This window comes from Eurosta solidaginis, chromosome 5, assembly GCF_040869045.1.
Source record: "Eurosta solidaginis isolate ZX-2024a chromosome 5, ASM4086904v1, whole genome shotgun sequence".
NCBI classification, from domain to species: Eukaryota; Metazoa; Arthropoda; class Insecta; order Diptera; family Tephritidae; genus Eurosta; species Eurosta solidaginis.
In genome coordinates, this window is record NC_090323.1 from 137,550,586 (window position 1) to 137,694,764 (window position 144,179).

Consider the following 144,179-nt stretch of genomic DNA (forward strand, 5'->3'; position numbering starts at 1 on the left):
CTGACGATGCCGTTATTCGACATTTCAAAGAATCTCGTGACATTTTCATCGTTTAAAATTTTAGGCTTTTTTGTAGGCCCACGTTCACCATCTTTACTTAAAGACGATGAAGATGCCATTTTGGTGTTTCTTTTTCGTGTCCCAACGGACACTCTATCTTTAAATTTACCCAGGAGTGAGCTTTGGAGCTGCACTCTAGGGTTGAAATTTATTTATCTTTTCTAGAATTTAACAATTTAGCCACTTCACTTACCCAGAGTTTTTATTATGCTTGTCCGCGTTTAAAAATTGTCCTTTTTGTTTGAAGCACTAACGCGTAGTTTATTTACAAAACATATTAAAGCACTTTCGTGCATATAAACGCACTACATACGTTTTCAAGACTTTATTTTATCTATTTTGTCTCAATTTGCGACACATAAAACAATTGCGAATACAAAAACAATAAAATTTATCACTTAGTGTGCAAAGAGGAACTGTACTTCACAATTTATAAGTTTCACTTTAAAATTTAGTTAAAACATCCACACTCGCTAAAGGTTGCACTCGGAATGTATTTATTTAGTTAAACATTTTTACTTTGCACTTATGCTTTGGCATATACGAAAAAGAAGTTATTTTTACTTGCCGTGGCGCGTCCGATTCACTATTCAACTTCATATGAACCATGATACAAAAAAGAAGGTAGTTCCACTCAAAAAATTTTGACGTATTTGGGGACTTTTGAAGTTTCATAATGTTTGTTGTTTTGCTAGAAGCGTTGCCATACCGTTACTATTTAAGGCGAAATTGTGGATTTTCGGGATGGAAATTTCCTTCAGTATGAAAACGCAACGGTCATCTGAGGCAATAATAATATGGCTTTAGCACGATTTATCTGGATATATATATATATTGAAAATGCTGTGAAACATGTAATTTTACTTAGAAAAAAAAAATGGATAATGACTCATAAATATGTTTTGTATACTTACTTTCATGGCAGCCTGACCCTAAATTTGAAAAAAAAAAAATGTATGTACTCGTATGTGCGTCTTTATGACCTTTTTATTCAATAAATTAAATACTTGACAAAGATACCATCAAGTTGTGATTTTTCTCATTTTGCTATTTCCATAATAAATTTTAGTTTCTTTTAGATGTAAACTTAAATGGCGAAGACGAAAAGAGGTTCTCCCTAAAAAAACCCGTTTAACAATTACGTGCAGCTCATGTATAATTAGATTAAGAGTACTTGCTGCCATGTTCATATCAAAATTATAAAATATTGGCTGCTTCCAATTTCCACGTAAAGACGGCACCATAGCGACCTGAACCTTTCGCGATGGGGGCAAAATTACGTTATTTTTTCGATCAAAAGCCCATTCTTCCCGGACTTTCATCTCGTCAAATGACAAGAAACATAGCTTTTCTTCGGATGGTATATCACATAACTTCATATGCGATAGTATTTGAAGTTGCAACCCCGGTTCTACACATAACTTCGATGCCCACCTGCGCAAAGTTGATGTAGATGATAAGGGAAGAGTTTCTTTCTTTCTTAAAAGTCGATAACAGCGAGGACCTGCAGAATACATTCATATTGCTGATGAGATCTGCTCCAAGTTGTAGCGCGGACATTTTGAATTGTTTTCAAGACTTTTCTCTACATTCATAGTGGACTTGCATTTACTGCGGAGCTAGCTATAAATAAGTATATATATATACATTTCATATTTTTAGAGGCAAGTTCATATATGAGCCGTTTATTTTGAAAGTAGTATAAATCATTTCCAACTCACGGTCTTAAATGCATTGTTATTTCTGAAAGAACGCATATATAGATCGTTCTACTATTATAAACTAATAATAAGAATTGCATCTTTTGGCTATTGTACTTTAACAAACAGGAAGCGAGCAGAGATACAATCAATTACCCCTGAACTTAACCGACATGAAATGAATTATGCCACTTTCAAAATAAACGGCTCGTATGACTGTGACATCATATCTAGGGTCAAAATAACACGAGATTTCTAAAAAAGGACAAAGCAATGTACTCGTAGTATATAAAAATATTATCATACCCTGTTTGTGTGCTGATAGAGGTATTATATTTCCCCTTAACCTTCCATGAGATCCCATTTGTTGCATCGCATGTTGTTGTCTTGTTTTGTCTTGAAATAATAATGCACATGTGTATGTATATAATTGAAACTGATCAAAGACTAACCCTTCCATAAATTCAATATACTCATCTAAATATTCTTCCTGTTCGAAAACTTCGCCACAGTCTTGACTGGAAAAGAATGTACACATTATTTATTACTTAACATTTCAAACCACAAAGGAATGTTTTCCGTACCGTTCATTTCGCGGTACTGCACTTTTTAAAAGAACAATTTTATTCCCACTATTACTTATGTCCGTTGGAGCAAAATGTTCGGACCAAACGTAAGGACATTTGGGAAAGGTTTCTTCCCTTACTTCGCATGCTTCGAGCCATTGTTGTTTTATAAACGGAATTTTTGGTAACATGAAAAACGAAAATAATAATTCAAATATTTGACTAGTATATGTTGATTTCAAATCCATCAAAATCACAAAAAATTATAACATTTTTCAATCTGGTAACTAGACTTTTATGAAATTGTCACGGTCACCGCAAAAGTCAAGTGGCTAATGTCACACGAAATGGAACTACCTCCATTTTTTGTATCATGATATGAACTGTCCTCAAGCAAACTATTGCGGCAGTTATGCGGCAGTTAGAGCCTTCCGCGATTTACAACCAGATTGACTGAATTTTGTGTGTGTTAGTGCAGTCGGGTGGCTTCGTGACACACGTATTTGTTGTCGGCTACACGTTGATGAAAATCAAAAATTTTTGATTTTTTCATTTGACGCTAGCTTATTTGATAGTCGCGGGGTGTGATTGACAAAACGCAGTGTTGTATTTAGTTTGTGTCGACATTCAAAGTGAACAAGTGCGCGGAAGAACAGCAAATCATATTAAAATTTATTGAAAATTATCAATGTTTAGCAGCTTTATGGAATGTAAAGCTTTTATTATTATTTAATAAAATGTTTATTAATTTTGTTATTATTTAATAAAACTGCTGTAGTTGCAAGTAAAAAAAAGTCATCATCCGATGACGGCATTTTCACGTCCGAACGCTACGGTTTCTCAATGCAAGTGTTGATTGATGACTTTTTATTTGATAGTCGCGGGGCAAGCGTCAAATACCCGACACGCACACATACAAAAATTCAGTCAATCTGGTTGTAAATCGCAGAAGGCTTTTACCCACCGACGTGTGCCGTACGTACGGACGTTTGTCGTACGAAGCACGTTTGACCAAACTCTCAAGCCCGTAGGAATCAATGTGTGCGGCTGTGTGCATGTACATAACATATTTGTGTGTGTATTGTTTACAGATAAGCACTGTTGCCATTGACCATTTTACATGCATGCTTATGCAAACATTAACTTTTTCCAATTTAATTTTTGATATTGTAAAAGGCCGGAATAAATATTAAATAAGTATAAATAGATTACATATTTATAATCTGCACTTTTACATAATTATTTCGAATTATTTTCACAATTTTTAAAACTTTAATTAGGTGTTTTTGCATGAAACTGCAAACGGTCAAAAATTAGCGCACAAAAGTTGACTAGGCAAGTCTAGTGAGAGAGCGATCAGCTGACACGTTCTTACGGAAAAAATCAAAATTGTTTTGATTTCTACGTTCCGGGCTACGTACGTACGGGCGTTGCACGTCGGTGAGTTTTCGTTTACATTGCACACTCATAAGATAGGCCGTGTCAGCTGACACTTTTTTGGGCGAAAGTATACCCACACCGGCAGAGAGGTTACAATCGCTTAGGTGCTCCTCCCATTTCGCCCGCTTGTGTTCATCCACTAGCAATCTGATGCGTTGGTTTATATCCCATATTTGGGGGTCGCCGGGATCGAGCTGTCTTATAAGGTCACGTTCTCTCGCTAAACTTGCGGCCTCCGCCGGGAAGTGGGCCGAATTTCGGGAATTTTACCGGCGGGAATGAAACGAGCCGAGGCGGATTCAATAACCTTGCAGAAAGCACGCTCCCCTTGGCGGGCATCAGTCGGGATAGGGAAGGCAGCAAAGCGGTTGTCTGTAAAGGATTTTTAATCGTCCTATGAGGTGGGTTTGGTCAAAGGCTGAGGTATGCTCAAGTCGATCCAGAGTCGGAGGAGGTCCCAGTTCCCCCACCTAAATAAATACACAGTAAATTAGTGTTTTGACTTCGAACACACACACACGCAACTCTCAGGCTAAAATATCCACAACCTTGAATCCAGGAGAGAGAGAGAGAGAGATGTTCCCTAGGTAGTGTCGCTGAGAAGATATAATCCAAGGACGACGGCTCTCCACAGAGAGATGTATAGTGCTAGCTAGCGGTGGCTCAGATGGTGAAGACGACGGTGAATGACGGTGGCTCTCGCCAAGGGTGATAACGGCGGTAGGGATGATCTCGCCCGAAGAGAGAATATTGAATGACGGTAGTTCTCACCAAATAGCTATGACGACGGTGGTGGCTAGACTTCGGGATGGGATGTCGAAGGATCGTGATGATGATGATGTTGTACCTAAGGCGAAGTGTGTCGATTAGTGAGAGTTTACTGACTAATTGGACTAACTACATTACCCTTCCTCTGAGTAATAGGGGGGTGAGCCCCGAATAAAAATTCCCAAGCATTGTGCGCTCACCATCGCTGGCTTGCCTTGTGCTTGCGCGATGATTGTTGGGCCAATATGTATGTATATGTATGTCGGTACATACAATACTAGGGGTGGGCGCTAAATGGGAAGTAGTCGATCAGCGGAGACGGCGGACCATATCCTCCTGGAGGGTGACGCAATCTCAAGACGAAGAGCTAGGTTTATGGGCTCACCATGGCCAGAGCATTCTCACCTTAAATCCCTCAAGCCAGGTGAACTGCTAGTGTTCATCAGATATGTGGGCTTGGATGGGGTGCTGACGCCACAATAGACCAATGGTTGCAGTGCGATCCTCAATTAATTATCTATTATCTATCTATCTGGCCGGACCATCTCAATAGTTAACTAATGTTTATCTGAAAAGTGGCACAATCTCGGTTATCAATTCATTAAATTTTATTTTTAAACTAAGAAAACATAGCGAAATGTTCCTCTTGGAAAATCATTTTAGAGGTGATTTCTGCACCTCAAAATCTTCAGAATTCCGTTACCTTAATTCCTTGTTATTGTTGTTGTTGTAGCAATGCTTCGCCCCATCCTATAGGTGCCATCGATCACAAATTGTTGTTGTTGTTGTAGCAGTGCTTCGCCCATCCAATAGGTGGTTCGACCGATCACAAATTGGCATCAATATCCTCTAACGGGAGTCCAAGGAAACTTGCTGTTTCAACAGTGGTAGACCATAATGTGAGGGGTGTTAGAGGCGTTGGTTCCACATTACAATTAAAGAGATGGTTGGTGTCATGTGGGGATACATTGCAAGCAGGGCATACATTTTGTATGTCGGGGTTGATTCTGGAAAGGTAAGAGTTTAACCTGTTACAGTATCCAGATCGAAATTGAGCTAGATTGACTCGCGTTTCCCTGGGGAGTGTGCGTTCCTCTTCCGCAAGCTTTGGGTACTGTTCTTTGAGTACTGGATTCACCAGGCAATTCCTGGCAAAAAGGTACGACGCCTGTTTGTGGAGTTCACTGAGGACCTGCTTGTGTTTTTTTGCTTCATACGACTGTGTTCTCAGGTGCCGTATATCCTCATAATGCTTACGGAGATTATCCCTTAAGCCCCTGGGCGGTCAATCAGATGTCTATTGGGATGCCCAGGTTTCTGGGTATTCAACAGAAACTGTTTGGTTACCATTTCATTTCTCTCCCTAATGGGGATTATTCTCGCCTCATTTTGTAGGTGGTGTTCTAGGGACATAGAAGACAGTCCGCAGCGGTTCTGCGGGCAGTATTTTGGCAGGCCTGTATTTTATTCCACTTAGTAACCCTTAGGTTTGGCGACGAAATTCGGGGACGTAGCATGCAATCGGCCGGCCAATTGCTTTGTAAGTAGTAATGAGCATTTCTTTGAGATTTGAAGATTTTATTATAGCTCTGGATTTTAGGTACAATTGCGGTTGCATGCTCTCCAAAATATAGATTTTCATAAAACGTCACACCCAAGATTTTTGGGTGTAAGACAGTCGGTAGCGTAGGGCATCGACGTGGATGTTCAATATGGTCGACATTTGGCGCGTCCATGTTGTGACAATGTTAGGTTTCGCGAGGCGAAAAAACTGGAAAGATCGGGGAGAGAGCTGTTAGCAGAAGTGGAGATATGACACCACCCTGTGGCACCCCTTGTTTAATTCTTCTTGGTTTGGATGTAACGTTCCTGAATTGCACCGATGACAGATAATTGGCGGTCCACCTTTTGAGACTTGGGGAAGGGAGGACCCTTCCAGGTCTTGCAGTAACGTGCCGTGGTTGACCGTATCAAGTTCTTTTGAAAGGTCTAGCGCAACGAGTACTGTCCTATGGTGGGTGTTTTGATTTAATCCGCAATTTATTTGCGTGTTAAAGGCGTTTAGCCCGGTGGTAGTGCTATGTAGTTTTCGAAAGCCCTGCTGATGATTGGCAAGACGTAAATTTGCAGTGAAATAGGGAAGCAGAATGGCTACAAGTGTCTTGACTACCGGTGATTGGAGAGATATCGGACGATAAGAATCTCCTATGTTAGCCGGTTTCCCAGGCTTTAATAGCGGAACCACGCTGGCCATTTTCCATTTTTCGGGTATGACGAAGGTGGACAGGGACAGGTTGAAGACATGCGCTAGATAATTAAATCCCTCTTTGCCTGGTTGTTTAAGCATCGGCAGGACATTCATTAAGCATGTCGATGCTAGTTCTGGACAAGTAAGAGTTGAACTTGGTACAGTATCCAGAACGAAGTTGGGCTAGGGTGTCTCGTGTCTCCCTTGGTAGTGCGCTTTCTTCTTCCGCAAGAGCAGGATGTTGTAAATTGATGACAAGGCTCACCTCAAGGACAAAACAGAAGTGGGGCCAGTGCTAAACGACACATAGGTCGAACCTGTTTGGGTCTTTTGCGGCACTAGTAATTCACATCTAGCGACAGCAACACTAAATTAAATTGTATGATGCTGTATCAAATAGTTGAAAAGGTTTTGCCTCCTGTCAAGTGCTTCATCAATACCGGATTCATCTCCTTCATCCTCAGTAGTGAATAGGGTGTATGTACTTTGTTCGTTCATGTCATACAAGTCGTGAAAAGAAATGCAAATATTATGCAAAACGCATACGCTGACTACTATGTTAGTTATCATCTTAAGGTCAGCTTGCTCTGTAAATATCAAAAGCCTCCGAAATCTGCCTTTCAACAAACTAAATGCGTTTTCAACTACCATCCGTGTAGATGAATGTATTTCGTTGAACTTTCTTTGCGCATCATTTAAATTTCCATAGTTTTTGAACGGTGATACTCTCCACTTGTTCGAAGGATACGTGGAATCTCCTATGATGAAATGCGAATTTGGAAACATTTCCGCATAATGACTTTCTGCGTCTTCAAAGAGTTTGCATCGTCTTAGTACCCTATAATCGTGAAGCGATCCTGGTTCACCACAGGTAATATCAATAAATTTTTTGTTACAATCGACTTCGGCTTGAACCACTGCTGTATGGTTTCTTCCTATTAAAGTACATTTCCTTACAATTCTTTGGTCCCTTAATGCCAATGTGTGTACAATCGATTGCCCCAATTACACCCGGAATACGTTTCCTTTCACAAAATTTTTCTGAATTTTCATGCAAATAAGCCCCTTGTGGCCACTTTATGTGTTCATCGGCTATGGACACCAAAAAAGTAGCAACTCGCTGCACTACTGACCACGCTGCCGACTTAGCCACCCCAAACAAATTACCTAGTTGTCTGAAGGTCACTGTGTTGCTCAAGTACCAAATATACATATATACAGACTTTTTGGCCGTAACTGGTGGCCTTCCACCGCTATATGGATCAGGGGCATAATTGGATTGCGAATATCTCACTAAGAGGAAAAATAATTTAAGTAATTTAGTATTTACAAACGTATATGAATAATTTATTGGATATTAGTAATAAGGTATTCCACAGTTTCTCGTTTCAGTCTAATGTGCATCTTAAAATCTTTCTGATTCATCGCATTAAGAGGCGCTTAACATGATCTTTGTTTTCGGTATCAGAGTCCTGAGAGGAGCTGGAACTTGCGAGAACAACATCCAAGATTTCGTTGACACCTTTCTGCCAACGGGCACGCAATTCACTCTGGTCATCCAAGAGAAGAGATTCAATCTGAAAGATTACTACACCTTATTTCTTTCTAATTTCTTTAATTAATTAGTAATTTAGGAAATAGTTTTCGGGAGCACTCGTTTTGCTTTTTTTATCAGTATTTTGCTCTTATTTATTGCCAGTAAGTTTTCAAAAATATTGTATTGCAAATATCACGAGTTTTACAACGAAAATATAAAAAAAGCGCCAAGATAGGTGTTAAAAACACAACAAATATTGATAATTTACAAAAATGTTTTAATTTTCGCGCTTAAACAAAAACGTCAATAATAAACAACAGATGATTTTGACAGCTGAAATGTTACCAGTGTTGTTAAATACATACAGGGATATTTTAACCGAGTTTGGCGTTCTTTTCGTACTCGCTTAGAATAGAACGCGGCTACTATAGTATTGTAACGACTTTACGGAAATTCCTCTTATTTGCAACCTTCTGCTAACGTTCGAATCACTAAAATGTTGAATAAATAACTCCACTATTCAATAATGCAAAATGGCCTTTATTAAATACTTCACAATAACACTTCTATTGCTCGCCAGATAGCGGCTTACATCAAACTGATTGTCGTGCCTATACTGTTGCTGCCTTTTATACTCTGTGATTTCTCGTTCGCATACTTCTAGGCGCTTCCATTTCTAGAATTTACTAGTTAGTTATCTGCTATAAAATTATAACTACAGATGCACGTGTATAGCTTCTCATATGCGCGTGTATATATGTGAGCGATACTTGCACAAACCATTGCCTACTTTTGGGAGGATCTCAGATATATGCATGTGTTTGTGCGTTTTCTCTCCGCAACTTGTATGGACATATAGGTAGACATAATGATTTATTTGTTGATGTGCATACAAGTCACTGCTTAGTATCGGCTTAGAGATGACAGACAAATTTCCTGATCTAAATGCCGCTAGCATCTCCAAATGTACCACTCTTTTATTTCGTGGTTTCCCAATGGTTTGTATGTGGTAGATGGTATCACTGATCTTCACAACTTTGTACGGGCCTTCCCAACTGCACCGAAATTTGGCTGGAACACCTTTCTGCCGGTGAGGGTTGTATAACAGTACCAAATCTCCCTCCAAGAAACCTTCCGAATTATTGTTCTCATCGTACTACTCATTATCCTGGATCGTTCCCTCGCACTCTGTTGTTTGGCCAATGAAGAACTACTTCGCAGAGCTCTGGACACCAAAAAAGTAGCAACTCGCTGCACTACGCTGCCGACTGAGCCACCCCAAACAAATTACCTAGTTGTCTGAAGGTCACTGTGTTGCTCACGTACCAAATATACATATGTACAGACTTTTTGGCCGTGACTGGTGGCCTTCCACCGCTAGATGGATCAGGGGCATAATTGGATTGCGAATATCTCACTAAGAGGAAAAATAATTTAAGTGATTTAGTATTTAAAAACGTATATGAATAATTTATTGGATAGGTATTCCACAGTTTCACGTTTCAGTCTCATGTGCATCTTAAAATCTTTCTGATTCATCGCATCAAGAGGCGCTTTGAAATTTTCACACTTTACATGATCTTCGTTTTCGGTGTCAGAGTTCTGAGAGGAGCTGGAACTTGCGAGAACAACATCCAAGATTTCTTTGCCACCTTCTTTCTGCCTACGGGCACGCAATTCACTCTGGTCATCCAAGAGAAGAGATTCAATCTGAAAGATTACTACACCTTATTCCTTTCTAATTTCTTTAATTAATTAGTAATTTAGGAAATAGTTTTCGGGAGCAATCGTTTTGCTTTTTTTATCAGTATTTTGCTCTTATTTATTGCCAGTAAGTTTTTAAAAATATTGTATTGTAAAAAAGCGCCAAGATAGGTGTTCAAAACACAACAAATATTTATAATTTACAAAAATGTTTTAATTTTCACGCTTAAACAAAAACGTCATTAATAAACAACAGATGATTTTTACAGCTGAAATGTTACCAGTGGTGTTAAATACATACAGGGAAATTTTAACCGAGTTTGGCGTTCTTTTCGTGCTCGCTTAGAATAGAATGCAGCTACTATAGTATTGTAACGAATTTACGGAAATTCCTCTTATTTGCAACCTTCTGCTAACGTTCGTATCACTAAAATGTTGAATAAATAACTTCACTATTCAATAATGCAAAATGGCCTTTATTAAATACTTCACAATAACACTTCTATTGCTCGCCAGATAGCGGCTTACATCAAACTGATTGTCGTGCCTATACTGTTGCTGCCTTTTATACTCTGTGATTTCTCGTTCGCATACTTCTAGGCGCTTCCATTTCTAGAATTTACTAGTTAGTTATCTGCTATAAAATTATAACTACAGATGCACGTGTATAGCTTCTCATATGCGCGTGTATATATGTGAGCGATACTTGCACAAACCATTGCCTACTTTTGAGAGCATCTCAGATATATGCATGTGTTTGTGCGTTTTCTCTCCGCGGCTTGTATGGACATATAGGTAGACATAATGATTTATTTGTTGATGTGCATACAAGTCACTGCTTAGTATCGGCTTAGAGATGACAGTACCCTGTTGCTAATATTCGTCACACTGCCCTCCACCTAAGTATAATCGTCCCGGTCAGACAAATTTCCTGATCTAAACGCCGCTAGCATCTCCAAATGTACCACTCTTCTATTTCGTGGTTTCCCAATGGTTTGTATGCGGTAGATGGTATCACTGATCTTCTTCACAACTTTGTACGGGCCTTCCCAACTGCACCGAAATTTGGCTGGAACACCTTTCTGCTGGTGAGGGTTGTATAACAGTACCAAATCTCCCTCCAAGAAACCTTCCGAATTATTGTTCTCATCGTACTACTCATTATCCTGGATCGTTCCCTCGCACTCTGTTGTTTGGACAATGAAGAACTACTTCGCAGAGCTTGATCTTGACGGATTGACTTTGCATAATCAGTATCGTTCCTACGTTTCACGACAGTAGTGCGCCCTGGCTTGAAACTACCCTGCATTCCTTCTAGGAAATTCTTTCCTTCGTTTTTGTGCATCCATTTGTTTTTGTCAATGCCAGTGTTTCCCTCGCAGGTACCTTTGATTTCGCCTTATTTGGCCCATTCGGTCCATCAACCTTTACATTTGACTTTCGTGGTCTTTGTCGAGTATTCTCCACCAGCACTCGACTACTGCTGAACCCTTTCTCCAAACTGAAGTTAAGTGGCAAATCCTTGTTTTTATAACGCATATTCTTTCTCCGCATGTCGATCCTTATGTCATGGTCAACTAAGAAGTCTACTCCCAATATGACTTCATCAACAATCTCCGCCAAAATGAGTTTGTGTAGAACCATCACCTTCCCAATTAAGACTTCACATATCACTTCTCCCTGGTCTTGGTTATACTCGCCTGTGACCGTACGCAAGCTTGCTCCAGGTAACGGTTTTACTCTCCTGTTGACCAAGTCAGATCGGATTAAGGAATGAGATGCGCCCGTATCTACAGTCAGTACACGCCCCTTGCCATCGACATTCCCTCTGACGGTAAGACTGCTTGATTTCCTTCCAATTTGCGACACAGAAATCACAGGACATTCAATAGCTGGAGATAGCTCTCGGTCTCTACATCTTACTCGCTCTTGCTCATCCCCTCCAGCTTTGTTATTAGGACCACCCATGCTGTTGAAACCACTAGGATCAAGATCGCAGTGACGTGCAATGTGACCGGGCTTTCCGCATTTGATAACTCTTTCACTCCGCTTTTGCGATCCTTTCAGCGCGTCCAATATTGTGTTCACCCAGTCTGGCCTTTCCACCTCCACACGACGTGCTTTGAACGCTCGCCTACACAGAAGCGATGCTTTTTCCTGAATCAGAGCATGTGATACCGCCTCTGCGAATGTTGGCTTTGGGTTCGCGTATGTAGCTCGCTTTGTTTCGAAGTCACGTATACCATTTATAAAGCTCTGAATCTTTACCCTTTCAGTGTATTCCACGGGTGCGTCCGCATTCGCTAAATGTGCCAGCCTTTCAACATCCGACGCAATCTCATGAACAGTGCAGCACCTTTATCTTCAGCATTCTAGTTGTTCACTGTTGCGGTCTTATCAAACTGGAGCTTAAATACCTGGAAAGGTACAGAGCCGTCAAAAGATGGAGCTTTTACCTTCGTATTGCTTGCTGAAACAACTGAGCGATTTAGTTGCAGCTCCTGTATACGACCTTTTAAAGCATCTACCTCAGCCTCGATTTTGTTCTCAAACTGCATTATTCTTTCGTCCATACGGGCTTCTAGTTGTGCAGAGATCTGCGATGATACCTGTGCTGAAATTTGTCCCGACACTTCGGATATACGTACCTCCTGTGCTTCAATCCTGGATGCTATTTCTGACGACATTTCGGATATACGTGCCTCCTGTGTTTCAATCCTGGATGTTATTTGTGACGACATTTCGGATATACGTGTCTCCTGTGAGTCCATCTTAGATGTTTAACGTGTCTCTTGCGATTCCAGTTGAGATGTTATGCGTGTCTCCTGCGACTCCAGATGAGAAGTCATATACGTCTTCTGTTCTGCCAGTTGAGATGACACTGTCGATGTTTGAGCAGATATTGCAGCCAAAATCATTGTGGAGATTGAAACCACGTTTTAAACTTTAAACTATATTTTATTAATACGCTTAAATGTATGCGTCTATTTTATTTTTTATTTTTCACAATAATGAAAATTTTTGAAAATTGAAAAATCAATATTGAAACTTAAAATATTGATAATACATTTAAAAATTACACAGTTCAAAGTAACTAAAATACAAAGTTAAATAAAAATAATAAGAACCCTACATTACTCCCCCTTCAAGAAAATTTATCATTATCTTTTTATGTAAATTCTTGGTATTGTTTGTGTCTGTTGTTTCAATTATTGCAGGTTTTAATCTATCAATAGGAATAGTTTCAATATTTTTATCTATTTCAAGTTTAAAACATTTTTGGCCTTTTCCCATAATTTTGTAAGGTCCTTCATATGGTTGTTGTAATGAATGTTTATTAGTGACTCGAACAAATTCAAATTTACAAGTTTGAAGATCTTTTGGAACGTTAATTCCAGTATCAGAATCTTTATGATGACTTAAATTTGATCTAACATTTCGAAAATGTTCACGCAAATTACTTAAAATTTCAGTTAATGAGAAATTTTTAGCTGATGGCACAACAAGTTCCCCTGGCAAACATAAATTTTGACCGAAAACCATTTCCGCTGGTGTAGCCGAAATATCCTCTTTGTAAATAGATCGCAAACCAATTAATATGACAGGTAACTCGTCATACCAATTATTTGTGTCCTCTCTAGCTATTATAGTAGTGTTTAATTGTCTATGAAACCTTTCAACCATACCATTTCCTTGAGGGTGATATGCGGATGTTGTAATTTGGTGACTACCAAGTAATTTAGTTAACTTTGAAAACAATTTCGATGTAAATTGGCTACCTTGATCAGTAGTTATCTTTAACGGAACTCCAAACCGAGAAGTATATTCTCTAAAAAACTTATTTGCAATTGTAGTTGCTGAAATATCCTTTAATGCATATGCCTCAGGCCAACGGGTAAATCTTTCAATAATCGTTTAAATATAGCGATGTCCTTTTGAAATAGGTAATGGTCCAACTATATCTAAATGGATCTGTTCAAATCTATTCTTGGGAATTTGAATTTTGACAACAGGGGATATTGTATGACGATAAACTTTAGACTTTTGACAATTAAGACACTCTTTTGACCAAATATTAATATTCTTATTCATACTAGGCCAATAATATTTTTTACTATGAGCCGTCGTGTAGCTCTTGTGCCCGGATGTGCTATTCCATGTAAAATATCAAATACTATCTTTCGCAAATTACTCGGTACAAATGGCCTAGGAGTTTCTCCTGAAATTTCACACCAAATATTAAAATTTAAAATGGGAATACTAATTAGTTTTAAATTTAGATATTGAGAATCAGATACAAGTTGATTTAAGTTACCATCTTTTTGTTGTTCAGTTTGTAAAATTTTAAAATTTAGTTCTGTATATATATTGCATTAACCTCAAAAGCTCTAGATAGCGTATCTGCTACAACATTGGATTCTCCTTTAATGTATTGTATGTCATCAGTAAATTGTGCTATAAATTCCAAGTGTCTCGTTTGTCTAGGACTTCGTTCTGTTTTTGAATTTAAAGCAGTGGTCAAAGGTTTATGGTCCGTATAAACTGTAAATTGTCGTCCTTCCAAAAGATATCTAAAATGTTTTATATTTAAGTAAATCGCCAATAACTCCCTATCAAAAGCACTATATTTAATTTCAGTTGGAGAAAGTTTTTTAGAAAAGAATGCAATGGGTTCAATTTTACCATTGTAATTTTGTTGTATAACGCCCCCAATCGCTGTGTTAGATGTATCTACTCTTAAAGATAATTTAGCATTTTTGTTAAAATGATTTAACAATATCGTATGCAAATTTATCTTTAATGCATTCAAAAGCTTCATTCGAATTTTCGTCCCATACCAAAGATTTGTTTACTTTGTTAATTAGATCATAAATTTTGTTTGTAAATTCTGCTACTTTTGGAATGTATCTATGATAATAATTTACCATACCAATAAATTTCTGTGCCTGCTTAACTGATTTTGGACGTTCGAAATTGCGAATAGCTGATACCTTTTCATCGGAAGGTCGAATACCTGTTCCAGAAATGTTATGTCCTAAAAAAGCTATATTTGTTACACCAAAACTACATTTACTTGGTTTAATGTTTAAACCGTACTCTGTAAGGCGTTGAAAAAGGATACGTAAATCTTTTAAATGTTGTTCTTCGTCTTTACTTGCAATAAGTAAGTCATCGATGTAAGCATATACAAAATCTAAGTCACCTACTACCTCATTTATGAATCTTTGAAAGGTTTGTGCAGAATTTCTAAGTCCGAAAGGCATTCTCATGAATTCAAACATACCGAAAGGAGTTGTAATAGCAGTTTTATAAATATCTTCTTCAGCCATAGGAATTTGGTGCTATGCCCTAACTAAATCTAATTTTGAAAATATATTTTTATTATGAAGGTTCATATTAAAATCTTGAATGTGAGGTAAGGGATAACGATCGGGAACAGTTACAATATTCAATATTCTAAAATCACCACATGGACGCCAATCATTCAACTCTTTTTTAGGTACAAGGTGAAGTGGTGATGCTACTGTGAGTGTCTTTCTATCAACATTTTTTTAAGTTCAGTAAATTTGTTATTAATGGGGGGATTTTGGATAAAATCCAAAATAGTTATTATCACTCCCTGCGGAAGTGCTGTAATGATGTGTTCGTATTTAGTGTTTTCTTGTGTAATGTTTTTAGTACTAAATTGTGTTTCGGCATGAATAAACCTTGCTTCCGGACAATTAGTCCAAAATTGTGGAAGTTTTACTGAAACTGACAAAATTTCATTTTGAGTAACATTTGCATATCGAGAGTTAACTAACAGAACAGTAAAATAAACCAGTAATTCTAAAAAGAGAGTTTTTACAATAATAATAATAATATACCTATATATTAGTATACATACATAAACACATATAAATATAACTGTTCACCAAAATACTTGTTGTGAATATGCAGTTTGTTGCTGTTAATGCAGTGGCTTTTGATGTTTTAGCTGCTCAATCAGGGAACTCATAAATAACAGTTGTGTTTATGCAATGGCTTTGTTGAGATTGCGTGTCCTCAATATAGTTGGAAGATACAATATTGATGAGTTACGTTGTTAATTTTTGTTGTTGTTGTTACTTAACATCGCATTTAATGATAAATGGTACAATTATACACATCTAAGAACAACAGAAGTAGTGATTTGGATCAGCTTGAAAAACTGCACATTATTCTACAAATTCATTTTGATACACGTTCAATCCGGATATACGGTCTTGAAAGGAGTTCGTACGATGTAACAAATCTTTGTACTGAGTTGAAATTAATGAAACTTCTTGACGAATCTGACTGTCTGCATTAGATATTGGTTCTATATGAGGTAAACGTTCGGGTAACGATATACGAAATTCGTTTCGTATTGATTGTAATATTTTCTTGGATGCTATGGCTATATCGCGTATGTTTTTTTTATATACCTCGTAAATATATTTTCAATAGTTTGGCCAGCTGCGGCGAGCAAAACTGTGATGCAATGGCAGATAATGGCGTAATTGTTCCGTTGTACGTGTCCGAGTGTTTCACCAAAATGTTCATATTTTGTTGATTAAATATTTGTTGTTGGTTTTGCTTTTGTTTAAGCTATTTCCAGTTCGGCGTGTATGCTTTTTGACCGATGTAAACAGGAATGAATGTCTGTTATTTTGTTAATTAATTCCAAATATCCATCAACATGTCATCCCAACTGGAATCGCAAGAGACATGTTTAACATCCCAACTGGAATCACAGGAGACACGTATTACATCCAAGATGGAAACTCAACTGGAAGAACAGAAGACATATATAGCATCCCAACTGGAATCACAGGAGGCACGTATTTCAGAAATGACGTCGCAAGTGTCATCTCAACTGGAAGACCAAAAGACATATATGGTATCTCAATTGGAAGCGCAAGAGGCACATATATCTGGAATATCGGCAGAAATTTTGGAACAGGTGTCATCAAAACTGGAAGCGCAGGATGAAAAAATGGCGCAATTTCAGGCAGAAGTAGATGATATGAAAGGTGGTATGGAGCAGTTACAATTAATTCACCCAGCTGTTTCAGCAAGCAATCCGAAGGTAAAAACACCATCCTTTGACGGTTCTGTTCCTTTCAAGGTCTTCAAGCTACAGTTTGAGAAGACCGCAGCAGTGAACAACTGGAATGCGGAAGGTAAAGTTGCTGCACTGTTCGTGGCATTGAAGGGGCCAGCAGCCGAAATCCTACAGGCGATTCCCGTAGGAGAGCGGAACAACTATGAAGCATTGATGGCTGCTATAGAACGACGTTATGGAAGCGAGCATAGAAAACAGATATTCCAAATTGAGTTGCAATGCCGCTACCAAAGAAATTGCAGGAGTTTGCTTCAGATATTGGCTCATCTTGCAAATGCGGACGCACCCGTGGAATACACTGAAAGGGTAAAAATCCAGAGTTTCATAAATGGCATACGAGATGTGGAAACGAAGCGGGCTACATATGCGAATCCAAAACTAACATTTGTTGAAACGGTATCGCATGCACTGACTCAGGAAACAGCAGCTGCATCACGCTGGAACCCGCTTTGAAAAAATCCAAATTTTTTTTGCGATTTCTATAACTACAAACGATGCAATTGATTGTAGTGAAGTTAATTTTTTTGTAGTTCTTATAGTTACTCCGAAAATATAATACATTGTGCGGAAACCAAGCAATTTAAGCAAATTTGGTTTTTTTCTTTTTGAAATACGTTTTAAATCGTTTGTAGTTTTTCATACGAAAAATAAATTTTTTTTTGGTCCACAGGTTTCGGAGATATCGCTAACGCATCTCAAAAAAACCAAGAACGCAGCAATTTGGAAGCACTAAAAGTACTTTTCCTATAACTACAAACGATGAAATTGATTGTAGTGAAATTCATTTTTTTGTAGTTTTTATAGTTACTCCGAAAATATAATACATTGTGCGGAAACCAAGCAATTTAAGGAAATTTGGGTTTTTTCTTTTTGAAATACGTTTTAAATCGTTTGTAGTTTTTCATACGAAAAAAAATTTTTTTTTGGTCGACAGGTTTCGGAGATATCGCTAACGCATCTCAAAAAAACCAAGAACGCAGCAATTTGGAAGCACTAAAAGTACTTTTCCTATAACTACAAACGATGAAATTGATTGTAGTAAAATTCATTTTTTTGTAGTTCTTATAGTTACTCCGAAAATATAATACATTGTGCGGAAACCAAGCAATTTAAGTAAATTTGGTTTTTTTGTTTTTGAAATACGTTTTAAATCGTTTGTAGTTTTTCATAGGAAAAAAAATTTTTTTTTTGGTCCATGGGTTTCGGAGATATCGCTAACGCATCTCAAAAAAACCAAGAACGCAGCAATTTGGAAGCACTAAAAGTACTTTTCCTATAACTACAAACGATGAAATTGATTGTAGTGAAATTAATTTTTTTGTAGTTCTTATAGTTACTCCGAAAATATAATACATTGTGCGGAAACCAAGCAATTTAAGTAAATTTGGTTTTTTTGTTTTTGAAATACGTTTTAAATCGTTTGTAGTTTTTCATACGAAAAAAAATTTTTTTTTTGGTCCACAGGTTTCGGAGATATCGCTAACGCATCTCAAAAAAACCAAGAACGCAGCAATTTGGAAGCACTAAAAGTACTTTTCCTATAACTACAAACGATGAAATTGATTGTAGTGAAATTCATTTTTTTGTAGTTTTTATAGTTACTCCGAAAATATAATACATTGTGCGGAAACCAAGCAATTTAAGCAAATTTGGCTTTTTTCTTTCTGAAATACGTTTTAAATCATTTGTAGTTTTTCATAGGAAAAAATGGACCAAAAAAAAAATTTTTTTTCGTATGAAAAACTACAAACGATTTAAAACGTATTTCAAAAACAAAAAAACCAAATTTACTTAAATTGCTTGGTTTCCGCACAATGTATTATATTTTCGGAGTAACTATAAGAACTACAAAAAAATTAATTTCACTACAATCAATTTCATCGTTTGTAGTTATAGGAAAAGTACTTTTAGTGCTTCCAAATTACTGCGTTCTTGGTTTTTTTGAGATGCGTTAGCGATATCTCCGAAACCTATGGACCAAAAAAAAAATTTTTTTTCCTATGAAAAACTACAAACGATTTAAAACGTATTTCAAAAACAAAAAAACCAAATTTACTTAAATTGCTTGGTTTCCGCACAATGTATTATATTTTCGGAGTAACTATAAGAACTACAAAAAAATGAATTTTACTACAATCAATTTCATCGTTTGTAGTTATAGGAAAAGTACTTTTAGTGCTTCCAAATTGCTGCGTTCTTGGTTTTTTTGAGATGCGTTAGCGATATCTCCGAAACCTGTCGACCAAAAAAAAAATTTTTTTTTCGTATGAAAAACTACAAACGATTTAAAACGTATTTCAAAAAGAAAAAACCCAAATTTCCTTAAATTGCTTGGTTTCCGCACAATGTATTATATTTTCGGAGTAACTATAAAAACTACAAAAAAATGAATTTCACTACAATCAATTTCATCGTTTGTAGTTATAGGAGAAGTACTTTTAGTGCTTCCAAATTGCTGCGTTCTTGGTTTTTTTGAGATGCGTTAGCGATATCTCCGAAACCTGTGGACCAAAAAAAAATTTATTTTTCGTATGAAAAACTACAAACGATTTAAAACGTATTTCAAAAAGAAAAAAACCAAATTTGCTTAAATTGCTTGGTTTCCGCACAATGTATTATATTTTCGGAGTAACTATAAGAACTACAAAAAAATGAATTTCACTACAATCAATTGCATCGTTTGTAGTTATAGAAATCACAAAAAAAAATTGGATTTTTTCAAAGCGGGTTCGAGCGTGATGCAGCTGGAAACAGCCTCACTTTTGAGTAAGCCAGCGTACAAAGCTCATCGCGTGGAAATGGAAAGGCCAGACAGGTTAGACGCAATTTTGGAAGCATTGAAGGGTACGTAGCAAAAGATTGATGATGCAGTCAAATGCTTTAGGTTTGGAAAGCCAGGGCATATTGCGCGTTATTGCAACACCAACCCTAACAGTTCCAACAATGTGGGTGGTCGTAAACGCAGAGCACAAGGAGATGAGCAAATCTGCAGGACCACTCAATCGTTAAACTAAATCGAGTCAGCCGCAAGGGGCGACAGCTGGCTCCCGCAATTGAATGCCCCATAATCTCTATCTCGCAGATTGGAAGAAGATCGAGCAATCTTACTGTTGGAGAACATGTGGATGGAAAGGAACGTTTACTGACTGTAGATACGTGTGCATCTCATTCCATCATTCGAGCGAATTTAGTCAACAAAAAGATAAGACCATTGCTTGGAGCAAGATTACGTACAGCCACGGGAGAGGACACCCAGGCAATTGGGAACGTCACGGTACTACACAATTTTATAGTGGCAGATATTGTTGATGAAATCATAATTGGAGTGGATTTCTTAATCAACCAAGGCATCAAGATCGATATGCAAAGCAAGACGATGCGATATAAGAACATGGATGTGTTGCTTAATTTCGGCTACGAGAGAGGCTACAGCAGTAAACGAGTGCTGGTGGGAGAGAGTCAGCAAATACCACCAAAATTCGAGGCAGTCATCTGGGCAAAGGTTGATGGAGATTGCGGGACACACAAGTTGTGGGTTGTCGAAGCAGCAAACAAATCAGCACTGAACATACTTGTAGGAAAAACCCTGGCTATGACAAAACAAGATGGACGTATTCCGGTAAGATTACTAAATGAGTTCAAGTCACCATTCAATTTGACCAAAGTAGCTATTTTGGGAAGATGCCAAGAGGCTGAAGTAGTTATTAACTGTGAACAGCTCCAGGAACACGTTTCATCTAGTAACACTGATCTTTCAAATGACATCACGGCATGAACGCAGGGGCTAGAGGAAGCCTATCAGAGTAAGGCAAAACAACTGCTCCTGAAGTACGCGAACATATTTTACCAGCATGGTTCCAAACCAGGCCGTACCAATGTTGTGAAACATCAAATTGACACTGGAGACGCGAGGTCGATACGTCAAGCTCCTCGTAGTGTTCCACTGGCGAAACGGGAAGTTGTGAGTCAAATCGTACAAGAAATGAGCGACAGCGGCGTCATCGAACCATCAGCTAGTCCATGGAGCTCACCGGTAGTACTTGTAAAGAAGAATGATGGAAAAATAAGGTATTGCGTAGACTTCCGGAAGTTGAATGACGTTACGAAAAAGGATATCTACCTATTGCCAAGAATTGACGACAGTATGGACTCGCATCTACTGTGCATCTACTGTTAAAGATAATTTAGCATTTTTGTTAAAATGATTTAACAATATCGTAGATGCAAATTTATCTTTAATGCATTCAAAAGCTTCATTCGAATTCTCGTCCCATACCAAAGTTTTGACACGTTTCTTACTTACTTTGTTAATTAGATCATAAATGTATCTATGATAATAATTTACCATACCAATAAGTTTCTGTGCCTGCTTAACTGATTTTGGACGTTTGAAATTGCGAATAGCTGATACCTTTTCATCGGAGGGTCGAATACCTGTTCCAGAAATGTTATGTCCTAAAAAATCTATATTTGTTACACCAAAAGTACATTTACTTGGTTTAATGTTTAAACCGTACTCTGTAAGGCGTTGAAAAAGGATACGTAAATCTTTTAAATGTTGTTCTTCGTCTTTACTTGCAATAAGTAAGTCGTCGATGTAAGCATATTCAAAATCTTAGTCACCTACTACCTCATTTATGAATCTTTGAAAGTTTTGTGCAGAATTTCTAAGTCCGAAAGGCATTCTCATGAATTCAAACATACCGAAAGGAGTTGTAATATCAGTTTTATAAATATCTTCTTCAGCCATAGGAATTTGGTGATATGCCCTAACTAAATCTAATTTTGAAAATATATTTTTATTATGAAGGTTCATATTAAAATCTTGAATGTGAGGTAACGGATAACGATCGGGAACAGTTACAATATTCAATCTTCCAAAATCACCACATGGACGCCAATCATACAACTCTTGTGAAATCATAATTGGAGTGGACATCTTAATCAACCAACTCATCAAGATCGATATGCAAAGCAAGACGATGCGATATAAGAACATGGATGTGCCGCTTAATTTCGGCTACGAGAGAGGCTACAGCAGTAAACGAGTGCTGGTGGAAGAGAGTCGGCAAATACCACCAAAATTCGAGGCAGTAATCTGGGCAAAGGTTGATGGAGATTGCGGGACAAACAAATTGTGGGTTGTCGAAGCAGAAAACAAATCAGCACTGAACATACTTGTAGAAAAAACCCTGGTTATGACAAAACAAGATGGACGTATTCCGGTAAGATTACTCAATGAGTTCAAGTCATCATTCAATTTGACCAAAGGAGCTATTTTGGGAAGATGCCAAGAGGCTGAAGTAGTTATTAACTGTGAACAGCTCCAAGAACACGTTTCATCTAGTACCACTGATCTTTCAAATGACATCACGGCATGAACGCAGGGGCTAGAGGAAGCCTGTCAGAGTAAGGCAAAACAACTGCTCCTAAAGTACGCGAACATATTTGACCAGGATGGTTCCAAACCAGGCCGCACCAATGTTGTGAAACATCAAATTGACACTAGAGACGCAAGGCCGATACGTCAAACTCCTCGTAGTGTTCCACTGGCGAAACGGGAAGTTGTGAGTCAAATCGTACAAGAAATGAGCGACAGCGGCGTCATCGAACCATCAGCTAGTCCATGGAGCTCACCGGTAGTACTTGTAAAGAAGAAGGATGGAAAAATAAGGTTTTGCGTGGACTTCCGGAAGTTGAATGACCTTACGAAAAAGGATAGCTACCCATTACCAAGAATTGACGATAGTATGGACTCGCTATCTGGTACGAAATGGTTTTCCACACTGGACTGGAAAAGCGGCTACTGGCAAGTTGAGGTGAAGGAGGAAGATATAGAGAAAACAGCCTTCAGTGTCGGTGATGGTTTTTGGCAATTTACAGTGATGCTTTTTGGACTTTGTAATGCACCAGCTACTTTTGAGAGACTCATGGACCAGGTACTGAACGGTCTACATTAGAAAACATGCTTGGTGTACCTGGACGACATTATCGTATTGGGCAAGAATTTTGATGAACATCTTAAGAACTTGGAGGAAGTTTTCCAGAGAATAGCTGGCGGTGGTCTGAAGTTAAGTCCCAAAAAGTGTGCGCTGTTTAAAAAGGAAGTAAATTATTTGGGTCACAAGGTAGCGACAGAGGGCATCTGCACTGCAAACGAAAAGATAGGCTGTAAAGGATTGGCCAAGACCACAGAACCTACATAAATTGAAAAGTTTCCTTGGGCTGTGCACATATTACCGCCGGGTTGTAGCAAATTTTTCCAGTGTAGCCCATAGCCTACATGAGCTTACAAGAAAAAATAAAGCTTTTGAATGGAAGAAGCAGCAAGAAGTGGCTTTCCAGACATTGAAAGAGCGTTTGTGTACTGCCCCAATGTTGGCATATCCGATTCCAGGAGCAACATTTATTCTATTTACAGATGCGAGTGGATATGCTATAGGAGGCGTTCTATCACAACTGGTCGATGGACAGGAGAAGGTAGTTGCTTATTACCGCCGTTCGATTGGAAAACCAGAGAGGAACTACTGCGTTACGCGGGAGAGCTGTTGGCATTGGTAGAGTGCATTAAACATTTTCACAAATACCTCTACGGCCAGCGATTCCGTGTCAGGACAGATCACGCAGCCTTAAAATAGCTTCTGCAGTTCCGTAACCTGGAAGGACAATGGGCACGGTGGATCGAGCGACTACAAAGCTATGACTTTTCCATTGAACATCGAAAAGGTAGTACCCATGGAAATGCCGATGAATTGTCACGAAGACCATGTAGTTTGGAATGCAAGCACTGTTCAAAGGCCGAGGCTAAAGAAGACATTATACATGTCCGGCTAATGACTATAACGTGTACGGATGAATGGGACAAGGAACAACTAAGAAAGTGTCAGCTAGAATATACAGATCTGTCACATGTTATGCAAGGGCTCTAATGAAACGAAAGACCAAACAGAGAAGAGATGTTAGCAGAGAGTCCCATTGTGTATTGGGCACAGTGGAATAGTTTAGAATTGATATCCGGTTGCTTGCATCGAGTATGGGAGAGTGAGGATGGTCAAAGAAAAAAGAAACTGATAGTTTTTCCCAGAAAGAGGATTCCTGACGTGCTCAGCGAGCTGCATAATGGTCCAAGCGGATGTCACCTTGGAATCACGAAGACGCTCGAGAAGATTAAGCAGAGATTCTATTGGGTTGGTTGCCGTCAGTCGGTCACTGAGTGGATTGCGAACTGCGAGGTTTGCAGCAGAGCGAAAGGGCCCAAAACCCGAAGTCATGGCCAGATGAAGCAATATATTTCAGGTGCGCCATTTGAAAGGATCGCTGTGGATGTCGCCGGTCCATTTCCTACTAGCAACGGCGGAAATAAATATGTACTGGTAGTTATGGATTATTTCAGCAAATGGCCAGAGGTAAACCCAATCCCAAATCAAGAAGCGGAAACAGTAGCAGAAGTGTTTATAAAAAATTGGGTTGCAAGGTATGGTACAATGGATTTACATTCTGACCAAGGCAGGAATTTCAAATCAGCTGTGTTCCAGGAAATGTGTAAATCACTGGGCATTCGAAAAACACGGACAACTGGATTGCATCCTCAATCCGATGGTATGGTAGAACGATTCAATAGAACATTGAAGGAGCACTTAAGGAAAGTAGTAAACAATTACCATAAAGAGTGGGATACCCGAATACCATTATTCTTGATGGCTTACTGATCAGCAGTGCATGAGACAACGGGTCAAACCCCTGCAAAAGTAATTCTTGGCAATTACCTTAGACTGCCAGCTGATTTTAAGTTTGGTATAGATGACGAGATTTGGTGCTGTTATACAACCCACAACGTAAAAAAGGTTTGCCCCAAAAATTGCAGTGTAATTGGGAAGGCCTAATCAAAGTTGTAAAACGGATCAACGATGTAGTGTACCGCATACAAACCATCGGTAAACCCCGAACCAAAATGAAAGTGGTCCATTTGGAAAGGCTGGCAACGTTTAGATCTAGAGATTTGTCTGATCGGGACGATCAGACTTAGGTGCAAGGCAGTGTTACGAATGTTAGCCGATGCTAAGCAGTGACGTGAATGCACATCAATAATTAAATCATTTTGTCTACACCTATGTACGTACACGCAGCGGAGAAGAAATGCACAAACACATGCAGATATCTTATCTGAGATGCTCCTAAAGGTATGCAGTTATAATTGTGGATGTGTCGCTCACACATACAAGCGCATGGGGTATGAGAGAAGCTATAAAAATTATACATCTGTAGTTGTAGCTGAGAAATTTATAACTAACTAGTAAGTTCTGGAATAAGAAAAGCCTTAGAAATATGGAACGAGGAAATCAGACAGTATAAGAAGGCGACAACAGTAGAGGCGAGAATCAGTTTCATTTAAGCTATCAGTCAGTTTGGTTGTTAAGCAAGCTAGTTGCAAAGTATAAGTGTTATTGTGAAGTACTTTAATAAAAGCCATTTTTCCATTATTCAATATTGGAGTTATTTATTCAACAGTTTAGCGATACGAACTTTGGCAGAATATTACAAATAAGGGGAATTGCAGTAAATTCGTTACAATATTATAAATCTCCATTCCTGAATGGCTCAAAATACTTTAACTCAAAGCTAAAGTGTGTGTGTTATTGAATGGTAAAATATAATTAAATATAGAGTGGGAATGTAGGAACCATTCCCAATCTTTAATTAATGTAAACTTGAAATGAATGCACATTTTTTTTCCATTCATTACTAAATACTTTTTCCCCAAGGTTATTTTTTGGTATACTTTCATTGCCATCAGATATATTAAATCAATTTAGGAGTTGGGTGCAAAAAAGGCGTAAAATTTATCAATAGAAATAATAGCCCCTTGTGGCGTCGCAGCTAGAAGGTGGACTATTGAAACCAACGGGAAACGTTTAAATTTGTTTAGTTAATGATTTCCCATACGTTTATTTTTAAAGAAATACATAAATTAATACAACATTGAATATTAGGCACATTTTCTGAAATACTCACCGCAGTACACGTCCTCCTTCTTAACTTGTTACTAATGGCATTCAACTACTTTTAAAATAAGCAATTGAGCTCGTACGAAGGAGAAACGCAAAGTGTGGTGAGTTGACATGAATATTTGAGAACATTGAGAACAAAAATTGTAATGACAGTAAACGAAATAACAGAAGGAAACGAAATACTCTTGCCAGTGTTCGGTATTTAAATGAAGAAAACTTATCGATTGTGGATTCATAACATCCCCCACCCCGTGAATCACCATGATTCACCATTGTCGACGTCAAGCACGGCTAGTTTGGATGTCGGACGACGAAGAAGGCCTGCTTTCGCTCTGATGTCAGCTCGCCTTATTTCACCATCGACGCCTTTATACACTCGTTCCACTACTCCACGGCTCCACTGACGTCGCGGCATACCAGCATCGCAAATGAAGACGAGGTCGCCCTCCTTCAACGGTTTTGTTCGAGCACACCATTTGACGCGCCTGGTTGATGTGGGTAAATACTCAAGTACCCATCGTTTCCAAAACCGCTGCCGTAATTGCCGTGCTATCTGCCACTGTTTTCTTAATGTCCATGTTTTTTCTTCCGGCTCAGTTAGCCGCGGAGTGTTCGCGGTATCAGCTGTACCCAACAGGAAGTGGTTAGGCGTAAGCGGCTCATCCTGGTCAGCTGATGTTGCTACGTGCATTAACGGACGGGAGTTAATAATATTTTCTGTCTCTATAATGGCGCTTTGTAAGGTATGCTCCCGAGGCGACATTTCTTTAAACATATGATACAACGCTCGCTTAACGCATCTGACCATCAGTTCCCAAATACCTCCTTCGGACGGGTTACTTGAGCAGTTAAAAATCCACTCAACCCCTCTGCTTGATAATTCACTCTACACCTTCTCACAGTCGAAAACCTCGTCGAAATGCCGAGCTATCTGGTCGACACCCACAAAGTTCTTTCCGTTATTGCTTCGAATTCTTGCAGGTACTCCTCGACGATTGATGAAATTTCGAATAGCCAAAATGCACGAATCCGTCGTCAAGTCATGCGCCACTTCTAGATGTACGGCGCGAATGGTTGAGCAGGTGAAAAGTGCTATCCACCGCTTTTCTGTCCGCCGCCCAATGGTAACTGTTTAGCGGCCCAAAATAGTCAAATCCAGTGTAAGTAAATGGACGGACAAACGGCGTCAATCCATCCACGGGAAGCTGACCTATTATTGGCGTAAACGGTTTAGCACGCTCCAACTTACATACCTGGCAACTCGCTATCACCTTTCGCAATTCTCGCCTTAGCTGGATGATCCAGAAGTTTTGCCTTATTTCTCCGATCGTAGCTTCAATATTTTGATGTTTCATACGCTGGTGATAATCGCGGATAACAAGCGTGGTGATTGCATGCTTCGCAGGCAGGATAATTTGATGAACCGCCTCGAAGGATAAACAACTTGCAGCTTCGATTCTCCCACCTACACGCATAACCCCATCGCTATCCAAAACCGGCTATAGGCTTCGAATCGTACTATCAGTAGGAGCCATCTGCTTTTCCTTTAGGTGGCGTATCTCTGGGGAGTAAAAGGCAGCTTGAGCCTGGCGACATAGTAGCTTCTCAGCTAAATTTAACTCCGAGCTGGTTAAACCGAATTGTTCCTTTGGATCCGATTGATGGCGCACATGCTTGATAAATCTTAGAACCCACTCAGTTGTTCTTTTTAAACGCATATACGACGAAAAACGACTGAAGTCGATGAGGGCCTAGTTGGTAGCTACGAGCAGGGAGGCGGCCCCAACGACTTCGGACGTTGCAACAGGATCGGTGCGATCACCAACCTCTTTCGGCCAAAGACGTTCTGTTTGTTTTAAAAACGTAGGTCCTGCAAACCATCGCGATGTGGTGGCTAAATCGATGCCTTGAGCACGGCGTGTAGCGTCGTCCGCAACATTGTCCAGAGTTGAGATCCATCGCCAATCTTGGGACTCCGTCGTGGCAAGAATTTCTGCCACTCGATGCGCTACGAATGGCTTATATCGACGTTGTGAAGACTTCATCCAGCTGATCACCGTTGAAGAATCGCTCCAAAAAATGCTCGAGTGAACTAAAACTTTATGTTCCTGAATTACCATCTGCGCCATACGCGTCCCAAGCACTGCTGCTTGTAACTCAAGCCTTGGTATGGATGTAGTTTTCATGGGCGCGCACTTCGTTTTGGCACATATTAAGGCCGTTCGTATTCCTTCGCTTGTTGTGAATCGCCAGTAACACACAGCGGCATATGCCTCCTCACTGGCATCTACAAAGACATATTCAGGAAAGTAATGACGCCTAACTTGTACCTGAGTGGCTTTATTTACATTTCCTTTCCAGCTTTCCCACCATGTGTTCATATCAGCAGGAATCGACGTATCCCACTCAATTTTTCGGCGCCAGACTTCGCGTAGTAGTAGCTTCGCCCCAACCGTGAGGTGGCACAAGAATCCTAAAGGATCAAAAATTGACATGACGTAACTGAGCAGCTCTCTCTTTGTCGGCGATCGACTTCCCTCGATTACATCTTTTTTCACACGCGGAAACCTGAGTTCATACCTGAAAACATCATCTTGCGGCTGCCAGAACATACCTAAGACTTTCGTCGCTACTATATTTGATCCGCCAAAGTGGATGTTCTCTTCAGCGCTATCACCCTTTTCCCGGAGTGAGTTAGCCACATCAGACGAATTTGAAATAAAACCACGCATTTGAAACCCCCCCTACTCTATGGATGTCGCGCACCTGCTTAGCAACACGAATCGCTTCCTCAACTGACTGGAAACTGTCAACAAAATCGTCAACATAATGGTGCTTAATTATAGCTTCTATGGTGCGAGGGAAAGTTTGTTTATGTCATAATGTATTTAAGATTTTTACGTACTCTGCTATACAAGGCGAGCAGGCGGCACCAAAGGTCATGACCTGCATCTCATAAACGTCGGGATCATATCTGTTATCGATCCTCCACAGAAATCTCTGCGCGTGTCTATCTTCTGGCTGCACTAAAACTAGGTGGAACATTTCTTTAATGTCACCACAGACTGCGACGGCGCCCATTCGAAAACTAAGTACAACATTCGCCATCAGCTGGTAATCTTGTGGCCCTTTTAGCAAATAAGAATTCAGCGACACTCCCTCAACGGCTGCAGCTGCATCGAACACTAGACGTAACTTTCCTGGCTTGTTGAGGTTTACGACTGCGAAGTGAGGGAGGTACCATACCTTCGGGTGAGACAAGTTGATCTCGGCGGGTGTCAGCTTCCGAACGTAAGCGTCGGCAAAATTTGCGTCTTTTTTCATTCTTCGCTCGATCCCACACAACTTTATTTTAGCCATTACATAGCTATCCGGCAACTGAACACAGTCGCTCTTCCACAGCAGGCTCGCTTGGTATCTACCTCCTACTCGCGTAACTGTGGTCTTCAAAATATGCTCAGCTCATGTGTCTTCCTCACCTTTCACGAGCGGTGCCGCTCTGACTCCGAAGTTTTCAATATCGAAATATCGTTGCATCATTTCGTGTAGATTATCATCGTGAACTTGGCCTATGTGCATACACTTTGCTCTTGGCAGATTACTTTGGCTGGTTTGCCCAAATACGACCTATCCTAATTTCGTGTTTGCTGAAAAAGGGCCGCTGTGACTAAGTTCTATGGTTCAAAAAGGTAGTCCTAAATGGCAATTGTCTAACCCTATTAATATGTTAGGCGTTGCATTGGTATAAGACTGGGGCTCGATGTGAAAAATTTCTTTAATTTTTGCGACGTCGCAAGCCCTAAGGCTTTGAGTTGGCAAGTTGAGATTCGAAACGGCACACATGTGGCGTAATTTGTGCCTCTTACTCATACCCTTACCGCTAATTTTTAACTCGACCAGACTGGCCATCTCTTGCGTGGTTCTTCCACCAAACCATTGTACATTAAGTTCGCATTGCTTTCCGCCTATACCTAATTCATCGACTATCCCCTTGTCTACCATAGTAATAGACGAACCTTCGTCAAGCATCGCGTAAGTATTATAATGTTAATCTTGGCTATATAAAGTTACCGGAACTACACGGAACAATACCGTATCAGGCTTACTTAGTGTCAGCGTACAATTTAATACGGGTTGAATGGGGTTAGACTCACATTCAACGCGCTTACCTGGTTCCGTGGACGTAGAGTTCTGACCGAATTCATGCAGTAATTTGTTGTGCCATCTTTGGCATCCATTTGCAGAGCACATTACGCGATTACGACATTCGCGAGCTGAATGACCGTTCTTCAAACAAGAAAAGCATAGATCATGACGTTTAATCTCTGCCCATCTATTTGCTACATTGCTTTCTAAAAACTTCTTACACGTATAACCTTATGCTGGCCCCGGCAGATAGCACAAGTGGCAGTACCTTTGAGCCTATCCTTTTCTACTTTGACGTTTTCTTTGTTATTGTTTTCAACAGCATGCAAGACCACTCTACTACGACGGCCCTCACATTCTTGCAACGTACAAACTAAATTGGCGACTTCGGTTAGCCAGTTGCTAAAATCGGCTATGGTTGCGAAAGGCTTTATTGTAGAAGCATATTTTGCCCAATCCCTCTTTTTGCTCATTGGAAGCTTGCCGATTAATTCGTCTAGTAGAGAAGGATTTGCAAGGTGCTGATATCCATTAAGTGACTGCAAGAATATAGCGAGTTTTTTTTTGTTTTCGACGCAAAAGGTATTAACTTATCGATGGCTGCTTCGGAGATTGGAGGGATTTCTCTAAACTGACGAAGTTGACTACGAATTAACAATTCCGGCCGCCCACACCGAATCTTTAGTTGATCCATCACGGCGCCGACATTGTCCGGGTGTATGAGCAAAGATTTAACTACCTCTCTTGCTTCACCTTTCAGGCTTTTTAACAAACGTTGGTTATTTTCCAGATTTGTGTAACCATAAACGGCAGTGGATTCGTAAAAAACGTTTGAAAAAATTGGCCAGTCCTCGGGGCAGCCACTAAATTCTGGCAGGTCTTGAACTTTTCGTGGCGCTGAATAACTATTCGACATGTTCGGCAGTTGCATTGGCGGAAGTCCATTTACAAGTGAATTTGGGCACCCTGATGTCGTTATGGTCTGACCAGACGACGTAGCTACAAAACTATTTGCATATTGCGAAGTAGGTGCGCGTGCACTTATAGGGGGAAAGCTGTGAGTATTGGTAAAGACATTCCCGTGTGAGAAATATGGACTTACGCTATTTTGCATGTTACCGACAGAAAATTCTGGAACAGCGATATTGCTAGGTGTACCGTTTTGCGCTGCTAAGAAGACTGCGACGTCGCTCCTCTGAGCTCTGCCAGCAGTGGCGTTCGACGTCGGCATAGCAGAGTAGCCGCTAAGGCGCAGACTTTCTTCATATGTTGCGCGCTGGTTATTATATTCCCTTAGTTGGGCTTGAGTATCCCACAGTTGGGTTTCCAAAGAATTTAATTTTTCTAATAGAAAACTCACCTGTTGATTTTCCATATTTCCTAACCCGGCGGTATGTGTGGTGATTGGAATGAGAACACTGGCTGTTGATCTGTAGTGACGGCGATGTTGCTGTTGGTGCGGTTTGCTTCGGTGGTTACTGCTGTAGTGGTTACCGTGGTAGTGGTGGTGTTATCCAACGTGGCGGTTATCGGATGGGCTGTCTTGGTAGCTCCGGATGTACTAGGAGTTGAAGAGGCACTCTTAAGCAAATTCTTTGTTTGACTGTTGTTAGCCATACTCGAGGATACAGATGTTATTGGTGTTATATTTTCGTTAGCTAGGCGGGCGCTTCTTCTCGGAGGAGTTCGATGCATACCTTACTCCATTATTTCACTGGCAAGACTATTTCGTTAAAACTTAAGAAAACGATCGTAAAAAAAAAAACAACTAATAAAATACTAAGTAACATTTGTAGTCAAAGGTTGGCCTCTTGTCCAACGAGAAATGTGTTACTTCTTAAGGTACGCGCACATTACGCTGCGCGACACGTAGCAGCAGCGGCGCCTCACAGAGCGACATATTTTGGCAATTCACATTAAGCGGCAATCGAGCGACACATTGCGGCAAAAGTTTCTGTTTATTTTTGTTTGCAAAATGGACGACACAGTTTTTGAAGCTTTAATTATTTCATTTTTGTGCGAAGAAGAGGAAAGGAAAAGAAAAAGGTCGTGGCTATGGGTCTAAGACATCTCATCTTCAAGATATGAGGAAGGAGAGTTCCACACTCTTTTGCCCAGATTGAAAAAAGATGGTGCCAAATTCTTTGCATGTATTCTTATGAGGCAATTCACACCTAGCGGCAGCAGCTCTGCGCGACACTTCCCAACTCGGCTTTTTTGCCTAGTTGATCAAATTTGCCGCGCTGTGCCGGGTCGCGCAGTGCTGCTGACGCTATGTGTGAATTGCCTCATAAGAATACATGCAATGAATATTTTGCAGTGCAGTGAAGTGCTGCGTAGTCCAGCCTAATGTGACCTTACCTTTATGCTAATGTAATAATGACATCTGCTTTGAAAGCTGACTGCGGAGTTCCCAAAAAAGCGTAATTTCATGTGTATACGAGAATTTGATGTTCTATGTTACGGCGTCGACAAATGCTTGACCATACGCTGGCTGCGTTGGCGTTAACGAAATGTACAATATTGGTGGCGGCAAATTTTAACACAACACTCGATGCGGTGGTGTTAATAAAGTTTTGTCGCAGGCTGCGACTGCGTTTAGCTCACAAATTATCTTCGCTGGCTTCGAATGCGTTTGCTATGCAAATCTGCTGGCTACTTCACGTTTGCTTTAACATTTGTCGCTGGCTGTGACTGTGTTTAACAAAATGGCTGCTGACTGCAGCTGCATTCCAATACAAATTCTTTGACAGTGAATGCGCTGCGAAATAAAAATGTGGCGTCGCAGCTAGAAGGTGGACTATTGAAATCAACGGGAAACGTTTAAATTTGTTTAGTTAATGATTTCCCATAAGTTTATTTCTAAAGAAATACATAAATTAATACGGCATTGAATATTAGGCACATTTTCTGAAATACTCACTGCAGTTCACGTCCTCCTTCTTAACTTGTTGCGACACCAATGGCATTCAACTACTTTTACAATAAGCAATTGAGCTCGTACGAAGGAGAAGCGCAAAGTGTGGTGAGTTGACATGAATATTTGAGAACAGAAGGAAACGAAATACTCTTGCCAGTGTTCGGTATTTAAATGAAGAAAACTTATCGATTGTGGATTCATAACACCCCTTCTAATTATTCAAGTAGTTTAATATTTAAAAATTCATGAGATTAACACCGGCTTATAATAATTGAATATTCAATCATTATTTTTGAAAAGAAAGAATCATTTACTGGCATACTGCGATTTTAACATTTCAAAAACCTCCACATAATCATCATCAGTCAATTTCCAATGTTATCAAAGGTTTCACCGAGATTCGAACCGCAAATCACACGGTGAAACTGCAGTTGCCTTAAATCATCGCAATATGCCAGTAAATGTGTCTTTCCTTTCAGTGTCTCTTAAACTTCGCAAAGACAATCTATTGCTTTCTTGCTATATGTCAAAATGGTTCTATATGACCTGCTTATTTTGCTATTGTAGTAAAATGGATTTTGTAAATGAATACATTGTGCATTGACCAGAAAGAGTAAATTGTGGTTATCTTTTGTCGATAATATAACAAAAACAGATACTTGAGTTTAAGTCATTTGAATTTAAATATATCAAAGTACATAGGACTATCGGCGATTTCGTTGGAGCTTCCTAATTCCGAGAATTTCGATAAATATATGTATAATTCCATTGCATACAGCGATTCAGGCTTTTTCTATTCACCTGAGTCACCTTCCCACAAAAAAAAAAAATGTTTCATTGGGAGGTTATTAATTTCCCTCCCCACAAAGAGATTGACTGGTTCCATCGGACTACAGTTTTTTACAGCTGATGTTTTCACAGTGTTTGACGGAATATAAATATAGGACCCGAGTGATTGAGAAGGACCATTAGTCTCTCTGCTCCTTGCATTACTTGAGCAGATTTGTATTCAAAGTTAATTTTCTTTGCTATCAAAAAAGCTACAACTACCTATAGAGCCTACTTTAAATGACTGTAATTACAAACTAATGTGTTTAGAAGAACATTTTTCTTAGAAAATAGAGAAAAATAGTAATTGCTATTGATAAACGGTAAAACGGTACGGTTGTGTTTATTTCTGCTCCTTGAATTTTACATTTTAAAATGGTAAAACTATATTCAAATACTTTTTAAGAATAAATAATGTGTGAGACAGAGACTCAAAAAGCGGAAGCAGAAGTTGGTTTCAAGAATATTATACCAAATAAAGTTTGATTTTTTAAATTTAATATATTTGCGAGAAAGTGACTCTAAATAAAGAAAGCAAAACGCATACACTTACAAAGTTTGATACATATATATACATATATTCATTCTGTATAAAAAATGGAGAGTAAATGCGACAAGTGCAAAAGTGCAATACGTGGAGAAGTGTCAAAAATTCGTTGCGAAGGGGTATGTGGGAGATATTATCATTTAGCACCAAAATGCTCTGGCATAGACCAATACAGTGTTAATAAATTAGACGAATGTGAAATGCTTAGATTTATGTGTAATGATTGTGTGCAGTATGTGCATAACGTAGATGACATTCTAAAAGACATGCAGATGGTAGTGAGCAAAAATGGCAAACAACTATCTGAGTACAGGAATGAATTTGATAATGCTCTCAAGAAACATGAAAGAGAAATAAAGCAAGTTTTAAAAGCAGTGGAAGTTGCATTTAGCGACAGAATTAAGGCAATGCAAAAAGCGCAAGAATCATGCGAAAAGAGTGTTGTAGAAGTAAACAAAATACGGGAAATTGCTGAAGGCTTCAAGCGAAGCAGCGAGCAGGTCTGTGATGAGTTGAAAACAAACAAGGATGACAATAAGAAAATGATTGAAGAAATAAGTAAAGAGAATAAAAAAATGTGCAATGAAATAAAGAAAAATGTTAATAGTGTTGAAGCCAAAGTGTCATACGCAGCGATAACAAAAAATGATGGACAAAAAAAAGAAGTGTTACCAGACATTAGAAAGAATCATCCCCTAATTGTCAAGCCGAATAAAAAGCAAAATATAGAAATAACCAAAACTGACCTAAACTCGAAAGTTGATCCTAAAGGGCTGCAAATAACTAATATAGTAGCAAGGCAAAGTGGAGTTGTTATTGTTGAAAGCGAAAATGACCATGAGCGTGACAAAATAAAAAATGCCATTGAGAACAATCTGGGAAATAACTATGAGGTTAAGATTCCCAAAGAAGTGAAACCAGCAGTCATGGTGACTGGTATAAATTTTAAATATAGCGACGAGGAACTGGTGCAAAGAATTAAACGACAAAACATTTGTTTAAGTGAAACGGACATCAAAATTGTTAAGCAATATGAAGTGAAAAAGAACGCGAAAAACTATTATAATGCTGTGATAGAAATGAATGTTGAAGCGTTCCAAATGTACTAGCTGGAGAGAGGCTTAATGTAGGTTGGGAACGTTGCCGAGTATATGATGCAGTGCAGGTATTGTGTTGTTTTAAATGCAAAGGCTTCAATCACAAAGCGGCTGACTGCAAGGAAAAGGAAGTATGCACAAAATGCTTGGGTGAGCATAAACATACACAATGCATAAAGGATGCAGTAAACAAGTGCATTAACTGCATACGAGCAAACAAGGAGCTGAATCTAGGACTTGACGAAAACCATGATACTCTGGATAGAACTTGTCCCGTATACCAACAAAAGCTAGATGCAAGGAAAAGGAAAGTTGTTTATTAGCAACCAAAGAAAATCCTTACAGCAGCGCAAAAGTCAAAATATTATTTAAATCGAGATAGCAATATATACAACTTGGAATGCATTTATCTTAATATTAGTAGTATCATAGCGAATAAAATCGAGCTGGAACGTCTTATTGAAATAAGAAGACCAAGTATTGTGTTATGTACGGAAACGTGTACAACAGAACATATCTTGGATTCTGAACTTAGTATTCCGACATACAAATGCATTCGTTGCGACTCTCAAAGTAGGCACACTGGCGGTGTTGTCATGTATGTGAATGAAAATATACAATTTAGCATAGTTTGTAATAAAGCTATCAACATGAATGTGTGGTGCATTATTGTAAAAATAAACAAATGCGCGTTAAAATGGAAAATCGGTGTACTATATCACTCACCAAGTAGCAGTGACTCCACCTTTATTACTTATCTAAATGAAATCATCACTGAACATCTCAAGGAGGCGGATAATAATTTAATAATTGGTGATTTTAATATCAATGTAAATGTATCGTCAACATACTCAAACCAGCTAACAAGTTTATTTGCACAAATGGCAATGATACAAAGGATAAACTTCGACACAAGGATAACAGAGTACTCGTCTACAAGAATTGATTTGCTATTCAGTAACAATGATAAAGTTAAAGCAGTAAATATAGGTGAACATCGCATTTCTGACCATGAGACAATCCACTTCGAAGTGCCAACAACAAAGCTTTGTAAAATGAGAAGGTATGCTACTGTTACATGTTGGGAGTACTATAGTGCTGAAAATCTTTTAACTTTGCTACGAACATGCGATTTCAGCTTTATGTCAATTTCCGGAGTAGAAACTAAAACTAAAGCCCTAAACGAAGTTGTAACTGTGGCTATGCAAGCACTGACTTATATAAAGAGGACCCAAATACAGATAAGAAATAAGTGGTACGACCGAGAATTAACAAACCTGCATAAAAGAAAAATAGAATCTTATAAAACTGCTCGAAATACTGGATTTTGGGAAGAATATAACGTCATTAAGAAAATATATAAAAGAACCATAATTTATAAAAAAAAGAAATACATGGAAGATAGAGTAAATCATAACAATGGCGATATGAAACGTATGTGGAAGTGTCTAAAAGACCTCGTCGAGCTTAATGATGTTAAAAAACATATCACTAAAATTGTAATTAACGGTGAATGCCTGGAAAATGAATATGATATAGCTAATGCCCTAAATAACTTTTTTATACAAAGTATTGTTGAAATTAATGATAGCATCGAAGAAATTGTAAATGGGGATGAAATAAGCGCAAATCATAGTAATCCATTTGAAACATTTAAATTTACTGACATTGTAGTGGACGATATTATTATTATCACAAAATCACTTAAAAACAAATATGGCGGCGACAAGCTTTTATCGGAGGGTGTCGTTAAAGATGCCATGACATATACTGCTAATTTCTACAAAGACATAATTAACGAATCCTTAAACAGCGGTATTGTACCTAGTTACTGGAAAATTTCAACAATAATACCTGTTGAAAAAGTAAAAAATACAATGAAACCTGAGGAACTACGTCCAATTAACACGTTACCTACAGATGAAAAAATTATGGAGACAGTGGTGAAGGATCAACTTGTGGCATACTTAGAGAAGCACAATGTGATTATCCCAGAACAATCGGGATTCAGGAAGAGCCATTCTTGTGAAACAGCGTTGAATATGGTAATTGCAGATTGGAAAGAAGACATGGCGGACAAAAATTTTACGGTGTCTGTCTTCTTGGATTTAAAACGGGCTTTTGAAACTGTCGATAGATCTGAGCTATTGGACGTTATGTTTAAAATTGGTATAAGAGGAAAGGCTTTGGAATGGTTCCGGAGTTATTTGGGTGACAGAAAACAGAGAACGATAATTGGAAAGGAGGTTTCATCAGTGGTGGATGTTAACATTGGTTTACCACAAGGCTCGGTCTTGGCGCCAATATTGTTTACATTGTATATCAATGATATCAAAAGATGCTTAAAATATTGTAAAATACGTCTATTTGCGGATGATGCATTGCTTATCATAAGTGAAAAATATACAGAATGTGCCATGCTGAAAGTACAAGAAGACCTGGACTCGCTATACAAATGGTTATGCCTTAGAAAACTGAAATTAAATGTCGAAAAAACTAAGTTCATGATATTTTGTAAAAACACCAATATCATAAGTAACAATAGTTTAAATAATATTACGCTGAAGGTAAAAAACATGGAAATCCAAAGAGTAGACAAAATTAAGTATTTAGGAGTTTTGATTGATGATAATCTAAATTTTGGAGAGCATGTAACTTATCTGGAAAGGAAAATTGCACAGAAAATAGGCTTCATGCATAGAACATGTAAACATATCAGTCAAAGTCATAAAATATTGGTATATCGTTCAATTATTGAACCACACTTTATTTATTGTCCTACTATTCTGCTATTAAGTAATGATATATATATTAAGAAACTTCAAATACAGCAAAACAAAGCAATGCGATTTATTTTAAAATGTCCTCCAAGAACGCCAAAAATTGTAATGCTCAATAGATTAAACTGGCTTAGTATTAAACAGTCAGTTAGTTATTTCACATTGAAATTTATACACCAACTTAGGTTAGGAATGTTACCGAATTACCTGAGTAGTAAAATACATTATAATCATGAAATCCACAATTATGGAACAAGAAATTGCAATAATATAAGACTGCCTAGAATAAGAACTGAGTTCGCCAAAAGGTCTCTTGAATATTTAGGGTATAAAATGTATAATGAGTTACCTTCTGATTTGAAAGACTGTGAAAATATTAGTAAGTTCAAAGAAAAATTGTTTTTATATTGTACGTCACTAAATGTGACATGAGTAGTTATGTTTAATTTCTTATTTTAACCTAAACTAGGTCTTAAAGACCGTAATAATAAATAAATAAATAAATAAATAAATATTGCAATTTGCAAACTCTCAAACCAGTATAGATACAGTATTTGACCATAAACCGCTAAGAAGAATATATGAAGGAACTTAAGAGCTTTTATAATATATAACTTTCAATTGTTTAATCAACAATTGAGGACGTTCAAATGTAGATTAGTACTTTTTCATGCAAGCCTTTATATTCCACATTGGCAACACTTGTTTAGAACGATGACAATTTTCGGAACAGGGATGTTGAAATCTTTGTCGTTTGCTTTTTTTATTATTAAATTTTTAGGAAAATTTCAGTAAGAATACTTTTCCAGTTAAATTCTTTGTGCTTTATTACCATTTAAATATCGAAAAAACTGGTCATTACGGACAATAATTAATTGTTGTGTAGATATTTTGAAGTGGCTTTAATTAAATGCAACCATGTGATATTTGAGCGGGTTTTGTGCATGTACAACATTTTTCATAATTGATTGGTACTAGAAAAGTGTGTGCACACTCAGCAAAGGCTGCATTCATTTGAATGCTTATTTTGTGTTGAAAAATGTTTGTGTTTCATTCAATTACTTCATTCTTTCTTAGAATGAGTACGGGGGTGCATTCTTTTTTTCCACTACTGAATGAAGAATGGGTTAACTTTTAAGCCACATTCCTTAACAAGGAATGAATGAATGAAGAACAAGCATTCTTAAATCAATAATTTAAAATTTCAAATGATTGCACAGTTTTACAGCTCTGATATATACGACACTTAATTCAAAAGTATAATACTATAACATAATATTTACATATATCTACCAAATAAAATACAAATACGTACTATCTACACCCGAAGACAGACCTACATTTATTTAAAAAATGGAAAACCAACCACCAAAATTGCAGATACTTAAAGCTCGCGTAGGAGTACTCTTGCATATGATCCTCTGTGGGTGCTCAATGGAGTACTACAGTGAAAGTACTTTGGTATGTACTCTATGGAATACTCACAAACAAAGCGAGAGTGGGATCACCTACTCCTCCTAGGACATCGCAATGTTAATTGGAGCACAATTTTTCTATGAATACAGATTAGTTTTGGAACACTCCTATACTCCTAAGGAAGTATTCCTTACACTATTTATGGAGGACTCGCGTTTTTTTAAGGGTATTGTAAGGAATACTCCTTTGGGAGTATAGGAGTGTTCCAAAACTAATCTGTATTCATACAAAAAATGTGCTCCAATTAACATTGCGATGTCCTAGGAGAGGACTCTCGCTTTGTTTGTGAGTATTCCATGAGTACATACGTGAGAGTACTTTCCAAAATACTTTGACTGTAGTACTCCATAGAGCACCCACGGAGGATCATATGCCAAAGTACTAAAGAGGAATTGTGTTGTCGGAAATTATCGGAGTGAATTTAATTTAAAAAGAAAGTAAATGAAGAGGGGCAATACAACTCTTATATTTTATACTACGAATATTCTTATGTTATTTTGCATTTGCGTGAATAAAGGAACTAATATTTCTCTATACTATAGTATGTATACATAAAACCAGTGCTCTGTTGCATTTTGTCAGAGTTGCCATAGTAAAATTTTATCATCAGTTATTTGTATGCAATATTTTTTATGGCAACTCTGTTCGATCGTCATCGGGTTGTGATCACGGTCGCTAAAAAACGAGCAATGATCGGCTGATGGTGGTCCGCAAACGCATTGCAAAGGAGTATTGTTAGAGTACTCCGACATGAAGAAAATGGAACACGAAATCCAACAATTTTTGCAGGGTATGTCTACTTTTTAGCGTTTTGACAGGGTTTTCAATATGGCGGCGCATAGTGCCTGCTATCTTCAGAGGGTGATAGAAGGAGGTACAGAATGAGACAGCGATAGTCAGTTACAAATCAAGTGATCCAATCACCTTGAAATTTTGACGTCTATGCAGAAGATATCACACTTATATGGCCCATACATGACACAAAATCCATGCGCAAATATAAAACGAAGAAATTTGTGGAAATGAGAATCGTATCAAAATCATTTTGTTTTTAGCGCAGTTCTCTGCGCAAATAGCGCAACCAGTGCACACACTAGGCAAATCCTTGTGCAAATTGGTAATTGGCACAACAGCCGTCATCCAGTGAGTTTTACAGCTCCGGGTCACGATCAATTCTCACGGGAATGCACTTGATCATTGAGAGACTTGAGAAACAGGGGGTCAGTTCCCTAACTGTGAAAAACTGAAAAATGTACACTCATTGAAAACTCATTTGCACACACAATTTACACTTTAAATTTTCATGCGATTCTGTAAATTATTGTGCACATTGTTTTGCTGAATGTAAAAGTCTTATGTCAGTGAGAAAATACTCATCAAACGCCATGAAAACAATAAAGTCATTCTGCAACAGTGCGTATGAGTTTTGAATGTCACAATAGTGTACACTGGCTGCCAAGAATACTCACGAAGTTTTTATCAGTGAGTTTTTTTGTTCACAGTTTTGCTTTACAGAACCAGAATTGCAAAGTTTACACAATTTCTTGTGTACACTTTAAAACTCACAGCGAATAGGGCCCCAGATGTCGTGATATTTTCGCACACCTGAAATGTGATAGGCAGGTGTCGCCGCTGTTTTTCATTTAACTCATACCACAATTCACACACATAAGATTGTGCATTCACGAGTTCAAAATTGCTTCGTTCTGCGCATCTACGTCATACTTGACTTCTTCAGCGAATGAAAGAAAGAACTTTTTTTTTTTCAAGGGGTGGCGGGGGTCCTAAAAATCACAAAATTATCATCCGCAACTCTAGGAAACTCTTAGTTTATGAAATACTTGAAACACAATGCTGAGCGACGACGATATACGCCGCGTCGGGCGATGACATTTCTCAAATTACGCCCAGACATTTCGTCTACTTAAAATCCAATGCCCATCGAAATTGACGCTGTTTATTCAGAGTGGCCATTATTTAGAAATAAAGGTGAAAACAATTAAAACTTTTTTAATTCTCTGCATTAGCACTTGACTGCTAAAAAAACCCCCCTAAAATGTTAAGAAATTAACAAAACAAAACAAAAATGTTAGGAAATTAAATTAAAAATTATATGTAAAGAAAAAAATTTGTTTTTGGATATCATGTTTTCTTTTTTTATACTTAAAATATTGAACAGCAGCACCCCTTGGGACGTTTGTCGTCATCGCCCGGCGGCGACGATAGAAATAAATCTATCGTCGCAAAATTACGTCGCGTAAATTTCGCTCTTGGCGTTCATTGTGTTCACCTTCATGTAATTATGGGGATTCTATTTTTGACAAGCCGATGTTCGTCGCGTCTATTTCGCTGCGTCAAAGCATTGTGTTTCAAGCTTTAGTTTGATTCACAATTGCCGTCATCCGGTAGCAAAATCCTGAGCCAGATAAATAATTGTGCATGTAAATGCTACAACAACGATTTGAGCCAGATAAATCCAGATAGAAGTTTGGTTCAATATGTGAGCCAGATAATTTGTTAATTACTTCCTTTTAACAATTGTTTTTGTTTTTATCGGCCTATTGATAAATCATTCAAGGTTCGAATTGAGCTCAAGGCCAGAACAATAATTTTTTTTCTAATGATAATTATTGTTATTTTTTAATTTTTCTAAATTTGAAAAATTGTATTTTGTTTTTGGAATAGTAAGTAGAAAATTTTTCAGACAACCTGCCATAGCTGCGCAGATATATCCATTTCGAAGGGTGCTAAGCCTTCATCATCAGTACGCTTTAGGCATGCTGCGCTAACCATTTAGCTATAAAGCGGTGGTTTGTTTGACTGGCAAATTTGCTACTTCTATTCCTTTTTACCAACTATATTTATTCAGTGTTGCGCCATCTGGTGTAAATCACTGATAATGCTGGATTTTTGTTTATTGTCAATTACTTTGTTTGACATTCCCAAGTGCTCGTGGTTTATTAACAATTGTTTTTGTTTTTATCGGCCTATTGATAAATCATTCAAGGTTCGAATCGAGCTCAAGGCCAGAACCATAATTTTTTTCTAATGATAATTATTGTTATTTTTTAATTTTTCTAAATTTGGAAAATTGTATTTTGTTTTTGGAATAGTAAGTAGAAAATTTTTCAGACAACCTGCCATAGCTGCGCAGATAGATCCATTTCGAAGGGTGCTAAGCCTTCATCATCAGTACGCTTTAGGCATGCTGCGCTAACCATTTAGCTATACAGCGGTGGTTTGTTTGACTGGCAAATTTTTCAAATTTAGAAAAATTAAAAAATAACAATAATTATCTGAAGGTATATTATTAGGCTTTTTCGGTCTAAGTTTTTGTTTTTAAGTGCGAAATAAAATTAAATGATTCCACTTTTCTAACCCAACGTTTCGCTAATAACTTTTTAGCATCATCAGGGGTATGTGTTTATTTGTTAAATCTGTTACAAACAACAAAATACAAAAATGTTAAATTACATACAATTCTATTGAGTTTGATAAATCCGTATGAAAAATCAACTAAAAACAGATAATAATACATGAAAAACCAACTTACAATATTGCACCTTCCCGAGGGGTTTTCCTCTTTTGAAATTATTTAAAACTATTGTCTTTGAACATACAACACTTTTGAAAAACATAAAAATATTGAACATTTATGGACAGTAAATCAATACCAACTTAACGCTATGGTAATCTCGTCAATACTAAAAACTATTTTCCTAAACACGTAATGTAAGCAGATGCTATATTGTCTGTATCTTCTTTCTTGTTAATCGTCTTTTCTCTTCTTTCCATGATTCTCAGGCTTTCTAAAGTGTATCTTGTTGTTTCTTTCCGTTCCCTGTCAATAATCTTCGCATTAGTAAAGTCAGCTGAGTGTCCACTTGATATTATGTGTTGTGATAACGCTGTACTGTTCTTTTGTTTTCTTATATCCGCTTCATGTTCGCCCAGTCTAACACCTAAGGGACGCTTTGTTGTGCCAATATATATTTTGCCGCATTCTTCGTTTGGTTTTCCTTTACAAGTAATTTCGTAAATAACGTTGTTTTGTTGATGGAGATCTACAGGACACTTTGTTCTTGTAAATATCGTTGACAAAGTGCGGTTTGACTTATAGGCAAGTGTTGTGTTAGTTGTTTTTATTATGCTGTGATCAATATTTTCGATAAGCTTGGGTATGTATGTGACGCTGTAAAACTTTTTCGCTGCTTTCGTTTCTAAATTTGTTCTTATGTTAGGTTGGTTGCTGGATTTCATGATTTCTTGGTTTATTAGCTCTCGTATTAAATTATTAGGATAATTGTTGCTGCGTAAAATATTATAAATTTTTTGTATATTGGCATTATGAAAAGTTTTGTGGCTTAAGGTCAAAATTTTATGTATGAAATTTTTTGCTGTATTAATCTTATATTTGGTCGGCTGCGATGAAAGGCAGTTTATTAGGCGTCCTGAAGAGGTAGGTTTTGAATACCAGTCAAGAAAAAGGTTGTGTTTCTCCCTATGGATGCAGACATCAAGAAAAGGTATTTTGGAGTTGGCTTCTATTTCCATTGTAAATTGCAGTTTTTTGTGATATTTATTCAGAATATCTAGAATAATGTTCGCGTCGTTACGTTTAATTATCGCCAAGAGATCGTCTACATATTTACATATAAATTTTATGTCAATATCAAATCGTTTCTTAAGTTCCAAAATAGCATTGCCAAGTAAGTCATCCATAACAATGTCAGCTATTGTAGGTGAAATTGGATTGCCCATAGGCATTCCAAACGTTTGCGTATAAAGCTTATTATAAAACATAAAATAATTATTATCTTTAAGGCAGAAATCTAGTATCTCCTGGAATTTCGGCTTTGGAATATTGGTTTTTTCTTTTATTTGGTTCCATTTTCCTAGAATTATTTTCGAGGCTAACATTGTTGGTATGTTAGTGAACAATGAAACGACATCAAAGGACACTAGAACTTCATCATCACATAACCTTATATTGGCTAATCTATCTTTTAGGTTGAACGAATTCTTAACATTGTATTTTTCCGATATTAAAGCTTGTAGAATATCTCCAACGTAATTTGACAATTTGTAGCAGGGGACCATAACTGAAGAAACAATAGGACGTAAAGGCATTTCAGGCTTATGTATTTTTGGCAATCCATATATTCTAGGTGCCAAAGCCGCAGAGCAAGTGAGTTGTTGTTTCTCTCTATAATTGATATGTTTGTTTTTGTAAAGCTCGTCCACTATTCTGTTGTTTTTCTTTTGTAAAGTATTTGTAGGGTCAGTTCTTGTTGCTTTATAAGTGCTTTTGTCTTCGATTAGCTTACTCATTTTCTCTATATACTCAGTTTTATACATTGCTACTGTTTTCTTTCCCTTGTCAGCCTCTTTTAAAACAATTTCGTTCTTGTATTTACCGACGAACGCTTTCGCCTTATAAAATGCCGCTAATATAAATTTTTGGGCTTCATTATGCTTAATGTTACGCTTAAATTGAAGAATTCTATTGCTCACTTTGTTACGCGCAATTTCCTTATCCTTTTCGTTTTCTAATGATTGTATAATTTGTTCAATTTCAGCTATGATGTGTATAGGTGAAAAATTTGATTTTGTTGTTGGTACTGTGAATTTTTTACCAAGTGACAATATCCATTTAACTTCGTTAGGGAAATCAATCGTTGTTTTATTTACGAACCAGTTATCGTTTGTTGTTATGTTAAGCTTCTTCATTTTTTCGTTCTTAAGTTTATTTATTTTCGACGTAAGTATAGTTCTCTTTCTTTCTGCGATCCTGTGACTGAGGAAACTTTGCTTATTGACAAATGTGTTAAATTCTACCTCATTTAAAGTATATTTTAATTGCTGTTGAGCCTGATTTAATAGATCTTTTGTAAGCTTGATGTTAATGTTGGTTTGCGTAATTTCTAAATTTAATATTTTCATTAGAAAACTTTGTTTTGACTTATCAATCTGTTGTCTTATCTTTTCAGAAGTGGTGTTAATTTCAACGTGTCTGATTGAATTTGTTAGGTGATAAGCGATAAGTCCGTATCGTTTGCATTCTAAGAGAAATTTTAGATCTTCTTTATGCTTAGATAGTTTCTGTATTTGTTTGCTGTAGTGTTTGAGGGATATGCATGCTAAATTTCCATGCTTATAGCTTATATGCTTGTAAAAATGCTTCATTTTGGTTGGCTTTGTAAATGTTGTTCGTAGCAGAAAAAATAAACAGATTATTCGGCAGGCCTTCCGAGTTTAAATATTATGTATTTCCGACCAGTTCTTATTGAATCTGAAGGTATATTATTAGGCTTTTCCGGTCTAAGTTTTTGTTTTTAAGTGCGAAATAAAATTAAATGATTCCACTTTTCTAACCCAACGTTTCGCTAATAACTTTTTAGCATCATCAGGGGTATGTGTTTATTTGTTAAATCTGTTACAAACAACAAAATACAAAAATGTTAAATTACATACAATTCTATTGAGTTTGATAAATCCGTATGAAAAGTCAACTAAAAACAGATAATAACACATGAAAAACCAACTTACAATATTGCACCTTGCCGAGGGGTTTTCCTCTTTTGAAATTATTTAAAACTATTGTCTTTGAACATACAACACTTTTGAAAAACATAAAAATATTGAACATTTATGGACAGTAAATCAATACCAACTTAACGCTATGGTAATCTCGTCAATAGTAAAAACTATTTTCCTAAACACGTAATGTAAGCAGATGCTATATTGTCTGTATCTTCTTTCTTGTTAATCGTCTTTTCTCTTCTTTCCATGATTCTCACGCTTTCTAAAGTGTATCTTGTTGTTTCTTTCCGTTCCCTGTCAATAATCTTCGCATTAGTAAAGTCAGCTGAGTGTCCACTTGATATTATGTGTTGTGATAACGCTGTACTGTTCTTTTGTTTTCTTATATCCGCTTCATGTTCGCCCAGTCTAACACCTAAGGGACGCTTTGTTGTGCCAATATATATTTTGCCGCATTCTTCATTTGGTTTTCCTTTACAAGTAATTTCGTAAATAACGTTGTTTTGTTGATGGAGATCTACAGGACACTTTGTTCTTGTAAATATCGTTGACAAAGTGCGGTTTGACTTATAGGCAAGTGTTGTGTTAGTTGTTTTTATTATGCTGTGATCAATATTTTCGATAAGCTTGGGTATGTATGTGACGCTGTAAAACTTTTTCGCTGCTTTCGTTTCTAAATTTGTTCTTATGTTAGGTTGGTTGCTGGATTTCATGATTTCTTGGTTTATTAGCTCTCGTATTAAATTATTAGGATAATTGTTGCTGCGTAAAATATTATAAATTTTTTGTATATTGGCATTATGAAAAGTTTTGTGGCTTAAGGTCAAAATTTTATGTATGAAATTTTTTGCTGTATTAATCTTATATTTGGTCGGCTGCGATGAAAGGTAGTTTATTAGGCGTCCTGAAGAGGTAGGTTTTGAATACCAGTCAAGAAAAAGGTTGTGTTTCTCCCTATGGATGCAGACATCAAGAAAAGGTATTTTGGAGTTGGCTTCTATTTCCATTGTAAATTGCAGTTTTTTGTGATATTTATTCAGAATATCTAGAATAATGTTCGCGTCGTTACGTTTAATTATCGCCAAGAGATCGTCTACATATTTACATATAAATTTTATGTCTATATCAAATCGTTTCTTAAGTTCCAAAATAGCATTGTCAAGTAAGTCATCCATAACAATGTCAGCTATTGTAGGTGAAATTGGATTGCCCATAGGCATTCCAAACGTTTGCGTATAAAGCTTATTATCAAACATAAAATAATTATTATCTTTAAGGCAGAAATCTAGTATCTCCTACCTCTTCAGGACGCCTAATAAACTACCTTTCATCGCAGCCGACCAAATATAAGATTAATACAGCAAAAAATTTCATACATAAAATTTTGACCTTAAGCCACAAAACTTTTCATAATGCCAATATACAAAAAATTTATAATATTTTACGCAGCAACAATTATCCTAATAATTTAATACGAGAGCTAATAAACCAAGAAATCATGAAATCCAGCAACCAACCTAACATAAGAACAAATTTAGAAACGAAAGCAGCGAAAAAGTTTTACAGCGTCACATACATACCCAAGCTTATCGAAAATATTGATCACAGCATAATAAAAACAACTAACACAACACTTGCCTATAAGTCAAACCGCACTTTGTCAACGATATTTACAAGAACAAAGTGTCCTGTAGATCTCCATCAACAAAACAACGTTATTTACGAAATTACTTGTAAAGGAAAACCAAACGAAGAATGCGGCAAAATATATATTGGCACAACAAAGCGTCCCTTAGGTGTTAGACTGGGCGAACATGAAGCGGATATAAGAAAACAAAAGAACAGTACAGCGTTATCACAACACATAATATCAAGTGGACACTCAGCTGACTTTACTAATGCGAAGATTATTGACAGGGAACGGAAAGAAACAACAAGATACACTTTAGAAAGCCTGAGAATCATGGAAAGAAGAGAAAAGACGATTAACAAGAAAGAAGATACAGACAATATAGCATCTGCTTACATTACGTGTTTAGGAAAATAGTTTTTAGTATTGACGAGATTACCATAGCGTTAAGTTGGTATTGATTTACTGTCCATAAATGTTCAATATTTTTATGTTTTTCAAAAGTGTTGTATGTTCAAAGACAATAGTTTTAAATAATTTCAAAAGAGGAAAACCCCTCGGCAAGGTGCAATATTGTAAGTTGGTTTTTCATGTATTATTATCTGTTTTTAGTTGATTTTTCATACGGATTTATCAAACTCAATAGAATTGTATGTAATTTAACATTTTTGTATTTTGTTGTTTGTAACAGATTTAACAAATAAACACATACCCCTGATGATGCTAAAAAGTTATTAGCGAAACGTTGGGTTAGAAAAGTGGAATCATTTAATTTTATTTCGCACTTAAAAACAAAAACTTAGACCGGAAAAGCCTAATAATATACCTTCAGATTCAATAAGAACTGGTCGGAAATAAACAATAATTATCATTAGAAAAAAATTATTTTTCTGGGCTTGAGCTCGATTCGAACCTTGAATGATTTATCAATAGGCCGATAAAAACAAAAACAATTGTTTATAAACCATGAGCACTTGGGAATGTCAAACAAAGTAATTGACAATAAACAAAAATCCAGCATTATCAGTGATTTGCTCCAGATGGCGCAACACTGAATAAATATAGTTGGTAAAAAGGATTAGAAGTAGCAAATTTGCCAGTCAAACAAACCACCGCTGTATAGCTAAATGGTTAGCGCAGCATGCCTAAAGCGTACTGATGATGAAGGCTTAGCACCCTTCGAAATGGATCTATCTGCGCAGCTATGGCAGGTTGTCTGAACATTTTCTACTTACTATTCCAAAAACAAAATACAATTTTTCAAATTTAGAAAAATTAAAAAATAACAATAATTATCATTAGAAAAAAATTATTGTTCTGGCCTTGAGCTCGATTCGAACCTTGAACTACTTTTTTTTAGTTTGGCAACACTGCCTTTAATAAACCTACTTTTTCAAAAATAGATGTCCCTGCTTAGCCTTTCGCCGTATGAATCAAATGAAAAACAGCGGCGACTTCTGCCTATCACATTTCACGTGTGCGAAAATTTAACGACATCTGCTTCTCAAGTCTCTCAATGATCCAGAGCATTCCCGTGAGAATTGAGTGTCAGCCGGAGCTGTAAAACTCACTGGAAGACGGCGAATGGTTGTAAACTACTTCACACCCTGTACTTTCTGAATACCTCCTAATTTGATTATTGTGCTGATGCTACTACAGCCAACTTCACTTCAAATATGGAATTTCCTGTTTCTTTTCGTCATCACTATCAAGAAATAAAGGTGAGCATTTCTGAAAATTCACCGACAAAAGCAGTTGGCACGTGGAAGATATACAAAACTAGGACAGAAAATGAGATGAAAATACTTTTAAAGGTGCGATAAATGTAATACGAACAGTAATTGGTAATTGTGCCCTCTGTTATAATTTCAAGTGTGATTTTAACATTTGGTATGGTTACTCGTGACAACTGTTTAAATAAATTTTTGTGATGATTGATTTAGCAGAAGAGTTCTTGAAGACTATATTCATCACCCAAGACTGATAAAATAAAAATAATATATATATAGAAAAACAGTCCAAATATCATTGATCCAATATATTTCTTTATTTTTGCATGCATGATTTTGTAGATTCAAAATGGCCACCACATCGCCGCATCTTAACTGGTTGATTATCCGGAACAACAATTCTTTCCTTTTGAAGAAGCGCGATGTGAAGAAACCTTTCAGCACAGTAAGTTCCGTTTATATATATAGTATAAGTTCATGAGCTTCCGAAATTGAGACCAAGTGCAGAATACATACATTTGACAAAAAAAAAAAAAAATCGGACTTTATAAGAGATTTTTATGCCGTTTCACACGGTATATTTATTTTTTGGTGTAAATGAAAGGTTTGGAGGTAATTCCATGTCAAAATGCGGAATTATGAATTTTTCAAATCAAAATATCTCCGAAACTAGTGGATGGATCTCAAAAAATAAAAAATCGAAAAATGGAAAAATGCCTTTCATCTGATGTATATATATCTTTAACTTTTCTAGTCTTTATTTACCAAAAATTTGAAAAAGCTTTTTTGCATTCGTGAATGGGCTGATATTTACCTATAACTCTTATGTTTATTGTTATGTTAGTCGATCCAACATCGACTGCGCCATGCACAGTAATTCTGCGTATAACACCTTTCTGCATGGGCGGCCTTTGTGGCGGTAGTCACGGTTATACCACACCCAGACTTCGCATGGCGTAGCCCAGGGTTATTTTTTTATAAGCGCGGCCGAAGGCGGCCTATGCAGAAAGGTGTTCTACGCAGAATTACTACTGGAGCAGCCGGTGTTTGATCGGCTAACATAACAATAAACATACGAGTTATAAGGTAATATCAGCTCGTTCACGAATGCAAAATTTTAAATAGTTTACCTTTGACGTATATTTTAGCAATAAAGAAATAGCAATTTTATACATTATGTATTTTTGCAATTAATTAATACAATGCGCTTCCCAAGGCAGTCGGTTCTATGTACCGGAGCGACTCGGGATTTTTCCCCACCAAGGACTGTCATCTCAGTGTGACCCCATTTAATTTGTTTCGTCCCTCCCACAAATTGTCATCCTCCCAGCAGCTCCGTGCAGCAGGACTGCTACATATTCTCTTACTCCGGGAAGATATCGAACCCAATCCGGGTCCGACCCCTGACCCCGGTCCTGAGAAATGGTTTTGCTGCATTTGCCAGAAAAGAATCTTTTTAGGACGGTCATACTCTGTTCAGTGTGTCTCGTGCAAGGGATGGTTGCATCGGACAGGTTGTTCTGGGCTTGATCCCAAAACCCGACGTCCACGTAACTTTAATGCCCCTATTACCGTTTACAACTCAACTCTGGTTGGGTTGAAATTTCGCAATTTGGTATTACAGGTTACAACTCAACCTGTCAAAAAAAATGTTAGTTGAGTTGTCTCGTCTAACAACTTTTTGTGGCATTACCGTTTACAACGTTGTGTTAGTGTAGTTGTCAAACGCGTCAAAATCTTACAACTGATTACTAGCAGTTGTCTCATACAATTTTGCAGTTGTTTTGAAAAAATGCAACGTTTTAGAAGACGGTTCACCACCTAATTTTTAACAAAAATTTTCAAAGTTGGTATCAAAAGACACGTTTCGACCTCCGATTTAAGAATCCGAAAACAAAAATTAAAAATTTAATTTCTATCGTATCATTTCGGTTCAAATTTTCATGTGGATATATTGTGCCAGATTTTTTGTACACACTAATGCAGAAAGGCGTTGGACCTACCCAGGGTTATTTTTACAAATCGCGGCCAAAGGCCGCCAACACAAGAAGATCTTCTGTGTAAAAAAACCGTGGATCGGGCCTCATATTTCGGACCCTCGGGCCATTTTGTGGGTTTTTGTAAATATTTTGCGACAGAAATAAAATTTTTAATTTCCGCTTTCGAATCCTAAAAACGGAGGCAAAAGTCTAGTTGAGGGGTCGACTGCTAATACGCTATCAAAAATTACGAGAGAGGTGTCCAAAGACGCGTATTGACCTCGAGAAGAATAATCCGAAGGCGGAAAAGAAACATATTAGCAGTATTAGTAGTCAACCCCTCAACTCGACTTACCAAAACGGAGATCGAAACGCGCCTTTTGATCCACCTTTGATGAGAGTTAAATGGTGCACGGGCTCATAACACGTTACAAAAAAAAAAAAAAAAATTTAAAGCCGGTAGTTAAACATTTTTTAATCAAACAATAATCAACAATTTTGTGCACATTTATAGAAAAAACAACGTTTAAACGAAGGATTACATTGAATATATTCCGAAGTTGGACGAGGCTGGCCGCAGTTGGGATGCAGCCAAAATAGGTGAAATTATGCGAACGTGAGTTCCATTGTTAGTAATCACTACTCCTGGGCATCCTGTTTTAGAGTAAAATACAATTTTTGCTGTTTGGGTTTTAATCCACTTCGCTGAAATATGCTTCTCAATAATATCTAAAACCATTCTAACACCAAAATCATTTCCACAGAATTTTTGATAGCAGCCATCAGCAAGGAATCTGAATGTGACGCATAATTTTATAATCGGGGTTCAGCCTTCCCTCGAAAGCGTTTGTGGAATTGGTCCTTAATTTTGTTTTGTAATGAGTAAAATGCTTCCTTTCAAATCTGCAAAATAACTTCATTTGAAGCTCATCATTTGTCACTTAAACATTTTCTTACTTGGTGCTTGGTAGTTCCAAGGGATTGGAATGATCACGCGAATGTTTTCTGCATTCGCGACATGTTAATCACCAACATTTTCGTCATTATAAAATAGATTTCATATCATATAATATCTCGTAATAACAAAATTACTTTTGCAAATGCTTAAATTTTTGCCACAAATTGATCAGCAGTTCATTTATCTGTCAAATCAACACTTTCTTAGGTTGGCAGCACCAATTCAAGTTCAACTGAAATAAGTTGTAATTCGTAATACCAAACAGGAGTTGAGTTGTCTGAAGGTTGAGTTGTTTTAATTACAACCCAACTAAGTTGAGTTGTATACCGTAATAGGGGCATTATAAATCTTTTGTGGCTCCTTGCTGCTCACGCCCAAGGGCGTCCCGTAGTCTACGCCTAAGCGCCCCACTACCTTCCAGCAGCCTCTCTGCTCAGCAAGCCACAACAAGTACCCGCTGCTGCTCGCGCCCCACGGCGCCACCAACTCAAACAGCTGATACCACTCATAACTACTACCTTCGTAGTAGAGCTGGTAGCAATGCTGAGCATCAGCCCCTGCCCCGTCTTCTTCTCCCCCCCTCTTTTCTGGCAGCAATCGTGCAGGTCAGGGAAACAGGCTCTTAGTCCCTACCTCCGTTTGCACCGTCTGCCAGCACAGAATATATAGGTTTGCGACATCCGCTCATGCAGCTCCTGCCTTGGGTGGTGCCACTTTCCTAGATGTTCTGGTCTCCGCGACGGCAACCCCTCGACGGGTTTCATCGCGCCATGTTGCCAGGTCGCAAACCCAAATCATCCGGGTACCCCAATGCTTGCCCAAGGGCGCCCAGTCCCAAGGCCACAACAGAAATTGCGTCCAGGCCTTCCACAACCTAGGCGTAGTCACCCGTCACTTACACCTAGAGTGGCGGCGTCACCCCTCATGCACTTCAGAATTCTGCAGTTAAACTGTAATGGACTAACTGGGAAGATTACGGAGATAGTCGAAGCGGCACAACATCCGCATTGCTGCGATTCAAGAGACTAAACTCACAGCAAGATCTGCATTGCAGACCTGCTCTGGGTATAATGTCCACAGGAAAGACCGCGAGAGCGGAAATGGAGGCGGCCTCGCGTTTATTATACACCACTCTGTGCAATATTATATATTTGATCCTGGCATCGACCGCAGGGACAATGTCTTAGAACGTCAAGGCCTATCTGTTCGGTTAGGCGATGCAAATCTAGAAATCATCAACACCCCTCCTGTCACCTGTTGCCCCAGTGGATACCGCCCTAATATCGAGGCCTTACTCACTGGCAGCAATCGCATTATCTTAGGCGATTTCAATGCCCATCACGACATATGGCATTCAAACTTGCGGGCGGACAGTAGGGTTGAGATGTTGGCGGATCAAATAGAAGAAACGACGTTCGGCACAATAAACGGAGACGCCCCCACACGTATGGTAGGAAGCTGTCATAGCTCGCCAGATATCTCAATCGTGAGCGCAGAACTCGTAAACTGCGTCAACTGGCAGCCGATGGTAACATTGGCATCCGACCACCTGCCCATACTTATTTCGTTCGAGCGTACCGCCGACTTCATCGTCACCGAAAAACGCACTTTCATAAACTTCAAAAAAGGAAAGTGGGAAGAATATAAATCTGCAACAGACAGCAGCTTTGCTGCCTTCCCTATCCCGACTGATGCCCGCCAAGGGGAGCGTGCCTTCCGTAAGGTCATTGAATCCGCCTCGGCACATTTCATTCCCGCCGGGAGAATTCCCGAAATCCGGCCCACTTCCCGGCGGAGGCCGCGAGCTTAGCGAGGGAACGCGACCTTATAAGACAGCTTGATCCAGGCGACCCCCAAATAAGGGATATAAAACAACGCATCAGATTGCTTGTGGACGAACACAAGCGGGCGAAATGGGAAGAGCACCTATGAGGTTGTAACCTCTCTACCGGTGTAGGTAAACTTTGGTCCACCGTAAAGTCCCTATCGAATCCGACTAAGCACAAAGACAAAGTTTCCATATTGATGACAATTTGTGATCGGTCGCGTCTATTAGGTGGGGCGAGCATTGCTGCAACAACAACAACAACAACAACAAAGTTTCCATCGCCTTTGGCGATAAGGTAATGTCGGATGCGAAAAAATGCGCGAGCGCTTTCTGCCGACAATATATAATGCATCCTACGGTTGACAAAGATAGACGGAGAGCCAATAGACACGCACATAAACACAAATTCAGCGCGTCACCAATCACCATCACCGCTAGAGAGGTTGAGGACGCCATTGGTCGCGCTAAACCATCCAAAGCAGTTGGCCCAGACGGCATAGCCATGCCGATGCTTAAAAACCTAGGGAAAGAGGGTTTCAAATATTTAGCGCATGTCTTCAACCTGTCTCTTTCCACCTTTGTCATACCCGAGAAATGGAAAATGGCCAAGGTGGTCCCGCTACTAAAGCCTGGGAAACCAGCTAACATAGGTGAGTCATATCGTCCGATATCTCTCCTATCGCCAGTGGCAAAGACGCTTGAAGCCATTTTGCTCCCTTATTTCCAAGCACATTTGCAGCTAGCCCCTCATCAGCATGGCTTCAGAAAACTCCATAGCACTACCTCCGCGCTAAATATCATTGGCACCCAGATAAATTGCGGTTTGAATCAATACCCCCACCATAGAACAGTACTCGTAGCGCTAGACCTATCAAAAGCCTTTGATACGGTCAACCATGGCTCGTTACTGCAAGACCTGGAAGGGTCTACCCTTCCCCCATGTCTTAAAAGGTGGACCGCAAATTATCTGGGTGGTCGGCAGGCATCGGTGCAATTCAGAAACGAAATATCAAAACCAAGGAGAATTAAACAAGGGGTGCCACAGGGTGGTGTCCTATCCCCACTTTTGTTTAATTTCTACATATCCAAGCTACCTTCACCACCGGAAGGAGTCACAATCGTTTGCTACGCCGATGACTGCACAATAATGGCCACAGGCCCAGGCCCAGAGATCGATGAGCTATGCAATAAAAAATACCCCAGCGGGTTAGGGGATCAGAATATACCCGCGGTAGGTATGCCTGTCGTAAGAGGCGACTAAAATACCAGATTCAAGGGGCTGTGTAGCGCAACCTTTCAGGTTGCCAGCGCAATATATAGCTTCTCCAAACCCAATTGTCAACCTCACCTATCCGCGGCGAATCCTGTTTCACTAACAGACGAGGCTCTGGCGACCCCAAGCTCCTCATGGAACTTGGGGGTAGGGAGGGAGGGAATGGCCTGAAGGTTTAATGTGGCCACATAAATCGTTCCCGAGATGGTCGGGCTAGCACCTTAATGGTGCTATGGTACCGGAGCGTACCGGATTTGTATCCGGCAAAGGACCATCACATCGATAACACTCCCCAAAGCCTTCGGGGAGCAACCTTATCGCTACAACAACAACAACAACATGCAATAAAATAAACGGCTATCTCCCTGATCTCTCCAGTTTTTTCGCCTCGCGAAACCTGGCATTGTCACCGACTAAATCTTCCGCGACCTTATTTACAACATGGACGCCCCAAATGTCGACCATATTGAACATCCACGTCGATGGCACTACGCTACCGACTGTCCTACACCCCAAAATCTAGGGTGTGACGTTTGATCAGGATCTACATTTTGGAGCGCACGCAACTGCAATTGTTCCGAGAATTCAGAGCCGTAATAAAATCCTCAAATCCCTTGCTGGCAGTACCTGGGGAAAAGATAAAGAAACGCTCATGACCACATACAAAGCAATTAGCCAGCCGATTACGTGCTACGCGTCACCCATATGGTCGCCAAGCCTAAAAAATACCCACTGGAAGAAACTACAGGCCTGCCAAAATACTGCTCTCAGAATCGCCACGGGCTGTCTTCTTATGTCCCCAGAACACCATCTGCATAATGAGGCGAGAATACTCCCCATCAGGGAGAGAAATGAGATGCTGACCAAACAGTTTCTGTTGAATACCCAGAAACCTGGGCATCCCAACAGACATCTGATTGACGAACCAGCACCGCCTAGGGGCCTAAGGAGTCATCTCCGTAAGCATTTTGAGGAAATACGGCACCTGAGAACCCAGCCGTATGAAGCGAAAAAACACAAGCAGGTCCTTGGTGAACTCCATAGACAGGCGTCGGACCTTTATGTCGGGAATTGCCCGGTGAATCCAGTACTTGAAGGAAAATATCCAGAACTCGCGGAAGAGGAACGCATACTCCCCAGGGAAACGCGTGTCACTCTTGCTCCACTTCGTTCTGAATACTGTAACAGGTTAAACTCTTACCTATCCAGAATCAACCCCGACATACAAAATGTATGCCCCGCTTGCAATGTGTCCCCACATGACATCAAGCATCTCTTTAATTGTAATGTGGAACCAACGCCTCTAACACCCCTTTCCTTATGGTCCACCCCTGTTGAAACAGCAAGTTTCCTTGGACTCCCGTTAGAGGATATTGATGACAATTTGTGATCGGTCGCGGCTATTAGGTGGGGCGAGCATTGCTACAACAACAACAACAACAACAATACATAAACCCATACATACATAAATAACATCATATATATACCTACATCGATAAAAATAATTGAACTCATATGACACCTTCTTTGTTTTTCGCCCCTAAATAATCAAGTTATACCTTCTAATATAAAGATATATATACCAAATTAAAGGTAATGAAATTATCTTCAAAAGGATAGTATTAAAGTATTTTGTCAATAACACATTTTTTCGACTTATTCGATTTATGATAGGTTAGCAATCATTTTCCCATAAAAACATAATTTTATTATAGACATTTCTTCTAAATATAGATGTTTTATACATCAAACAAAACCTTGTTTTATTACCTATCTAAAGACATTACAATTCTCAAGATTGACTCAATAGTTTCAAAGATATTTTGTTTGAAAAAAAATGTAAAATTTACCTTTTGACATGGAATTACCACTATAGTTATTATTTGCACCAAAAAAAAAAAAAAAAAAATTATACGGTTGAACTCACCATAAACACCACTACCGATACTCATATAAATTTTTTTAATTTGACAAATGTATGTATTCTGCACTTAAGCCCGAAATTAAATGATGTAATTACTTAATCCACAATGATATTTGATACCGATATGATAGGAACTTCTTAACTGAATATATATGTGTAGAGATGTAACTAACGTTTGGCAATTTTTCAAGCACACTTTCTATTTTACAGGAAGCCAACAATTTAGCCAACGTGAGCTCTTTCCGTTACAGTGGATTGGTGCATAAAAAGGCCGTTGGTGTCGTGCCTGCAGCAGATAAAAAAGGTTTCACGGTAGTTCTGAAGAAAGGCAAGTATGCCCAACGTCCCGCTAAGAACACAGTCCATTACTCTTTCAAGGCTGGACCAAGGAGATCATTAAAAAAGTTAAAGAACCTTTTGACTGAAGCTAAATACCGCAAGGATCTTACACAGGTAAATAATTTCCATTGAAAAATTATTTGGATTATCATTGGACTCATCCCATACCTTTCCTAAGAAAGTGTTGAGAAATATATAGAGTGGCTTCCATTTAATTGGTTTGGAATGTAACACGCCATGAAAATTTTGCAATCACTAAACCAATTATGATAGCTGTTCCTTGTTTTTCTATTAAACATTTGCATTCGTATGGTGTAGACCAAATTACATTGTGATGATTCCTTTTAATTACCAACCAAGATCTCAGAATTGTTCTCTGATGAGAAATCTCACTGATAGTATGCAAACGATTTTTAAATGAATCGTATAACTGCATTTTATTAACCTACTTTTATTATATTTGTTTTAGGCTGCCCTCCGTCGTGCGTCTGCCGTGCTCGCTTCTCAGAAGACAGTGGCTGCTAAAAATGTAAAGAAAGCGGAAAAAATTTAAATATAAATGCATATTAAATAAATCGAAAAACTCTTAGTTTTATAATTATTCGACTCATTTCAGTAGGCCAACTGATTGATTTCCACTGATAGTTGTAGCAGTGCTTCGCCCCATTCAATAGGCGCGATCGATTACAAATTGGCATCAATATCCTCTAACGGTTGTCCAAAGAAACTTGCAGTTTCAACAGGGATGGACCATAGTGAGGGGTGTTGGAGGCGTTGGTTCCATATTACAATTGAATAGATGGTTTGTATCATGTGGGCACACGTTGCAAGCAGGATATACATTTTGTATGTCGGGGATGATTCTGGATAGGTAGGGGTTAAATCCGTTACAGTACCCAGATCGAAGTTGAGCTAGTGATGCCCTTTTTTCTAGGGAGAGTGCGTTCCTCTTCTGCGAGTTCTGGGTATTTTTCTTTAAGAACTCTGTTCGCCGGGCGATTCCTGGCATAGAGGTCCGACGCCTGTTGGGGATTTCACTGAGGACATTGTAAATCTATAGTAAACAATGACTGAGGATCTGCTTGTGTTTTTAGCTTCATACGGCTGTTCTCAGATGCCGTATTTCCTCATAATGCTCGCAGAGATGAACCCTTCAACCACTGGGAGGTGTAGCCTCATGAATTAGATGTCTGTTGGAATGCCAAAGTTTCTGGGTATTCAACAGAAACTGTTCAGCATTTCATTTCTCTCCACAATTGGGAGTACTCAGGCCTCATTATTTAGGTGGTGTTCTAGGGACATAAGAATACAGCCCGCAGCGGTTCTGAGGGCAGTATTTTGCAGGCCTATATTTTCTTCCAGTGCGTAACCTTAGCTTGGCGACCATATCGGGGACGCGTAGCAAGCAATCGGTAGACCAATTGCTTTGTAAATAGTAATGAGCGTTTCTTTGTCTTTACCCCAATTGCTGCCGGCAAGCGATTTGAGGATTTTATTGCGGCTCTGGATTTCAGGAACAATTTCGGCTGCGTGGTCACCGAAATGTGGATCCTGATCAAACGTCACACCCACTTTTGTTGTTGTTGTTGTTGTTGTTGTTGTTGTTGGTGTTGTTGTTGTTGTTGTTGTAGCGATTAGTTACTCCCCGAAGGCTTTGGGGAGTGTTATCGATGTGATGGTCCTTTGTCGGATACAGATCCGATACGCTCCGGTAACACAGCACCATTAAGGTGCTGGCCCGACCATCTCGGGAACGATTTATATGGCCACATTAAACCTTCAGGCCATCCCTCCCTCCCCACCCCCAAGTTCCATGAGGAGCTTGGGGTCGCCAGAGCCTCGTCTGTTAGTGAAACGGGATTCGCCGCTCGAAGGTGAGGTTGACAATTGGGTTGGAGAAGCTATATATTGCGCTGCACAACCCACTTTTGTCGTGACAGTCGGTAGCGTTGGTGCGATCGACGTGGATGTACAATATGTTGGACATTTGGGGCATCCATGTTGATTTGGTCGGTGACAATGTCAAGTTTCGCAAGGCGAAGAAACTGGAGAGATCAGGGAAACAGCTGTTTATTTTGTTACAAAGCTCATCGATCTGTGGGCCTGGGCCTGTGGCCATTATTGTGCATTCATCGGCGCAGGAAACGACAGTGCCTTCTTCTGGTGATGAAGGTTAGTTAGTTAGTTATTTTATTTATTACAGTCTTTATACTTGGATTAAATCTATGAGATCACATTTATACATTATCAGTCTTTGGATTTTGCATAATTAATTCTGAGTTATAAAATGTATTTCTTTTTTTACCTAATAGGTACTCCTTTACAATATTCGTATAATAGCCTCTTGAACTCTTTCATATTTTTACAATCTTTTAAGTCCCTAGGAAGCTCATTGTATTCTCTTAATCCCTCAAAATATATACTTTTTTTTATCAAATTCGGATTTTACAATTGGCAAGTGGGAATTATTTTTGTTTCTTGTGTTATAGTTATGGACATCGTTGTTGTATTTTACACGATCATTTAGATAATTTGGTAGGTTTCCTAATTTCATGTTGTGTATGAATTTCAAAGTATAATTTAACACAAGCTGTTTTACACTAAGCCAGTTCAAGCTGTTTAGTAGCTCTTGTATGGGAGTATCAAAACGCTTCTTTAAAATAAATCGCATCACCGTATTTTGTTTTTTCTGCAACGTATTTATCCTTGAATCAGCTATTGTAAATAGAATCGTATGCAATATATAAAATGAGGTTCAACGATAGACTCATAAACCATTATTTTATAGTATCGGCTTATGTGCTTGCACGCCGTATCATAAAACCTATCTTCTTTGAGACTTTCCCCTCTATATATTTAAGATGCTCATCAAACTTTAATCTTTCATATATTATACCTCCTAAGTATTTTATTTGGTGTATTCTTTCTAATGGGATATTTGCTATTTTAAGGGTTACATTGCCAACTCCTGAGTGCATTTTACTCATAACCATCCATTTTGTTTTCTCAATATTAATTTTGAGCTTGTTTTGACATAGCCATTTGTATACAGAGTCTATATCCGCTTGTATTTTTGATATGGTCTCAGTTACGGATGGACAGCTTATCGTCAACAATGCATCGTCTGCGAATAGTCTTATTTTACAGTGACTCAAACAAGTTTTAATATCATTTATGTATATTATGAACAGAATCGCGGCTAGTACTGATCCCTGTGGTAAACCTATTTCAACTTCTATTTCAGGAGATGTCACGTTCCTAATTAAAGTTCTCTGTTTTCTTCCTGTAAGGTAGCTTCTGAACCACTTTAAAGCTGTATTTCGGACGCCGATGTTATATAATTTCCTGAACATCATATCTCTATCAATAGTTTCAAAAGCTCTTTTAAGTTCAAGAAAAACTGTGACTGTGATACACTTTATCGCACACTCTCTCACATCGTATACCGCTCTCTCTTATAGTGCTATTGCATTTCGCGCATACACTCATTTTTGTTTTTTTTGTTTTTATTTTATTTATATTTTAACTTGCCTTCCGTTTATTTGCATATGTATGCATTCAAATTTGTTTGCTTAACGGACAACAAGAAGACATGCGCTAGATAATTAAATCCCTCTTTGTCTAGTTTTTTAAGTATCGGCATGGCTATGCTGTCTGGGCCCCCTGCTTTATATGTTTTAGCATGAACGATAGCATCCTCAACCTCTTTGGCGGTGATGGTAATTGGGGACGCGCTGTATTTATGCTTGTGTGCGCGTCTGTTGGCCCACGGTCTAACTTTGTCAACCGTAGAGTGCATTACAAATTGTCGGCAAAAAGCGCTCGCGCATTTTTTCCCATCCGACAGCCCTTTATCGCCAAGGGAGATGGGGAGGTTGTCATTGTGCTTAGACGGATTATTATTTTTACTAGCCTTTACCCGCGGCCCCGTCCGCAAGGAGAAAATAAAATATATGGGCTATTTACGTTAGCCTGCTTATCAAGTTATCTGTTTAAAAATTATTTTTGTCTAATGTATTTTATTTTTGTAATTGAGTAAAAAAAAGAACTAAATGAGAAGATAAGCTGAAAGGCACGCTTTCATGAATAGTACAATACAGTTTTTTCGAATAAAAAAAAAATACATTTTGTTTTTAAATTAAATTAACTGATATGAAAGGGGTGAAAGAATTACTACTCATAGGACAAAGGAGTGAAACTACAATTAGCTAAAACGAGAATTTTTTAGACGAAAATAGTGTTGCTTTTTCGGGTATTTAGTTGGTTAAAATATTGCAAAAAGTGTAATTATAGTTATAACAGTTCCTTACACGATTATAGAATGAAAAAGCTGTGTTAGATTGAAGATAAAACATACCCAATTTTAATTACGAATAATTAGCAGCATATCCACGGCCATAAATGCTCATAATTTAAAAAGGCATGTCTGCTGAACTACCGTTTGCGAAGAGACCTAAAATGATCCCGGAAGGGTCCCAAGATGAAACTAAAATTCCAGGACAGATCCCGAAAATCATCCAGAAATTAACCAGGTGGGGTCCCAAAATGATTCAGAAATAGTCCCGAAAAAGTCTCGAAATTACCCTTATGGGTTCCCGTACAGATCCCGAAAACCATCCAGAAATGATACCGAAAGGCTCGCCAAATCATCCCGTATTAGTCCCGAAAAAGTATAGGAGTGGCCCCGACGGAATTCCTGACGGATCCCGAAAACCATCCAGAAATTATGCCGGACGGATCCCGAAAACTATCCAGAAATGATGCCGTAAAGGTCCTCAAATGATCCCCTAATAGTCCCGAAATGACCCTGACGGGATCCCGGACGGATCCCGCAGACTATGCAGAAATGATGCCGAAAGGGTCCCCATTTGAGCCCGTATCAGTCGATAAAAAGTCCCGAAGTGACCCCGACGGGATCCAGAAAACTATCTAGAGATGATGCCGGAAGGTACCCTAAATGATCCCGAAAGAGTCCCGAAATGACCCGGTGGGATCCCGGACGGATACCAAAAACCATCCAGAAATGATGCCGGTAGGTACCCGAAATTACCCCGTCGAGAGCCCCGACGGATCCAGGAAACTATGCAGAAATGATGCCGGAGAGGTCCTCAAATGATCCCCTAAGAGTCCCGAAATGATCCCGCGCGGATTCCGGACGGATCCCGAAAACCATCCAGTAACGATGCCGAAAGGGTCCCCAAATAATCCCGTATTATTAGAGAAAAAGTCCCGAAATTACCAAGACGGGATCCACGACGGAAGCCGAAATCCATCCAGAAATGATGCTGGAAGGGACCCCAAATGATCCCGTATTAGTCGAGAAAAAATCCCGAAATGACCCCGACGGTATCTCGGACGAACCCTGGAAACTATGCAGAAATGATCCCGAAATAGACCCGAAATGACCCCGTCGAGATCCCCGACGGATCCCGGAAACTATGCAGAAATGATGCCGGAAAATTCTTCAAATGATCCCCTAATAGTCCCGAAATGATCGCGAACGGATCCCGAAAACCATCCAGAAATGATGCCGGAAGGGACCCCAAATGATCTCGAAAAAGTCGCGAATTGACCCCGACGGGATCCCGGACGGATCCCGAAAACCATCCAGAAATAATAGCGGAAGGGACCTAAAATGACCCCGAAAAAGTCCCGTAATAATCCCGGAAACCATCAAGAATTTATCTCTCAAAGTTACGCAAATGATCCCGAAAATACCCCGACTGGATGCCGAACGGATCCCGAAACCTATCCAGAAATGTTGCCTGAAAGGTCCCTAAATGTTCGCGAAAAAGTCCCGAAATGATCCCGGAATAGTCCCAAAAATATCCCAAAATAACCCCGACGGGATCCCGGACGGATCCCGAAAACTATACAGAAATGATCCCGGAAGAGTCCCAAAAATTATCCCGAAATAGTACCGAAAAAGTCCCGAAATGACCCCGGCGGGATCCCGGACGAACCCCGGAAACTATGCAGAAATGATTCCGAAATGACCCCGTCGAGATCCCCGACGGATCCCGGAAACTATGCAGAAATGATGCCGGAAAGGTCTTCAAATGATCTCCTAATAGTCCCGAAATGATCCCCGACGAATCCCGGAAGCTATGCAGAAATGATGCCGGAAAGGTCTTCAAATGATCCCCTAATAGTCCTGAAATGATCCCGAACGGATCCCGAAACCCATCCAGAAATGATGCCGGAAGGGACCCCAAATGACCCCGAAAAAGTCGCGAAATGACCCCGAGGGGATCCCGGACGGATCCGAAAACCATCCAGAAATGATGCCGAAAGGGTTCCCAAATGATCCCGTATTAGTCGAGAAAAAGTCCCGAAATGAACCCGACGGGATGCCGGACGAATCCCAGAAACCATCCAGAAATGATGCCGGAAGGGACACCAAATGATCCCGAAAAAGTCCCGCAATAATTCCGACGGGATCCTGAGCGGATACCGAAAACCCTCCAGAAGTGATGCCGAAAAGGTCCTCAAATGATCACCTAATAGTCCCAAAATGACCCTGACGGCATCCCGGACAGATCCCGAAATCTATCCAGAAATGATCTTGGGAGGGTCCCAAAATTATCCCGAAATAGTCTGGAAAAAGTCAAGAAATTACCCTGACGGATCCCGGACGAATCCTGAAAACCAATCTTAAATGATACCGATAAAGTCCCGAAATGACCCTGATGGGACCCGGAAAGGATCCCGAAAACTAACCAGAAATGATGCCGGAAAGGTCCTCAAATGATCTCCCAATAGTTCCGAAAAGACCCTGACGGGATCCCGAACGGATCCCGACAACTATCCAGAAATGATACCGAAAGGGCCCGCCAATGATCCCGTATTAGTCGAGAAAAAGTCCCGAAATGACCCCGACGGGATGCCGGACGAATCCCAAAAACCATCCAGAAATGATGTCGGAAGGGACCCCAATGATCCCGAAAAAGTCCCGCAATTATTCCGACGGGAATCTGAACGGATACCGAAAACCATCCAGAAGTGATGCCGGAACGGTCCTCAAATGCTCACCTAATAGTCCCAAAATGACCCTGAGGGCATCCCGGACAAATCCCGAAATCCATCCAGAAATGATCTTGGGAAGGTCCCAAAATGATCCCGAAATAGTCTCGGAAAAGTCCAGAAATTACCCTGACGGGTTCCCGGACGAATCCTGAAAGCCATCCTTAAATGATCCCGAAAAAGCCCCGAAATGACCCTGACGGGATCCCGAAAGGATTCCAAAAACTATCCAGAAATGATGCCGGAAAGGTCCTCAAATGATCCCCTAATAGTTCCGAAATGACCGTGACGGTATCCCGAACGGATCCCGACAACTATCCAGAAATTATGCCGAAAGGGTCCGCAAATGATCCCGTATTAGTCGAGAAAAAGTCCCGAAATGACCCCGACGGGATCCCGGACGAATCCCAAAAACCATCCAGAAATGATGCCGGTAGGTATCCCAAATGATCCCGAAATAATCCCGAAATGACCTCGTCGGCATCCCGGACGGATACCGAAAATTATCCAGAAATGATGCCGGAAAGGTCCACAAATGATCCCCTAATAGTCCCGAAATTACCCTGATGGGATCCCGGACGGATCCCGAAAACCATCCAGAAATAATGCCGGAAGAGCCCCCATATGATCCCGAAAAAGTCCCCAAATGACCCCGACGATATCCCGGACGGATCCCGAAAACCATCCAGAAATGATGCCGGAAGAGCCCCCAAATGATCCCGAAAAAGTCCCCAAATGACCCCGACGAGATCCCGCACGGATCCCGAAAACCATCCAGAAATGATGCCGGAAGAGCCCCAAATGACCCCGAAAAAGTCCCCAAATGACCCCGACATACTCCAGAAAAGGTTCCGAAATGGCTCCGAGGGAATCAACGACGGATCGCGAAAACCATACAGAAATGATTCCGGAAGGATCCCAAAATGATCCCGAAATAGTCCGGAAATGACCCAGATGGGATCCCGCACAGTTCCAGAAATGATCCCGGAAGGGTCCAAAAACTATCCCGGAAAAGTAACAAAAAATCCCGAAATGGCTCCTACGGCATCCCGGACGGATCCAGAAATGATCTCGGAAGGGTCCCCAAATGATCCCAAAATGGTCCCGAAATGACCCTGATGGATCCGGCAAACCATCAAGAAATTATGCCGGAAGGGTCCCCAAATGATCCCGAAATAAAACAGAAAAAGTCACGAAACGACCCCTAGAGGATCACCAAATGATCCCGTATTAGCCCCGAAAAAGTCCCAAAATGACCCTGACGGGATCCCGAAAGGATTCCGAAAACAATACAGAAATGATGCCGGAAAGGTCCTCAAATGATCCCCTAATAGTCCCGAAATGACCGTGACGGGATCCCGACAACTATCCAGAAATGATGCCGAAAGGGTCCGCAAATGATCCCGTATTAGTCGAAAAAAAGTCCCGAAAGGACCACGACGGGATCCCGGACGAATCCCAAAAACCATCCAGAAATGATGCCGGTAGGTATCCCAAATGATCCCGAAATAGTCCCGAAATGACCTCGTCGGCATCCCGGACGGATCCCGAAAATTATCCAGAAATGATGCCGGAAAGGTTCCCAAATGATCCCCTAATAGTCCCGAAATTACCCTAATGGGATCCCGGACGGATCCCGAAAACCATCCAGAAATGATGCCGAAAGGGTTCCCAAATGATCCCGTATTAGTCGCGAAAAAGTCCCGAAATGACCCCGACGGGATCCCGGACGGATCCCGAAAACCATCCAGAAATGATGCCGAAAGGGTTCCCAAATGATCCCGTATTAGTCGCGAAAAAGTCCCGAAATGACCCCGACGGGATCCCGGACGGATCCCGAAAACCATCCAGAAATGATGCCGGATGAGCCCCAAAATGATCCCGAAAAAGTCCCCAAATGACCCCGACGAGATCCCGGACGGATCCCGAAAACCATCCAGAAATGATGCCGGAAGAGCCCCCAAATGATCCCGAAAAAGTCCCCAAATGACCCCGACGATATCCCGGACGGATCCCGAAAACCATCCAGAAATGATGCCGGAAGAGCCCCCAAATGATCCCGAAAAAGTCCCCATATGACCCCGACGAGATCCCCCACGGATCCCGAAAACCATCCAGAAATGATGCCGGAAGGGTCCCCAAATGATCGCGAAATAGTCCCGAAATGATTCCGGAATAGTCCCGAAAATGTTCCAAAATAACCCCGACGGGATCCCGGACGGATCCCGTAAACTATACAGAAATGATCCCGGAAGGGTCCCAAAGTGATCCCGAAATAGTTCCGAAAAAGTCCCGAAATTACCCCGGCGTAATCCCGGACCGATCCCGAAAACCATCCAGAAATGATCCCGGAAGGGTCTCGATATGACCCTTACGGGATTACAAATAAGGTGAAGCTAATTATAAAACCATGTTAATAAGGCAGCAGGCGCATTGGAGCGAATAAAAAGTTAGATAGAAACATACAGGTAAAGCTAATAAAAGCGTGCTAATAAAAACAATTGATGGAGGGCGGATGGCGGGAGTAGAGGAGAGGACCACTGATCGTTCCTCCAAAATTGTCTAGATCTCGTTCTGTATGTACCAGATACCAAAAACTATTGATTTAGGAGAAAATTTAGATTGAGTTATAACAATTTATGGATTTTACACAAGAGGGGGAGATAAAGGGGGGCGGGCGGAGGATGTCACTGCTTACTTTGTAAGCCCTCGACTTATTTGACCCCTTGAGTCTGTGATATTGGTCAAGGCCAGTATACGTAAAGTTATGATGTGTAAAAATTATGAAAAATAATTTCTCGAAGGGGTCGTGGGACCCCCACCCCTCTTTCCATGTTCGAAAAAAATTTCGCTAGTAGACTACTGTCTGTGTCCCAAATTTCATCAAAATCCGTGTAGCCATTCTGGCGTGATTCAGTCGCAAAGACGAAAAAATATAATAATTAAATTATAACTGTCCCTAGGGGGCGGGGACCACGCCCCTTTTGAAAAATATATAGCTAGTAGATCCTTCTAGACTATTGGCTATATGTGTGCAAAATTTCATCCAAATCGGTCCAGCCGTTATTGCGTTATTGAGTCACAAAGACAAACGTCTGGACAAACATCCAAACATCTTAACATCCAAACTTTCCCATTTATAATATACTAGCCTTTACCCGCGGCCCCGTCCGCAAGGAGAAAATAAAATATATGTGCTATTCACGTTAGCCTGCTTATCAAGTTGTCTGTTTAAAAATTTTTTCTGTCAATGTATTTTATTTTTTAATACAGTAAAAAAAAAGAACTAACTGAGCTGATGGGCACGCTTACATGAATAGTACAATACACTTTTTTCGAATTAAAAAAAATACATTTTGTTTCTAAGTTAAATTAATTGATATGACAGGGGTGAAAGAATTACTACTCATAGAACAAAGGAGTGAAACTACAATTAGCTAAAACCAAAAAGAAGTTTTTAAATGAAAGCAGTGTTGCTTTTTCGGGTATTTAGTTGGTTAAAATATTACAAAAATTTTAATTATAGTTGTAATAGTTCGTTACAGGATTCATTTAAAAATAGAACGAAAAAGTTGTGATATATTAAAGATAAAACATACCGAATTTTAATTACGAATAATTTGCCATAAATCCACGGCCATGTGTGCTGATTTACCGGTTTCGAAGAGACCTAAAATGATCCCGGAAGTGTCCCTAAATGACACCAAATAGTCACGAAATGATGCCGACGGGATCCTGGACAAATCTCGAAAACTATTCAGAAATGATGCCGGAAGGGTCCCAAAATAATCCCGAAGTAGTCACGAAAAGTCCCGAAATGACCCTGACGGGATCCCGGACGGATCCCGAAAACCATCCAGATTTGATTCCTGAACGGTCCGCAAATAATCCCGATATAGTCCGAAAAAGTCCCGAAAAAACTCTGACGGGATCCCGGACAAATCCCGAAAATTGCCCAGAAATTATCCCGGAGGAGTCCCAAAATGATTCCGAAATAGTAGTCACGAAAAAGCCCGAAATGACCCTGACGGGATCCCGAAAACCATTCAGCAATGACTCTGGAGGGATCCCCAAATGATCCCGGAAAAGTCCACAAACCATCCAGAATTGATCTCTGAAGGTTCCGCAAATGATCCCGAAATAGTCCTGAAAGTCACGAAAAACTCAGACCCATCCCGAAAATCATGAATAAATTATCCTGGAAGGGTCCCAAAATTACCCCGAAATAACTCTGACGGGATCCCGGACAGATCCCGAAAATCATCCAGAACTGAGCTCTGAAACGTCCCCAAATAATCCAGAAATAGTCCGGAAAAAGTCCCGAAAAAACTCCGTCGGGATCCCGGACAGATCCCGAAAATCACCCAGAAATTATGCCGGAGGGGTCCCAAAATGATTCCGAAATAGTCCCGAAAAAGTCCCGAAATGACCTTGAGGGGATCCCAGACCGATACCGAAAACCATCCAGAATTGATCTCTAAAGGGTCCGCAATTTATCCCAGATAAAGTCGCGAAAAAACTACGAAGGGATCCCGAACAGATCCCGAAAATCGTAGAGAAATTATCCCGGAAGGGTCCCAAAATGATCCCGAAATAGTCCCGAAAAGGCGCGAAATAACCCTGACGGGATCCCGGACGGATCCCGAAAACCACCCAGAAATGATCTTTAAGGGCAACTGACCCCGAAATAGTCGTGAAAAAGTCCCGAAATTACCCCGACGGGATCCCGAAAACCATCCAGAAATTATCCCTGAAGGATCCCCAAATGATCCAAGAACAGTCTCGAAACTCCCTGACATTTTCCCGAAAAAGTAAAAAAATAAACCCGACGGGATCTCGGACGGATCCCGAAAACGATCCAGAAATGATGCCGGAAGGGACCCCAAATGATCCCGAAAAATTCCCGAAATTCCCCCGATGGGATCCCAGACGGATCCCGGACCATCCAGAAATGATGCCGGTTGGTACCCCAAAATGATCCCGAAATAGGCCAGAAATGACCCCGTCGGGATCCCAGACGGATCCCCAAAAGTATACAGAAATGATGCTGGAAGGTGAAATGATCCTCTTAAAGAAAGATGAAAAATGAAATGATCCCCTTATAGTTCCGAAATGATCCTGACGGGATTCCCGACGGATCCCGGAAACTATCCAGAAATGATGCCGGAAAGGTTCCCAAGTTATCCCCAAATAGTCCCGAAATTACCCTGACGGTATCCCGGACGGATCACGAAAACCATCCGGAAATGATGGCGAAAGGGTCCCCAAATGATCCCGCATTAGTCGCGGGTTCCGAAATGACGCTGACGGGATCCCCGAAGGATCCCGGAAACTATCCAGAAATGATGCCGGAAAGGTTCCCAAGTTATCCCCAAATAGTCCCGAAATTACCCTGACGGTATCCCGGACGGATACCGAAAACCATCTAGAAAAGTGGCCGGAAGATACCCCAAATGATCCCGAAAAAGTCCTGAAATGATCCAGACGGGATCCCGGACGAATCCCGAAAACTATCCATCTAGGTACCCCAAATGATCCCGAAATAGTCCCGAAATGACCCCGCCGGGATCACGGGCCGATCCCGAAAAAGTCCTGAAATGACCCCGACGGGATCCAGTACGGATCCCGAAAATCATCCAGAAATGATGAAGGTAAGTACCCAAATGATCCCGAAATTATCCCGACGGGATCCCGGACGGATCCCGCACGGATCCCTAAAACTATCCAGAAATGATGCCGGAAAGGTCCCCAAATAACCCCCTAATAGTCCCGAAATTACGCCGACGGAATCCGGACGGATCCGGAAACCATCCAGAAATGATGCCGGAGGAGACCCCAAATGATCCCGCTAAAGTCCCAAAATGACCCCGACAAGGTCCCGGACGGATCCCGTAAACCATCCAGAAATGATGCCGGTAGGTACCCCAAATGGTCCCGATATGACCCCGTCGGGATCCCGAACGGATCCCTAAAACTATCCAGAAATGATGCCGAAAGGGTCCCCAAATGATCCTGTATTAGTCGAGAAAAAGTTCCGAAATGACTCCGACGGGATCCCGGATGGATCCCGAAAACCATCTAGAAATGATGCCGGAAGAGACCCCAAATGATCCCGCAAAGGTCCCAAAATGACCCCGACAGGATCCCGGACGGATCCCGAAAACAATCCAGAAATGATGCCGGAGGAGACCCCAAATGATCCCGCTAAAGTCCCAAAATGACCCCGACAGGGTCCCGGACGGATCCCGTAAACCATCCAGAAATGATGCCGGAAGAGACCCCAAATGATCCCGCAAAAGTCCCAAAATGACCCCGACAGGATCCCGGACGGATCCCGAAAACCATCCAGAAATGATGCCGGGAGAGACCCCAAATGATCCCGCAAAAGTCCCAAAATGACCCCGACAGGATCCCGGACGGATCCCGTAAACCATCCAGAAATGATGCCGGAAGAACCCCCAAATGATCCCGAAAAAGTCCCCAAATGACCCCGACGATATCCCGGACGGATCCCGAAAACCATCCAGAAATGATGCCGGAAGAACCCCCAAATGATCCCGAAAAAGTCCCGAAATGACCCCGACGATATCCCGGACGGATCCCGAAAACCATCCAGAAATGATGCCGGAAGAGCCCCCAAATGATCCCGAAAAAGTCCCCATATGACCCCGACGAGATCCCGCACGGATCCCGAAAACCATCCAGAAATGATGCCGGAAGAGCCCCCAAATGATCCCGAAAAAGTCCCCAAATGACCCCGACGAGATCCCGCACGGATCCCGAAAACCATCCAGAAATGATGCCGGAAGAGCCCCAAATGATCCCGAAAAATCCCAAAATGACCCCGACATACTCCAGAAAAGGTTCCGAAATGGCTCCGAGGGAATCAACGACGGATCGCGAAAACCATACAGAAATGATTCCGGAAGGATCCCAAAATGATCCCGAAATAGTCCGGAAATGACCCAGATGGGATCCCGCACAGATCCAGAAATGATCCCGGAAGGGTCCAAAAACTATCCCGGAAAAGTAACAAAAAATCCCGAAATGGCTCCTACGGCATCCCGGACGGATCCAGAAATGATCTCGGAAGGGTCCCCAAATGATCCCAAAATGGTCCCGAAATGACCCTGATGGATCCGGCAAACCATCAAGAAATTATGCCGGAAGGGTCCCCAAATGATCCCGAAATAAAACAGAAAAAGTCACGAAACGACCTCTAGAGGATCCCCAAATGATCCCGTATTAGCCCCAAAAAAGTCCCAAAATGACCCTGACGGGATCCCGAAAGGATTCCGAAAACAATACAGAAATGATGCCGGAAAGGTCCTCAAATGATCCCCTAATAGTCCCGAAATGACCGTGACGGGATCCCGACAACTATCCAGAAATGATGCCGAAAGGGTCCGCAAATGATCCCGTATTAGTCGAAAAAAGTCCCGAAAGGACCACGACGGGATCCCGGACGAATCCCAAAAACCATCCAGAAATGATGCCGGTAGGTATCCCAAATGATCCCGAAATAGTCCCGAAATGACCTCGTCGGCATCCCGGACGGATCCCGAAAATTATCCAGAAATGATGCCGGAAAGGTTCCCAAATGATCCCCTAATAGTCCCGAAATTACCCTAATGGGATCCCGGACGGATCCCGAAAACCATCCAGAAATGATGCCGAAAGGGTTCCCAAATGATCCCGTATTAGTCGCGAAAAAGATCCGAAATGACCCCGACGGGATCCCGGACGGATCCCGAAAACCATCCAGAAATGATGCCGAAAGGGTTCCCAAATGATCCCGTATTAGTCGCGAAAAAGTCCCGAAATGACCCCGACGGGATCTCGGACGGATCCCGAAAACCATCCAGAAATGATGCCGGATGAGCCCCAAAATGATCCCGAAAAAGTCCCCCAATGACCCCGACGATATCCCGGACGGATCACGAAAACCATCCAGAAATGATGCCGGAAGAGCCCTCAAATGATCCCGAAAAAGTCCCCATATGACACCGACGAGATTCCGCACGGATCCCGAAAACCATCCAGAAATGATGCCGGAAGGGTCCCCAAATGATCGCGAAATAGTCCCGAAATGATTCCGGAATAGTCCCGAAAATGTTCCAAAATAACCCCGACGGGATCCCGGACGGATCCCGTAAACTATACAGAAATGATCCCGAAAGGGTCCCAAAATGATCCCGAAAAAGTCCCGAAATTACCCCGGCGTAATCCCGGACCGATCCCGAAAACCATCCAGAAATGATCCCGGAAGGGTCTCGATATGACCCTTACGGGATTACAAATAAAGTGAAGCTAATTATAAAACCATGTTAATAAGGCAGCAGGCGCATTGGAGCGAATAAAAAGTTAGATAGAAACATACAGGTAAAGCTAATAAAAGCGTGCTAATAAAAACAATTGATGGAGGGCGGATGGCGGGAGTAGAGGAGAGGACCACTGATCGTTCCTCCAAAATTGTCTAGATCTCGTTCTGTATGTACCAGATACCAAAAACTATTGATTTAGGAGAAAATTTAGATTGAGTTATAACAATTTATGGATTTAACACCAGAGGGGGAGATAAAGGGGGCGGGCGGAGGGTGTCACTGCTTACTTTGTAAGCCCTCGTCTTATTTGACCCCTTTAGTCTGTGATATTGGTGAAGGCCAGTATACGTAAAGTTATAATGTGTAAAAATTATGAAAAATAATTTCTCGAAGGGTCGTGGGACCCCCACCCCTCTTTCCATGTTCGAAAAAAATTTCGCTAGTAGACTACTGTCTGTGTCCCAAATTTCATCAAAATCCGTGTAGCCATTCTGGCGTGATTCAGTCGCAAAGACGAAAAAATATAATAATTAAATTATAACTGTTCCTAGGGGGCGGGGACCACGCCCCTTTTGAAAAATATATAGCTAGTAGATCCCTCTAGACTATTGGCTATATGTGTGCAAAATTTCATCCAAATCGGTCCAGCCGTTCTTGCGTTATTGAGTCACAAAGACAAACGTCTGGACAAACATCCAAACATCCAAACATCCAAACATCCAAACATCTAAACATCCAAACATCCAAACATCCAAACATCTTAACATCCAAACTTTGCCATTTATAATATATATTAGATATTAGACTAGCCTTTACCCGCGGCCCCGTCCGCAAGGAGAAAATAAAATATATGTGCTATTCACGTTAGCCTGCTTATCAAGTTGTCTGTTTAAAAATTTTTTCTGTCAATGTATTTTATTTTTTAATACAGTAAAAAAAAAGAACTAACTGAGCTGATGGGCACGCTTACATGAATAGTACAATACACTTTTTTCGAATTAAAAAAAATACATTTTGTTTCTAAGTTAAATTAATTGATATGACAGGGGTGAAAGAATTACTACTCATAGAACAAAGGAGTGAAACTACAATTAGCTAAAACCAAAAAGAAGTTTTTAAATGAAAGCAGTGTTGCTTTTTCGGGTATTTAGTTGGTTAAAATATTACAAAAATTTTAATTATAGTTGTAATAGTTCGTTACAGGATTCATTTAAAAATAGAACGAAAAAGCTGTGATATATTAAAGATAAAACATACCGAATTTTAATTACGAATAATTTGCCGTAAATCCACGGCCATGTGTGCTGATTTACCGGTTTCGAAGAGACCTAAAATGATCCCGGAAGTGTCCCTAAATGACACCAAATAGTCACGAAATGATGCCGACGGGATCCTGGACAAATCTCGAAAACTATTCAGAAATGATGCCGGAAGGGTCCCAAAATAATCCCGAAGTAGTCACGAAAAGTCCCGAAATGACCCTGACGGGATCCCGGACGGATCCCGAAAACCATCCAGATTTGATTCCTGAACGGTCCGCAAATGATCCCGATATAGTCCGAAAAAGTCCCGAAAAAACTCTGACGGGATCCCGGACAAATCCCGAAAATTGCCCAGAAATTATCCCGGAGGAGTCCCAAAATGATTCCGAAATAGTAGTCACGAAAAAGCCCGAAATGACCCTGACGGGATCCCGAAAACCATTCAGAAATGACTCTGGAGGGATCCCCAAATGATCCCGGAAAAGTCCACAAACCATCCAGAATTGATCTCTGAAGGTTCCGCAAATGATCCCGAAATAGTCCTGAAAGTCACGAAAAACTCAGACCCATCCCGAAAATCATGAATAAATTATCCTGGAAGGGTCCCAAAATTACCCCGAAATAACTCTGACGGGATCCCGGACAGATCCCGAAAATCATCCAGAACTGAGCTCTGAAACGTCCCCAAATAATCCAGAAATAGTCCGGAAAAAGTCCCGAAAAAACTCCGTCGGGATCCCGGACAGATCCCGAAAATCACCCAGAAATTATGCCGGAGGGGTCCCAAAATGATTCCGAAATAGTCCCGAAAAAGTCCCGAAATGACCTTGAGGGGATCCCAGACCGATACCGAAAACCATCCAGAATTGATCTCTAAAGGGTCCGCAATTTATCCCAGATAAAGTCGCGAAAAAACTACGAAGGGATCCCGAACAGATCCCGAAAATCGTAGAGAAATTATCCCGGAAGGGTCCCAAAATGATCCCGAAATAGTCCCGAAAAGGCGCGAAATAACCCTGACGGGATCCCGGACGGATCCCGAAAACCACCCAGAAATGATCTTTAAGGGCAACTGACCCCGAAATAGACGTGAAAAAGTCCCGAAATTACCCCGACGGGATCCCGAAAACCATCTAGAAATTATCCCTGAAGGATCCCCAAATGATCCAAGAACAGTCTCGAAACTCCCTGACATTTTCCCGAAAAAGTAAAAAAATAAACCCGACGGGATCTCGGACGGATCCCGAAAACGATCCAGAAATGATGCCGGAAGGGACCCCAAATGATCCCGAAAAATTCCCGAAATTCCCCCGATGGGATCCCAGACGGATCCCGGACCATCCAGAAATGATGCCGGTTGGTACCCCAAAATGATCCCGAAATAGGCCAGAAATGACCCCGTCGGGATCCCAGACGGATCCCCAAAAGTATACAGAAATGATGCTGGAAGGTGAAATGATCCCCTTAAAGAAAGATGAAAAATGAAATGATCCCCTTATAGTTCCGAAATGATCCTGACGGGATTCCCGACGGATCCCGGAAACTATCCAGAAATGATGCCGGAAAGGTTCCCAAGTTATCCCCAAATAGTCCCGAAATTACCCTGACGGTATCCCGGACGGATCACGAAAACCATCCGGAAATGATGGCGAAAGGGTCCCCAAATGATCCCGCATTAGTCGCGGGTTCCGAAATGACGCTGACGGGATCCCCGAAGGATCCCGGAAACTATCCAGAAATGATGCCGGAAAGGTTCCCAAGTTATCCCCAAATAGTCCCGAAATTACCCTGACGGTATCCCGGACGGATACCGAAAACCATCTAGAAAAGTGGCCGGAAGATACCCCAAATGATCCCGAAAAAGTCCTGAAATGATCCAGACGGGATCCCGGACGAATCCCGAAAACTATCCATCTAGGTACCCCAAATGATCCCGAAATAGTCCCGAAATGACCCCGCCGGGATCACGGGCCGATCCCGAAAAAGTCCTGAAATGACCCCGACGGGATCCAGTACGGATCCCGAAAATCATCCAGAAATGATGAAGGTAAGTACCCAAATGATCCCGAAATAGTCCCGAAATTATCCCGACGGGATCCCGGACGGATCCCGCACGGATCCCTAAAACTATCCAGAAATGATGCCGGAAAGGTCCCCAAATAACCCCCTAATAGTCCCGAAATTACGCCGACGGAATCCGGACGGATCCGGAAACCATCCAGAAATAATGCCGGAGGAGACCCCAAATGATCCCGCTAAAGTCCCAAAATGACCCCGACAGGGTCCCGGACGGATCCCGTAAACCATCCAGAAATGATGCCGGTAGGTACCCCAAATGGTCCCGATATGACCCCGTCGGGATCCCGAACGGATCCCTAAAACTATCCAGAAATGATGCCGAAAGGGTCCCCAAATGATCCTGTATTAGTCGAGAAAAAGTTCCGAAATGACTCCGACGGGATCCCGGATGGATCCCGAAAACCATCTAGAAATGATGCCGGAAGAGACCCCAAATGATCCCGCAAAGGTCCCAAAATGACCCCGACAGGATCCCGGACGGATCCCGAAAACAATCCAGAAATGATGCCGGAGGAGACCCCAAATGATCCCGCTAAAGTCCCAAAATGACCCCGACAGGGTCCCGGACGGATCCCGTAAACCATCCAGAAATGATGCCGGAAGAGACCCCAAATGATCCCGCAAAAGTCCCAAAATGACCCCGACAGGATCCCGGACGGATCCCGAAAACCATCCAGAAATGATGCCGGGAGAGACCCCAAATGATCCCGCAAAAGTCCCAAAATGACCCCGACAGGATCCCGGACGGATCCCGTAAACCATCCAGAAATGATGCCGGAAGAACCCCCAAATGATCCCGAAAAAGTCCCCAAATGACCCCGACGATATCCCGGACGGATCCCGAAAACCATCCAGAAATGATGCCGGAAGAACCCCCAAATGATCCCGAAAAAGTCCCCAAATGACCCCGACGATATCCCGGACGGATCCCGAAAACCATCCAGAAATGATGCCGGAAGAGCCCCCAAATGATCCCGAAAAAGTCCCCAAATGATCGCGAAATAGTCCCGAAATGATTCCGGAATAGTCCCGAAAATGTTCCAAAATAACCCCGACGGGATCCCGGACGGATCCCGTAAACTATACAGAAATGATCCCGAAAAAGTCCCGAAATTACCCCGGCGTAATCCCGGACCGATCCCGAAAACCATCCAGAAATGATCCCGGAAGGGTCTCGATATGACCCTTACGGGATTACAAATAAAGTGAAGCTAATTATAAAACCATGTTAATAAGGCAGCAGGCGCATTGGAGCGAATAAAAAGTTAGATAGAAACATACAGGTAAAGCTAATAAAAGCGTGCTAATAAAAACAATTGATGGAGGGCGGATGGCGGGAGTAGAGGAGAGGACCACTGATCGTTCCTCAAAATTGTCTAGATCTCGTTCTGTATGTACCAGATACCAAAAACTATTGATTTAGGAGAAAATTTAGATTGAGTTATAACAATTTATGGATTTAACACCAGAGGGGAGATAAAGGGGGCGGGCGGAGGGTGTCACTGCTTACTTTGTAAGCCCTCGACTTATTTGACCCCTTGAGTCTGTGATATTGGTGAAGGCCAGTATACGTAAAGTTATAATGTGTAAAAATTATGAAAAATAATTTCTCGAAGGGTCGTGGGACCCCCACCCCTCTTTCCATGTTCGAAAAAAATTTCGCTAGTAGACTACTGTCTGTGTCCCAAATTTCATCAAAATCCGTGTAGCCATTCTGGCGTGATTCAGTCGCAAAGACGAAAAAATATAATAATTAAATTATAACTGTTCCTAGGGGGCGGGGACCACGCCCCTTTTGAAAAATATATAGCTAGTAGATCCCTCTAGACTATTGGCTATATGTGTGCAAAATTTCATCCAAATCGGTCCAGCCGTTCTTGCGTTATTGAGTCACAAAGACAAACGTCTGGACAAACATCCAAACATCCAAACATCTAAACATCCAAACATCCAAACATCTTAACATCCAAACTTTGCCATTTATAATATATATTAGATATTAGATTCCGTTTTGGGAATTGAATCTTTCAATTCCAATTGTTGGCAAGAGGACTTTTAATTTGCCTCTTAAAGCGCTTGGTATAAGGGTAATATACTTGCAACATTTAGTCGTGCCTAAGCAGCTAACACATGTCGCAAACTTGTAGCGATAAGGACACTCCCCGAAGGCCTTGGGAAGTGTTATCGATGTTGATGGTCCTTTGCTGGATGCAGATCCGGTACGTTCCGGTACCAAGCCCGACCATATCGAGAACGATTTGTTATGACCACATGCGACTTTCCCGCCCTTCCACCCCCTATATCCACAAGGAGTTCGGGGTCGCCAGAGCCTCGGCTGTTAATGAAACAGGATTCGTCACGTATAGGTGAGGTTGGCAATTGGGTTTGGAGAAGCTATATATTGCCCTGGCGACCTGAAAGGGTTGCGCTGCACAAACCCTTGAATCTGGTATTTTAGTCGCCTCTTACGACAGCCATACCTACCGCGGGTATATTCTGACCTCCTAACCCGCTGGGGTCGCAAGGTAAAACCCCGTAGCACAAAGATTTATTCCTTTTAATTATGTCGAATTTTTTCCAAGAATTTTCTTTAAATTTTTTTTTATTTATTTACTAGAAGACCCGGCAGACGTTGTCCTGCCCTAAATTTGGCTAATCTGCATACATTTTAATAAGGTTTTTCCGTCTGACTCTGCCCTCCCCCGCTTCATCTATCTCCATCTTCGTCTCATTCTATCTCTTTCTCAATCTCCTTCTCTCTTTTCTCTTCTCTCAATTTCTTCTCATTCTTCTGTATCCCTTATTGCCTGTTGTTGTTGTAGCAATGCTCGCCCCACCTAAAAGCCGCGACCGATCACAAATTGTCATCAATATCCTCTAACGGGAGTCCAAGGAAACTTGCAGTTTCAACAGGGGTGGACCATAAGGAAAGGGGTGTTAGAGGCGTTGGTTCCATATTACAATTAAAGAGATGGTTGGTGTCATGTGGGGACACATTGCAAGCGGGGCATACATTTTGTATGTCGGGGTTGATTCTGGATAGGTAAGAGTTTAACATGTTACAGTATCCAGAACGAAGTTGAGCAAGAGTGACACGCGTTTCCCTGGGGAGTATGCGTTCCTGTTCCGCAAGTTTTGATAATTTTCTTTAAGTACTGTATTCACCGGGCAATTCCCGGCATAAAGGTCCAACGCCTGTTTATGGAGTTCACCAAGGACCTGCTTGTGTTTTTTCACTTCATTCGGCTGGGTTCTCAGGTGCCGTATTTCCTCAAAATGCTTACGGAGATGACTCCTTAAGCCCCTAGGCGGTGCTGGTTCATCAATCACATGTCTGTTGGGATGCCCATGTTTCTGGGTATTCAACAGGAACTGTTTGGTCAGCATCTCATTTCTCTCCCTGATGGGGGGTATTCTCGCCTCATTATGCAGATGGTGTTATGGGGACATAAGAAGACAGCCCGTGGCGATTCTGAGAGCAGTATTTTGGCAGGCCTGTAGTTTCTTCCAGTGGGTAATTTTTAGGCTTGGCGACCATATGGGTGACGCGTAGCACGTAATCGGCTGGCTAATTGTTTTGTATGTAGTCATGAGCGTTTCTTTATCTTTTCCCCAGGTACTGCCAGCGAGGGATTTGAGGATTTTGTTACGGCTCTGAATTCTCGGAACAATTGCGGCTGCGTGCTCACCAAAATGTAGATCCTGATCAAACGTCACACCCAAGATTTTGGGGTGTAGGACAGTCGGTAGCGTAGTGCCATCGACGTGGATGTTCAAAATGGTCGACATTTGGGACGTCCATATTGTAAATAAGGTCGCGGAAGATTTAGTCGGTGATAATGCCAGGTTTCGCGAGGCGAAAAAACTGGAGAGATCGGGGAGGTAGCCGTTTATTTTATTGCATAGCGCATCGATCTTTGGGCCTGGGCCTGTGGCCATTATTGTGCAGTCATCGGCGTAGGAAACGATTGTGATTCCTTCTGGTGGTGAAGGTAGCTTAGATATGTAGAAATTAAACAAAAGTGGGGATAGGACACCACCCTGTGGCACCCCTTGTTTAATTCTCCTTGGTTTTGATGTTTCGTTTCTAAATTGCACCGATGCCTGCCGACCACCCAGATAATTTGCGGTCAACCTTTTAAGACATGGGGGAAGGGTAGACCCTTCCAGGTCTTGCAGTAACGAGCCATGGTTGACCGTGTCAAAAGCTTTTGATAGGTCTAGCGCTACGAGTACTGTTCTATGGTGGAGGTTTTGATTTAAACCGCAATTTATCTGGGTGCTGATGGCATTAAGCGCGGTGGTGGTGCTATGGAGTTTTCTGAAGCCATGCTGATGACAGGCTAGCTGCAAATTTGCTTGAAAGTAGGGGAGCAAAATGGCTTCAAGCGTCTTTGCCACTGGCGATAGGAGAGATATCGGACGATACGACTCACCTATGTTAGCTGGTTTCCCAGGCTTTAGTAGTGGTACCACCTTGGCCATTTTCCATTTCTCGGGTATGACAAAGGTGGAAAGAGACAGGTTAAAGACATGCGCTAAATATTTGAAACCCTCTTTCCCTAGGCTTTTAAGCATCGGCATGGCTATGCCGTCTGGGCCAACTGCTTTGGATGGTTTAGCACGACCAATGGCGTCCTCAACCTCTTTAGCGGTGATGGTGATTGGTGACGCGCTGAATTTGTGTTTATGTGCGTGTCTATTGGCTCTCCGTCTATCTTTGTCGACCGTAGGATGCATTATATATTGTCGGCAGAAAGCGCTCGCGCATTTTTTCGCATCCGACAGCACTTTTTCGCCAAAGGCGATGGAAACTTTGTCTTTGTGCTTAGTCGGATTCGATAGGGACTTTACGGTGGACCAAAGTTTACCCACACCGGTAGAGAGGTTACAACCTCTTAGGTGCTCCTCCCATTTCGCCCGCTTGTGTTGATCCACAAGCAATCTGATGCGTTGGTTTATATCCCTTATTGGGGGGTCGCCTGGATCAAGCTGTCTTATAAGGTCACGGTCTGTCGCTAAGTTTGCGGCCTCCGCCGGGAAGTGGGGCCGGATTTCGGGAATTTTCCCAGTGGGAATAAAACGTGTCGAGGCGGATTCAATTACCTCACGGAAGGCACGCTCCCCTTGGCGGGCATCAGTCGGGATAGGGAGGGCAGCAAAGCGGTTGTCTGTAAAGGATTTATATTCTTCCCACTTTGTGCGTTTTTCAGTGACGATAAAGTCGGCGGTACGCTCGAGCGAAATAAGTATGGGCAGGTGGTCCGATGCCAATGTTACCATCGACTGCCAGTTGACGCAGTTTACGAGTTCTGCGCTCACGATTGAGATATCTGGCGAGCTGTGACAGCTTCCTACCATACGTGTGGGGGCGTCTCCGTTTATTGTGCAGAATGTCGTTTCTTCTATTTGATCCGCCAACATCTCACCCCTACTGTCCGCCCGCAAGTTTGAATGCCATAGATCATAATGGGCATTGAAATCGCCTAAGATAATGCGATTGTTGCCAGTGAGTAAGGCCCTGATATTAGGGTGGTATCCACTGGGGCAACAGGTGGCAGGAGGGATGTAGATGTTGATGATTTCTAGGTTTGCATCGCCTGACCGGAAAGATAGGCCTTGACGTTCTAAGACATTGTCCCTGCGGTCGATGCCAGGATCAAATATATAATATTGCACATAGGGGTGTATGATAAACACGAGGCCGCCTCCATGCCCCTTTGTGTATGCAATGAAAACACTCTTAAGGTACTTCAACAATTTATTATCATTACTGTCCGCGACTTGATAACACGTGGATAGCAGGGGTGAGATGTTGGCGGACCAAATAGAGGAAACGACGTTGTGCACGATAAACTGGGACGCCCCACTCGTTTGGTAAGAAGCTGTCACAGTTCGCAAGATCTATCCATCGTGAGCGCAGATCTTGTAAACTGCGTCAAGGTCCGTCCGCTGGAGGTAAGGCTGCAAGTGGAGGATACCCTGCATCTGGCATCAACGCTGGTGCTTTTAGGGCTGCCTCAGGAGCGGATAGCTCCTGGGTTGTCGCCCTTAAAAAGATCACCGCCAGCTCTAGTAAGGTGGTCCTTGGCGACAGTGGTGCAGACCTCAAGTCCGCTGAGAGGCTGATGGAGGTTTCCTCAGAATATGAGGCCCTCCTAATGACGGCTATCGCCGAGAATGCCCGTCTTCGCGGAAAAATTGAGGCGATGTCCCTACGGGGCGTCATGCTGGGGGTACATCCCCACGCGGTGGTGGATCTGCAACCGCGGATCATTTGGCGATGCCGCCTCCGGGCGTGACGGTTCCGGTTTCCACTGCACCTGCTGTCCCGAAGCCGCTGCAGACCTGGTCGGCGGTCGTTAAGTGCGGCAAGCCCGGGGTGTCCTCAAAGAGGTTGTCGAAAAAATTAACAAGGAGGTTGGGCCGACACTTGGTGTACGTGTGCACCAAGTTAAAGCGGTTCGGGCGGGAGGAGTGGGTATTCGCTTGCCCTCCAAAGAAGATAGGGATAAGGTTTTGGCGAACAAGAAATCTCCCCTGACGAGTTGATGGAGGAGGTTTTCCGCGTAAACCTCACGAAGTTTGACCTTGAGCGCCAGAATTTAGAGGTTAGGCTGATCAGTGGACCCTGGAAGACGGACGCTGATGGGGCAGCGGTCAACGTCACCCTGGAGGGACGGACAAGTTAATGTCCACCCTCTTGGATGCGGGCCGCTGCTCCATTAAGTGGTTCTCCTCGGTTCGGATAGAAAACCCAACCTATGGCTGTTTCCGATGCTTGAGCTTTGACCATCAGGTGAGGGACTGTGGGTTGAAGGCCGAGGTCTTTCGGAGGTGCGGGCAAGATGGGCATAGAGAGGCAAGGTGCCCTAACCGGGTGCACTGCCGCAATTGTGCGTATAAGGGCAGACCCGCCGCGCATCTCATGACCTATGCCGCCGTTGTTGCCCGTGCGCTCGCCAGACATTGATGGGTTTAGTCCTTCAACTGAATTGTCAGGGAGCGTGCTCCGTCATGTGTGAATTGGGAGCGCGTATGGCTGAGGAGAGTTGCAGTATTGCCCTGCTCCAAGAACCCTACACCACAAACGGTGTGGTGAGAGGTCTTCCGGGAGGGTTTAGGTCCTTCTGTAACCTTCAGGGTAATACTGCAATTGTGGTGAATGAGCCGAGATATGAATGTTTGTTATTGAATGCATCTGACTGGGGAGTATACGTGAGCATTGAGGTCTCTTTTGGAAGAGCCATCTTTGCAAGCGTATACTGTAAGTTTGGTGAACCCATGGAACCCTATATCCAATACATCGATACGGTGCTACTACTTGCGAGAAGGACGCCAGTTATCATAGGTATGGATGCCAATGCTCTATCCCATATATGGCATGCCGTTCGTACAATATATCGTGGCCTCTTCGTAGCCTGTGCTACTTTTGGGGCCGTCATATGGTGCCGAACGGTCATGACTGCTCATGGTCTGTGGTGCATGCTGAGAATACAGAGGTACATGGTGCTCCCATGCTTGCCCTTGTGTCAACGGATGCGATTCAGGTGCTTCTTGGTACACTCCCTTTCGACCTGATAGTGATACAACTTGCTGTGTCTTTCAGGCTGAGAAGGAGGGCAAGCATGCCGCTGTTGGAGGATGAGTGGGCCGCCGAAGATAATATGGAGAGTGGATTGTTGGCAGAAAAGTGTCATTTAGAGGGGGTGGTTAGAGGGAAGTAGCAGGAGCGTTGGGACAATAGTCCCAACGGCAGGGTAACGTACGGGTACATACGGAACGTTTCGTTTGTGGCAGAAGGTCCAGACTTCAGATTTACTCTGAGTCTGGGCTTTCTGCTAACGGGTCATGGCTCTCTTAATGCATTCTTGCATAAGAGGAGCTTGAGCGAAACGGAGGGGTGTGTATGTGCATGTGTTGTGTGAATGTCCGAAGTAATCGGACATCAGGGATATCAGTGGTTGGGGAATAATTTTTGAAATGGAAAGGATGGATGTAAGTGGGGCGCTCTCCACTAGTCGGACTATTGACTTGCTCAGTAGGTATGCTTTGGAGGAGTTTAGACGGGGAAGACGGCGGACCAATGGTGATCGGTGGTCGTAGAGGGTAATTGTGTGTGTGTCCGCGAATGTGTGGGGGGGGGGGGGGGTTCTAACTCCACCTCAGCCCTAGGCGGCCGGGCCGGAGTAGGTGGATACTCAACCGGAAGTAGCTTCGGTTGCGAAAGTCAGACCAAGACTCTAAAGTGGTACCACGTGGAGCAGATAGGCCGCGGAGCTTACTACGTTTCTGCTCATTTGAGGTAGGCTCCTTTTGGGAGCATCGTGGTGGCTGTGGTCGATATCCGAATGCGGTTACAGTTGGTTAGCTCCGATGTGGAGTTGCATTGCAACCGGTGCCATGGCCCTTAGAATGGAAGAGGTGTTAGAAAGGCCTCCATCCTCACCAAGGTGATGGTGTGTCCACTCACCTTATCGATTGGGACCAAGGTAAGCGAGCCTTGGGTGCTGTTTTGACTCGTGTACTATGGTGCATCCGTGAGGTTAGGCCGACGTCGGCAGGTACTCACGTAAAACCTACACTCGCTGTCCGCTTGTAGGTTTGAATGCCATAGATCATGATGGGCATCGAAATCGCCTAAGATAATGCGATTATAGCCAGTGAGTGGTTCTCTGATATCAGGCAGTATCCACTGGGGCAACAGGCGACAAGAGGGATGTAGATGATGATGATTTCTAAGTTTACATCGCCTGACCGGACAGATATGCCATGACGTTCTAGGACACTGTCCCTTCGGCCGATTTCGGGATCGAATATATTATATTGCACTGAGTGGTGGATGATAAACTCGAGACCGCCTCCATTTCCGCTCTCACGATCTTTTCTGTGGACGTTATACCCAGAGCAGGTCTGCAGAGCAGATCTTGTTGTGAGTTTGGTCTCTTGAATCGCAGCAATGTGGATTTTATGCAGCTTCATGAAAGCAACTATCTCCGTGATATTCCCAGTTAATCCATTACAATTTAACTGCAGAATTCTGAAGTGCAACGAGAGAGTAAAGGGTAAGTGACGGCAGACGGTTCTATGTACCGGAGCGACCCTGGATTTCTTTTCCCGAATTAGGGCTGACATTTCAATGTAACCTCAGTTAATTTGTTGGGTCCCTCCCAAAAATTGTCATACTCGCAGCCAGGCCCGACGAGAGGGGGTGGGGGATTCTCCCCGGGCCCGGGGTTTCTCAGGGGGCCCGCGATTTAGAGGTGCTAAGAATTTTTTTTAATTCAGCAGAGACTTTAGTTGTTCCATGTGCAAATTTTAAGCCGAACTTCAAAAGCAACGATATTGATAATGATTGTTTGCTTGGGCCTGAGGAGGCAATAAAAACATCAAACAAAAATATGTTTCTCAGGGGGGCGATTTAGAGGTACTAAGACATTTTTTTTTATTCAGGAGAGTCTTTAGTTGTTCCATGTGTAAATTTTAAGCCGAATTTCAAAAGCAACGAATATTGATAATGATTTTTTGCCTGGGCCTGAGGAGGCAATAAAAACATCAAACAAAAATATGTTTCTCAGGGGGGGCCGCGATTTAGAGGTACTAAGACATTTTTTTTAATTCAGCAGAGTCTTTAGTTGTTCCATGTGCAAATTTTAAGCCGAACTTCAAAAGCAACGATATTGATAATGATTTTTTGCCTGGGCCTGAGGAGACAATAAAGACATCAAACAAAAATGTATGTTTACATGAATCCGAAATCGTAAAGTTTTCGTGGTGACACTGATGAAGGTTCATCTTCATAAAGTCTTCCAACAATACCACCAACTCTGTATCAAAGTCCAGATTATTTAAACGACTTTTTGCGATCTGAAGAAGTCAACGAAATAATTCGTCGAGGTCATCAAAAGTGTCCTGCTATTTTTCTACGTGATTGTCATGACGAGGCATTTCCTACCTCGTTGTTAAACAGAATCTTGCAAATAGAGAGAAAGTGGAGCGTGACTGGTTAGTAAGGAGTGCCAGTAACAATACTTTTTATTGCCTACCATGTCGTCTGTTAAGCACCTATACTTTAAATCGACCTGTCGGATATTCGAAATTGCAGGTGTGGAAGAAGCTATACGATAAACTGCCGCCACACGAAAATACTCAAGATCACATTAAATGTTATATTCAATGGCGATCTTTACAAAATCTAATTCAAAAGGAGGCTACAATTGATACACTTATCAATGAACAGCTAATCACTGAAATTCAAAGGTGGGAAGAAATTTTATATAGAATTTTGGACACTATTTTATTTTTGGGTGAAAGAGGCCTAGCTTTCAAAGGCGAAAGTATATATCTTGGTGAACGAAACGATGGACATTTTTTGGGCATCTAAGATCTCATAAGCCATTATGATCCGATACTTAGAGATCATTTGGAGAAATTAGGATTTCACAACAGCAGCACAAACGTTTACAAGTCCAGAACGAGTTTATTGAAATTTGTGCAAAGCACGTGAGGGCAACTACATATATTAGATCAAGGCAAGAAAGCCAAGTATTTTGCTACTATCGTTGATGCTATGCCCGATGCTAGCCACGTTGACTACGTTCATTTTGCGCTAACTCCATTTCAATTTGAAAGCAACAAATTTTACAATTCAAGAACGGTTTTTGGCTTTCGTGAATTGTAACCAAAAAAACTGGTCAGAAAATCGCTGATCTAATTTGCCATACTTGATTGAAGATTATCGTGCACAAGGGTACGATAACGGCGCCAATATGAAAGGAGCTTACAACGGAGCACTACGTCACATTCTCGACAAAAACTCGAATGCTGATTACTCGCCATGTGCAACCCACAGCCTCAATTTATGTGGTGTTGATGCTGCAGAATGTTGTACGGCTGCAATTACTTTCTTCGGAGTTGTACAAAAATGTTTTACTATTTTCAGCAGCACTCCACAACAATGGGACATCCTCAAAAAAGTGTATCGAGCTCTCTTCATAGTCTTTCAGCCAAAAGCCAAATTTGACTGCGCAAGCATACGGCGATGTTACCGGTATTCTCAAGTACATCAACAAGTTCGAATGTATCTTGTTGTCCTCAATTTGGTTCAAAATACTGACTACCATTAATGAAAGAAACGTGGTCCTCCAAGCTAGAGACGCCACCATAGATGTTGGGGTCCGACATCTAGATGCCTTATTAGCTGATTTGAAGTCGATCAGGAACCAATGGGAAACAATTTTAAACGAATGCAAAACAGTTGCTATTCAATTGAACATCTCGCTAAAGTTTCCGGACATTCGAAAGAGAAAGCCCAAAAGACGTTCTGAAGATAATTTAAAGGAGATGATTATGGATGATTCAGAGTCTGATTTTAAAAATAATACATTCCTGGTGATCGTTGATTCGGTAATCACTGCCATTACTGAACGATTTGTATCTATGAGAAATTTGAGCGAGACGTTTCCCTTTTTGTGGCAATTTGAAGACATGAATGAAACTACGGTTTGGACGAGCGCAGCCAAATTTGTCGAAAAATACAAGTCGGTCATTTCTCAAAGCTCAGAATGCGAAATAATTCACTTGAAACACATTTAGGAAGCAAATTTTGATAAAGGTCTGTCACCGTTGGAATTGCTAAATGCCATCTACATATGTTCAAAATCTGTATACGATTTTCCCAAACATTTGTGTTGCTTTACGTATCTTTTGCATTATACCTGCCACTGGAGCTAGTGCAGAACTTTCCTTCAGCGTCCATTCAAGAATCAAAAACTTTCATAGATCGTGTTCATCTAAAGAGCGAGTTTCGGGACTTGCCACGCTTTGTGTTGAATTCGTTTTGGCAAGACAGTAAAATTTTGATATTATTATAAAAAATTTTGCAGTGAAAAAAGCAAGTAAAGCCACTCTTTGATATCCGAACTATCTATATTGAATAATTAAAATTTATAATCATCATTAAGTTTATCAGAAATGTATTAAAATGTTACCAAATAACTAGAAAAGATTATTTGAACAATATGTGGCTGTTAAAAGAGAAATTTATTTCTACGTTACAATAAAATAGTATAAATAGTAAATATTCTGTGTTAATTTTATTGTCAGCTCTTAGTCCAAAAATCATTTAGTTGATGTAGTAAAAAATTTGTTTGATATAATCCATCAATAATGATTCATGGATGAGACGTCATTAATTCAAGTTAATCAAATATATTAGTGGACTTTTTATAGGGGGCCCGTAAATTGTTTAGTCCCGGGCCCGGATTTTCTCTCTACGGCCCTGCTTGGAGCAGCTCCTTACAGCTCGACTGCTCCATACCTTCCTGCCCCGGGAAGGTATTGACGGTCACACTCTTACCAGTGTGTCACGTGTAAAAGATGGTTGCATCGTTCTGGCTGTTCTGGGTTAGAATCAAACGTTCGTCGCCCCCGAAATTTCTATAAAACCTTTGTAGCTCCCCGCTGTTCACGTCCAAGGACGTCGCGCTTCTCATTCACAAACGTTCCTCCGCCACCTTTTAGCAGCGATCTGCTCAGCAGGCCACATTAACTGTCCGCTGTTGCACGCGCCAAATGCTGTCTCCACCTAACACGGCCGCTACAACTCATCACTACAATCTACGTAGCATGGACAGTAGCAATGCCGAGCACCAGCTTTTTTCCCCGTCCTTACCCTCCCTTTCTAACACACGCACTCGCGTAAGAAGGAGTCACCAACTCCTAGTCCCCCACACCATGTGTTACGTATGACAGTTCTGAATATTTACGATCGCGGCATCGGTCCAATGCAGCTCATGCCTAGGCCGATGCCACCTTCATAGAAGCTCTGGGCTTAGAAACAGCAACCGTCCGACCGGTACATTCATTGCACCTTGCTGCTAAAACACTAGTACCAGCCCATCGACACCAGGTACTCCAGCAGCAATCAGACAGCTCACTCGACAAAGCCTATATCCATCAAGGCGCTTTCACCCATCTCTGACTCCTAGAGTGACGACTGCCACCCCGATGCACTTCAGAATTCTGCAACTTAATTGTAACGGATTAACTGAAAATATCGCAGAGATAGTTGACTACATGAATAAAAACAATATCCGTATAGCCGCAATTCAAAAACAAAGCTAACTGCCAGATCGGATTTTCAAACGTACGATGGCTACAAAATTCACAGACAAGATCGCACAAGGGGTAATGGTGCTGGCCTTGCCTTTATCACCCATCACACCGTGCAATATAGTCTATTTCAACCTAACATCAGCCGTAGGGATAATACCTTAGAAAGTCAAGGCATAACCATCCGGTCAGGCGATGTTGATCTAGAAATAATTAGCATATATATTTCTCCTGCCACCTTCTGTCCAAGTGGCTATGGCGCCGATATCAGTCTGTATCGAAAACCGCCTTATCCTTTGGCGATTTCAACATTCACCACGATCTCTGACATTTCAGCTTGCCAGTCGACAGAAGAGGCAGGCAGCTAGCAGAGCAAATAGACAATACGACTTTCTGCACGATAAACGGCCATGGTGGTAAACTGTGGTCAACCGTCAAATCCTTTTCCAATCCAGCAAAAGACAATGATAAAGTATCCATCGCTTTCGGCGACAAAACTTTATCTGATTCGAAGAAATGCGCGAGCGCCTTTTGCCGACAATTTATAATGCATTCTTCTGTAGACAAAGCCAGACGTCGTGCTAACAGACGAGCTCATAAACATAAACACGACGTGCCACCCATTACCATCACCCCCCACAAAGGTTGAAGCAGCCTTCCACAAGACCAATTCCTCCAAGTCCATAGGCCCAGACGGAATAGCGATGCCAATGCTAAAACACCTTGGTGCTGATGAAATAAAATACCTAACACACGTTTTCAACCTGTCGCCGGACCCCTTGGTCATTCCCGAACAATACCTAACACACGTTTTCAACCTGTCGCTGCAACCCTTTGTCATTCCCGAACAATGGAAAATGGCAAGGATAATTCCGCTACTAAAGTCTGGCAAACTAGCTGACGAAGGCGAGTCATATCGACCGATATCACTCCTTTCGCCAGTAGCAAAGACATTGGAAACTGTTTTGCTCCCTCATTTCAAGGCAAATCTTCGCCTAGCCACGCAACAACATGGCTTCCGCAAAATGCATAGCATCACCACCGTACTCAATGCCTTAAATACTCTGATTAATTACGGACTAAATAACGAAAACCCTATCATAGGACGGTGCTCGTGGCACTTGACCTGTCAAAAGCTTTTGACACAGTCAACCACGGCACGCTACTCCAAGACATAGATGGCGCACACCTTCCCCCTTGTGTAAAAAGATGGGCCGCTAAATATCTGAGTGGTCGGCAGGCGTTGGTTCAATTTAGGAAAGGAATTTCAAAACCTAGGAAAATTAAACAGGGGGTACCGCAGGGTGGTGTCCTATCCCCGCTTCTGTTTAGTTTTTACATATCAAAACTCCCTTGCTCCCTATGCTGACGACTGTACGATTATGGCTACAGGACCTGGCCTCAATCGCCCCGATCTTTCCAGTTTCTTCACCTCGCACAACCTGGCATTATCACCGACAAAATCCACGGCGACCCTGTTTACGACGTGGAAGGAACAGATGTTGCAAATATTGGACGTACGCTTCGATAGTGTTACACTACCGACTATCAGTCACCCAAAGATCTTAGGGTTAACGTTCGATAATACTCTAGCCTTCAAGGCTCTTGCCACCCAAATTGTATCTAAAGTACAAAGTCGCAACAAAATCCTCAAGTCGCTTGCCGGCAACACCTGGGGAAAAGATAAAGAAACGTTGCTAACCACGTACAAAGCAAATGGCCGATGAAAAGGCTACAGGCCTGTCAAAAAGCTGCAATCAGAACTGCCACCGGATGTCTTCTTATGACCCCGAACACCACCTATAAAGTGAGGCCAAAGAGCTTAATATAAAAGTGCACAACGACATGCTGAACATACAGTTTTTGCTTAATTATCACAAACCAGGACATCCTAGCAAACAACTGCTTGATCTAGCACATCTCCATAAGCATTATGACGAGATCCGTCACCTGCCAACACAGCCGTTCGATCCAGACAGCATTGGCCCTAAGCCAAATCCACACAGAATCGGTAAACGCCTTTGCCAGGTTGCGCCCGGTGAACCCCGTTATTAATATTGTGACGAATATTAGCATCACTAAGCTGTTAGTAAATAATCACGCAACAACAAAAACATGAAGCAGCCACTCTTATGTACATGTACACATTAGAGATAGCAGCACTTATGTAGAAGGCGACGAAGAGATCTCACACACACATATGTAGTTATAAGCCGAAATAGTTGCTCACACATACACACACATATGGCTATAAACTACAAATATACATGTACTTATATAACAGGTAACCAAGCATAACGGACAACTGTTCACGAAATTACTAGACCTTAGGAGAAATGGGTGATCGAGGAAACCGCGAGTATAAAAGCAGCGCATGCTGAGTAATAACGAATCAGTTTTGATTTAAGCATGCTATTGGTGAAGTATAATTTTGAAGTACTAACCCAAAGTAATCTAAATAAAGACCAGTTTGCAATACTGAATATTGGAGTGATTTATTCAACAGTTTAGCGATTCGAACGTTAGCAGAAGGTTTCAAATAAGCGGAATTTCCCTAAATTCGTTACAATATGTAATATTCCACCCTTGCAGAAGAAGAAAGCAAACTACCAGGAGAGACATGAATCACCCTGGCCCAACTTCGTTCTGGATACTGTAACAGGTTAAACTCTTAGTTGTTCAGAATCAACCCCGACATACGTAATATGTGTCCTGCATGTGATCTGTCCCCACATGACACCAACCATTTTTATACTCAGTTGAGCAGAGCTCACAGAGTATATTAAGTTTGATTGGGTAACGGTTGGTTGTACATATATAAAGGAATCGAGATAGATATAGACTTCCATATATCAAAATAATCAGGATCGAAAAAAAATTTGATTGAGCCATGTCCGTCTGTCCGTCCGTCCGTTAACACGATAACTTGAGTAAATTTTGAGGTATCCTGATGAAATTTGGTATGTAGGTTCCTGAGCACTCATCTCAGATCGCTATTTAAAATGAACGATATTGGACTATAACCACGCCCACTTTTTCGATATCGAAAATTTCGAAAAACCGAAAAAGTGCGATAATTCATTACCAAAGACAGCTAAAGCGACGAAACTTGGTAGATGAGTTGAACTTATGACGCAGAATAGAAAATTAGTAAAATTTTGGACAATGGGCGTGGCACCGCCCACTTTTAAAAGAAGGTAATTTAGAAGTTCTGCAAGCTGTAATTTGGCAGTCGTTGAAGATATCATGATGAAATTTGGCAGGAACGTTACACCTATTACTATATGTACGCTTAATAAAAATTAGCAAAATCGGAGAAGGACCAGGCCCACTTTTAAAAAAAAATTTTTTTGAAAGTCAAATTTTAACAAAAAATTTAATATATTTACAGTATATAAGTAAATTATGTCAACATTCAACTCCAGTAATGATATGGTGCAACAAAATACAAAAGTAAAAGAAAATTTCAAAATGGGCGTGGCTCCGCCCTTTTTCATTTAATTTGTCTAGGATACTTTTAACGCCATAAGTCGAACAAAAATTAACCAATACTTTTGAAATTTGGTAGGGGCATAGATTTTATGACGTTAACTGTTTTCTGTGAAAATGGGCGAAATCGGTTGATGCCACGCCCAGTTTTTATACACAGTCGTCCGTCTGTCCTTCCGCATGGCCGTTAACACTATAACTTGAGCAAAAATCGACATATCTTTAATGAACTTAGTTCACGTGCTTACTTGAACTCACTTTATCTTGGTATGAAAAACGAACGAAATTCGACTATGACCACGCCCATTTTTTCGATATCGAAAATTACGAAAAATGAAAAAAATGCCATAATTCTATACCAAATACGAAAAAAGGGATGAAACATTGTAAGGTAATTGGATTGTTTTATTGACGCGAAATATAACTTTAGAAAAAACTTTATAAAATGGTTGTAACACCTACCATATTAAGTAGAAGAAAATGAAAAATTCTGCAGGGCGAAATAAAAAACCCTTAAAATCTTGGCAGGTATTACATATATAAATAAATTAGCGGTATCCAACAGATGATGTTCTGGGTCACCCTGGTCCACATTTTGGTCGATTTCTGGAAAACGCCTTCACACCACTCCCTTTTAAGACTCTCATTAATACTTTTAATTTGATACCCATATCATACAAACTAATTCTATAGTCACCCCTGTCCACCTTTATGGCGATATCTCGAAAAGGCGGCCACCTATAGAACTAAGCCCCACGCCTTTTTAAAATACTCATTAACACCTTTCATTTGCTACCCATATCGTACAAACATATTCTAAAGTCACCCCTGGTCCACCTTTATGGCGATATCTCGAAAAGGCGAACACCTATAGAACGAAGGCCCACTCCCTTTTAAAAATACTCATTAGCATCTTTCATTTGATACCCATATCGTACAAACAAAGTCTAGAGTCACCCCTGGCCCACCTTTATTGCAATACCTCGAAAAGGCGTCCACCTATAGAACTAAGGCCCACTCCCTTTTAAAATACTCATTAACTCCTTTCGTTTGATACCCATATTGCACAAACGAATTCTAGAGTCACCCCTGGCCCACCTTTATGGCGATATCACGAAACGGCGTCCACCTATGGAACTATGGATTACTCCCTTTTAAAATACTCATTAACACCTTTATTTTGGTACCCATATTATACAAACAAATTCTAGGGTCACCCCTGGTCCACCTTTATGGCGATATCTCGAAAATGCGACCACCTATACAACAACCACCACTCCCTTTTAAAACCCTCATTAATACCTTTAATTTGATACCCATATCGTACAAACACATTCTAGAGTCACCCCTGGTCCACCTTTATGGCGATATTTCGAAACGGCGTCCACCTATAGAACTAAGGCCCACTCCCTTTTAAAATACTCATTAACACCTTTCGTTTGATGCCCATATTGTACAAACAAATTCTAGGGTCACCCCTGGTCCACCTTTATGGCGATATCTCGAAACGGCGTCCACCTATGGAACTAAGGATTACTCACCTTTAAAATACTTATTAACACCTTTCTTTTGATACCCATATTGTACAAAGAAATTCTAGGGTCCCCCCTGGTCCACCTTTATGGCGATATCTCGAAACGGCGTCCACCTATGGAACTAAGGATTACTCCCTTTTAAAATACTCATTAACACCTTTCATTTGATACCCATATCGTACAAACGCATTCTAGAGTCACCCCTGGCCCACCTTTATGGCGATATCTCGAAAACGCTTCCACCTATAGAACTAAGGCCCACTCCCTTTTAAAATACTCATTAACACCTTTCATTTGATACTCATATCGTACAAAAAAATTCTAGAGTCAGCCCTGGTCCACCTTTATGGCGATATCCCTAAATGGCGTCCACCTATAGAACTATGGCCCACTCCCTCTTTAAATACTCTTTAATACCTATACAACAACCACCACTCCCTTTTAAAACCCTCATTAATACATTTAATTTGATACCCATATCGTACAAACACATTCTAGAGTCACCACTGGTCCACCTTTATGGCGATATCTCGAAAACGCTTCCACCTATAGAACTAAGGCCCACTCCCTATTAAAATACTCATTAACACCTTTCATTTGATACTCATATCGTACAAAAAAATTCTAGAGTCAGCCCTGGTCCACCTTTATGGCGATATCCCTAAATGGCGTCCACCTATAGAACTATGGCCGACTCCCTCTTTAAATACTCTTTAATACCTTCCATTTCATACACATGTCATACAAACACATTCCAGGGTTTCCCTCGGTTCATTTTCCTAAATTCTTATTTTCCCTTATGTTGTCACCATTATGTAATGTTCGGTTACACCCGAACTTAACCTTCCTTACTTGTTTCAATTGTAATGTGGAACCTATTGTACACGCAGCTTGGAAAAATGTCCTTTGGCACAGGCAAAATTTACATGCGACTCAGGAAAAGAAGTCCCGAGGATAAAAATCCTAACACGCTAGAGGTGGGCGAAGTCGAAAAGGACCTCAAAAGCCTAAGAGAAAAAAAGGCAGGTGGATGTAGCCGACGTCACCACGTAGGTGTTAGAAGAGGACCAACTGCCAAATGGTGCTGTGACTCGCACAGAGGAACACCCAGCACAACACTTACGAGAGGCTGAAGGCGGCCTCGAATACTCTAAATTAAAAGGGCAAGGAGAGGACGACGACGTCACGCGATGGTGCTGGAGGGGGACAAACAGCCCAATGGTGCTGCAAGTCCTACATATAAACCTCCAACACAGTAAAGTGGCGTCGAGCGAGCTCCTCCTAACCCTCCAGGAGCCGTGGCTCTAATCGGGAGGAAAGGTTTCTGGACTTAGCGCGCGCGGGTTTGGCGTTTACTACGCGCAAACGGAAGAACGGGTGCGAACTGTAGTAATGATAAGGAAACAGCTGCATTCATATATGCTGCCTAATTACACTACCTAGGACTTCGTAGTGGTGGCCGTTGAGCAAAAGAATAAGTAGGCATTTATCCTGGCGTCCTGCTATATGGCCAATGCTGCGGAGGTTCCACCGATGGAGTGCAAAAGGCTAGTACAGGAGGAAGGGCGGTTGGTCATAGGCGCAGATGCAAATGCGCACCACAATGCGTGGGGAGGAGCAGTTACGAACGAGGGAGGCGAATCTCTATTTTGTTACATCCTGCAAACCAATTTGCAGATAGCCAATAAGGGAAATGTCCCTACATACATTGGTCCAACATCCAGCAATGTTCTGGATATTACATTGAGCTCCGAGCGTGATATATCAAGGTATGATTGGATGGTTCTTCATGGACCATCCTTCTCCGACCATGCGTATATCAGCTTCAGCATCCCCCTAAAGAGGGTAGAGAAGGGAGGAACTTTTAGAGAGCCTAGGTCAACGAACTGGACTAAATTCCAGAAAGAGGTAGAAACAAAACTGGGACAACCCAAAGAGATTTCCAATGTGGAGGAACTGGAGGAGTCGAATGAATTCCTAACAAAAACGCTTATGACCGCGTATTCCAAAGCCTGCCCTCTAAGAAGATTCAGAGGAAAATCAAAGCCGTCATGGTGGAGCAATGAGCTGAGTCTTCTAAGAAGACAGGTAAAAGAAATGTATAAGCTCGCAAAGACCGCGGAAAGCGGAGCGTGTCGGGAAGAGTACAGGGATCTACTGAGGATCTACAGGCGTGAAATTTCCAGGGCGAAGAGCATCTCATGGACAAGTTTCTGTACGGACATAGAGTGCTCCAGTGAAACAGCACGGTTGAAAAAAGTCCTAGCAAGGGGAAACATAGTCCAGGGACTAATAAAGAAAGAGAACGGGGAATGGTCACGTAATAGTGAGGAATCCCCTGAGGTGCTTTTTGACACACATTTCCCATCGGGAGACGGTTCAGAAGAGCCAGCAGACATCACTCACACTTCGGTCACGGAGCGGGTAGTGCCGGGCTTGGTGACCGATACCAAGATCGAATGGGCAGTTAAGACGTTTTCCAAGTTTAAATCGCCGGGCCCAGATGGCATATTCCCGGCCATGCTACAAGTTTCAAGTATGGCGGTCGTGGAATGGCTTAAAATAATATTCGATGGGTGCATAAGGCTGAATCATGTACCGCACTCTTGGAGGACTGCTGTTGTTGTTGTTGTTGTTGTATCAATGTTCGCCCCACCTAATAGCCGCGACCGATCACAAATTGTTATCAATATCCTCTAACGGGAGTCCAAGGAAACTTGCCGTTTCAACAGGGGTGGACCATAAGGAAAGGGGTGTCGTTGGTTCCACATTACAATTGAAGAGATGGTTGGTGTCATGTGGGGACACATTGCAAGCGGGGCATACATTTTGTATTTCGGGGTTGATTCTGGATAGGTAAGAGTTTAACCTGTTACAGTATCCAGAACGAAGTTGAGCAAGAGTGACACGCGGCGGAGTATGCGTTTCTCTTCTGCGAGTTGTGGATATTTTTCTTCAAGTACTGGATTCACCGGGCAATTCCCGACATAAAGGTCCGACGCCTGTCTATGGAGTTCACCAAGGACCTGCTTGTGTTTTTTCGCTTCATACGGCTGGGTTCTCAGGTGCCGTATTTCCTCAAAATGCTTACGGAGATGACTCCTTAGGCCCCTAGGCGCTGCTGGTTCGTCAATCAGATGTCTGTTGGGATGCCCAGGTTTCTGGGTATTCAACAGAAACTGTTTGGTCAGCATCTCATTTCTCTCCCTGATGGGGAGTATTCTCGCCTCATTATGCAGATGGTGTTCTGGGGACATAAGAAGACAGCCCGTGGCGATTCTGAGAGCAGTATTTTGGCAGGCCTGTAGTTTCTTCCAGTAGGTGGTTTTTAGGCATGGCGACCATATGGGTGACGCGTAGCACGTAATCGGCTGGCTAATTGCTTTGTATGTGGTCATGAGCGTTTCTTTATCTTTTCCCAGGTACTGCCAGCAAGGGATTTGAGGATTTTATTACGGCTCTGAATTCTCGGAACAATTGCGGTTGCGTGCGCACCAAAATGTAGATCCTGATCAAACGTCACACCCAAGATGTTGGGGTGTAGGACAGTCGGTAGCGTAGTGCCATCGACGTGGATGTTCAATATGGTCGACATTTGGGGCGTCCATGTTGTAAATAAGGTCGCGGAAAATTTAGTCGGTGACAATGCCAGGTTTCGCGAGGCGAAAAAACTGGAGAGATCAGGGAGATAGCCGTTTATTTTATTGCATAGCTCATCGATCTCTGGGCCTGGGCCTGTGGCCATTATTGTGCAGTCATCGGCGTAGGAAACGATTGTGACTCCTTCCGGTGGTGAAGGTAGCTTAGATATGTAGAAATTAAACAAAAGTGGGGATAGGACACCACCCTGTGGCACCCCTTGTTTAATTCTCCTTGGTTTTGATGTTTCGTTTCTGAATTGCACCGATGCCTGCCGACCACCCAGATAATTTGCGGTCCACCTTTTAAGAAATGGGGGAAGGGTAGACCCTTCCAGGTCTTGCAGTAATGAGCCATGGTTGACCGTTGTTGTTGTTGTTGTAGCAATGCTCGCCCCACCTAATAGCCGCGACCGATCACAAATTGTCATCAATATCCTCTAACGGGAGTCCAAGGAAACTTGCCGTTTCAACAGGGGTGGACCATAAGGAAAGGGGTGTTAGAGGCGTTGGTTCCACATTACAATTAAAGAGATGGTTGGTGTCATGTGGGGACACATTGCAAGCAGGGCATACATTTTGTATGTCGGGGTTGATTCTGGATAGGTAAGAGTTTAACCTGTTACAGTATCCAGAACGAAGTTGAGCAAGAGTGACACGCGTTTACCTGGGGAGTATGCGTTCCTCTTCTGCGAGTTCTGGATATTTTTCTTCAAGTACTGGATTCACCGGGCAATTCCCGACATAAAGGTCCGACGCCTGTCTATGGAGTTCACCAAGGACCTGCTTGTGTTTTTCCGCTTCGTACGGCTGGGTTCTCAGGTGCCGTATTTCCTCAAAATGCTTACGGAGATGACTCCTTAGGCCCCTAGGCGGTGCTGGTTCGTCAATCAGATGTCTGTTGGGATGCCCAGGTTTCTGGGAATTCAACAGAAACTGTTTGGTCAGCATCTCATTTCTCTCCCTGATGGGGAGTATTCTCGCCTCATTATGCAGATGGTGTTCTGGGGACATAAGAAGACAGCCCGTGGCGATTCTGAGAGCAGTATTTTGGCAGGCCTGTGGTTTCTTCCAGTGGGTGGTTTTTAGGCTTGGCGACCATATGGGTGACGCGTAGCACGTAATCGGCTGGCTAATTGCTTTGTATGTGGTCAAGAGCGTTTCTTTATCTTTTCCCCAGGTACTGCCAGCAAGGGATTTGAGGATTTTATTACGGCTCTGAATTCTTGGAACAATTGCGGTTGCATGCGCACCAAAATGTATATCCTGATCAAACGTCACACCCAAGATTTTGGGGTGTAGGACAGTCGGTAGCGTAGTGCCATCGACGTGGATGTTCAATATGGTCGACATTTGGGGCGTCCATGTTGTAAATAAGGTCGCGGAAGATTTAGTCGGTGACAATGCCAGGTTTCGCGAGGCGAAAGAACTGGAGAGATCAGGGAGATAGCCGTTTATTTTATTGCATAGCTCATCGATCTTTGGGCCTGGGCCTGTGGCCATTATTGTGCAGTCATCGGCGTAGGAAACGATTGTGACTCCTTCCGGTGGTGAAGGTAGCTTAGATATGTAGAAATTAAACAAAAGCGGGGATAGGACACCACCCTGTGGCACCCCTTGTTTAATTCTCCTTTGTTTTGATGTTTCGTTTCTGAATTGCACCGATGCCTGCCGACCACCCAGATAATTTGCGGTCCACCTTTTAAGATATGGGGGAAGGGTGGACCCTTCCAGGTCCTGCAGTAACGAGCCATGGTTGACCGTATCAAAAGCTTTTGATAGGTCTAACGCTACGAGTACTATTCTATGGTGGGGATATTGATTCAAACCGCAATTTATATGGGTGCTAATGACATTTAGCGCGGAGGTAGTGCTATGGAGTTTTCTGAAGCCATGCTGATGAGGGGCTAGCTGCAAATGTGCTTGGAAATAAGGGAGCAAAATGGCTTCAAGCGTCTTTGCCACTGGCGATAGGAGAGATATCGGACGATATGACTCACCTACGTTAGCTGGTTTCCCAGGCTTTAGTAGCGGGACCACCTTGGCCATTTTCCATTTCTCGGGTATGACAAAGGTGGAAAGAGACAGGTTGAAGACATGCGCTAAGTATTTGAAACCCTCTTTCCCTAGGTTTTTAGGCATCGGCATGGCTATGCCGTCTGGGCCCACTGCTTTGGATGGTTTAGCGCGACCAATGGCGTCCTCAACCTCTCTAGCGGTGATGGTAATTGGTGACGCGCTGAGTTTGTGTTTATGTGCGTGTCTATTGGCTCTCCGTCTATCTTTGTCGACCGTAGGATGCATTATATATTGTCGGCAGAAAGCGCTCGCGCATTTTTTCGCATCCGACAGCACCTTATCGCCAAAGGCGATGGAAACTTTGTCTTTGTGCTTAGTCGGATTCGATAGGGACTTTACGGTGGACCAAAGTTTACCTACACCGGTAGAGAGGTTACAACCTCTTAGGTGCTCTTCCCATTTCGCCCGCTTGTGTTCGTCCACAAGCAATCTGATGCGTTGGTTTATATCCCTTATTTGGGGGTCGCCTGGATCAAGCTGTCTTATAAGGTCGCGTTCCCTCGCTAAGCTCGCGGCCTCCGCCGGGAAGTGGGGCCGGATTTCGGTAATTCTCCCGGCGGGAATGAAATGTGCCGAGGCGGATTCAATGACCTTACGGAAGGCACGCTCCCCTTGGCGGGCATCAGTCGGGATAGGAAGGGCAGCAAAGCTGCTCTCTGTTGCAGATTTATATTCTTCCCACTTTCCTTTTTTGAAGTTTATGAAAGTGCGTTTTTCGGTGACGATGAAGTCGGCGGTACGCTCGAACGAAATAAGTATGGGCAGGTGGTCGGATGCCAATGTTACCATCGGCTGCCAGTTGACGCAGTTTACGAGTTCTGCGCTCACGATTGAGATATCTGGCGAGCTATGACAGCTTCCTACCATACGTGTGGGGGCGTCTGCGTTTATTGTGCAGAACGTCGTTTCGTCTATTTGATCCGCCAACATCTCACCCCTACTGTCCGCCCGCAAGTTTGAATGCCATAGGTCGTGATGGGCATTGAAATCGCCTAAGATAATGCGATTGTTGCCAGTGAGTAAGGCCTCGATATTAGGGCGGTATCCACTGGGGCAACAGGTGACAGGAGGGATGTAGATGTTGATGATTTCTAGATTTGCATCGTCTGACCGGACAGATAGGCCTTGACGTTCTAAGACATTGTCACTGCGGTCGATGCCAGGATCAAATATATGATATTGCACAGAGTGGTGTATAATAAACGCGAGGCCGCCTCCATTTCCGCTCTCGCGGTCTTTCCTGTGGACATTATAACCAGAGCAGGTCTGCAATGCAGATCTTGCTGTGAGTTAGTCTCTTGAATCGCAGCAATGCGGATGTTGTGCCGCTTCATGAAATCGACTATCTCCGTAATCTTCCCAGTTAGTCCATTACAGTTGAACTGCAGAATTCTGAAGTGCATGAGGGGTGACGCCGCCACTCTAGGGGTAAGTGAGGGGTGACTGCGCCTAGGTTGTGGAAGGCCAGGACGCAATTGCTGTTGTGGCCTTGGGACTGGGCGCCCTTGGGCAAGCATTGGGGTACCCGGATGATTTGGGTTTGCGACCTGGCAACATGGCGCGATGAAACCCGTCGAGGGGTTGCCGTCGCGGAGACCAGAACATCTAGGAAAGTGGCACCACCCAAGGCAGGAGCTGCATTGAGCGGATGTCGCAAACCTATATATTCTGTGTTGGCAGACGGTGCAAACGGAGGCAGGGACTAAGAGTCTGTTTCCCTGACCTGCACGATTGCTGCCAGAAAAGAGGGGGGGAGAAGAAGACGGGGGCAGGGGCTGATGCTCAGCATTGCTACCAGCTCTACTACGAAGGTAGTAGTTATGAGTGGTATCAGCTGTTTGAGTTGTTGGCGCCGTGGGGCGCGAGCAGCAGCGGGTACTTGTTGTGGCTTGCTGAGCAGCGAAACTGCTGGAAGGTAGTGGGGATACGCTTAGGTGTAGACTACGGGACGCCCTTGGGCGTGAGCAGCAAGGAGCCACAAAAGATTTATAAAAGTTACGTGGACGTCGGGTTTTGGGATCAAGCCCAGAACAACCTGTCCGATGCAACCATCCCTTGCACGAGATACACTGAACAGAGTATGACCGTCCTAAAAAGATTCTTTTCTGGCAAATGCAGCAAAACCATTTCTCAGGACCGGGGTCAGGAGACGGACCCAGATTGGGTTCGATACCTTCCCGGAGTAAGAGAATATGTAGCAGTCCTGCTGCAAGGAGCTGCTGGGAGGATGACAATTTGTGGGAGGGACGAAACAAATTAAATGGGGTCACACTGAAATGACAGTCCTTGGTCGGGAAAAATCCCAGTCGCTCCGGTACATAGAACCGACTGCCTTGGGAAGCGACTGTTCTATGGTGGGGGTATTGATTCAAACCGCAATTTATCTGGATGCTAATGACATTTAGCGCGGAGGTAGTGCTATAGAGTTTTCTGAAGCCATGCTGATGAGGGGCTAGCTGCAAATGTGCTTGGAAATAAGGGAGCAGAATGGCTTCAAGCGTCTTTGCCACTGGCGATAGGAGAGATATCGGACGATATGACTCACCTACGTTAGCTGGTTTCCCAGGCTTTAGTAGCGGGACCACCTTGGCCATTTTCCATTTCTCGGGTATGGCAAAGGTGGAGAGAGACAGGTTGAAGACATCCGCTAAATATTTGAAACCCTCTTTCCCTGGGTTTTTAAGCATCGGCATGGCTATGCCGTCTGGGCCCACTGCTTTGGATGGTTTAGCGCGACCAATGGCGTCCTCAACCTCTCTAGCGGTGATGGTGATTGGTGACGCGCTGAATTTGTGTTTATGTGCGTGTCTATTGGCTCTCCGTCTATCTTTGTCGACCGTAGGATGCATTATATATTGTCGGCAGAAAGCGCTCGCGCATTTTTCCGGATCCGACAGCACCTTATCGCCAAAGGCGATGGAAACTTTGTTGTTGTGCTTAGTCGGATTCGATAGGGACTTTACGGTGGACCAAAGTTTACCTACACCGGTAGAGAGGTTACAACCTCTTAGGTGCTCTTCCCATTTCGCCCGCTTGTGTTCGTCCACAAGCAATCTGATGCGTTGGTTTATATCCCTTATATGGGGGTCGCCTGGATCAAGCTGTCTTATAAGGTCGCGTTCCCTCGCTAAGCTCGCGGCCTCCGCCGGGAAGTGGGGCCGGATTTCGGGAATTCTCCCGGCGGGAATGAAATGTGCCGAGGCGGATTCAATGACCTTACGGAAGGCACGCTCCCCTTGGCGGGCATTAGTCGGGATAGGAAGGGCACCAAAGCTGCTCTCTGTTGCAGATTTATATTCTTCCCACTTTCCTTTTTTGAAGTTTATGAAAGTGCGTTTTCCGGTGACGATGAAGTTGGCGGTACGCTCGAACGAAATAAGTATGGGCAGGTGGTCGGATGCCAATTTTACCATCGGCTGCCAGTTGACGCAGTTTACGAGTTCTGCGCTCACGATTGAGATATCTGGCGAGCTATGACAGCTTCCTACCATACGTGTGGGGGCGTCTCCGTTTATTGTGCAGAACGTCGTTTCTTCTATTTGATCCGCCAACATCTCACCCCTACTGTCCGCCCGCAAGTTTGAATGCCATAGGTCGTGATGGGCATTGAAATCGCCTAAGATAATGCGATTGTTGCCAGTGAGTAAGGCCTCGATTTTAGGGCGGTATCCACTGGGGCAACCGGTGACAGGAGGGATGTAGATGTTGATGATTTCTAGATTTGCATCGCCTGACCGGACAGATAGGCCTTGACGTTCTAAGACATTGTCCCTGCGGTCGATGCCAGGATCAAATATATGATATTGCACAGAGTGGTGTATAATAAACGCGAGGCCGCCTCCATTTCCGCTCTCGCGGTCCTTCCTGTGGACATTATACCCAGAGCAGGTCTGCAATGCAGATCTTGCTGTGAGTTTAGTCTCTTGAATCGCAGCAATGCGGATGTTGTGCCGCTTCATGAAATCGACTATCTCCGTAATCTTCCTAGTTAGTCCATTACAGTTTAACTGCAGAATTCTGAAGTGCATGAGGGGTGACGCCGCCACTCTAGGGGTAAGTGACGGGTGACTACGCCTAGGTTGTGGAAGGCCAGGACGCAATTGCTGTTGTGGCCTTGGGGCTGGGCGCCCTTGGGCAAGCATTGGGGTACCCGGATGATTTGGGTTTGCGACCTGGCAACATGGCGCGATGAAACCCGTCGAGGGGTTGCCGTCGCGGAGACCAGAACATCTAGGAAAGTGGCACCACCCAAGGCAGGAGCTGCGGATGTCGCAAAGCGCGACAGCAGCGGGTACTTGTTGTGGCTTGCTGAGCAGCGAAGCTGCTGGAAGGTAGTGGGGATACGCTTAGGTGTAGACTACGGGACGCCCTTGGGCGTGAGCAGCAAGGAGCCACAAAAGATTTATAAAAGTTACGTGGACGTCGGGTTTTGGGATCAAGCCCAGAACAACCTGTCCGATGCAACCATCCCTTGCACGAGACACACTGAATAGAGTATGACCGTCCTAAAAAGATTCTTTTCTGGCAAATGCAGCAAAACCATTTCTCAGGACCGGGGTCAGGAGACGGACCCGGATTGGGTTCGATACCTTCCCGGAGTAAGAGAATATGTAGCAGTCCTGCTGCAAGGAGCTGCTGGGAGGATGACAATTTGTGGGAGGGACGAAACAAATTAAATGGGGTCACACTGAAATGACAGTCCTTGGTCGGGAAAAATCCCGAGACGCTCCGGTACATAGAACCGACTGCCTAGGGAAGCGTGGAGGACTGCTCGTGTAGCTTTCCTACCAAAGGCGGGGAAGATCGGTCACATGTATCCCAAAGCCTATAGACCCACCAGCTTAACATCATTTCTGCTCAAAACCTTTGAGAGGCTTATAGATGTGTACATAAAGTCCAACGTGGATGAAAGGCTGCTCTCCACAACACAGCATGCGCACACCAAAGGCAAGTCAGTAGACACCGCATTGCATAGGGTGGTAATTGGCATAGAGAAATCTCTGGAATATAAGGAATATGCTTTAGGAGTCTTCTTGGACATTGCCGGGGCTTTCAATAATGTTTCTTAATGGGCGATTATGGATGGTCTTAATTACATTAAAGTACATCCAGCCCTAACCAGATGGATCGGCTGCATGTTAAATTGCAGGAAGGTTACATTACAATGGGGATTGTACGAGGCCACAAAATCAGTGGACAGGGTCACGCCGTAGGGAGGGGTGCTTTCACCTCTGCTGTGGACGCTGGTCATCAACCAACTGCTCAGCCGATTCGATGAGGGACCCGTAAAACTTACGGCTTACGCAGATGACGTTGCAATTGTCATAAGTGGAAAGTGCCTTCCAGCGATTAGTTCTTTGATGGATCAGGCGCTTCAGGATATTCATACCTGGGCATCTAATGTCGGGTTGAAAGTCAATGCGGAGAAGACGGATATGGTCTTGTTTACAACGAGGTACAAGGTCCCAAATTGGACCAGGCCTAAGTTAGGAGGGGTGACCTTACAGGAGAAACCTTGCAAAAAATATCTAGGAATCATCCTAGACGGTAAGCTGTCATGGAAGCTCAACGTGGAGGAGGGGATGAAGAAGGCCTCAACGGCACTTTATGTATGTAAAAGAATGCTGGGGTGTACGTGGAGCTTATCGCCCTCTCTTTCTCATTGGGCTTTTACAGCGATTGTAAGCCCTATTCTATACTATGGAGTTCTTTTTTAGTGAAAAGCCACACAAAAAACAACATACCTCAAAAAATTAGAGGGGGTATGCAGACTATCGATGATTAGCATTACGGGAGCCCTGAAAACAACCCCGACGGCTGCACTATATGCCATTCTGCACATTCCACCTGTAGACCTGGTAGCAAAGAATATAGCATTAACAACTGCAACCAGGCTCGGTGCCTCGGGGCAGCTTGAGCGCCGACCATATGGCCATAGTAGTATAGCGTCATCAATCACAAGACGAATAGACTACCTGATTCCCTATCTGCGCTTCGAGGGAGGTCTGAAGGCCACAATAGAGGTGGACGGTTGGCGCAAGGGTGCGCAAATGGCGGACGAGGCGATATATGTGTACACAGATAGTTCCAAAGTAGTGGAAGGAGTAGGGTCTGCGGTATACTGTGCTGATCCGGAAATAAACAGATCCTACAGGCTGCCGGATTACTGTAGCGTTTTCCAAGTGGAAATATTAGCCGTAACCAAAGCAGTAGAAACCGTGGAAGAGAATAGCTTAAGCTGCAACCGTGTTACTTTTATACTGACAGTCAAGCAGCAATTAAGACAAGAATCTCGCATAGTGCAGCATCTAAAATTTAAATATTTTACATAAAAATAAACATACAAATATTTTGGAAAATGTTAACTTCATTATTGATTATTTGAAACAAAGCTTTTTGCTTTAAATATGAACCCAAAAAGTATAACACAGTACATATATGTATGTACAAGTATACATACTACACTTCTATCATTAAAAAGAGAGGACTGTAAACTCATGACGGGTATTCTGACTGTACACTACCTTCTTGCGTCACATGCCTTTAAATTAGGTTTGATCAGTGATAGCAGATGTAGGAAGTGCGGGTTGGAGGAGGAAGCGATCGAGCACGTTCTGTGCTCGTGCCCTGCACTTGCCAGGCTAAAACTCCAGCTATTAGGAGTGATACAGCTGTCAGATCTAGAAGAAGCAAGTGGCTTAAGTCCTAGGAAGGTTCTAGTATTTGCCAAGAGGACGGAGTTATTTTATAACATATGTCCTGGTTTTTTATAGGGTTTTCCAGTTTGGTCGTTAAAATAAACTTCTGGTAACACTACGGACTCAATCAGTCTATGTGAGGTCCTCATGGACCGGCCAGTTCAACCTAACCTAACCTAATGTGAAACCTACGCCCGTTGTTGTTGTTGTAGCAGTGCTTCGCCCCATTCAATAGATGCGACCGAGCAAAAATTATCATCAATATCCTCCAACGGGAGTCCAACGAAACTTGCTGTTTCAACAGGAGTGGACCATAATGAGAGGGGTGTTAGAGGCCTTGGTGCCACAATACAATTGAAGAGATCGTTGGTGTCATATGGCGACACGTTACAAACAGGACATATGTTTTGTACGTCGGGATTGATTCTGTATAGGCAAGAGTTTAACCTGTTACGGTATCCAGAACGAAGTTGAGCTAGAGTGAGTCACGTTTCCCTAGGGAGTGTGCGTTCTTCTTCTGCAAGTTTAGGGTATTGTTCTTTAGTACAGGATTAACCGGGCACTTCCTGGCATAGAGGTCCGACGCCTGTTTGTGGAGTTCACTGAGGACCTGCTGGTGTTTTTTGTCATCATACGGCTGTGTTCTCAGGTGCCGTATTTCCTCATAATGCTTACGGAGATGACTCCTTAAGCCCCTGGGCGGTGTTGGCTCATCAATCAGATGTGTTGGGATGCCCAGGTTTCTGGGTATTCAACAGGAACTGTTTGGTTAGGATTTAATTTCTCTCTCTAATGGGAAGTATTCTCGCCTCATTATGCAGATGGTGTTCTGGGGACATAAGAAGAGCAGTATTTTGGCAGGCCTGTAGTTTCTTCCAGTGGGTAATTTTTAGGCTTGGCGACCATATGGGTGACGCGTAGCACGTAATCGGCTGGCTAATTGCTTTGTATGTAGTCATGAGCGTTTCTTTATCTTTTCCCCAAGTACTGCCAGCAATGGAGCATTTTATTACGGTTCTGGATTTTCGGTAAAATTTCGGCTGCATGCTCACCGAAGTGTGCATCCTGATTAAACATCACACCCAAGATTTTGGGGTGTAAGACAGTCGGTAGCGTAGTGCCATTGACGTGGATGTTGAAAATGGTCAACTTGGGGGAAGGGTAGACCCTTCCAGGTCTTGCAGTAACATGCCATGGTTGACCGTATCAAAAGATTTTGACAGGTCCAGCGCAACGAGTACTGTTCTATTGTGGGTGTTTTGATTTTAACCGCAATTTATCTGGGTGCTAATGGCATTAAGCGCGGTGGTTGTGCTATGAAGTTTTCTAAAGCCATGCTGATGACAGGCTAGTTGCAAATTTGCTTTGAAATAGGGGAGCAAAATGGCGTCAAGTGTCTTGGCTACTGGCGATAGGAGAAATATCGGGCGATATGAATCTCCTATGTTAGCTGGTTTCCCAGGCTTTAGTAGCGGGACCACCTTGGCTATTTTCCATTTTTCGGGAATGACAAAGGTGGAAAGGGACAGGTTGAAGACATGTGCTAAATATTTGAAACCCTCTTTTCCTAGGCTTTTAGGCATCGGCATGGCTATGCCGTCTGGACCTACTGCTTTAGATGGTTTAGCATGACCGATGGCATTCTCATCGTCTTTGGCGGTGATAGTAATTGGGGACTTGCTGAATTTATGTTTATGTGCGCGTCTGTTGGCCCTCCGTCTAACTTTGTCAACCGTAGAATACATTATATATTGTCGGCAAAAAGCGCTAGCGCATTTTTTCGCATCTGACAGCACTTTATCGCCAAAGGCGATGGAAATTTTGTCATTGTGCTTCGACGGATTCGATAGGGACTTTACGGTGGACCAAAGCTTACCCACACCGGCAGAGAGGTTACAACTGCTTAGATGCTCCCCCCATTTCACCCGCTTGTGTTCATCCACAAGCAATCTGATGCGTTGGTTTATATCCCTTATTTCAGGGTCACCGGGATCGAGCTGTCGTATAAGGTCACGTTTTCTCGCTAAATTTGCGCCTCCGCCGGAAAATGAGGCTGAATTTCGAGAATTCTTCCGGCAGGTTTGAATGCCAAAGATCGTGATGGGCATTGAAATCGCCTAAGATTATCACCAGTGAGTAAGGCACTGATATTAGGGCGGTATCTACTGGGGCAACAGGTGGCAGGAGGGATGTAGATGTTGATGATTTCAAGGTTTGCATCGCCTGACCGGACAGATAAGCCGAGACCTTCTAAGACACTGTCCTTGCGGCCGATGTCGGGATCAAATATATTGTTACGAATATTAGCAAAACTAAGGAGTGCTGCCATCTCCAGGCCGATGCTAAGCAGTGACGTGAATTCACATCAATAATTCAATCATTATGTATTTACATAAACGAATCAATAATTGCGTCTACACATATGTACACATTCCGACGAGCAACATTTACATACAAGGCAGCGAGAGATGAGATGTCACACACAGATGAATTTACTTATACGCTTATGTGTGTGTGGGAGACTGTAAATTACAAACTCACATATGTACATCTGAGAAGCGCTAAAAAGTAGACAATTGTAAACAAGTAGAAACTATATGAGAACTATACACACACGAATATAGTTGGTAAGTTCTGGAAATGGAAGAGCCTAGAAGTATGCAGCGTAAACTATAAAAGCGGGGCAGGCGAGTAAGAAGAATTCAGTTTGAGTTGAGCAATCAATCAGTTATTGATTAAGCACGCGATCTGGCGGCCAATAGTAGAGTTTAATTTGAGTTATCAATCAGTTTGGTTATTAAGCCAGCGAGTAGCAAAGTATAAGTGTTATTGTGAAGTACTTTAATAAAGGCCATTTTCCATTATTCAATATTGGAGTTATTTATTCAACAGTTTAGTGATTCGAACTTAGCAGAGGATTGCAAATAAGAGGATTTGCAAGTAAATTCGTTACAATATGATATTGCACTGAGTGGTGAATGATAAACGCGAGACTGCCTCCATTTCCTCTCTGGCGATCTTTTTTCAGTGGACATTATACCCAGAACAGGTCTGCAGAGCAGATCTTGCTATAAGTTTAGTCTCTTGAGTCGCATCAATGCGGATGTTGTGCTGCTTCATGAAACCGACTATCTCCGTGATCTTCCCAGTTAATCCATTACAGTTTAACTGCAGAATTCTGAAGTGCAGCGGCGGAGACGTCGTCACTCTAGGAGTAAGTGACGGGTGACTACGCCTGGGTTGTGAAAGTCTAGGAATCAATTGCTGTTGTGGCCCTGGGATTGGACGTCTCTGGGTAAGCACTGGGGTACCCGGTGTATTTGGGTTTGCAGCCTGGCAACATGGCGCAAAGAAGCCCGTCGGGGGTTGCCGTCGCGGAGACCAGAACATCTAGGAAAGTGACACCGTGCAAGGCAGGAGCTGCGTTGGGCGGATGGCGCAAACATATATATTCTGTGCTGGCAAACGGTGCAAAAGGTGGTAGGGATGAAGAGTCTGTTTCCCTTACCTACACGATTGCTGCCGGAAAAGAGGGGGGAGGAAGACGGGGCGGGGGCTGATGCTACGGAGATTGTAGTTATCAGTGGGAGCGGCCGTATGAGCTGGTGGCGCCGTACGGCGCTAGCAGCAGCGGGTACTTGTTGTGCCTTGCTGAGCAGCAGAGCTGCTGTAAGGTATTGGGGGTGCTAAGGCGTAGACTACGGGACGCCCTTGGGCGTGAACAGCAAGGACCCACAAAAGATTTATAAAAGTTACGAGGACGTCGGGTTTTGGGATCCAGCCCAGAACAACCTGTCCGATGCAACCATCCCTTGCACGTGACACACTGACAAGAGTATGACCATCCTAAAAAGATTCTTTTCCGGCAAACGCAGCAAAACCATTTCTCAGGACCGCGGTCAGGAGACGGAAACGGACTGGGTTCGATACCTTCCCGGAGCAGGAGAGTATGGCACAGTCCAGCTGCAAGGAGCTGCTGGGAGGATGGCAATTTGTGGGAGGGACACAACAAATTAAATGGGGTTACACAGAAATGACAGTCCTTGGTCGGGAAAAATCCGGAGTCGCTCCGGTACATAGACCCGACGGCCTTGGGAAGCGTATAACACCTATCTCCTATGGTCCCCCCGCGTTGAAACAGCCAGTTTCCTTGGACTCCCGTTAGAGGATTTTGATGACAATTTGTGAGTGGTCGTGCCCATTGAATGGGGCGAAGCACTGTTAATACAATAACAACAACGTAAAGTTGCAGTGAAATAGGGAAGCAGAATGGCTTCAAGTGTCTTGACTACTGGCAATAGGAGAGATACCGGATGATAAGAATCTCCTCTGTTAGCTGCTTTCCCAGGCTTTAATAGCGAAACCACCCTGGCCATTCTTCAACCTCTTTGGCGGCGATGGTAATTGTTGACGCGTTGTATTTATGCTGGTGTGCGCGTCTGTTGGCCCGTCGTTGAACTTTGTCAACCGTAGAATACATTACATATTGTCGGCAAAAAGCGCTCGCGCATTTCTTCGGATCCGACAGCACTTTATCGCCAAAGGCGATGGAGATTTTGTCATTGTGCTTAGTCGGGTTCGCTAACGACATTACGGTGGATCAAAGCTTACCTACGCCGGCAGAGAGGTTACAATTATTTCAGTGCTCCTCCCATTTTGCCAGCTTGTGTTAATCCACTAGCAATCTGATGCGTTGGTTTATATATTTGGGGGTCGCCGGGGTCGTGCTATCTTATAAGGTCACGTCACCCCTCTAATGTGGCCGATTTCCGGGATTCTTTCAGCGGGAGCAAAACCATTTCTCTAGTCCGGGATCAGGTATAGGTCCCCGATTAGGTTCAGTACCTTCCCGGAACAAGAGAACATGGCGCAGTAGGAGGAACGAAACAAATTAAATCGGGCTACACTGAAATTACACCCCTTGGTCGGGAAAAATTCCGAGTCGCTCGGGTACATAGAACCGACTGCCTTGGGAAGCACCCATGTCTACGTCGGGGTTGATTCTGGATAGGTGACAGTTTAACCTGTTTCAATACCTAGTTCGCAGTTGAGCTGGTATGACGCGCGTTTCCCTAGGGGGAGTGCATTCCTCTTCTGCGAGTTCTGGTTATTTTTCATTTTTCCTGGAATAGAGGTCCGACGCCTGTTTTTGGATATCACTGAGAACCTGCTTGTGTTTTTTTTATACGGCTGTGTTCCCAGGTGCCGTATGTCCTCATAATGCTTACAGAGAAGACCCCTTAAGCTCCTGGGAGGTGTAGGCTAATCAATCAGGAGTCCGTTGGGATACCAAGTTTTTGAGTATTCAACAGAAACTGTTCGCACAGCATTTCATTTATCTCCCTAATGAGGAGTACTCTCGCCTCATTGTGTAGGTGGTGTTCTAGGGACATAAGAAGTCAGCCCGTATCGGTTCTGAGGACAGTGTTTTGGCAGGCTTGTATTTTCTTCCAGTGAGTAACCTTTAGTCTTGGCGACCATATCGGGGACGCCTAGCATGCAATCGGCCGGCCAATTGCTTTGGAAATAGTAATGAGCGTTTCTTTGTCTTTACCCCAAGTGCTGCCGGCAAGCGATTTGAGGATTTTATTGCGGCTCTGGATTTCAGGAACAATTTCGGCTGCATGGTCACCGAAATGTGGACCCTGATCAAACGTCACACCCACTTTTGTCGTGACAGTCGGTAGCGTGGTGCGATCGACGTGGATGTACAATATGTTCGACATTTGGGGCGTCCATGTTGTAAATAAGGTCGCCGATGATTTGGTCGGTGACAATGTCAAGTTTCGCGAGGCGAAGAAACTGGAGAGATGAGGGAAACAGATGTTTATTTCGTTACAAAGCTCATCGATCTGTGGGCCTGGGCCTGTGCCATTATTATGCAGTCATCGGCGCAGGAAACGACAGTGCCTTCTTCTGGTGGTGAAGGTAGCTTTGATATGTAGCAGTTAAACAAAAAAAACTTTAACTTTAACTTTGACTTTAACTTTAACTTTAACTTTAAATTTAACTTTAACTTTAACTTTAAGTATAACTTTAACTTTAACTATAACTTTAACTTTATGATAGAGATCCAATTTTATGTATTTGGCCTGTTGCTAACACCGAACCCTTTCGAACCTTTTTTGACAAATATCCGTTACGGTTTTTTTGATTTAGTCGCCAAGCCCGCGATAAAATCTATGCAATAGCTTAAAAATAAAAAGTATCTTTGATTTGAAGTTGGATTTTAAATCAAAAAGGATTTAGAATCACGCAACCCTGAAGAATTGTAATCTCTCTGCCGATGTATATAACCTATGGTCCACCGTAAAGTCGTTATCGAACCCGACTAAGCACAATGACAAAATTTCCATTGCCTTTGGGGGTAAAGTTCTATCGGACGCGAAAAACTGCGCGAGCGCTTTCTGCCGACAAAATTTAATGTATTCTACGGTTGACAAATCCAGATTTTGTTCCAACAGACGCGCACACAAGCATAAATACAGCGCTTCCCCAGTTACCATTACCGCCAAAGAGGTTGAGGATGCCATCGTCTATGCTAAACCATCTAAAGTAGTGAGCCCAGACGGCATAGCCATGCTGATGCTTAAAAAACTAGGCAAAGAGGGATTTAATTATCTAGCGAATGTCTTCAACCTGTCCCTGTCCACCTTCGTCATCCCCGAAAAATGGAAAATGGCTAGGGTGGTTCTGCTATTAAAGCCTGCGAAACCAGCAAACATTAATTAAACAAGGGGTACAAAAGGGTGGTGTCTTATCCACGCTTTTGCTTAACTTCTACATATCGAAGCTACCTTCACCGCCTGAAGGAGTCACTATCGCTTCCTACGCCGATGACTGAACAATAATGGCCGCAGACCCAGGCCCACACATCGATGAGCTTTGTTGTTGTTATTGTAGCTATATGGACACTCCCCGAAGGCCTTCGGGAGTGCTATCGATGTTGATGGTCCTTTTCTGGATGCAGGTCTGGTACGTTCCGGTAACAAGCACCATTAAGGTACTAGCCCGAGCATCTCGGGAAGGACATGGTATGACCACATGAAACCTTCTAGGCCATACCGCCCTCCCACCCCTAGATCCGTGAGGAACTTGGGATCGCCAGAGCCTTGGCTGTCAAAGAAAGAGGATTCGCCACGGGTAGGAGAGGTTGAAAATTGGGTTGGAGAAGCTATATATTGCGCTGACAACGGATTGAACGGATTGCGCTGCACAACCCCTTGAATCAATTTGGTATTTCAGTCGCCTCTTACGGTAGGTATACCTGCCGCGGGTATATTCTAAGCCCCCTAACCCGCTGGGGTTTGTAATAAAATAAACTGCTATCTCCCTGATCTCTCCAGCCAAATGTCGACTATATTGAACATTACAGTCGATGGTATTACGTTACCGACTGTCTTACACCCAAAAATCTTGGGTGTGACGTTCGATCAGGATCTATATTTTGGAAAGCATGCAACCGCAATTGTTCCTAAAATCCAGAGCCGTAATAAAATTTTCAAATCTCTTGCCGGCAGCACTTGGAGTAAAGACAAAGAAACGCTTATTACCTCTTGCAAAGCAATTGGCCGGCCGATTGCATGCTACGCGTCCCCAATATGGTCGCCACGCCTAATTGTTACCCACTTGAAGTAAATACAGGCCTGCCAAAACACTGCCCTCAGAACCGATACGGGCTGTCTTCTTATGTCCCTAGAACACCACCTGCACAATGAGGCAAGAGTACTCCCCATTAGGGAGAGAAATGAAATGCGGTGCAAACAGTTTCTGTTGAATACCCAGAAACCTGGGCATCCCAACAGCCATTTGATTGAAGAGGCCTCTTCTCACATGGGCTTAAGAAGTCATCTCCGCAAGTATTATGAGGAAATGCGGCACCTGAGAACACATTCGTAGGCAGAAAAAACACAAATAAGTCCTCAGAGATATCCACAAAAAGCCGCCGGACCTCTATGCGACGAATCGCCCGGTAAACACAGTTCTTAAAGAAAAATAGCCAGAACTCACACAAGAGGAACGCACTCTCCCTAGCTCTACTCCTATCTGGGTACTGTAACAGGTTAAACTCTCAACCCCGACATACAAAATGTATGCCCTGCTTGCAATGTGTCCCACATGACAGCAACCATCTCTTCAATTGTAAACGCCACTAACACCCCTCTCACTATGGTCCACCCCTGTCTAGTCGGACGCACTACCCGCTCCGTGACAGCATTTACGTCTGCTGGCTTTTCTGAATAATTTCTCGATGGGAAATTTGTGTCAAAAAGCACCTCAAGGTACTTTTCACTATCATATACGAGACCATTCCTCATTTTCTTTCTTTATTAGTTCTTGGACTATATTTCCTCTTGCTAGGACTTTCCTCAACCGCAGTTCATTTAGATTTTCTAAAGGTTCCTCCCTCTTTATGGGGATGCTGAAGCTGATATACGCATGCTCGATAAAGGATGGTCTAGGAAGAATATATCACGTTCAGAGCTCAATGTAACATGAAAAACAGTGCTGGATGTTGGGTCAACATATGTAGGGACACTTTCCCTGTGGCTGTCTACAAATTGGTTTTCAGAATGTAACAATATAGAAACTCGACTCTCTCATTCGTATCTCTTCCTTACCATGCATTGTGAAGCGCGTTTGCATTCGCGCCTATAAACTTATTCTGTTGCTCGACGGCCACAATTGCGAGGTCTCAGTAGTGTAATTAGGCAGCATATATGAACGTAGCTGTTTCATGATTGCAGCTCGCACTCTTCCTTCCGTTTGCTCGTAGTATACGTCAAATCCGCGCGCTGAGCCTAGAAGCCTTTCCTCCCGATGAAAGCCACCTCGCCCCTCGGCAGTATTTGACAAGCGCTCCGGGGGGGGGGGGGGGGGGATGGGCGCTAAGGCCGTAGTCTGCGGCACGCCGTTGGGCGGCAACAGCAGGGTCCACAAAAATGACGTGGTCCGCGAATGTTGGGATCTATCCCAAAACCGCCGTGCGATGCAACCATCCTTTCCACGTGACACACTGGCAAGAGTGTGACCGTATTAGAGATTCGTTTCCGGCACACGCAGAAAACCCATTTCTCTAGACTGGGATCAGGTTCTGGATACAGATTGAGTTCAATATCTTCTCGGGGCAAGAGAATAGCGCTCGCGCTTCAGTTCTGTTTGTTCGACCACTGTTCACAAGCGCTGGACAATTCTAAGTGCTGCACGGTACTGCGATTAAGCTATCCTACTCCCTTTTCCTCTGCATTTGTTTGCTTTTTCAACACAGAGCTCATTGACTCCCTACTACTCTCGCTTCTCAAGTCCCACGCATCGATTGGTCGTTTTTGTCTTCCTTGCCTTGCGACTCCGTTTTCCCTCTCTCATCCTACTTATAAAAATACGAAATTTTCTTTCGAACACTTCCAGATGCTGTCAGTGTCCATGCTTCTGCACCATAATATAATATATTTTGCAAAGCTGATGCATGCGCCCTACCAACTCTCGCCGCCGTATTTGAATACTTCCGTATATCAGCGCACGTGGTAGTTTTTAACTTCCTGATTTTTTCATAATAGGGTGGAGGAACAGTAGTACCATTAACATCGATTGTGGTTTCGTCTTCGTCTTTCTTGGATACCGGCCGAGCCTTCGCTATTTCCACTTATGATGGCAGAAAAGTGTTCCCTCCGAATCTAATTTTTTTAATTTTTTTTAGCTTTTAGTATTATTATTACTTAATGTAAGTATTGTTTTCAATAAAACCGTTTAACTTAAAAATTTTTTTTAATTACTTTATTTTCAAGTTTTTAGATTTTATTTAATTGCCTAATGCATTTAGTGACTCATTATTACATGGATTCTTTCCTGACAATTTGTTACAATCTAAGTCCTCAATACATAATCTTTCCAAAGACTTTCCCCGACTCAGCGTCACGTATGCTTGTCCTCCTATCGGAGTTTTTGTTTTCTTATTCACCCTTATCGCGAAGTTCACGCGGAAGAGTGTTCGCCTCACTTCTTTTGTTTGGGTGAACTTTTTCCGCTTATGGTCAATTTCGGGCGAACAAAAGTTCACTTCGAAACAGCTGATGCTCTATTGTGAATTAGAAGTGAACAAATAATCTACTTGCAATTGCGTAAATTTTGTAACCAAGCATATAAAAAAAAAAAATAAATAAATTAAAAAAAATAAAGCTAAATAAAAACGTTTAAAAAAGACAGCCTACGAAATTTTTGTGATTGCAGCAGCATAAGTATGACAAGAAAAAATTTAAATTTAGGTACATTCAATTTTTGATTACAAAAACAAAAATATTTAAACAGCAATATATCGGCACTCTGATGTTTGTGAGTGTACCCAGCCTGTAGCAGCAATATAGGAGTATTACATATACGGTCGCTGTTTTCGTTCTTCCCATTTCAGCAATTTTTTTTGGCGGCGGTACGATGTGATTTAGAGATATGCTCCCATTGCCTCTTCGTTCCGTCGGGCTGATTTGTGCTCTCTGAGAGCGGGCGCGAGAGTCGAGTTGCAGTATCATTGGCATTCTGTTGTTTTTGCTCTTAGCCGCGCAGAGGTGGGTGCGTATTTTGGCTGGGACAAGATAGTGATCCGAGTCGATGTTAGGTCCTTGAATATTGCGTACATCTAAAACACTGGAGGCATATCGTCCACCTATCAATATGAAATTGTATGTAAGGACCATGTTTCGAGCACTGGCGAAGTATATCAGCTTCATTTCTTCTTGAGGTGAACCTTTTTAGAACGTTTGACAAACCACTGCCCATCAACAACTTGGCAAAAAAATAAAAAATAAAGGATGAGCCGGGTTTCATTGGGCCACTAGAGGGTAGTGCGCTGCCACAACGTACAAATGAGTGCGTCCATTAAGATTCATTGTGGAGACTGATACCTTCTTTGCCCACTCTGGCATTCAAGTATTTTATACAATGGCGCGGTCAGCGCTCCTCTTACCCGATCGAAAAACACGCTACCTGCTTGCAGTGTACTAGAAGTGCTCACGAATATCCGCAGCAAAAATCCAGCCACTCATGCTCTCTAAGCGCACAAGTCAATCGTTGAGAGATGAACTAGCAGCTGAAGCATAGATCTAGAACGCTTCCTACAGCCGGCGAGGAAAAATTGGAATTGGAAGACTTGGTACGACTATGAATGCTGCCGTGCAACCGATAAAAGGACGATGTCTATGTAGGACGTGTCGAGGTCGACCTCAGTCCAGCAACTTGTAGAGCGTGATTTTTGTTCTTCGAAAGAGGGCTGAACTTTTCAATTGCCTACACAGTCCACAATATATATGCGGCAACAGTGATGTGTCTGCCATGGCGCGAATGCGTAGATTCCTTCTTGGATGACAGCAAATACTTCGTCATGTTATCTAATCCTTTATATTTTGAAGCTTCTTTGAGTTTGACATTCAAGTTTTTGATAAAGTTTTATTTTTTTTTGTATTTCAATTGTGACGTTGGACGTGAAAAAATACGATTGGATCAGTGAATGGTTGTCACAATTTACAAATAATGCTTATTATTAACGACTAGCCAATTATTAACGACTTAAGTGCTGAGCGAATGATTTCTCTATCTCGACTGTCGGTACGAAAACCCCCTGCTTCAGAAAACTTAAATAAGTCCTATTTCCTCTTATTTATTTATTTTATCATATACATATATATGATAATATAATATATAAAATAATATATAAAGCAATTAATACATAAAATATATGTACATATGTATATGAGGACCTCAAAATCAAAATACAATAATTACAGTCGAACACTTTCGAGAAAATTGAGAAAACGTAGTCAATATATGTTAGCTCTCAGTACAAATCCAAATTTTTAATCGCAATTTTAAGATTAAAATATTGTATGTGCACTTATTGCGTTTTATGCCCCTATTACCGTTTACAACTCAACTTAGTTGGGTTGTAATTAAAACAACTCAACTTTAAGACAACTCAACTCCTGTTTGGTATTACGAATTACAACTTATTTCAGTTGAAATTGAATTGAGTTGCCAACTTCAGAAAGTGATGATTTGACAGATAAATAAGCAGCTGATCAATTTGTGGCAGAAATTTAAGCATTTTCAAATGTGTTTTTTTTTATTAATATTATATGAAATCTATTTTATAATGACAAAAATGTTGGTGATTGACATTTCGCGAATACGGAAAACATTCGCGTGATCATTCCAATCCCTTGGAACTACCAAGCACCAAGTAAGAAAATTTTTAAGTGACAAACAAATAATGAGTTTCATATGAAGTTATTTTGCAGATTTGAAAGGGAGCATTTTACTCAGTACTAAACAAAATTAAGGACCATTTCCGCATACGCGTTCGTATTTTAAAATTATGCGCCATACTCCGATTCCTTGCTGACGGCAGCTATCAAATATTATGTGGAAATGATTTTGGTGTTGGACTGGTTTTAGATATTATTGAGGAGAATATTTGTGCGAAATAGATTAAAACCCAAACAGAAAAAACTGTATTTTACTCAAATAGGATTCCCAGGAGTAGTGATAAGTATCAATGGGACTCGCATAATTATTTCACCTATTTTGGCTGCATCCGAACTGCGGCCAGCCTCGTCCAACTAAAGTCAAAAAGTTATTCAATGTAATTCGTTTAAACGTTGTTTTTTCTAGAAATGTGTACAACATTGTTGATTATTGTTTGATTAAAAAAGGTTTAACTACCGGCTTTAAATGTTTTGCTTTTTTTTTTGGTAACGTTTTATAAGCCCGTGCACCATCTAACTCTTATCAAAGGTGGTATCAAAAGACGGGTTTCCATCTCCGTTTTTAGGATTCGAGAGCGGAAATTAAAAATTTTATTTCTTTTGAAAGATATTTACAAAGACCCACAAAATGGCCCGAGAGGGTACGAAATATGAGGCCCGTTCCACAGTTTTTTTTGCACAGAACATCGTTCTGCGTTGACGGCCTTTGGCCGCGATTCGTAAAAATAACTCTGGTTGGGTCCAACACCTTTCTGCATAGCTGTGTACAAAAAATCTGGCAAAATACAACAACCACATGAAATTAGATTTTATTAGAAATAATATTTTTAATTTTTGTGGTAATTCTTTACGACAGCATGACACTGCTAATACGTGTCCAAAAATATCGAGAGAGGTATTAAACGATGCGTCTTGGCATCAGTATTAATAATCCGAAGGCGGAAAATAGAAATTTTAACTACTTCAAAAGATATTAAACAAAAACCGAAAAAAGACAACAACATTACAACAACCACATGAAAATCGCCAACTTCAACTAAAAATATCTCCGGACAAGAGATAAAATGTTTCTTTTCCGCCTTCGGATTATTGTTCTCGAGATTAATACGCGTCTCGATATTTTTGGACGCGTATTAGCAGTGCCATGCTGTCAAAGAATTACAATTTTTGTTTTCGGATTCTTAAATCGGAGGTCGAAACGTGTTTTTTGATATCAACTTTGAGCATCTTTGTTAAAAATTAGGCGGTGAACCGTCTTCTAAAACGTAACATTTTTTCAAAACAACTGCAAAATTGCATGAGACAACTGCTAGTAAGCAGTTGTAAGATTTTGACGTCTTTGACAAGTACACCAACACAAGGTTGTAAACGGCAATGCCACAAAAAGTTGTAAGACTAGACAACTCAACCGAAATTTTTTTTTGACAGGTTGAGTTGTAATCTGTAATACCAAATTGCGAAATTTCAACTCAACCAGAGTTGAGTTGTAAACGGTAATAGGGGCATTAATATGGAATTCCTCATACATACATATGTCTGATCAGTGGTGGATCCAAAGGGAGGAGAAGGGGAGAGGAGGGGATGGGGGAGATATTCCGGGCTTAGCAATGGCAACCGTCGTACCGGAGCTTTCGTTGGACCGTACTGCCATAGCCTGAATCCTTTAAGGCGTGTGAAACCATTTCTAACCCCCCTCGTGGCACTAGGCCTGTCAAAAGCGTTTTGACAGTCAACCATAACACGCTACTCCAATGCATAGAAGGTCCAGCCCTTCCCCATGTTCATAAAGATGCACTGCAAATTATCTGAATGGCCCGCAATTGTCGGTTCATTTTAGGAACGAAACCTCAAAGCCTAGGAGGATTAAGCAGAGGGTATCACAGGGTGGTGTCCTGTTCCCACGTTTTTTCAATTTCTACATATCAAAGCTCCCTTCCTCACCAGAAGGAGTTACTATCATTTCTTACACCGGCGACTGCACGATAATGGCAACGGGCCCTGGCTCTCTAATTGACGAATTAGTTTCTAGAATAAACAGCCATCTATCTCCTAGTCTTTCTAGTTTCTTCACGTCGGATGACCTGGTACTGTCACCTACCAAATCCACGGTCTCTCTGTTTGCGGAGTGGAAGGACTAGATGACGCAATATTTGGATGTTCACGTCGATGGAGTTACACTACCAACTGTCAGTCACCTAAAGATCTTAGGGGTAACGTTCGATAATACTTTGACCTTCAATGCGCATGCCACCGAAATTCTGCCTGAAGTACAAATCCTCAACAAAATCTTCAACTCACTTGCCGGCAGCACTTGGAGAAATGATAAAGAAACCTTGCTAACAACGTACAAAGCCATTGGCCGGCCGCTTATGTGCTACGCGTCACCAACTTGATCGCCTGGTCTTAAAAACAGGCTGCAGAACTGCCAAAATGCTGCCCTCAGAACTACCATGGGATGTCTCTATAAGACCACTGAACATCGCCTACATACCGAAATTTGGACTCAATAATTAGCTCAATATTAAAGAGCATAACAAAATGCTGAACATAGAGTTTTTGCTTAATTGTCACAACCTGAACACCCTAGCAAAGTACTGCTTGATCTAGCCCCGCCTCCAAGAGGATTAAAGGGACATCTCCATAAGCACTATGATAAGATCTGCCAGCTGATCCAAACAAGCATAAGGAGGCCATAGGCAAAATCCACAAAGAATCGGTAAACGCCTTTGCCAGGACGCGCCCGGTCAACCCTTTTATCAATATATACTACGCTAGTCTTACAGAAGAAGAAAGCACACTACCAATGGGTACTAGAGTCACCCTGGGGGATTCAAGGGGTTGTGTAGCGCAATATATAGCTTCTCCCACCCAATTGTCAACCTCACCTTCGAGCGGCGAATCCCGTTTCACTAACAGGCGAGGCTCTGGCGACCCCAAGCTCCTCATGGAACTTGGAGGTGGGGAGGGAGGGATGGCCTGAAGGTTCAATGTGGCCATATAAATCGTTCCCGAGATGGTCGGGCCAGCACCTTAATGGTGCTGTGTTACCGGAGCGTATCGGATCTGTATCCGACAAAGGACCATTACGTCGATAACACTCCCCAAAGCCTTCGGGGAGTAACCTAATCGCTACAACAACAACAACAACAGAGTCACCCTGGCCCAACTCCGTTTTGGATACTGTAACAGGTTAAACTCTTACTTGTCCAGAATCAACCCCGCCATACGTAATGCGATGTGTCTCCACATAACACCCACCATATTTTCAATTGTAATGTGAACCTATGCCTCTAACCCCAACTTCCCTATGGTCCACCCCTGTTGAAACTGCTGGTTTCCTTGGACTCACTTTAGTGGACTTTGATGACAAATTGTAAGTGGTCGTGCCCATTGAGCACTGTTAACACAACAACAAAAAAGAATTAAATTAAATTCAAATCTCCTTTTTCAAAAAAAATTTTGTTTTCAGTTAAAAACTTTTTTAACCGGCATGTTGAAACACGACTTTATACGCTAACATACTACTTTTTAACAAAATTTTTAAGGTGCGATCTCTCTATAGTGACGGGTTCATATCAATAATTCATAAAGGCCCTAACCAACAAATTTTTCAGGAGAGGACTACCAAATAACGTTTTTTCACATTCCCTGCATGCAGATTTGGCTTTTAAAAAAGGACTAGCACTTCGCAGTTTTTAGTAAGGGACAATTTGATTAGAAACGTCTTTTGCTAGGGCCTTCTAAGCTAAAATATGTGTTATTTCTTTTATTACTTCGATATCACAAAATCCGGCAGTAGGCAAGATTTCAATCGCACTAGACTACAGAATTTAGTACATGAATTCCATGGCTCAATTATATAGTTGGCTCATCTGTACAAAAACAAAATATGTTAGTTCAGATTGTCAAAATCTGCGTGTTGGTGTTGATGCGAATGGATTACTTTCCTTTCTCCGCAGAAACCCCTGAGCTGCCACTATCCCAACAAACATTTGAACTATGTGGAAATTTCATTGAATAACGCCCTATTTTACTGATTGGATGAAAAACGCCCTATAACAACATAAATTCAGTACATTTAAGGTGAGGCACACCCCAGCGGGTTAGGGGGTCAGAATATACCCGCGGTAGGTATGAGGCGACTAGAATGGCAGATTCAAGGGGTTGTGTAGCGCAACCCTTTCAGGTTGCCAGCGCAATATACAGCTTCTCCAAACCCAATTGTCAACCTGACCTATCCGTGGCGAATCCTGTTTCATTAACAGCCGAGGCTCTGGCGACCCCGAACTCCTAATGGATCTAGGGGGTGGGAGGGCGGTATGGCCAAGACGGTCGCATGTGGTCATAACAAATCGTTTCCGAGATGATCGGGCTTGGTACAGGAACGTACCGGTCTGCATCCGGGAAAAGACCATCAACATCGATAACACTCCCCAAGGCCTTCGGGGAGTGTTCTTATCGCAACAACAACAACAACAGACACAAAGCTTGTTCTTCAAACAAACTCGGAGGTAGGGTATTCTTGAGACGAAATTCCGAGATAGGATGTTTGCGAATTGACATCCGAGATGTGGTGATGTTCCATTGAGACATCGATTTGTCACTCAGGCGATTTTTTGATTTGGTGAAGTGTTATTAGCTAAATTCTGTATTGCATTGCCATTGTTAGCATCAATTTAGTGAATTTTAATTGGTATGCAAAATTAGTGTGCATTCATCTAAACACGGAAACGCCTTTGTGTATAAACAAATTTTTTGTATACGAGATTTGTATATTTTGCGACGAACTCGCGTCTTTAGATGAATTACCTTTGTATTAAAAAAAGTATTTAAGTGTTTCATAATGGGCATTGTTATTAAATACATACTTGTTTGTTTTTATTTTATTTGTTTTTAGTTTAAATTTCCTTATGCAGTATGTACTAGTTATTTGGATTTAAAAATATTGTTTTTTTTTTTTTTGTTAATTAAGTATAAATGTTTTTATACTTATTTCATATTTTAGTGTTCGTAAGGTTATTTATTTTTGTTTACTTCTTTCATATATTTAAATTAATTCATTTATCCATAAAATCAGTCCATTGTGTTTAGTTGTATTTTTTTGTTTTTTCTTACTATTTTTCGGTTGTTGCCAATAATAGTTTCCGTTGCATTAATTTGTTTTGGCTTCTTGCAGCAAGTAATGTGTAGCCGCTAATATTTGTGCAGCAAAATCATTTCGTCAAATAATTTCAAATTTTATTTATAATATTAAGTTATTACAATTTTCGCTTCAAATTTTCAATTTCGCTGCTGCACGCCGTTCGTTCATATTTCTCACACATTACGTGACTAAAACTACTACTACATGCATACATATATGAAATGTTTACAGCTGAGAGCATAAAAATAGCAGCGGAAATTATTCACAAATTTTATCAGGTATTTTCATTTGCTATTTATTTTTTTTTTTTTTGGATTTCATACCGAAATAACAATATCAAAAAAGTTAAAACAAATCATAAATTCGTGAAGTTTGTTGGATTAAATAACGAAAGATACCTAAACTTGCTGTAAAAACATTTTCGAAAAAATTCGAGATGATTTTAAAAACATTGATGAAAATTTCGAAACATTTAACTATCTCAAAATTCGTGTATATTTTTTCAAACATGTTCAAAACAATTTCGAAAATATTCTCGAAAAATTCGAAAAGTTCTTTCATAAAAAGTTCGAAATAATTCAAGTTTTTTGAGTATCTACTTTTGTAGTTCCATCAAATTAGATCTACTTTGCCAGATCTAATTTGATGGAACTATAAAAGTAGATACTCAAAAAACTTGAAAATTATTTCGAATTTTTAGTTTGAAATATCTCACAATTCGCGATAGTTTTTGGCAATTTTTTCCGAATTGTCTCTTAAATTTTCTTTCATACAAACTTTGCATAACTAAAAAAAAAAATGCGAAAATTTATGTAAATTTTGACACTTTAAGCTTGTAATTTGTTTTAATACAATTAATTGATGTTGCTACCTACAAATTTCGTAAAAATTATAAAAAAACATTTAAATTTTCAAAAAGATTTTTAAAAATGTCTCGCATTTTTCCGAAGTTTGTAACAATTGTTTTGCATTGCGTAATTGCATAACGATAATTATAGACGGCTGAGTCCGGAAACGCTTATCTCAGTATATTATTCCAAAACATTCTACTTCAGATTTTTTTTTCAAAAACAACCTTTCTCAGAATTCGGTTGAAGAACACGCTAACTCATAATTTGTTTCATAAAAGTCCCAGGTAATGTGAACACAAAGTAAATTTCAACTAACATAAGGCGATTCTGAAACAAATTCTGAAATAGGGCGTCTGTCAAAAGTTTTCTAAGATAGGGAGTTTTCGAAACGGTAGCCGAAATAGGGTGATACTCCGCTCAGCAATCGACATGTACTTACACCAATTTCAAATATGTTTGAAAAGTCCTAATTTTTTAGTTTATCAAAATGGAATGGAAACATAAAACTTAGCAGTTTTTGTATGTTGTAAGACAATGTTGCCAATGTGTTGGTTTCATTTTGAGTTTGCCATCTCCTTTTGACAATCCCATCGACCATGCAATGCAATAAATAAAATCAGCTGATGAGATGAGCCAACCATATAATTGAGCCATGATGAATTCCGATCATATATAAACTCTTCGACTTCTCGATCAGTCTTTCTTTATTATATTTTCGATGGTGAATGAGGTTGCAAGTGATTTTGTTTGCGATTGCACCTGCGGTATTTGAGGGATGATACGAGCTGGAGTAATTGGTGTAAAGGCGCTGGGTGAAAATGAATTTGATTGTCGCGTGCTATCTATCGAACTATTACTGTTTGAGTAAGTACCACCTGAAAAATCAAATCCATCCAAGTCACGGAATGAGTTTCGACTAACATCTTCACTTGTGCTAAGGAACGGTACCGCTACGGATGCATTCGGTAGAGTGTTATCCTGAGATTGTGGTAAGCTGCGAAGAGTATTTGTTGATGATGCTGGTTCGTTTCTGAATAGAATGTTGAATGGTGCAATCGAAACCAAATATTGTCTGTGCAGTTCTGTTATGTAATCGGAGTAGTTTAAGGCCATTGAGTTCGAATGCTTGTTGCAGAAAATATTGGATTCATTTTGCCTATTTGGCGACTCATCAACCGTGCCATCATATGATTGGTTATTGTCCACCTGGAATTGCAATATAATTTTAAAACATGGATGTAATATAAATTTATAGTTGAAAATATGTATCGAGCCTTAACCGCCAAAAGTATTTTGGCATCACCTATCCTAATATAAAGATCGCAACTTATAAGTTTTGTTATCAAGGACGCATCTCAGACATTTTGTCAATAACGTTGTTGTTGTTGTTGTTGTAGCAATGCTCGCCCCACCTAATTGCCGCGACCGATCACAAATTGTCATCAATATCCTCTAACGGGAGTCCAAGGAAACTTGCCGTTTCAACAGGGGTGGACCATAAGGAAAGGGGTGTTAGAGGCGTTGGTTCCACATTACAATTGAAGAGATGGTTGGTGTCATGTGGGGACACGTTGCAAACGGGGCATACATTTTGTATGTCGGGGTTGATTCTGGATAGGTAAGAGTTTAACCTGTTACAGTATCCAGAACGAAGTTAAGCAAGAGTGACACGCGTTTCCCTTGGGAGTATGCGTTCCTCTTCCGCAAGTTTTGGATAATTTTCGTTAAGCACTGGATTCACCGGGCAATTCCCGGCATAAAAGTCCGACGCCTGTTTATGGAGTTCACCAAGGACCTGCTTGTGTTTTTTCACTTCATACGGCTGGGTTCTCAGGTGCCGTATTTCCTCAAAATGCTTACGGAGATGACTCCTTAAGCCCCTAGGCTGCGCTGGTTCATCAATCAGATGTCTGTTGGGATGCCCAAGTTTCTGGGTATTCAACAGGAACTGTTTGGTCAGCATATCATTTCTCTCCCTGATGGGGAGTATTCTCGCCTCATTATGCAGATGGTGTTCTGGGGACATAAGAAGACAGCCCGTGACGATTCTGAGAGCAGTATTTTGGCAGGCCTGTAGTTTCTTCTAGTGGGTGATTTTTAGGCTTGGCGACCATATGGGTGACGCGTAGCACGTAATCGGCTGGCTAATTGCTTTGTATGTAGTCATGTTTCTTTCAATGCTCTGAACTGATATCAATAAATCAAAACGATGAAGGCATAGGGAAGAAAAATGAATCATATACTGTTAAGAATATAACTAAAATAGATTAAGAAATGAATATTTTAATAATAAAAGCAGCACATTTGTATGTATATCGCAGTAAAAGGTTTACTTTCGAATTCTTCAATGTTTCTAATAAAGTATATTTTCAAATATTTTATGCTATGTTTTAGAAGTACCCACTCGACATTCTTCATTTCCTCTTTTATTTTTTTTATTGATTATGATCTTGGGCTTAACAGCACTAACTGTATATGTCCCCGAAGGTTTTCGGGAGTGTTATCGATGTTGATCGCCCTTTGCCTAATATAAACTCTGCGACTGGCATGTGTGCATAACGGGAGCTATGCGCATATGCCCTACAACAGCGCGTCGAAGCTTTCCTCGATCTAACCCCGCGGCATATATTGATAGAGCAGTAAGCCAAACGAACCCTCCTGAATAATGCCAATGCGGGCTCGGGCAAAGGTAAAGTCATATCGTCCTGGAGCATGGAGGAACTGAGAGAGAAGATCCCAATCTCTCAACTCCCGAGGGATGATATCCTCAGGCAGATAGTTTTTGAGAAAAAGTATAAAGTAGATTTGGGAGACAAAGGTACATGGAAGGAAAGCAGAATTGAGAGCATTCAGCAGCTACATGATTTTGTTGTAGCGATAAGGTTACTACCCGAAGGCTTTGGGGAGTGTTATCGTTGTGATGGTCCTTTGCCGGATACAGATCCGGTACACAGCCCGACCATGTCGGGAACGATTTATATGGCCACATTAAACCTTCAGGTCATCCTTCCCTCCCCACCCACAAGTTCTTGAGTGCGTTGAAAAGCTAAATCAACTAGGAGCACACAACGAAATACTGTTGGCCTGGGTTGTTGTTGCAGTGCTTCGCCCCACGTAATAGCTGCGACCGATCACAAATTGTCATCAATATCCTCTAACGGGAGTCCAAGGAAACTTGCTGTTTCAAAAGGGGTGGACCATAATGAAAGGGGTAAAAAAAACATAACAACATAATAAAGGGGTGTTAGAGGCGTTGGTTCCACATTACAATTAAAGAGATGGTTGGTGTCATGTGTGGACACATTGCAAGCGGGGCATACATTTTGTATGTCGGGGTTGATTCTGGATAGGTAAGAGTTTAACCTGTTACAGTATCCAGAACGAAGTTGGGCTAGAGTGACTCGCGTTTCCCTGGGGAGTATGCGTTCCTCTTCTGCAAGTTTTGGGTACTGTTCTTTGAGTACTGGATTCACCGGGCAATTCCCGGCATAAAGGTCCGACGCCTGTTTGTGGAGTTCACAAAGGACCTGTGTTGTGAATACTGACTTTTAGTGGTAAGGCGGAGGTAGCATGTGGCATGGTTGCAAGCCCCTGCTAGCTCGTCGGATGGGGTGGGGTTTTGCACACCTGCCTTACCCGCAGTTATCTCAACAAAAAAAGTGGTTCATGCCTAGATGTGAATACAGAAATAGAGGGAAAGTAGGAAATGGAAGAAAAAAGGAAAGAAGGCCCGTCCAGAGTCAGGGGGAGTCTACCCACCCTCTTCGCGTATCTTACGCAAATCCATGGGCGCCGTGCTGTCTCCTCTAATTTTACGGTGCCCCCAAAACCTGACTCAAGTTCGTCTGTCTAAGGGTCCTTCACGTCATTGACCCTCCCACTTCCCCTCTTCTTACCTGGAACAACACCCACACCAAAGAGTTGAAAAGTTAGCCTTCCATTACTGAAATAAATTTAGCTTCAACCTTTCAAATTTGTCAACGTTATAAACATTATTTTATTCAATTTTACAGTCGCTAACAAACTAAAGAGATGATAACCTAACCACTAGTCTTAAATCTAGGTGTGAGAAGAAAATTATCGCAAAAAAGGCTAATAAAGTATTTTAACAATTCTATTTAGCAATACAATATAGCTATTTAAACAAGAGCTTGACATCTTCAAATAACTTGTCAACCCTAATTCAAAAAGAATAATCCAGTTGGAAGCAAAAAACAAAAAAAAATAGTCGAATTCAAACAAAATTATGTGAACGATATTGAAGGCTGTGTATAACTCGTCACCCCCTAATGTATTCCGTATTAGGAAGATACTTTGCTTCTACAAAAAAATCATTTTTCATATCTTTCCTTCTAATAAACCGCAGAAAGATCTATCGGTATGTATATATATATAAAATAAAGTAGCCAAAGCAGCTAAAATTAATGCAAATTCCTGACCTAGGCTAAGGCATTATGTACACAGGCATATATATAGGTCAATGCTTGCATACGTATGTATGTAACGAGGAGCATATGATAGATTTTTTTGTTTTTTTTTCTTTGTTTTCTTCGTTTTCTCACTCACCTGATCTCAGCACATCAGCATTGTAGGCGCCTTCAAGCCGTGGGGGACCTGTGAGGGAGGAAAAGTTTACATGCATACGTCTCTTCCTATTCGTACAAATACCATACGTTCATTGCCTAAGTAAGGTTCAATGGAATTTTGCAACTGACTCCACGCTCACTCACCGCGGTAGCGGGCGTCGAGTGGGTCACAAAATTATGCGGCCGAAAAAAAAAAACACAAAAGGAAAAGAAAAAAATCACACAAAAAGTATGTGAGTGCAATAAAAATTTGCTTACGAAAAAAAAGTTGCTGGCATACAAAAGTGTGTGGAGACACAATTGTTAGACCACCGCGAAGAAAAAAACCAAAGAAATTTGTGTGTAAAGGAAAAAAAAATGACAAAGAAAAATTATCAAAAAAAAATTTTAAAGCCCGAAGGCTAACTTAGAGGCCAACAAAATGTGCTTACGTGTAACCAAAAAAACCAAAAAAAAAACGAGAAGTATGCAAGCTACATGTTCTTAGCAAAAACACAAGCGAAATCCTTATAGAAATAACGGAAATAGTGATGTTTTAAAAAAATTTTTGAAGTTAACCAATAGTTATAATAAAAATAAAAAATGGTTATATGCGGCAAACAATAAAAAAATGTGTTCCCTCGGCCCTCCTTGGAATTTGGTGGTGGTGACGTTGCTGGTGCTGCTGATGGCGATGCTGTCACTGCTGCTGACGTTGCCTGGCTTCCTCTGTCGAACGTTGGCGTTGGCGTGGGCGCTGCTCTCGCGCAGTTAATGTCGCTGGCAGGCCACGATCACTTCCTAGCCTGGAAGTTTCTCTCTCTTTCTCTCGTTCTCTCTCTTTCCCTGCTCTCTATGACATTCCACGGCAATCCAGTGCGCTACATATGTCGTTGGAACAAATGTGTTTCCAAATTTCCAATCACTCTCCTTTTAAATAATGTTTGTAAATGCGGGTAAGTATATGCCTTAGCCCCTTCCTAGGTCCTGCCCCAAAATCTATAAAAGAAACACAAAAAAACGAAAAATTGTCTACAGGCTGAATATCGTGTTTCGTTGTTTCCTTTATTGCTTCCTGCACCCATGTATGTATGCCCAGCCATACCCTATCTTTCCAATCCCAATTGGCACATACTGCAGTAAGTATGGACATACATACATACATATATGCATGCGATAAAGCAAACCAAAGAAAAAGTTCTTTCTTCCTGTTTTCACCTACTAATCTCATTTCAACTTCAAATTTTTTTTTCCAAATCAATTATCTTTTGTCTCTTTAACTAATTCCAAGTTATTTTTATAGCGTTTTCTTTTCTGTAAAAAAATGTTGCCCCCATGTTGCCCTCTTAAAGTCTACCTTTTGATCTAGCCACCTGCCGCGATGCAAAAATGGCTATTCTTCGTAGTCAATGGACCCCTTTTCTTATTCGGTGGAAAATATTTTTTGAAAAGAAAAAACAAGCTCATAGGGGAGCTGGGAAAAACCAACAGGGTGACACCATTTCCAGAAAAGAAAACTCCATTAATTTAATTCGGATTTTTACTTTAAGTTACATTAACTTCTGCTACTCAAAAATTCAAACTCAAAACAAATTCAGATTAACAAAAATTGTTTTCTTTTTAATTTTTTTTTCCTGGGTTTATTTAATTTTTTTTTTTTCTTTCATTTTACCCCAATTTTATTTCAACTAATTTCTAATTTCCAAAAATAAAAATTTTTTTTTCTACCTACTTATTTTTCTATTCACAAAATTTTTTTTTTCTAAATTTTAGACTGCATTTTAAAGAGATTTTTTTTTCTCTTCCACTTATGTTTAATGCAAACAAAATCTTTAGATTAGGTTTAAGTTGAAGAAAAATTGGCTAAATTTTAATTTATGTCAACTGAGGGAATAAGTTATATAATTTTACCGTGGCGAAAAATAATATCGCTAAAGTTCAACTATCTGCAAAAAAAAATCTTTTGCGTCATTTGAGATCAAGGTCTATTTTAATGATTTTTGCATTTATTGCCAAAGGGAAACTTCGCTCAACTTACGAGTACAAGAAGGGTACATAAAATCGAAAGATGATGGGCTTTTAAATTTTTTCAAACTTTAATTTTAAAATGAATGTTTTTCTCAAATGAAAATGAAACAGTTATCGAATTTAAATTTTTAGGAAAAAACACAAAAGGATTCTTTTTTCTTTTAAGGAATTTAGTTAAATAAACGGTACATTAGTACTTACCGGTGGCAGGATGTCCAACGGACTTTGCTTCTCGTTGTTATACTTTACAATTGTGCAGATTGTACGGAATTGAAACCGTTTTTCGAAAATTACGGGATTTTTTTTTTTTTGTTTTATTTGTTTTATTAAAAAAATTAAGTTTTTTTTCCTTTTTTTCCACTTGACCGGCACTATACTTTGCTTTAACTTTTCCGCGGCACGCCCACGCACTTTAAATCCAACTTTTGCAATGATTTTCTGAGCTTCAGCTCGATCGTGCGCATACCCCGATTCGTGTATAAACGGAATTTCCTACCACTTTCACTCAATTCACACCCACGCATTTGCAGTTGCATTTCGTTTTTTTTTTGCGCATGCACACATTCATACCTGTACATGTAGGCCTCCTTCCACTAATGTTGCGCAACGCGCGCAGATACCTGGTTGAGATACATTTTGTCGATAAGGGTGTAACGCAAGAACAAGTACGGTTGCCGGTGACATATGTATCTATGTATCTTGAGGCTAGCGTAACAGGCTCGCATCCGCCGATGGGGCTTGCTCCATGGAGCGTGTGCGTAAAATAAATTCATACGCGGCCGATTATGTATCTCTTCCTTCTTCTACCCCAATGTGTGGCCTCGACCCACGACTTAATGCCGGGCAAAAAAAAATCTTCGAAGTCAGTTATAGCTGGGCATGTGCAACACGTGATTGCGACACGTACTCACAACATCAATATCTAAGTATCTGCTAACTGACTATATCACAAATTCACTCATAATTCTAGGTTTAAAATAAAAAAAATATCACAGATTGCTGACTATTGCTAATTGGTAAAAAAAATAAAGAAAAAAATAAATAATTGCATAAATAAATAAGAGGGGTTTAATAATTACTAAATGGTCAAATGGGTGCATAGAAAAATCACTGGGTGCAAAAATGCTAAAAATCCTACGTCTATAGAAAGGTATTCCCAAGCATGCAGATAAATAATTATGTCGTCAGAGGTAGGAGATTAGTCAGGTATTTGACAACACATTGTTAACATTTAACATTTAACACTCAACGTGCAACGTCTACATGCAACATATAACATTTACTTTGTACATATATCCTTAGCGTGGTATACCCCGATTCTTTTCCCGTTGGCATCCCCTAGCTCGTACATTGAATTTCCTATTGTTTTAAGCACTATACATTTGACTTGCTTGGGTGCCAGTTTGGCATTATAGTTGTCAATCTGGGAGCTCTGTTTAAAATTCCGGCGGTAAACCACTTGTCCAATTTTAAACCTAACGTCCCTACTTCTGGTATCATACACTTTCTTACTACGCTCGTATGCTAACTTCAGCTCCTTTTTAATTCTGTCCCTCAGTAACTGCAATCTATCACCATTTGTCTCCACCTCGCAATCAACATCCTTCAGCGACCCCAACTTTCGGTATAGCTCGTATGATGCTGCATGCAGTATCATAGGCATACCGAAAGTGGCATGATAGGGCGTCATGTTGATTGCGGAGTGGACAGCACTTCGAAGTGCAAACGCCGCATCACTAATATGTCGGTCCCAAGATTTTTGGTTTTCGTTAATGAATGATCTTACGATCTGGAGAACCGACCGATTGACCCTCTCTGCGGCGTTTCCTTGCGGTGAATAAAAGGCTGTCTTGATATGGGTATGCCATATTTTTCTAGGAGGGTGGCGAAAGTTCCTGAAACGAATTGTCTTCCATTGTCCGAATGGATGTATTCGGGTACCCCGAATATATGGAAGACTTCTCGTTCCAGAAATTTCACCACCTCCGCTGAAGTTGCTTTCCGCATGGGTTTCAAAAACACAAACTTTGTAAAATGATCTAAACATACAAACACAAAAACATTACCATCAGACGTACGAGGATACGGACCCATAAAATCTACAAACAAGCGTTGAAAAGGCCGTTCGGTTACATGTTGCTTACCCATAAGGGGCTTGTGAAAAGCAGTTTGTGTCTTGCTTTCTGAGCAGACTTCACATCCTTTAATAAAAGTACAAACTTCTGTTACCATTCCTGGCCAGTAATATCGTTCGCGTAAACGGGACAAAGTTTTGTGGATTCCACCGTGACCAGCTGAAGGTGAGCTGTGAGCAGACTCTACCAGCCCCGATCGCAGCTCCGACGGAACCCAAAGCTTCCAGGCTTGGTCCGCTTGAAGTACATCCCCCCGGTCGAACTGCGTGCGTTTATATACGGGTGTTATGCGGACCGTGCCTATTGGACGATTTGCAGCCAGGGGATAAATTCGGCTGTATTCGAACGGAGCCTTCCCGAAACCGGGCCACCTCGGGAAGTATTAATGGCCTTACCACAGTAAGGGGCGCTGCTGTGGCGGACGATTCTTTCCCCGTATATAATACTGCACCGCTAAGCCCGCCTTGTCGGGCAGATGGTCGTACGACCAAGATGAACGATTCATTACCTAATTGTAATAAGGACGATGTAAAGAGGAGGACTGAGTCGCAATCCAAGGACGAAAAATACGAATTAAGCGATGCGTGGGACTCGGGGAGCGAGAGTAATGCTGATTCAAGGAACTCCGTGTTGGAGAAGCACAAAAATGAAAACGGAGTAGAAGAGTGGAGAAGGGTACGGAACAGAGAAAGTAAAAGAGCTCTCTCGCAGTACCGTGCAGCAGTACGAATTGTACAACGCTTGGGAGCAGTGGTCGACGCAACAGAAGTGGATATCGAGCGCTTGGAATGGGCCCGTGAAGCGGTAGAAGCAGGTCGAAGGCAGTTCAAAGGTTTGCTGCGAGAAACCCTCGGTTCTGCAACCGATATGAGGAGGAAGAAGCGTCGAATGGCAGAATGAAGAGGCAATGTTCGGCGGAAGGCGACAGGCTTGCTTTCAAGAGGCAGAAAGGATCCAGTCCTAGAGCCGCGAGGCATGGCAGTCGCATAGACAAGACAAGTAGGCCCAAAGCTGTAAGACAGATGGGCTCCAATAGCGAGGTAGCAACTACCTGGAAAGCCGCGAGTCAGAGGGAAGTTCCAATTACGGAAGTAGGAGATAAGCCAAAGGGAGATAACGCTAAGACTCCGGTTTTCTCGGAGGCGCTAAAGGGAGTTAACGCTAAGACTACGGCTTTCTCGGAGGTGCCAAAGGGAGATAACGCTAAGACTCCTGCTTTTTTTTTTTTGCACACGGTACCAAAAGTTAAGGTATGGATACCATGCGTGATGAAGTCGGAGGATAAACTGCAACTTCTGCAGAATCAGAATCCGAACATACCGACACAGGATTGGAAGGTACTTACTGTATCTCGGCCTACCGAGGATGGTCAGTTCTACATCTTCCAAATAAAAAAGCAGGCGGAGGATATTTTGTACACGCAGCTTGGCAAAATGTCCTTTGGTACTGGAAAAACTTACATGCGACTCAGGAAAAGAAGTCCCGAGGATAAAAACCCTAACACGATGGAGGTGGGAGAAGTCGAAAAGGACCTCAAAAGCCTAATGGAAAAAAGACAGGTGGAGGTCCCCGACGTCACCACGAACGTGCTAGAAGAGGACCAACCGCTAAATGGTGCTGTGACTCGCACAGAGGAACACCCGGCACAACAGTCACGAGGGGCTGAAGGGGGCATCGAATACTCTAAACCAAAAGGGCAAGGGGAGGACGATGACGTCAAGCCGAAGGCGCTGGAAGGGGACAAACAGCCCAATGGTGCTGCGAGTCCTACAGATAAACCTCCAACACAGTAAAGTGGCGTCGAGCGAACTCCTCCTAACCCTTGAGGAGGGTTCGTTTGACGTGGCGCTGATCCAGGAGCCGTGGATGTCATCGGGAGGAAAGGTTTCTGGACTTAGCGCGCGCGGGTTTGTCGTTTACCACGCGCAAACGGAAGGACGGGTGCGAGCTGTAGTAATGGTAAGGAAACAGCTGCATTCATATATGCTGCCTAATTACACCACTGAGGATCTCGTAGCGGTGGCCGTTGAGCAAAAGAATAAGCAGGCATTTATCCTGGCGTCCTGCTACATGGCCCATGCTGCGGAGGTTCCACCGATGGAGAGCAAAAGGCTAGTACAGGAGGAAGGGCGCAAAGGGCGGTTGGTCATAGGCGCAGATGCAAATGCGCACCACAATGCGTGGGGAGGAGCAGATACGAACGAGAGAGGCGAATCTCTGTTTTGTTACATCCTGCAAACCAATTTGCAGATAGCCAACAGAGGAAATGTCCCTACATACATTGGGCCAACATCCACCAATATTTGGATATTACATTGAGCTCCGAGCGTGATATATAAAGATATGATTGGATGGTTCTTGATAGACCATCCTTCTCCGACCATGCGTATATCAGCTTCACCATCGCCCTAAATAGGGTAGAGAAGGGAGGAACCTTTAGAAACCCTAGGTCAACGAACTGGACTGAATTCCAGAAACATGTAGAAACAAAACTGGGACAACCCAAAGAGGTTGCTAATGTAGAGGAGCTGGAGGAGTGGAATGAATTCCTAACAAAGACGCTTATGACTGCGTATAACAAAGCTTGCCCTCTAAGAAGATTCAGAGGAAAAGCAAAGCCGCCATGGTGGAGTAATGATCTGAGTCTTCTAAGAAGACAGGTAAAAGAAATGTTTAAGCTCGCAAAGACCGCGGAAAGCGAAGCGTGGGACGAGTACAAGGATTTACTGAGGATCTACAAGCGTGAAATTACCAGGGCGAAGAGAAACTCATGGAAAAGTTTCTGTACTGACATAGAGTGTTCCAGCTAAACGGCACGGTTGAAAAAAGTCCTAGCAAAGGGAAACATAGTCCAGGGACTAATAAAGAAAGAGAACGGGGAATGGTCACGTAATAGTGAGGAATCCCTTCAGGTGCTTCTCGATACACATTTCCCACCGGGAGACGGTTTAGAAGAGCCAGCAATCATCACTCACACTTCGATCACGGAGCTAGTAGTGCCGGGCTTGGTGACCGATACCAAGATCGAGTGGGCAGTGAAGACGTTTTCTAAGTTTAAATCGCCGGGCGCAGATGGTATATTCCCGGCCATGCTACAAGTCTCAAGTAGGGCGGTCATGGAATGGCTTAAAATAATATTCGATGGGTGCATAATACTGAATCATGTACCGCACTCTTGGAGAACTGCTCGTGTAGCTTTTCTACCAAAGGCGGGGAAGATCGGTCACGTGTATCCCAAAGACTGTAGACCCATAAGCTTAACATCATTTCTGCTACAAACCTTTGAGAGGCTGATAGATATGTTCATAAAGTCCAACGTGGATGAAAAGCTGCTCTCCACAACACAGCATGCGTACACCAAAGGCAAGTCGGTAGACAGTGCATTGCATAGGGTGGTAATAAGCATAGAGAAATCCCTGGAATATAAGGAGTATGCTCTAGGAGTCTTCTTGGACATTACCGGGGCTTTCAATAATGTTGCAAAATGGGCGATTATGGATGGTCTTAATTACAATAAAGTACATCTTGCCTTAATCAGATGGATCGGCTGCATGTTAAATTGCGGAAAGATTACATCACAATGGGGATTGTACGAGGCCACAAAATCAGTGGACAGGGGCACGCCGCAGGGAGGGGTGCTATTACCTCTGCTGTGGACGCTGGTCATCAACCAACTGCTCAGGAACCCGTAAAATTTACGGCTTACGCAGATGACGTTGCAATTGTCATAAGTGGAAAGTGCTTCCAACGATTAGTTCTTTGATGGATCGGGCGCTTAGGGATATTCATACCTGGGCACCTAATGTCGGGTTGAAAGTCAATGCGGAGAAGACGGATATGGTCTTGTTTACAAAGAGGTACAAGGTCCCAAATTGGACCAGGCCTAAGTTAGGAGGGGTGACCTTACAGGAGAAACCTTGCACAAAATATCTAGGAATCATCCTAGACAGTAAGCTGTCATGGAAGCTCAACGTGGAGGAGAGGGTCAAGAAGGCCTCAACGGCACTCTATGCAGGTAAAAGAATGCTGGGGTGTACGTGGGGCCTATCGCCCTCTCTTTCTCATTGGGTTTTTACAGCGATTGTAAGCCCTATTCTATACTATGGAGTTCTTGTTTGGTGGAAAGCCACACAAAAAACAACATACCTCAAAAAATTAGAGGGGGTATGCAGACTATCGATGCTTAGCATTACGGGAGCCCTGAAAACAACCCCGACGGCTGCACTGTATGCCATTCTGCACATCCCACCTGTAGACCTGGTAGCAAAGAACAAAGCGTTAACGACCGCAACCAGGCTCGGTGTTTCGGGGCAGCTTGAGCGCCGACCATATGGCCATAGTAGTATAGCGTCATCAATCACAAGAAGAACAGACTACATGATTCCCTATCTGCGCTTCGAGGGAGATCTTAAGGCCACAATAGAGGTGGACGGTTGGCGCAAGTGTGCGCAAATGGCGGACGAGGCGATAAATGTGTACACCGATGGTTCCAAAGTAGTGGAAGGAGTAGGGTCTACGGTATACTGCACTGATCCTGAAATAAGCAGATCCTACAGTCCGGATTACTGTAGCGTTTTCCAAGCGGAAATATTAGCCGTAAGCAAAGCAGTAGAAACCCTGGAAGAGAATAGCTTAAGCTGCAACCGTGTTAACTTTTATATTGACAGTCAAGCAGCAATTAAGGCAATAATCTCGCATAGCACAGCACCTAAATGCGTGTTAGAGTGTAAACAGTCTCTGGAGAGAATCGGGACAGGGAGAAGCATACATCTATATTGGGTCCCAGGGCATATGGGAATAGATGGGAATGAAATAGCGGACGAACTAGCTAAAAAGGGCGCATCCCTTGAAGCTTGCTCCGTAGATGTCTCAATTAGATTGGACGAGATTAGGCGAATGCGAGAGGTGCACTTGATCGACCAAGCGGGAAAGGCGTGGGTTCAAGCGCGGGGCTGTAAAGTGTCGAAGATTATGTGTAGGTCTTACAACCTTAGACTAACACAGTTGCTTCTATCATTAAAAAGAGAGGACTGTATACTCATGACGGGTATGCTGACTGGACACTGCCTTCTGGCGTCACATGCCTTTAAATTACACCCAGCGCAACACACACGTAAATCTCACTATTTACACGTTGATTTAACTATTTTTGTGAATGGTTTTGCAGTTAATTGGAAAATAGTCATTCTAACTATGCTGCACTTTAAAAATAATATGTTTCATATTTGTTTCAAATATATTCTTTTATAATAATGAATATAATTTTAGTCAAATCTAACTGACAGCTTATTTGTTTCAAAGAACATTCATATTCAATCTTACTATGCAGCATATTAAGAATTACTATTTTTCATAGTTATTACAACTAACTGCATAGTAGAATTTACTATGTTTCGTATTTAATTTTAATTGCACCCATATTTAAATTTACTATGCTCCGTATTTGGTTTTAATTACGTGCATTGTTAAATATAATGTGGTGTATACTTACCAGAAATATTTCGTATTCCAAATAATAGTTTTGAATTAGTTTCTATGTATATTTTATTCAAAAATAAATAAATTTGTACAATATTTCGTACAAAACTGATGGTTAAAGCGATTTGTATTTTACATAACTTTTCCCATTATTCAATTGGTATAAATGTAAAGGGTAACTTGTAAAATAAACTATGTCAAAGATGTACGTTTCTGGATTTCTTTTACCGATTTCATATGCCTGCATGTGGTTATAGAAACGTTCAACATTTATATTATTACATACAATGTATACAATTCCCTTATGACAAAATAAAAATTGTATCTTATACAACTTAAAAACTTCGCCTTTGTGTGCTATATAATAGTAAGCTGACCAGAATTTTTTGGAGAAAAAGGAGGACAAATGTGCTAAAAACATAAAAATTGCTAAGATGAGCAAAATTTTTCGCAGAAAAGGACAAATTTTCCGCATAAAAAAACACAAATTATTTTTTCATTTATTTATTTAGAAACATATAAAAATCGAAAATGAACACTGTTTTAAACAAAAACAAAAACAATTCACAGTTTATATAACTAAAAACAGGTAAATAGCGACAAACGAATTTTAAAAAATTCTAAGTTAGTCAATGTTGATATACATACGTACATATTTCAAGGTACTGAATATAGATTTTTCCATATTTTTGCTTTTAATGGCTAGTACAAATAAAAAATGAGAACAAAATTTGGCATTTGAATGAATTTTCTTCAATAAACCATGATTATTTTTTAATAAGTTATAAAACGACATACAATCTAAATCAATATTACATTTAACAATTATCATTGCTGCTAAAGTCTTCACATCAAGTCTTGACTTTTCACTAGTGCATATATCATTAGATATTGAAAATACTCTTTCAACATTTGCGTTTGTGCCCGGTAAACATAGAACGATTTCTATTATTATTTTTACGTTATTAAAAGGAATGTGGTGTTTTGTATCCTTGTTGTCCGTCACTGTTTTTTGTAGCTCACGGTATTCGTCTGAGTCAAAATATGGCGAGTCTAGACATAAGTCCATGACTCTGTCACTTGGTCTTATTTCTTCCATGTCCATTCTGGAGAGAGTGTCCGGTACAACGTTTTGTGAGCCTCTGCTATGTTCGATGTCAAAATCGAAACTTTGGAGTTTTAAACTCCATCTAGCAAGTCGTCCAGCAAGGTCTTTTTGGTTCATAAGCCATTTTAAGCTCGCGTGGTCCGTTATTATTGTGAAGGGCAAGCCCTCCACATAAGGTCGAAAACGTTTTACGCTTAGAACCGCTGCGTAACATTCCTGTTCTGTCACACTATAGTTTTTCTGTGCTTTGTTCAGTTTTGCAGACATGTATGCAATTGGTCTTTCGTTATTGTCTTCGTCGAGTTGGAAAAGAACCCCGCCCACTCCGTCTGTCGATGCATCGCATTGGATGTAGAAACGCCTGTTAAAATCTGGATGTGTTAGGACGGGAGCCGATATTAGGCTTCGTTTGAGTTGTTCAAATGCCCGTCTAGCGTCATCAGTCATAGTGAATTTCTTTATCTTTTCCTTGGTGAGGCAGTCGTGCAGCGGAGCTGCAATAGTCGCGTAATCTTGTATGAAGCGTCGGTACCAGCCTGACATGCCTAGGAACCGTCGTAACTGTTTCGGGGTTTTCGGCTCGGGAAAGTCCCTCACAGCTGCTACCTTGTTTGCATCGGTTCTAATGCAGCCGTCACCTACAACATAACCAAGGTATCGAACTTCTTTATAACAAAATTTGCTTTTCTCTACGTTTATCGTTAGGTTTGCTTCGCGAAGACACCGAGTGACCTTTTCTAACAAACATATATGAGACGAAAAATCTTCAGAACAAACTAACAAGTCATCAAGGTACACAAATACACATTCACGTAACGAAGCGGGTATAACCTTGTCCATTAATCGACACATTCTTTGTGCCGCGTTGCACAGTCCGAAGGGTATAACTGTAAATTGGTAGAGGGGTCTCCCCGGCACTGTGAACGCTGTCTTCTCCCTTGATCTTTTTTCTAACGGAATCTGCCAGAAGGCGTCCTTCAGGTCTATGGCTGATATATACCTAGTATTTTGTAGCAGGCTAAGTATTCCGTCGATATGAGGGAGTGGATAGGCGTCCTTGACGGTTCGCTCATTTACCTTACGCGCATCCAGGCAAAGTCGATTCTTAGTTCCCTTAATAACAAGTGAAACTGGTGAGTTCCAACTACTGTTGGATTCTTCGATTACCCCCATACTAAGCATTCGATCTAATTCCGCGTACACTAACTTTTGAATCGCTGGAGAGATGGGGTAGTGGCGTTGTTTAACAGGTAAATTCTCATCGCGTACCTCTATCACATGTTCTTCTAATCCGGTACGGCCTAATCCCAAGACAGCGAACGACGGGAATTGTGCCTTTACCCTCTCTAAAGCTACTGTCTGGTCTGGGGATAACACATGTTGTACAGCGTCGAAGGACAAGTCCCCCTCGGCTGGAGCGAGCTCTGCTACTGTCGTGTGGGTTGGATGAGCTGTGGGGCCTCTACTAACTACGTTCAGGTTGAAAACCTTCCAAAAATCAATCCCTAAATATACTTCCTGTTGGAGCCCTGGTACTATTAAAAACTCTAAGTCCCTGCACATCTCATCCCACATCACTGGTAATACTACCACGCCTGTCACTGGCGTTTCTTCTCCGTTTGCCGTCTTAATAAATTGATGTGTTATTGGCAGAATCCTTGCTTCGTGCCCTTCTAAAAACTTCTCACTATTTTTCCCCAGACAACATGCTCCTGCTCCCGAATCTAACAAAGCTAATGTGTCTTTACCCCCTATCTTGGTTTGCGCAAAAAATCTATTGTCACCCTTTAAAGTGACTATTGTCGAAATTATTTTGCTCCGGATTCTTCTAAACATCTTTCTCTTTTCTCTCATCTTTTGTATCTTTTTAAAATGTCTGCTTCTTTTTCTTTCTACTATCTCCTCATTAAATATTCTCCTCCGGGCTTGCTCATATTCTAGTTTCCTTATATGTAAACTCTTCAATTCTCTCTTCTTTCTTACATCTAAACTGGTTTCGATTCTTCCATTATTATTTTCTCTTTTTAAAATTTTCATTGTTTGTTGTCCGGGCGCTCCTTCTCCTGGCTGAGTACCCCGGTCATCTCTGCCAGATTCCCGTTTCCCTTAGGAGGTTTGAACACACAAAAAGAGCTGTCTCCCCCACACGAAAAGCAGACCATGTTGTGGAAGCTAGATTTGCATCGCGTCTCCTTGCTAGCTTCCAAAGGGTTCTTAACAAAATGGTCAACCGGCATTCCACAAGAGAAGCACAACATTATATGGAAAGGTGAGGGACAGAAAGAGTTTATAGTTGGTCTGGTACCGGTTGTAGACGTTGTGGTAGGTGCACCACGCGGTGCCAGGTTTTTTGTCCTGTCATCAGGCAGCTGACCACTGTTCGACCTATTTTTAAATGGGTTCCCTATCGCTTCAAGTGGCCTGGAACTACCCATCTCTTCTGGGAACTGTGCGTCGGGGTAGACCAATTCGCTTACCGCCCCTTTAGACCTACTTTTGTTTTCCTTTATAACCTTTTCGGCACGCCGGCACTCAGCCTTTAGCTCGGCTAGTGTGCCCATTTTCGATGAGAATGTAAGGTTAACCAGGTATGGCTTTAGGTTCCCCTTAATTATTCCTACTAGCTCCTTTTCAAGAATTCTCTTCCGAAGCCTGAACGTCAAATTATGTACTTCCCCATAAAATTCATCAAATCCCTCATGCACCAACTGTTTGCGTTCCATGATTTGCCGAATCACCTCGTAGTCGGACTCTGCGGTCTTGAAATGGGCTAGCAGTTCTGCCTTCAGGTCCATGTATCCGAAGTTTGGATCTTCTGCATGATCTTCTAACACCTGCCAGTACCATTTCAAAGCCGCGCCCGTCACGAGGCAATGAAAGTCTGTAAACAGTTGGTGATGAGTGATTTGATGCTGTACCCTCATCTTCTCAATTCGAAACAAAAAACTTTCTACCGAGATACCTTTGTCTGTGCCGTCGAACTTTATATGCCACTTCTCCAGGTCCATTTTCTTCCAACGCGGTGGCTCCTGTGTGGCTTGACTTCCTCCGTCCGTTGGTCTTGCTCCGTTGTTGGTGTTGCTGCCTGCTCCTTCTGAATTTGTTTGGCCTCTGTTGTTCGGCGTCGATGCCTGAGTGGAGCGGTGGTCCAATGCCTGTGCTGCGGAGGTTTCGATCTCGGCTACTCGGCCGCTGAGGTTGGCTACATAGGTCTTGATATTCCCG

At 41.7% G+C, this 144,179-nt stretch overlaps 2 protein-coding genes, 1 long non-coding RNA gene and 1 other non-coding gene across 7 annotated transcripts; 2 read left to right on the forward strand and 2 right to left on the reverse strand.

Annotated features, from left to right (window-relative positions):
• Positions 1–1,104: 1,104 nt before the first annotated feature.
• On the reverse strand, positions 1,105–33,339 carry LOC137252172 (uncharacterized). 3 transcript variants are annotated; one of them, XR_010953461.1, is made up of 5 exons: positions 33,227–33,339; positions 32,665–33,165; positions 2,345–2,474; positions 2,067–2,278; positions 1,105–1,683 (listed from the first exon to the last, which is right to left on the reverse strand). XR_010953461.1 is itself a non-coding variant. In XM_067787516.1 (4 exons), the coding sequence occupies exons 1-4, from the start codon at positions 2,572–2,574 to the stop codon at positions 1,680–1,682; spliced, it is 390 nt and encodes a 129-aa protein (XP_067643617.1). In that variant the 5' UTR covers positions 2,575–4,673; the 3' UTR covers positions 1,105–1,679. The 3 variants fall into 3 exon arrangements, 1 of the variants encoding a protein (XP_067643617.1); XM_067787516.1 differs by lacking the exons at positions 32,665–33,165; positions 33,227–33,339 and having other exon boundaries at positions 2,067–2,156; positions 2,213–2,278; positions 2,345–4,673; XR_010953462.1 differs by lacking the exons at positions 1,105–1,683; positions 2,067–2,278; positions 2,345–2,474 and adding an exon at positions 9,822–10,029.
• Positions 33,340–49,788: 16,449 nt separating this feature from the next.
• On the forward strand, positions 49,789–58,753 carry RpL28 (ribosomal protein L28). Of its 2 annotated transcripts, none has more exons than XM_067756779.1 (4): positions 49,789–49,938; positions 50,197–50,299; positions 58,027–58,269; positions 58,625–58,753. In XM_067756779.1, the coding sequence occupies exons 2-4, from the start codon at positions 50,204–50,206 to the stop codon at positions 58,706–58,708; spliced, it is 423 nt and encodes a 140-aa protein (XP_067612880.1). In that variant the 5' UTR covers positions 49,789–49,938; positions 50,197–50,203; the 3' UTR covers positions 58,709–58,753. The 2 variants fall into 2 exon arrangements, with proteins under 2 accessions (XP_067612880.1, XP_067612881.1); XM_067756780.1 differs by lacking the exon at positions 58,625–58,753 and adding an exon at positions 58,338–58,358 and having other exon boundaries at positions 49,790–49,938.
• Positions 50,042–50,115, forward strand: LOC137234106 (small nucleolar RNA CD11). Its single transcript, XR_010947697.1, has one exon. It is a non-coding gene; the product is annotated as a small nucleolar RNA CD11 (small nucleolar RNA).
• Positions 58,754–130,285: 71,532 nt separating the features above from the next.
• On the reverse strand, positions 130,286–133,248 carry LOC137254613 (uncharacterized). The gene is made up of 2 exons (XR_010954045.1): positions 132,435–133,248; positions 130,286–131,204 (listed from the first exon to the last, which is right to left on the reverse strand). It is a non-coding gene; the product is annotated as an uncharacterized lncRNA (long non-coding RNA).
• Between the last annotated feature and the right edge of the window lie 10,931 nt (positions 133,249–144,179).

Coding starts and splice junctions, on each gene's coding strand:
- LOC137252172 (XM_067787516.1), bottom strand. CDS start 2,574: ATGGATTTGAAATCAACATATACTAGTCAAATATTTGAATTATTATTT. Junction 2,279..2,344: donor GCAGTACCGCGAAATGAACG/GTACGGAAAACA, acceptor ATTCTTTTCCAG/TCAAGACTGTGGCGAAGTTT. Junction 2,157..2,212: donor TATATTGAATTTATGGAAGG/GTTAGTCTTTGA, acceptor TATTATTTCAAG/ACAAAACAAGACAACAACAT.
- RpL28 (XM_067756779.1), top strand. CDS start 50,204: ATGGCCACCACATCGCCGCATCTTAACTGGTTGATTATCCGGAACAAC. Junction 50,300..58,026: donor TGAAGAAACCTTTCAGCACA/GTAAGTTCCGTT, acceptor TCTATTTTACAG/GAAGCCAACAATTTAGCCAA. Junction 58,270..58,624: donor ACCGCAAGGATCTTACACAG/GTAAATAATTTC, acceptor TATTTGTTTTAG/GCTGCCCTCCGTCGTGCGTC.